General features: G+C 45.0%; 1 protein-coding gene across 3 annotated transcripts; it reads left to right on the forward strand.

Moving 5' to 3' along the window:
* Positions 1–9,275: 9,275 nt before the first annotated feature.
* Positions 9,276–102,783, forward strand: mfhas1 (multifunctional ROCO family signaling regulator 1). 3 transcript variants are annotated; one of them, XM_073024289.1, is made up of 3 exons: positions 9,276–12,645; positions 91,095–91,157; positions 101,046–102,783. In XM_073024289.1, the coding sequence occupies exons 1-3, from the start codon at positions 9,792–9,794 to the stop codon at positions 101,048–101,050; spliced, it is 2,922 nt and encodes a 973-aa protein (XP_072880390.1). In that variant the 5' UTR covers positions 9,276–9,791; the 3' UTR covers positions 101,051–102,783. The 3 variants fall into 3 exon arrangements, with proteins under 3 accessions (XP_072880390.1, XP_072880372.1, XP_072880380.1); XM_073024279.1 differs by having other exon boundaries at positions 9,280–12,645; positions 91,095–91,217; XM_073024271.1 differs by lacking the exon at positions 101,046–102,783 and having other exon boundaries at positions 9,278–12,645; positions 91,095–91,225.
* Positions 102,784–144,179: the final 41,396 nt, after the last annotated feature.

A 144,179-nucleotide genomic window follows, 5' to 3' on the forward strand; every position in this document is an offset into this window, starting at 1 on the left:
GTCAGGAATTATGTCGACTGATAAATATTGAATGGTCTTTTCATGTTCACATCACCCAGAGACATCAGGAGAAGATGAGTGAATGAATGGAACCATCAAACAACCACTGACTAAGTGTCATGAGGAAGGTGTGTCATGGCCTATGGCTCTTCCTGTGGTCTAGTGTAGCATCAGAACAACTTCGAACAAGAAAACTAAACTAATTCCATGCGAGGTGATAATAGGGTGTTCTACATCACTGCCAGGAGCCCTGGATTTCGGATAGGCTGATTATGGCAGCCAGTTTAGTTATCTGTTGTGTGAAATTATCCCAAACCGTCCAGTCTGCTTCTCAATAGGTTTCTGCTGTTTGGAGTGATCCAACAGAAGCAGGACACACCCCGATTCCAGACGAGTGGGTGCTGATTAAGTAACTGCATAAGAATCCACTGGGACCTTGATGGGAAGGGCCTTATCCATAAGGACCTTACCAACTCGGCAGTGAAAATCGAAGGTAAAACTAAGCGCATACATGCCAGCGAGCCTGTGCATTTGCAGGCAAAGAGTATCGTATTTACATACCTGGCGAGTCTGAAGGCATAACTGATTTGGCTGATCAGATGCATAAAGAAACAGCTGAAATGCATCACTCTGATGGGTGGGATTCTCTGAGATTGGATTCATTCGAGTCTCAGGAGCTGAGATACTCAGTATTACAGATCACATTGGTCACACTAAAATGCCTTATCATAACTTACATCTTTAAAGATGATCACCAACAGAATGGTTCAAACTTGTCAAAGAATGCCTACTAATCTGCATAACTATGACATCATCTTAAGAACACTTTGAAGAATATATACCCTTTGATATTTCATAATTTAAGTTTTTTTAAAATTATTTTATACATAACATAAATACCACACATTTTTCTGCCTCTGAATTTTCAGATGTGATGATTCTAGATGTGTGATTTAGAATCAAAGGGGGAATTGTTGGATCTGATTGTACAATTGTCATTTCTTTGCAGTTTAACAATTAATAATCAGCTTCTATTTTATATAATTACTTATATAACTGCTCACTAGGATTCCTAGTAGCTATAGTATGCAAAAACAGCTTAATATGCTTCTAGTAGCTATGCGAAGTACAATTCTGGAAGCTTCTCTGTTCTGCATTAAGTGAATAATTGATACCTCATTGGTTAATATTTACTGCAGAATTGAATAAGTATGTTCTTATATTTAATTAGTTACCTATTATCTAAAAGGTAGATTTGAATTGATTTTTTCTTATCTCTGTTGGTATCTAAACACAAAGCAACGTCATCTCTATCTTTAATCTGTTGCCTTCTGCTCCTGGTTCCTTTATTCTATCAACTGAATAAAGTGTTTGTGAAGCAACAAGTTTTATGCTTCCTTCCTGACTAACAAAAGAACCTTGGATTTAAACACCAAAATCCATCAGCAGCTCTGTTTTATGCAAACTTTTATTACAATGGAAGCAGAATAGTCAAATTAAATAAATGCATTTAATTAGTACTATAATAGTTTTGCTTAATAACTGTTCAATTAATCAGATAATAAAGGATTAATTTTAATTTCAAACTGGCGTTATTTGACCATGGTTTCAGGTATTCTAGAGTAGGTGATTACCCATAGACTCGAGTTGGGACCCTGGGTCTCCCATGGCCATTGAGCTCAGCCTGCCTTCGGAAAGGCTCCCTCATCATGCAGGCGAGCTGCAGAAACGGGGAGGGACCACAATATTCTTTAAGAGCTCTAACAAGGCGAGATTCATTGTGGTCACTGTTGTAAAGTGTTTGCTGATTTCGCTATACTGCCCATACCTTGCTAGCTGGTCAGGATTTCTCACACGCTCTGCCTCATTCAGCAGGCTATGCATGACAGTTCCGCAGTCATAATGGCCTTAGTTCATTTTGAAGTCTGGTCCTCATTGACCTTGTTCAAAAAAGTAGCAAATCTAGAGCAGTCTCAATGACCTTGGAGCAGAACAAAGAAGTTCTGGGGTGGAGGGAGGAGGAATACCCTGGCTGGGCTCAGTGAGCAGAGAGGGTCTCCTGCTTCCTCCAGTTCCTCAGAAGTAAGGAGGATGTTACTTACACTGAATCAGTCTTGTGCACACAATGCATACTCTACCTGGTCTGTAAAGTCATAGAGCACTACAACACAGATACAGACCCTCTGGCCCATCTTTATTAATATGGACCCTCCCATCAATGGACATCCAAACTTCTCTTAAATGTTGCAATTGAACCCACTTCCACCACTTGTGCTGGCAGTGTATCCCACACTCTCACCGCCCTCCGAGTGAAGAAGATCTCCCTCAGGTTCCCCTTAAGTATTTCACCTCTCACCCTTAACCCATGACCTCTACTTCTAGTTTCACCGAACCTAGATGGAAAAAGCCTGCTTATATTTACCCTATCTATACTCATAATTTTGTATACCTCTTTTAAATCTCCCCTCATTCACTTATGCTCCATGGAATAAAGTTCTAACCTACTCAATCTTTCCTTACAACTCAGATCATGTCTCAGCAACATCCTTCCAAATTTTATCTGTATTCCTTCAATCTTATTGATATCTTTCCTGTAGGTAGACGTCCGGAACTGCACAAAATACTCCTGTTTTGGCCCCACCAATACCTTGTACAATTCAACATACCATCTCAAGTCCTGTACTCTGATTTATGATTTATTAGCAACTCTTAATAAAACAATCATGAAGCAACAAACTTCACGCCTCATTCCTGACTTCTGATTTAAACATCAGAATCCAACAGTTTGGCATAATTGGCAAGGCTGGTTTAGACAGAGTTTGGCAGAATCAGCCAGACATGCAGGGAATTTTCAGCATGCAGCAGAAGAGGCAAGAGCTTCCTCTTTATGTTCCAAATTGTCTGAGAGAAAACTAGTTCTGCTTTGACATTATTGGGTGGAAATCAGGATTGAGGATTAATGCACTGCTATTTTTTTTAAAATCAGATCTGTGAAAAGGAAACGCAACCCGGTAAAGCTGTGTGCAAAATCTGGGGAGGGTGGACTAAATACGCAAGCTGGTAGAGCATCAAAAAATTAAATTTGTACAAGCGGTGGAGCATGGATAGGAATATAAAAAAATTTGTACAAGTCAGTAGAGTGCGTGAGGAAACTTAAATACTTGCAAGCTAGTTGAGCATGGGGAAATAAATTCAGGGTCAGGACAATCTGTAAACATTGCGACTGCAATCTATTAATATTTTGAGATCACAGTCCAAAGTAATAAAAACTTCATACCGATTAAGATCGAATCAAAGCAATGGCCAAAATCATGAAACCTACTAAGAGCTCTTACCTAAATGAAACATTTATGTTTGATAAGATTATTGAAAAAGTCCAGATGAAATATACCATTAATGTTGAATCTAATGAAATGTGGCTCCCAGATGATATTGAGAGATTATGGGATAAGAATCAAGAAAATGTCTGCTACTGATCTAGAGATAAGACCACATGGTCTTGATCGAATGTGTGAGAGAGTGAAAGTTAACGGGATGAGTAAAGTCTTTAACTAATCAAAGGAATTATGAAATTAGTGATAAACTACAATTTCAGCATGATAGAGACAGTAAATAGCCTAAAGGGCAAATCTTTGCATTAACCAAATGAGCAAAAGAACAACACAGTAATTCAACCGAAGTGCATTGTACAGAGTTTCAAGATGAATTGAAACAAAATGGTAAATTGTGAACGCAACTTCAAGGGGGCAGAACTGAAGGAACACTGTTTCTGAAACTCAGCACCAGGAATTACAGCTCACATCGAAGTGCTTCCCTAGAGAATATCGCCATTTAAACTGGAGAATTACAGCCTACATCAGACAGACTCCAGGAATAGCAACACCATGTGAACTCCACGGAATTACATGATGGACATGGCCCCTAGTGACTCAAGTGAAGATGACGGTGATGAAACAATAAGAATAGTAGCCATGTCACAGCTTGCTCCAATAAAGATAAGGGAGGGAAGACACACAGGACTGAAGATAAAACCATTGTTAATCAATGTATTGACAAGATAGTGACAGATCCATCAACGATTGCTCAATCTGCTGAAGGGCAGTAAGTGCTCAGATAACACTGTGATTCTCAATGAAGAACTGAAGGAGTTTCAAACTTTAAAGGTGACACCTTCATTAAGAGTCCCCGATGCAATATACCATTTACCCTGTATGTCATTGAGGAACACATGACTGAGTTTTAACTGAAGAACAGAGAGACCAACAGTGGTCTCTCAACAATTGGTTATTGCTCCGTCAAAGATCTGATTCTATACACTGATGGTTCCTCAGTAATGATAACTGAGATTATGAGAATGAAGTTGAACTCTGTATCACAGAATGTCCAAGAGATGCAAATGCAATGCTCCAGACAGGATAAGTGGTTCTGGATGGTGAATGCTGTGAAGTTATACAGTAGTGGAGTATGGAGATATAGCACAAGTCATTGACTAGTAGCTCCAACTAAGTTTCTTCCTTATCTAGCACAGCAAATACACTCCCTAGAACACATTGGAGTTCAACAGATGATCAACAGATTCTCCCAATGGTGGTGGAACCCAAAGTTCAGGGAACAAGTTTGAAAGATTCATGACATGCCAGAAAACAGATCTGTAAAGTCTCAATAACTAGCCATCATGCTTGGGGCCAGTGACAAGTATCTTTACTGGGCTCCTAGAGCACGGGGTCCTCTGCCTCAGATGGTGCTGATGCCTCTTCACTCCCCTGGTCGGACCCCTCAAAGCAGCTTCAATGGCTGTGGTCTTCACTGGCTTCTTTGGCTGCTGTCGAGGTTCTTCAGTCCAGCAAGCTGGAGATATCAATGCTCTAGCTTCCTGAAGGGGGTTGGTTATACTTCTACTGTGATCTTCCAGGAACTTCTCTTGGCAAGATGGGAAGGCCACTAGTAGTCACTCCAAAAAATAAGGAGTCAGATGGAGGCTTTGAATTCAACTCTCCAAATAAGGTAGAGGCAGGAAAGCAAGATTCCATCTGGTCTCTGTAATTTCACTTTTCCTGGACCGATTTCCTTCACTATACTTTAACTATTCAATCACTAATCAATGAATCTGCAACTGGTCAGTAGCACCTGTTCTTGCCATAATATCATTAACACGTGAGCTCAGCCTGACCCAGCTAGTTATGTGGACATTTGTTTTGCTTGTTAGTTGGCCCTGTTGTCTACACTAGATAATATATATGACATCCACTTGGTGTCCACTTTATTAGCACAGGAGTGGGACCCTGTGTGGCCTTCTGCTGCTGTAACATATCCACATCACCCAGAACATGCCTTCTCATTGCAGTCATCAGGGAGGAGGTACAGGAGTCTCACTCATGTTTCAGGAACAGCTTCTTCCCCTCTGCCATCAGATTTCTGAATGGACATTGAACTCATGAACACTACCTCACCACATCTTTGCACTACTTATTTAATCTATATTCACAGTTTTTATTATTATGTATCGCAATGTACTGCTGCTGCATAACTACTAATTTCATGACATTTGCCAGTAATATTGATTTTGATTCAAGATTCAAAGTGTTCTGCATTCAGAGATGCTCTTTTATACAAATGGTTATTTGAGGTACTGTTGCTTCTTGTCAGTTTGAACCACTCTGGTCATTCTCCTTTGACTTCTTTCATTAACAAGGCAGTTTTGCTCATAAAACATCCAGTGAGTGGCAGTTTCTTGATTCTTGCACCATTATCTGTAAAATCTGGAGACTGTTGTGCATGAAAATCCCAGGAGATCAGCATTTGATATGGAAGTTAGATATGGCCCTTGTGGCTAAAGGGATCAGGGGGTATGGAGAGAAAGTAGGTACAGGGTTTTGAGTTGGATGATCATACTGAATGGTGGTGCAGGCTCGAAGGGCCGAATGGCCTACTCCTGCACCTATTTTCTATGTTTCTATGTTTCTATTTGCTGTGATACTCAAACCACCCTGTCTGGCACCAACAATCATTCCATGGTCAAAGTTACTTCGATGAGGTTTCTTCCCAATTCTGATGTTTGGTCTAAGCAATAACTGAACCTTTTGACCATGTCTGCATGCTTTTATGCATTGAGTTGGTGCCAGATGATTGGCTGTCCAAATGTGTCAAAAAGCAGGATAAATCAAATCCAACCATCACCATGCAATTAATCAGTTTACTCTCAATCAACTGAGTGCATCATCAAAGACACTATCAAATGATACCTCCCTGCCGATAATCCATTCATGCCCAGTTTTGTTTGAACAGTGCCCAAAGAGCTGAATTCTTAAGAAGGGATAAGAGGTGGAAATCAAATTTTATTGCACTTGTGGATCAAGGCTTTGCACACTTTCCCCTTTTAGTTCTATTTTTCCTTCCATGACAATACTGGAAAATATCCATCTCATAACTGGCCCTCCAATCATCAGATTTTTACAGCTATTAACAATGTTGAAGCCCCAGTTTCTATTAATCCTTTCTCATACCCTGTATAGCTACATCACCACTCCACAGAAAGTAGATCTGAAACAGAAATGGCATGCAGTGCTTCAGATTTCCTTGTGCTTGAACACATTGTTTCTCTCTATCTGCTAATTCACTCGTTCTTTCAATCTAACCATGCCAATCTTTCTCTAAGGACCTCTCTTGCCCTGAACTTGTACCTCTCATGGTTACCTAATATCTTTTCTGTATGACCCACCTCATGCTTCCTTGATCCTTTTCACTCCAACTACTGACCACCCAGCCCTCTTCCTGAATCCCATGAATGATTATCACTGTGCATGTACTGTCCCCCTTTTTCATTTCTCTCCAAAAGCGAACAACTGGCCCTCCCCACTATTGAGTACATTCACATGTAGCAAGAAAGCAGCAACCACTATCAAGGGCTCCCACCATCCTTCTCACTGACACCATTGGGAAAGAGGTACAGGAGCCTTGGCCCCACACTAACAGGTTCAGCAGCAGTTATCATCTTTCAACCAGCAAACTCCTGAACCATTGTGGATAATTTCACTCACCAACTTCGAACTAAGCTGATTCCACAATCTATGGACTCACTTTTAAGGATTCTAGAACTGATGTTCTCAATATTATTTAAGAATTATTATTATTATGACTATTGTAACCATCTCTCAGTAGGTTTGCAATGAGTTAGCTAGTACTGTGAATGCATAGTAACAGTAACATAACTGTACAGTGCAAGGGGAAAAATGATGAAAAGGCCATTTCCAATATATAAACACATCTAGGGTAAATATGATTTGAGGAAACACAAGACATAACAGTTTGAATGTTACTTTAAGGGAAAGTTGGACTGTTACTTATATGAACACTGACACACCCATGCAAATTTACTGTTCGCCAGGAAGCAAAGAGTTTAACTCACACCTGCATAAACTTAAATTGAAATTGTAATGACAAAATATTTAAGCCATGACAAAAGGGCCCATTACATATATATTAGTGTGCACATAATCGTTGGAGCTCATTGTTGCATAAGCAATCCGGTTTGCTTCACTTTATTTAACATAGAAACATAGAAAACCTACAGCACAATACAGGCCCTTTGGCCCATGATGCTGTGCTGAACATGTACTTATTTTTAGAAATTACCTAGGGTTACCTATAGCCCTCTATTCTTCTGAGCTCCATATACCTGTCCAGGAGTCTCTTAAAAGCCCCTATCATCTTCACCTCCACCACTAACACTGGGAGCCCATTCCACGCCCTCACCACCAGGGGCAAGTAAAAAACTTGCTCCGACATCTCCTCTGCACCTGCTTCCAAGCACCTTGAAACTATGCCCTCTCGTGCTAGCCATGACTGCAATGTACACTCATGGTACCGAACAATTCTGCCTGACAACACAGCCCAAACGAAACATAAATAAATATACACCCAATGTCCAACAACAAGGTGTCAAACTTTCTCCAAGGTCCTGTGATAACTAGCTAATTAAAAGTTTTCTGTGCATTCTCTGTGCGACCATTGCCTGCATGAGGATTTCCCAACAGGAGTATCTGTCCTTCCAAATGAGTTCTGTGACAATCTCAGCATGTTCTCTACTCATGTCTGTCATCCATTTCCACTCTTTCATCTTTCTTCTTCTTCCTCCAAAGCTCCTGCACCCTCTCCAGAAAACGGTACCCCCCCCCCCCCACCAATCCCTCTAGAATGTTCCGGGGTATCATATTGGACAAAATGTTAACAAGACAAATCCTGTTGGCTATCACAACAAGCCTAACATAATCAACTTAATTATTATTTTAAACAGCAAAAAATTAAATACCAGGAACACATTGCATATTGAGAAAATCTGCAGAAATTCAAATACCCAACAGCACAACTGTATGAATACAATAAAGCATGGCCTGAAACCAAAGTATTACACTGTCATTATTGTTATTGTGTCTGTGTATATTGGTTGCTCAGTCTTGGTCATTTTTTATTGATTCTATTGTACTTCTTTGTTCTACAGCGAGAAGATCTCAGGATAGTATATGGTGCCATGTACATACTTCGATAATAAATTTATTTTCTATTTTATTACATTGTTCAGGATTACTTATGCCCTAGTAATGTTTTTGCATCCCTCTTCTTGTAGTATTAAATCCTCTAATTTAACCAAACAACCCCTCAGCTCTCTGTAGCACTAATGCCACCAGGCAAATTTACTTACAAACAAGGGAAAATCTGCAGATGCTGGAAATCCAAGCAACACACACAAAATGCTGGAGGAACTCAGCAGGTCAGGCAGCATCTATGGAAAAGAGTAAATTGTCAACGTTTTGGGCTGAGACCCTTTGGCAGGACTATTTCAGGCATATTTACTTAATCTAGAGCTGTCCTTTTTTGAATACAAAGCCTTGCCTCTGAAGTTTATGTTTCTCCAATGAATTAGTAGGATTTGCAAAAATAATATTTTACATTTATTTAAATTGCCTACTTTTATTATATTCCCAAACTATTAAATAATACGTCTAATTTTCCGCAACAAAACACATTGTCGTGGAAAACTGAATCACACGCTGTATTCCTTTAAACAACACCATATCAGAAAGACTATATCCTTGGTGAGCTACGACTAATTTACGGAGGGGAAAAACCTTCAAAAAGTATGCGGTCTACAACAAAGAGGCGCGGCGAGATGGTGAATGATTGATGACGGCCGATTAGTGCTTTTTATCCATCGCATTTCTGAGCGGAGTTTCTGTTTCCAAACCTAGTCCTGTAATTAACTCTTCAGATTATGCAGTCATTAACCACAACTGGACAGCCGAATTATAACCTGAAATTGATCTATTATGGTCACAAATTAACAATATGACAATATTCCAACGGGAAAGGGGATACTCCGGGTGAAATAATTATCAGAAAGAAAGCGAATCGTCCTTTTAATTCACAGCGGTTCGGTGGGATCAGCTCGGTCTCGCCCTGCCTCCGTCCAGACGAGTCGCGAACACGGGACCTCCGGTGTTTATCCGTGCCCTTTGTTCCGCCGTGAGAGCAGGCGTGTGCGGAGGGGCGGCGGCTGCTCCCGGGGCACCGAGCCGGCCTGGTGCGCACTTCCATTGGCTGCGGGGAGAGGGGCGGAGTTCTGCGCGCTCGGCCCCGGGCAGACAGCGGCGGACAGCGGGCTTGAGGGGGCTCGGCTTCCCTCCGTTGTCAGCGCGTCAATGGCTGTCGGGGCTGCGAGGCGGCGGGCGCCCGGGACACTGCGATGGCGCCAGCCGGGACCTGCGGCTGACCATGTCGACTGAGGGAGCGGCGTCATGGCCGAGAGCAGTGGCAGCGTGCGGGCGGTGAAAGTGTGGCGGGAGGCGGCGCTGCGCTGCAGGAAACTCCGCCGCAACCTCCGGCAGCTGAGCCTGTGCAGCGCCAGCGAGCAGCGCCTGGCGCTCCCGGACAACATCGGGCAGGTACAGATACTGGACCTGGCCAACAACTCGCTGCGGGAGCTGCCCGACGGCCTGGACGCCTCCCTTACCCGGCTGCGGGCGCTGATCCTGCGGAGGAACCGGCTGTGCCGCCTGCCCGCTCCCATCTGCGCGCTGGACCAGCTGGCCGAGCTGGACCTGGCGCACAACTGCCTGGCCCAGCTTCCCGGCGAGCTGGGTCGGCTGCAGCGCCTCCAGAAACTCTGCCTGAGCCACAACAAGCTGCAGCTGCTGCCGCCGCAGATCGGAGCCCTGCACGGCCTGGAGGAGCTTGACATCAGCTTCAACGAGCTCAGCCAGCTGCCGCCCAGCTTCGGGCAGCTGCAAAAGCTGCGGACCCTGGACCTGGATCACAACCGGCTGACCACCTTCCCGCAGCAGATCCTGCGACTCGGAAACCTTGAGGAGCTCGACTTCTCCGGCAACAAGGTAGAGGCCCTGCCTCAGGACATCATGCAGCTGCGCTCAATGAAGATCATGTGGCTGAGCAGTCTGCGGCTCTCTGACTTGCCAGACACCTTCTGCCAACTCACGGAGCTGGAGAGCCTCATGTTGGACAACAACACCTTGCACTCCCTACCCGAGAGTTTCGGCCGCTTGGACAAGCTCAAAATGATCAACCTGTCCTCCAACCTTTTCGAGAACTTCCCCAGTGCTCTTTTGGAGCTGGTTAATTTGGAGGAGCTGTATTTGAGCAGGAACAAGCTCTCCGTGATCCCGCAGAAGATTTCCAACATCTCCAAGCTGGCCACCCTGTGGCTAGACAACAACAAGGTGCGTTACCTGCCCGACTCCATCGTCAGCTTGTGCCACCTGGAGGAGCTGGTACTTCAGGGCAACCAGATCGCCATCCTGCCCGACTCGTTCGGCAAGCTCTCCAAGGTCAGCCTGTGGAAGATCAAAGACAACCCTCTGATCCAGCCACCCTACGAAGTCTGCATGAAAGGCATCCCCTACATAGCCGCCTACCAGAAGGAGTTGGCCCTGTCACAGCCGGCGCTCAAACCTCGGCTCAAGCTGGTGCTGATGGGCGCGAAGAGCTCGGGCAAGACATCGCTGAGACAGTGCCTGGTTGGAAGCCAGCCCACTCCCCCAACCCCCGCCGCGCATAGTAACGGCATCGAGATGACCCAGTGGGTGGCCGATGCCGAGAACAACCTGACCTTCATTGTCTACGATCTGGCGGGGGATCCCAATTACGACTCCATCCGCCCGTTCTTCCTCTCTCCTGGCACGCTCTACGTCTTGGTGGTCAGTTTAAAAGCCTATGAGCCCCGTCGCTTCTACGAGCAGGTGGGCTATTACCTCCACTTGCTGGGGGCCAGGGTCCCTCACGGCGTGGTGTGCGTGGTGGGGGCACAGGTGGACGAGTGCAGTGACAGGGAAGTGGAGGAGAAATGCTTGGACATCCACCAGCAGATCGCCGTGCAGGAGAAGCGCGACGTGGACTGCCTGCAGGCAGTAGCCAGGAAGGTGGACGCGGCTCTCAGGCAGGGCCAGGGCTCGGATCTGCGGGCCACCAGCCCGCACGCTCCCTTCTACGGGGTGTCCGACAAGAACCTGCGGAGGAGGAAGGCACACGTCCAGTACCTGCTGAACCACCGGCTGCAGATCCTGTCTCCGGTCATCCCGGTCAGCTGTCGTGGACACCTCGCCGGCATCGGCCGCGTGAAAGACAAGCTGCTGTCGGTGGCCGAGCACCGGGAGATCTTCCCCAACCTGCACAGGGTGCTGCCGAGGTCCTGGCAGAGGTTGGAGGAGCTGCACTTTAAGCCCCAGGAGCTGTGGCTGTCATGGTGGGACTCGGCACGCCTGGGTCTCCAGGCCGGGCTCACCGAAGATCGCCTGCAGAGCGCCCTGTCCTACCTACACGAGAGCGGCAAGCTGCTGTACTTCGAGGACAGCCTGACCCTCAAGGAGTGCGTCTTTCACAACCTGACCAAGCTGATCGACATCCTCAATGTCTTCTTCCAGCGCGACGCGTCGCTGCTGCTGGGCAAAGTGCTGGCGGACGCCCGGCTGGACGAGCTGAGGGCGGCCCAGCTGCAGCACTTCGTGGAGGGTTTCCTGCTGCACGGCCTCCTCCCCTTGCACGTTGTCCGGCTACTGCTGAAGCCTCACATCCAGACGCAGCAGGACCTGCACCTGATCCTCGAGCTGCTGGAGAAGATGGGACTGTGTTACTGCCTCAACAAGCCCAAGATGACGCCCGTGAACGGGGCGACGGTGTGGTTCAAATTCCCGTGCTATGTGAAAAATGAGGTTCCCCACGCTGAGGCGTGGATCAACGGTTTTAATCTCTCTGGGCAGCCCATCGCAGTCGAGCAGCTGCAGGTGGAGTACAGTTTCCCCTTTCTGTTCCCGCCAGGGCTGTTTGCGCGATACAGCGTCCAGATCAACTCTCATATTGTGCACCGCTCAGATGGTAAATACCAGATCTTTGCTTACCGGGGCAAGGTCCCAGTGGTCATCAGCTACAAACCGTCTGAAAGCTGCTTGCAAGCGGACACCTTATCTATTGCCAGTCACGCCACCTTGCCTAATATTTGGACTGCATGGCAAGCCATAATCCCTTTGGTGGAAGAACTGAATGTGCTGCTCCAAGAATGGCCGGGATTATTCTTTTCTGTGCATGTCCTGTGTTCCAAGTGCCTTAAGAGAGGGTCGTCAAATCCTCACACCTTTCCAGGTAAGCTGCCTCAATATTATATACCTACATGATTAATAAGCCCGTGCACCTGATTTGTGCTGTGTTCCAATACCTGAGATTAAGGTTGGGTCAGAAGAGGAATTTTGCATGTGGTCGGACCTGCTGATTTGATAACTACTCTTATTGTGGATGTTAAGTACGTTGCAAAGGAGCATTGGTTGATGAAGTGGATCATGTGATGACATCATGGTTCAGTGAGGGGACGTCCATAGGTTTCCTGAAAAGCTTAGACTAATGTTTCTTGTGTGAAGCTAGGGACTGTGGAGGAGAAGAGGGAAATATGGTCCATATACAGATGAGAATTTTGCACTTTCAGTGTCAGGAAGTTCCCTGGGAGGGCAATCTGGGGCATTGGTGACCCAGGCTATGCACCAGCTGTTACGTTCCGTCTGGTCGATCTAGGCAGGGCAGGAATACTGGTGGGTGACTCGAGCTTGTGTCACTGTCTGTGTAGGCAGATACGTATTTAAAGCAGGATTCTAGTCTGTAGTGAGGAGGTGGTTGATAATGTAGCAGAATCTAATAAGTGACTGGTCTGTGGGCTGCTTGTAGCCAAAAGATTCTTGTCATTCCACAGGGAGCATCTAACTTAGCTACAGGGCTGTTGAAAGCAGTGAATCTTCACTACCTCATATTCACCTCGGGTCTCTGCTGACTAATACCTCTGAGAATCACCTCGGTTATAGAGGAAGCTAAAATTAACTGGACTGTGAAATATTTTGCAATGGATTTAGTGAAGATGGTGGCACCTCTTTCCCTGTGGGTGAAGTATGTTGGTAGGAACTTTGAAATGAGGAACCTCTATATTGTTAACAAAATAGTAAATTTATAGCATAAGAGGTTTTGTGGCCATGTTGAATTTTGCTGAAGCAATTGAACTAGTGCTATCTCTATATCCCATTCCAACTTTTTCTCCAGTACTATGCCAAGATTCAAGGGTTCTCAGCTTTAACCATTCCATTTTATGACACATTCCATTGGCTAACAACCTGCAGAGTAATTTCTCTGACACCATTTCTCACTGATTCCTTGTAATTTTCTATTGATTCGAGAAAAGATAGATAGATAGATACTTTATTCATCCCCATGGGGAAATTCAACTTTTTTTCCAATGTCCCATACACTTGTTGTAGCAAAACTAATTACATACAATTCTTAACTCAGTAAAAAATATGATATGCATCTAAATCACTATCTCAAAAAGCATTAATAATAGCTTTTAAAAAGTTCTTGTCCTGGCGGTTGAATTGTAAAGCCTAATGGCATTGGGGAGTATTGACCTCTTCATCCTGTCTGAGGAGCATTGCATCGATAGTAACCTGTCGCTGAAACTGCTTCTCTGTCTCTGGATGGTGCTATGTAGAGGATGTTCAGAGTTTTCCATAATTGACCGTAGCCTACTAAGCGCCCTTCGCTCAGCTACCGATGTTAAACTCTCCAGTACTTTGCCCATGACAGAGCCCGCCTTCCTTACCAGCTTATTAAGACGTGAGGCGTCCCTCTTCTTAATGCTTCCTCCCCAACACGCCACCACAAAGAAGAGGGCGCTCTCCACAACTGACCTATAGAACATCTTCAGCATCTCACTACAGACATTGAATGACGCCAACCTTCTAAGGAAGTACAGTCGACTCTGTGCCTTCCTGCACAAGGCATCTGTGTTGGCAGTCCAGTCTAGCTTCTCGTCTAACTGTACTCCCAGATACTTGTAGGTCTTAACCTGCTCCACACATTCTCCATATGAGGCCTAGATCTCCTAAAGTCCACCACCATCTCCTTGGTCTTGGTGATATTGAGACGCAGGTAGTTTGAGTTGCAATACGATATCTTTGACTTCCATCAAAATTCTTGACAATCTTTGTCAAATCTTCTCATGGTGTTTCCTACCCAGTGGAAATAGTGCCGATGTCATGTTGTTTAATTTCATTTCAGTGTGGCCCATCCCTGATTATATTTGGTAAATCCTCTTTCTGATGCATGCCATTCTGTACCAAGTACGCAACGCTGCTTTCCAATCAAACTTTAACAATCAGATATGTAATTAGATTTCAACATAAATATATTGTCTAAGTACAGTATATATGTCACCATATACAATTCTTGAGATTCATTTTCTTGTGGACAAGTCTAACAAATCTATGGAATAATAACTATAACTGAATTTAATCATTCCATTCTCCAAAGACCGCCCTACTGGGACGATCAGCCAGAGCACAGAAGACAACAAACTGTGCAAATGTAAAAAGAGGAAACAATAATAATAATAAAAAATAGAACACAGAATAGTACAGCACAGTACAGGCCCTTCGGCCCACAATGTTATGCCGATCCTTAAACCCTGCCTCCCGTATAACCTCCCCACCTTAAATTTCTCCATATACCTGTCTAGTAATCTGTTAAACTTCACTAGTGTATCTGCCTCCACCACTGACTCAGGCAGTGCATTCCACACACCAACCACTCTCTGAGTAAAAAACCCTCCTCTAATATCCCCCTTGAACTTCCCTCCCCTCACCTTAAAGCCATGTCCTCTTGTATTGAGCGGTGGTGCCCTGGGGAAGAGGCGCTGGCTGTCCACTCTATCTATTCCTCTTAATATCTTGTATACCTCTATCATGTCTCCTCTCATCCTCCTCCTCTCCAGAGAGTGAAGTCCAGCTCCCTTAATCTCTGATCATATTGCATACTCTCTAAACCAGGCAGCATCCTGGTAAATCTCCTCTGTACCCTTTCCAATGCTTCCACATCCTTCCTATACTGAGGCGACTAGAACTGGACACAGTACTCCAAGTGTGGCCTAACCAGAGTTTTATAGAGCTGCATCATTACATCGCGTCTCTTAAACTCCATCCCTCGACTTATGAAAGCTAACACCCCATAAGCTTTCTTAACTACCCTATCTACCTGTAAGGCAACTTTCAGGGATCTGTGGACATGTACCCCAGATCCCTCTGCTCCTCCACACACCCAAGTATCCTGCCATTTACTTTGTACTCTGCCTTGGAGTTTGGCCTTCCTCGTGTTTGCACCTCACATTTCTCTGGGTTGAACTCCATCTGCCACTTCTTAGGATGCAGAAGTGGGCTATCTATGTCTCTCTGCAATCTTCGACAATCCTCTACACTATCTACAACACCACCAACCTTTGTGTCATCTGCAAACTTGCCAACTCACCCTTCTACCCCCATATCCAGGTTGTTAATAAAAATCATGAAAAATAGAGGTCCCAGAACAGATCCTTGTGGGACACCACTAGTCACAACCCTCCAATCTGAATGTACTCCCTCCACCACAACCCTCTACTTTCTGCAAGCAAGCCAATTCTGAATCCACCTGGCCAAACTTCCCTGGATCCCATGCCTTCTGACTTTCTGAATAAGCCTACCGTGTACCTTGTCAAATGCCTTACTAAGATCCATGTAGATCACATCCACTGTGATCTATATCATCTATATGCCTGGTCACCTCCTCAAAGAACTCTATCAGGCTTGTTAGAAACGATCTGCCCTTCACAAAGCCATATTGACTGTCCCTGATCAGATCATGATTCTCTAAATGCCCATAGATCCTATCTCTAAGAATCTTTACCAACACCTTCCCCACCACAGATGTAAGACGTAAAGAGCAAATAAATATCGAGAACATGAGATGAAGAGTTCTTGAAAGTGAGTCCATTGGTTGTGGGAACATTTCAATGATGGGGCAATTGAAGTTATCCCCTTTGGTTCAAGAGCCTGATGGTTAATAACTGTTCCTCAGCCTTGTGGCTCCTGTACCACCTTCCTGCTGTAAGCCAGAAGAGACCCTGCCCTGGGTAGTTGGGTTACCTTACGATGGATGCTGCTTTCCTGCAACAACATTTCAGAGCTCAGTGGTTGGGAGGGCTTTACCCATGATGGACTGGGCTGTATCCACAATTTTTTTTTAGGATTTTCTGTTCAAAAGCATTGGTGTTTCCATACCAGGCTGTAGTTCAGCCAGTCGGTATACTGTCCACTACACAACTATAGTTTTGTCAAAGTTTCCCCGATGCAGTAGGTATATTGGCCTGTATTACTAACACAGGATTCAACTCTGTAGACTAAGCACGGGGTGTGGGGGTGGGGGTTGTGTGGTTAATCCTGTATGACGCGCCTTCCATTCATATTCAATAACAAGGTTTCAAAGAACTATATTCGATTCTTCATCGAGCATCTGGTAAAACAAATAATCTTGAAGTGATAAAACTAATTAAACTAAAATTAGCAATATAACAAAACAGTCTTAGCGTGATAAACGTACTTAAGTTTTCTTCAATGTAATTAAGCTGTTTTAAGTGAACTTAAGCAATGAGTAAGTGAAATTAAGCATTATTCAGCAGTCAACATAAAAGATATCATTCCTGGCTGTCTCTTAACGCTAACTGACTAAAGACAAATCAAGAATACGTAAATAAAACTCTTTGCTTTTACCACGCCTCCACCCCGTGACTAACTACCACAATAAACATAATGCACAGCGCAAAATAGAATTGGGATAGAAAACAGATACATGGTTGCTATAGCCATACCGTGGGCAAACCTATGTGCAGAAGTTCGCTGATGACACGGCCATAGTGGGGTGTGTCAGGAATGGACAGGAGGAGGAGTATAGGAAACTGATACAGGACTTTGTGATATGGTGCAACTCAAACTACCTGCGTCTCAATATCACCAAGACCAAGGAGATGGTGGTGGACTTTAGGAGATCTAGGCCTCATATGGAGCCAGTGATCATTAATGGAGAATGTGTGGAGCAGGTTAAGACCTACAAGTATCTGGGAGTACAGTTAGACGAGAAGCTAGACTGGACTGCCAACACAGATGCCTTGTGCAGGAAGGCACAGAGTCGAATGTACTTCCTAAGAAGGTTGGCGTCATTCAATGTCTGTAGTGAGATGCTGAAGATGTTCTATAGGTCAGTTGTGGAGAGCGCCCTCTTCTTTGTGGTGGCGTGTTGGGGAGGAAGCATTAAGAAGAGGGACGCCTCACGTCTTAATAAGCTGGTAAGGAAGGCGGGCTCTGTCGTGGGCAAAGTACTGGAGAGTTTAACATCGGTAGCTGAGCGAAGGGCGCTGAGTAGGCTACGGTCAATTATGGATAACTCTGAACATCCTCTACATAGCACCATCCAGAGACAGAGAAGCAGTTTCAGCGACAGGTTACTATCGATGCAATGCTCCTCAGACAGGATGAAGAGGTCAATACTCCCCAATGCCATTAGGCTTTACAATTCTACCGCCAGGACTTAAGAACTTTTTAAAGCTATTATTAATGCTTTTTGAGATGGTGATTTAGATGCATATCATATTTTTTTTACTGAGTTAAGTATTGTATGTAATTAGTTTTGCTACAACAAGTGTATGGGACATTGGAAAAAAGTTGAATTTCCCCATGGGGATGAATAAAGTATCTATCTAAACCTATGTGCCTCTACATTTAGATAAGTTGGATTGTCTGTGTAATGACCTGAGGTACTTCAAAGTGAATGAGTTATTGTGCAGCACCCACACACTCCAGGAGACATGACCACAGAAATGTTGTGTAAGATGCAAAAGATACTGGATTGATTTGTTTTGATGCTGTTGCTTCAGGGAGGAGTGTTGGCCTTGGATACTTGGAACTGGCTAATCTTCAGACCTTGTGAGTGATGCCCCTGAGATGGCAGATGGAGCCATGTTTGTTAAACAGACTTGCACCTTTGTTGGTGTGGTGCATTCTCAGACATTTCAGTGATTGAACCTGGGAATGGGCTTGTACCTATGACATCTTGACTTCCCTCGTGTGCTTTCAAGAGGGAAGACTGTGAGGCTTCCTAAGGTCCAGAAAGTGCAGGATATAGGCACACACCACAGACTTGTCTTCTTTTCTCAGTTACGTACTTGCTCATTGTTCAAAAGTTAGCTTGCACCAGTTTGAAGAGTGTGGAAAACAATCTGTGACGTTATCCAGGCCTGGGTTTTGTAGACTCGGTATGTAACACAGCAGATAACTGCTAGCTGAGCTGCTGCCTCTCTGCTCCAATGGCCAGGGTGCAGGTTTGACTCTGGTGCTGTCGGGATTGCTCTGCACACTCTCCCTGTGACCATGTAGGTCTCCCCTGGATGTTCTGGTTATCTTCCACATTCAAGCACTTGTTATCACTGATACAAATTTCTTTTGTGATGGTAGTACTGTGCAAGGCATAAAGGTGACTCGAAGTTACAAAACTAAATAGCGTCAGAGTGTTCATGGGCAGTTCGGGTATCGGATGGCAGAGGGAAAGAAGCTGTTCCTAAAACCTTGAGTATGGGTCTTTAGTTTCTGTGCCTCCTCCCATGTCCTGGACGGTCAGGGTTTTTAACGATGGATACTGTCTTCTTGAGGTGCCACGTCTTGAAGTAGGTGAGTGGGAGAACTATTGGAGAGCTGATCGGGAAGTGAGCTGCATAGGATGGGAGTAGGTCAGATTGCTGTAACTGAAGCTCAAAGCTCAGTGCAGACTCTGCGCTTTTGTGCTGTATGACTCTGTGACTCTTCAGATGGAGGAAGATTTAGAGGTGGAAGTTAGCTCCATCACTGCACTAGTAGAATGGTACAAAGCCAAGGCAGCTTCTGTGGGAATAAGAAAACCCAGCGTGAAAGTCTTTGTATTCCCTGATTTGAACTCGCACTCTCAGCATCTGAAAACAGAACTCTGCCAGTTTACAGAATCCTCCCCAGCCAGGACTGCTGCTCCCATTATTTCTGTACCCTTGTCCAGCTAATGCCAGCTCCCACCATCCCACTCTCTGTACCCGTGATTTCTGGATCTCAGTACAAGTTATTCCAGGGTCTAAAACTTGTCCATGTAAGTTATACACTTTAAATACTGATGCCTCAGTGGCTGTATACTGACTTTGTGCAGTTTTCAGAAAACCTGCTGTATTCCAGTACACTTGTGAATATTAGTTATTTCAAGATATAGTGTGGTCCAGGCTCTCCCAGCCCTTCGCGTTCTACCATCCAGCAACCCACATTGTAACCCTAGTCTAACCACAGGATAATCTGCAGTGTTCAACTAACCTACTAACTTTGGAGTGTGGGAGGAAACCCACATGTTCACTGGGAGGGCGTACAAGCTCCTTACAGACAGCGAAGGCAATTGAACTCTGAACTCTGGCCTGTGCTGTGGTACGGTGGTGCCCACATTACTTGGTTTGATGTGAATGTCTGCAGTGATCGGAGCCCGTGTGTGTTTGGCATCGGGTCAGTGGTTTATTCTGAATTGGTCTGGATTGTGCTGCTTGGCTCAGTCCATTTATCCAGGTTGAGATGATTGATTACTCTTACCATGTTGTTGTATTTCTTGATCAATACCTGATCTTTTACCCCCTTTGTGCTGAGGGCCTGTTTGAGTTTGTTGTCTTTACACTGATGGTCTGGTTCAGTAGTGAATGACAGGAAAAAATACTCATTATGTTCAGGTTGGCTGAGGTTCTCCGGTGTGAGTTGGCTTTCAATTTTCCATCTTGGCAGTCACCTGGAACTGTGACCAATTTGTGCTGGTGCTCTGATCAGGCAGAGTTGGGTGGATTTGATCTGTTTCCTTCACCCCATGGCCTCAGTTTCTGGGCAAACTGATCCAGGAGGGACCTGCAAAGGTTAATAATGGTTTTCAGACATGTCGTATTTCCTTATTTAGAACTAGTGAGTGTTATGATCACGAGCTCAACGCTAGTAAGCTGCTGGCTACAATGATGTCCAAAGCTCATTGCTTGTTATTGTGCAGTGGGTGTTTCTCAGAGTGAGCATTTGGATAATGCAGTGCAGTCAGTATTCACAGGTATCCTTGCTGCAGGATCTGTCTGTGCTACACCTCACGCAGTCTCCTCCTTACACTGCCTCAAGTCGCAAACATACTTTGTCTTTGAGCTGCACAGCCCCATTTCCTTTGTTCACCCTCTCCCACTCCACCCTCTGCACGGCTGCTGATATCCGGTGGTTTGCCAGGGCTGCTGATATCCAGTGGTTTGCCAGGGCTGCTGATATCCGGTGGTTTGCCAAGGCTGCTGATATCCAGTGGTTTGCCAGGGCTGCTGATATCCAGTGGTTTGCCAGGGGTGCTGATATCCGGTGGTTTGCCAGGGCTGCTGATATCCGGTGGTTTGCCAGGGCTGCTGATATCCAGTGGTTTGCCAGGGCTGCTGATATTCGGTGGTTTGCCAGGGCTGCTGATATCCAGTGGTTTGCCACGTGCTTTGTCTGGTGTCTGGCTTCATTTTTTCCCGAGGAATTCATTAGCGAGGCTCCACTCACACCGACATTCCTTTGGAAAAATGATCAGCTACCTCAGTTTTAGTAGAATACTCTCGACAACATTTTTGGTATGTGTTGAAAACTTCGAGCATGAAAGCACTCCTTGTGGTCACAAGTCAGAACCAGGTGCATAGTTACAGGGCTTTTAAATGGCATGCAGAGTACAATGGCATTTCAGAATTCCGCCTTCAGTCCGGAGACTTGAACATATTGCAAGATGGTGCTGAAGATTTAATGATACCTGAGATTTGTGCCTTGTTATTGATGCAATTTTGTCCAGCAGCCGATACTGAGAAAGAGAGAAGCTGAGAATTGTGAATCACCACAAATTGCTGGTGGGTCTGTGTTGTTTTGTGGGAATAGCAGCTTAGACCACAAGGCATAGGAACAGAATTAGGCCATTCAGCCCATCAAGTCTGCTCCGCCATTTCATCATGGCTGATCCTGGAACCCATTCAACCCCACACACCTGCCCTCTCACCATATCCCTTGATGCCCCAACCAATCAGGAACCTATCACATTCCACTTTAAATATACCTACGGACTTGGCCTGCACCACGCTCTGTGGCAGAGCATTCCACAGATTCACCGCTCTTTGGCTAAAAAAGGTTCCTCCTTACTTCTGTTCTAAAAGGTCACCCCTCAATTTTGGATAACCCCACCAGAGGGAACATCCTGTCCATATCCGCCTTATCTAGTCCTTTCAACATTCAGTAAATTTCAATAAGATCCCCATGTATTCTTCTAAATTCCAGTGAGAACAGGCCCAAAGCTGCCAAATGCTCCAAATATGTTAACCCCTTCATTTCCAGAATCATCCTCGTGAACCTCCTCTGGACTCTCTCCAATGACAACACATCCTTTCTGAGATATGGGACCCAGATCTATAGACAGTAGTCCAACTGTGGCCTGCCTAGTGTCTTTCAAAGCTTCAAACGTCTCATTTTTACTATGTACTGTACCAGCAGTTAGGTCGAAATGACAATAAAAGTTGACTTGACTTGACTTGATATTCTATACCCCATGAAATAAATGGCAACATTGCCTTTGCCTTCTTTACCACAGACTCAACCTGTGAATTAATCTTCTCAGAGTCCTCGTGCAAGACTCCCAAGTCCTTCTGCGCCTCTGGTGTTTGAATTTACTCGCCATTTAGATAATAGTCTGCACTATTGATCCTTTTACCAAAATGCATTATCATACATTTCTCAACACTGCATTCCATCTGCCATGTTTTTGCCCATTCTTCCAATTTGTCTAAGTCCTGCTGCAATTGCATTGCTTCCTCAGCACTACCTAACCCTCTACCTATCTTCCTATCACTTTCACCAATCACCTTTCCAGCTCTTAGCTTCATCCCACCCCCTCCGGTCTTCTCCTATCATTTCGCATTTCCCCCTCCCCCCACTACTTTCAAATCTCTTAGTATCTTTCCCTTCAGTTAGTCCTGACGAAGGGTCTCGGCCCAAAATGTCGACAGTGCTTCTCCCTATAGATGCTGCCTGGCCTGCTGTGTTCCACCAGCATTTTGTGTGTGTTGTTTGAATTTCCAGCATCTGCAGATTTCCTCGTGTTTCCTATCATCTGCAAACTTTAGCACAAAGTCATCAATTCCGCTATCTAATCATTGACAAACAATGCGAAAAGCAGCGGTCCCAATACTGACCCCTGAGGAACACCACTAGTTACTGACAGCCAACCAGAAAAGGTCCCTTTTATTCCCGCACACTGTTTCCTGCCTGTCAGCCATTCCTCTATCCATCCCAGTATATTTTCTGTAATGCCACGGTTTTATCTTGTTAAGCAGCCTCATGTGAGGCACTTTATCAAATGCTTTCTGAAAATCCAAGTAAATTACACCCACTGCCTCTCCTTTGTCCACCCTGCTTGTTACTACTTCAAAGAACTCCAACAGATTTGTCAGGCAAGATTTCCCTTTACAGAAACAATGCTGACTTTGATTTATTTTATCATTAGTCTCCAGGTGCCCCGAAACCTCGTCCTTAATAATAGACTCCAACACTTTCTCAACCACTGAGGTTGGGCTAACTGGCCTATAATTTCCTCTCTCTTTTATCTTCCTTCTTTCTTAAAGAGTGGAGTGATACTTGCAATTTTCCAGTCCTTTGGGACCATGCCAAAATCAAGTGATTCTTGAAAGATCATGACCACTGCATCTGTTATCTCTTCAACCTCTCTCAGGACTCTGGGATGTAGTCCATCTAGTCCAGGTGACTTATCCACCTTTAGACCTTTGAGTTTGTCTAGCACTTTTTAATCGCAATGGCAATCATTTCTACTCCCTGACACTCATGAACCTCTGGCATCTAGCTAATTTGTTCCACAGTGCAGATTGAAGCAAAGTCCTTATTAAGTTCATCTACTATTTCTTTATTCCCCTATTACTACCTTACCAACATCATTATCCAGTGGTCCAATATTAACTCTCACTTCCCTTTTATTCTTTATGTAATTGAAAATCTTCTAGTATCCTGCTTTATATTATTGGCTAGTTTGCCCTCATATTTCATCCTTTCCCTTGTAGCTTTTCTAGTTGCCTTTTGTTGGATTTTAAAAACTTCACTATCACCCAACTTCCCACTCACTTTTGCTACACTATATGCCCTTTCCTTGGCTTTTATGCAGTCCTTAACTTCCCTTGTCAGCCACAGGTGCCTAGCCCTGCCATTTGAGATGTAATTCCATCTCTTTATGTACTTTTTATTTGGTGACTTCTCTGCCTCTGACGCTCCACAGAAAACAATCTGAGTTTGTCAGACTTCTCTTTGGAGCTAATACTTAGTAGTTAATAATCTCCAGTCCAGGCAAGATCTTGGCGAACATCTTCTATACCTTCTCCAAATAGTCCACAGCCCTCCTGTAGTGTGACAACCAGGACTTCACCCACGTGACCTAACCAAAGTTTTGTTCAACTGTAATAGGACTACACAACTTTTATACTCAACACCCCAACTGATGAATGCATGCCTTCTTTCTGACCATAGCCATTTCTGTTGCAACTTTCAGGGCACTATGGAGTTGTTTCTGTACATTGATGCTTCCAAGGGTCCTGCTGTTTACTGTAGACAGCACCTTCCTCTTGTATTCAACCTCCCAAAATGCAATACTTCACAGATTAAACTCTATCTGCTATTTTCCCACTCAGCTTTCCAACCTATATCCTACTGTAACCTGTGACCAGCTTCCTCACTATAACTGCACAGATTTTGTCTCAAACGTTATAGTGTGATTTGCATTTTATTAGGTTGTTTCTTGAGCTGCTGACTGTTGCAGAGACCCACTGATCCTGTTTAGTTGTCCTAATACCCATGCTGACCTTGTGTGTCCACATTTGTCCAACAAGCTGAGCAAATACGAAAAAAATAAGTAATAAATATCAAGAGCATGAGATGAAGAGTCCTTGAAGTGAGTCCATAAGTTGTGGGAAAAGTTCAGTGAAGTTGAGTGAAGTTATCCCTACTGGTTCAAGATTCTGATGGTTAAGGGTAATATCTGTTCCTGACCGAGATGGTTTGAGTTCTGAGGCTCTTGCAGATGGCTGCAGTGAGAAGAGAGCATGACCTAGGTGGTGGGGGGGCCTTGATAATAGATGCTGGTTTCCTGCATACGTGCCCACTGGTGGGGAGGGCTTTACCCGTGATGGACTGGGCCGTATCCACTAATTTTTTGTAGGAGTTTCAGTTCAAGGGAATTGGTGTTTCCAAACAAAGGCTGTGATGCAACCGGTCAATATATTCTCCACTATCCATCTATAGAAGTGTGTCAAAGTTTTGGATGCCATGCTGAATCTTTGCAAAGATGTAAGGAAGTAGAGGTGCTGGCATGCTTTCTTCGTAATGGCGCTTGGGCGCTGGGTAATGCTCGAACACTGCTTTGTTCAAGCAACTGAGTGAGACCAGTCAGATCTTTCACAGGGTGAGCATTGTCATGATGGACTTAATAACATCCTGTGATGTATTATTTTAACGTTCTGCTTTTTAAAGATTATGTAGATTTTATGTATCCCTAGAAAGATCACTAAATGGAACTAGACTGTTACTTCTCTCCCACAATTCCTGGTATGAATTCTGTTAATCTCTAAAGATTACTTTTTTCAATCTTTTAAATCTATTGCACTTTAATTCCTGTCTCCCAGATCAGAAATTCAAGGAATCTTAAAATGAAAACTACCCAGCAGGAGCTCTTGCCAGAAATGTGTTGCCTTTTTCGTGCTGTTGGCTCTTTCTTGCCACCGCTCGGATTCCTGTGCTCTTTGCAGAGTCTGTTCTTGCCGTGTATCACTTGTGACTCTTTAACAATTTAGTTCTTGATGTTGTGAGAATCCTGTTCTTTATTACACCTCATTTGGAGGGTGTGTGATAATTACGTGGGATGATTTTGATTGAGTTATTCAGCTGAGCAACCTCAAGATGGCAAAAGAGCTTTGTAAGTCTGAATATTTGCTTTGTACACAAATGTAATGTCAGAAACATGGCAGCCTTTTTGCACAGTGCTAGATTCCACAGGTACCAGTAAGGTTAATGACCAGATAATCTTATTTCGGTCCGGTGCTCCTGGTGTGGCCTTTTATATATTGGTGAGACCCGATGCAGACTGGGAGACCGTTTCGCTGAACACCTACACTCTGTCCGCCAGAGAAAGCAGGATCTCCCAGTGGCCACACATTTTAATTCCACGTCCCATTCCCATTCTGATATGTCTATCCATGGCCTCCTCTACTGTCAAGATGAAGCCACACTCAGGTTGGAGGAACAACACCTTATATACTGGCTGGGTAGCCTCCAACCTGATGGCATGAACATTGACTTATCTAACTTCCGTTAATGCCCCTCCTCCCCTTCTTACCCTATCCCTGATATATTTCGTTTTTCTCTCCCCTTCTTTTTTTCCCTCTCTTTCTGCCCATCAGCCTGCCTGTTCTCCATCTCCCTCTGGTGCTCCCCTCCCCCTTTCTTTCTCCCGAGGCTTCCCGTCCCATGATCCTTTCCCTTCTCTAGCTCTGTATCTCTTTTGCCAATCACCTTTCTGGCTCTCAGCTTCAGCCCACCCCCTCCGGTCTTCTATCATTTCGCATTTCCCCCTCCCCCTCCCACTTTCAAATCTCTTACTATCTTTCCTTTCAGTAAGTCCTGACAAAGGGTCTTGGCCAAGCATCAAGGGGCATCATATTTCGGTACAGACACAATCTAAGCTGAAACTCCTAATTTCCCCAGTTTTGAAATATAGATAGGAGACCTATCTCAACAAATCCACTTTCACTGTCTCGGGGTGACCTGTACCTTTACTGCTACTTAAGCTCTTCGCACAGAAATAGTTGAAATTTAATTAAATTGATCCTCTTTCTTCTTCATGCAAACGCTGACAGTGGGGAGGGGAACAGATTATTGCCAATTCCACTCAAAGCCAAGATCGAATATCTGTACACAATCCCTCCCAGTAGTTCTAGAATGTAAAAAAATTCCAAATACCGGGCACAGAATTTTCTTCTGATCACTTTGCAGGTTTACATACTCTTTTTGTTTAAAAATGTTCATTGCTTAAAGAATGGAAGAATAGATTGACATAAAAGCTGACCCAAGTGTGGAGAAATCTTTCAGATAAACTGGAAGGCCTGAGGCCTGGCCTGCATCCAGTGTAGTGTGATTGAGGGATGCTCAGAGAAGCTGTCAACTGCGACTGGCTCTTTCAAAGTGACATTTTGGAGGAAATTTTGGTCTAGTACAAAGAGGAAAAAAGGGAATAATTTACATTTATGTGCAGCCTTTTCATGATTTCAGGTTGTTCTCAGAGCCATTACAGCAAAGAAGTATGGTACCTTGTCACTGATCATGGGGAAGCCCCATGAAGAAATGGGAGATCGGAGTAAATAGAGCTAGAGAGTGCTGTCCGTGCTGAGCAGGATGGGCTTTGTGGAGAGAGAGACAGAGTTAAATTCAGTTCAATTCACGGATACTGTTCGACTTAAAGCATTTCCAGCACTTAAAAAAAAAATTCCTTTTGCTTTTCCAGCATCTAATATTACACTTTTTGTGACAAATGAGTAGATTTTCCATATATCAAAGCTATTTACAACATTTGCAAAAGGAGCTGAACTGACCTACACCACAGATATTTGTTATTCCACACTGACCTTCCCTGCTACCCAGAGTGACTTAATTTCTCTTGTTCTCAGTTCTGATGAAGGGTTTTTGACCAAAATAAGTGTATCTCTTACAGTGGATGCAGCCTCATTTGAGTTTTTCTAGCATTCCCTGCTTTCCTTTTAAATTTCCAGTGGCTGTGTTTCTTTTATTTAGATTTTGATCAGAACAATGGTTTTAAAAATAGCCTTCCATAAATAAATAAACAGTTGTTTCAAATGCAGTATATTGCAACTTTCTGCATTCATCTTGACACGTACTTGAGAAAGCAGCTGCGGTTTCAACTCATCGTCAGTGGGGAGGCTAGTGACCACGATGGAGCTAACTTAAAGAATTGGATTTAGTTTGATGGAGGTTCAGGCTTGACAGGAATGGGCAGTACCCTTAGACTGGCAAGGATTATCTTAGCAGATGAGGCATGAATTGCGTGCAATTACCATGTTTGATGGGCAGATGAGAGACTTCAGAATCTTTTGATGTATGAGTTTTGTGCAAAATAGATTCATGGCACGAGAAAGCCAGATCAACAGCTTTATTGAAAATAAGCAAAGCAGCACAAACTACCTCCAGGCAGATAAGGGAACCTCGTTTTATCTTGCCTTCTCAACTTTGCTTTTGTGTCTGTAGAATTGCTGCATACTCGGTTACACAGCTCTCAATCACCGCTGTGCAATGCCACTTCAGTTAAACGTATCAGCCGTAGTTTGTTGATGGTGCCCTTGCCTCTGAAACTGTTAATGAGTTAGTCTCACTCCAGATACAGAAGAAATAATCGACACATTGGTACAATGTTCAGGTTGACGGCTGGGGGAGGGGGTGTCTGAATTACAGTTGTGTTATTAATTTGAGATACTGTGCAGCTTCTTAGGTGAGTGTGAAGCAAACATTTGATTGTTCAGAATCCCAGCCAGTATTTATCCCTTAACTGCCGTTGCTAAAGAAAATGGGTGACTCACTGTGGCTGTATATTCAAGTTGGACGTGATGGTTCATCGGTTACTAGAAGCGAGGGACGTTTGCAGTCCAGTAAACAATGAGCTTGGTGTCAGACCTGGAGTTTGATCTTCTAACATTCTTTTTCCAGGCTGACAGCATCGGTGAATTTCGTCATTGATATATGACTTCCTCGAGAGGTCATTCCTAAAGTATTGGGAGAAGTCCACTTTCCCCAGGGTCTCATTGGTACTGTAATACTGTGGTGGTGGAATGGTGAACAGCCTTTGAGCAGATGCTGAGTGCAAGGACAATTCTCAGGCAAGCTTAGTGAATAACACAATACAGGTTGAGTACCCCCCGAACCAAAAACCTCCAAAATATTTTTCAGCGCTGACATGATGTCACAAATGGAACATTCCACAAGGCGCTGGGAAGGTTCCCAGGCAATGCCCAAGTCTCTGAGCATCACAGACAGTTCGGAGAGTGTAGTGAACAGAAGTTAGTGAAGCTGAAAAACACAGCAGAAAGCAAATCCTGAAGATCTCGATTGTGTATTGAAAAAGTGGATTCGTCAGCGTCAGAGTGAGCACGTGCTGCTTAACAGAATGCTGATCACGAAACAAGCAAGGATCTATCACAACAAACTGAAATTTGAAGGTGATAGTGAATATTTGGCATGCTGGTTGCAGAAATTTAGGAAAAGGTTACGGCATTAATCTTTTAAAGGTGAAGCGTCTGCTGATCTCAAGCAGCAGAGAAATTCGTTGATGAGATTGCCGATGAAAAAGTAACTGCTGAAAGGCTGCCCCAGTACCTATGTGTGAAGAGCAAGTGTAAGACAAAGCCAGCTTGCCAGCAGCACAGAGCTGGCGATCCCAAGCTCACTGATTATGTACGTACTCTGAATTGCGAAGCACTTCTCGCCCCCAAGCATTTCAGATGAGGGGTGCTCCACCTGCAATGCACCTTGTAAACCAGTCCACAAGTAAGGATGATTTGTGTACCATATAGCTGAAGCTGGAGCACCTTAGTTCTGGAGTGGAGTGAATGTAGTGATCAGGTTCCCATTTGTGCCACGGAGTAGCTCTGCTCTAGTGGAAAGCTTTCTAAAGGTGACATCCAGCAATGCAGTGAGAACACTGAGAAAAATGTTGCATTGAAATTGGGTATGTTGTGGACCTGCAGATTAAGATCATGGTTAGTAAGATTTTCTGCAGGAGCTAACTGTGAGGCCGATGACATAGAGATGCACTCCAGGACTTTTGAAAGATTCCTTCCCCCATCAACATCTCCTCAGAATCCTCCACATCCACTGGAAGGGACAGGGAGGCAATACTGGGGTCCCTGACCAACCCTACATTGCCCAGCTTTGGGGGTCTAATTGCATTCGCGAGCTCCCGCGGTCATGGCCCAAGTCAGAGTACAAAGACAGAAACTCTAATCCAAGCTTGCTAAGAGGATAGCATAGTCTCTCAAGGATGTTTCCAGAAGCTTTGTGAAGAGAATCATCACTGGTTAGTGAGAGTTGCTGACCTTGTTGTTCAGAATAGAAGAGCACAGGCAACTGTTAGTCCTCAGCACTATGGAGTAGCCGTTGTAGGCAACAGAAGGAGCACATTACATCTCAGACTGTACAGCCACCTGCTCTATCAAGCAACTTCTACCCCCACCATTGACAATTAGCCTCATCGGTTCAATCCACACCTGTAGAAATCAAGTTATTGTCCTGGATGGACTATCTAAAATTGAGTCCCATTGAATAGTACAAAACAGATAGAGAATCGCCAACCTAATCCGTCTGTGCAGACCATGTTCACTCCGCCAGTCCCCATTTCCTGCATTTGGCCCATATCCCAACGAGCCCCACCCCTCCACCGCTACTGAAATGATTCTGTTAGACCTGCCTTAACCACTTTCTCAATCACAGCAACTTTCCCTTTATGATACTGTTACTGAAGGTGGGCGACAGCTTACTGGCAGCTTTTGAAGCAAGGAATACAACTGAATGTTCTATTCATAAGTTTTTAATGTGGAAAATTGTGGTAAGCGACTGCCACAAACAGTGAAGAGGTAAGCGAAGGTGATGCTGATGTGAGAGTGGAGGTGTGGGGGTGTGAGATGGAGTCGGAGTGTAGTTGCAGCATGTCCGAGTAGCTGGATGAGGTCGAGACAAGTTTGTTGGAATTGGAGAGGTGTTGGGCGGAGTTGTTTTAGAGCCTGTCCACCTGAACTAGGAGGGAGGTTGGATCGATCTAAGTGCCAAGCCGATTTAGAAGGGTTGATCGTGGGCTGAAACGTGGGAATACGCCCGGAGTGTATCGCTGTGGCGGGGGCCCAGGTCATAGTATGGGGCACAGGTCCTAGTATGGGGCACAACCTGGTGCTTGGGCAATCTAAACACCAGATGGACTGAAATGACTTGGCGTCGGGACCAAAAGCGAGGGTTCAGCCCGTTCTGCTCCACCCTCGTCGGCGTTGAGGCTGTGTCGTGTCACAGTCGCATCTCGGGGTCGGGTTTATCGACTCGATTTTGTTCTGAATCCTGATGCTTGTGTTGTTGTTTGAGTGATTTGGTTTATTTCTCTCTGTGCATTGGGTGCTGGTCTTTCTTCCTAAATTGGATTCTTTCAAGTTTCTTGCTTTGTGGCTCCCTGTAAGCAGACAAATCTCAAGGTTGTGTAATTTATACATACTCTGATAATAAATATACCTTGAATCTTTGAATACTCACCACATTCTACATGCAAAAAAAAAGTTACCCCTAAGGTTTGTTTTAAATCTTAATCCTGTTACCCTAAACTGCTCTCTTGTTTTGGACTCCCCTGCCCTGAGGAAAAGTCTGATGCTATCCACTTTATCTGTGTCTCTCATAATTGTAAACACTTCTGTAAACAATTGTAAGTAACCCCCCATTAGAATAGAGTCGTAGAGCCCTACAGCACAGAAACAGGTCCTTTGGCCCATCTAACCTTTGCCAAACTATAAATCTGCCTAGTCCCATCGGCCTGCACCCAGACCACAGTCCTCCATAACTCCATGAAACTGTCCAGATTTTTCTCAACTGTTGAAATCAAAATCACATCCAGCAATTCCGCTGACCGCCCATTCCACACTCACCACCCTCTGACTGAAGCTTCTGCTCACGTACCCCTTAAACGTTTCACCTCTCACCCATAACCCATCACCTCTAGTTCAAGTATCACCCAACCTCAGTGTAAAAAAACCTGCTTGCACCTTACCTATGCCCCTCATAATTCTGTATACCTCTGTTTCCAATGCTCCAGGGGCTAATGTTCTAACCTATTCAACCTTTCTCTGTAACTCAGTTTCTCAAGTCCTGGCAACATCCTTGTAAACCTTCTCTGCACTCTTTCAATCTTACTGATATCTTTCCAGTAGGTAGGTGACCAAAACTGTGCACAATACTCCATATCAGGCCTTACCACTGTCTTATACAAATCTGTTGGAATTCTTCGAAGAAATAACAAGCAGGATAGACAGAGGAGAATCAGTGGATGTTGTGTGCTTGGATTTTCAGAAGACATTTGACAAGATGAAGCTGCTTGACAACCTATGAGCCCATGGTATTACAGGGAAGATTCTGGCATGGATAAAGCAGTGTCTGTTTGGCAGGAGGCGGGGGGGGGGGGGGTAAAGGGAGCCTCTTCTGATTGGCTGCTGGTGACTAGTGGTGTTCCACAGTGGACTGTTTTTTATAACTTTATGTGGCAACAATTTGGATGATGGAATTGTTGCGGTTTTTGCAAAGTTTGCAAGCAATATGAAGATAAGTGGAAGGACAGGGAGTTTTGATGAAGTAGAGAGGCTATAGAAGGACTTGGACAGATTAGGAGAATAGGCAAGGAATGGCAGATGGAATAGATGCTGCCTGGCCTAATAAGTTCCTCCACCAATTTGTGTGTGTTGCTTGGATTTCCAGCATCTGCTTATTTTCTCTTGTTTGTGAGATGGAATACGGTGTCAGGAAATTTATGGTCACACACTTCAGTGGAAGAAATGAAAGAGTTAACTATTTTCTAAATGGAGAGAAGATTCAAAGATCTAAGATGCAAAGGGACTTGGGAGTCCTAGTGCAGGATTCACTAAAGGTTAACTTGCAGGTTGAGTTGGTGGTGAGGAAGGAAAATACAATGTTAGCATTCATTTGAAGAGGACTAGAATATAAAAGCAAAGATGTAATGTTGAGACTTTATAAAGCACTGGTGAGACCTCACTTGGATTATTGTGAGCAGTTTTGGGCGCCTTATCTTAGAAAGGATGTGCTGAAATTGGAGAGGGTTCAAAGGAGGTTCGCAGAAATGATTCCAGGATCAAACAGGTTGTCATAAGAGGAGTGTTTGATGGTTCTGGGCCTGTATTCACTGGAATTCAGAAGAATGAGGGGTGACCTCACTGAAACCTATTGAATGGTGAAAGGCCTTGACAGAGTGGATGTGGAGAGGATGTTTCCTATGGTGGAGGAGTCTCAGAGGACACAGCCTCAGAATCTAAGGGCATCCTTTTAGAGTGGAGATAAGGAGGGATTTCTTTAGGCAAATCTGGAATTCCCTGCCAAGGATTGCTGTGGAGGCCATGTCTTTTTGTATATTTAAGACAGAGTCTTAAGATAGATTCTTGATTGATCAGGGCTTGCGGAGATACAGGAAGGAGGCAGGAGATTGGGGCTGAGAGGGCAAATGGATCAGCCACGATGATGCGGAGCAAACTTGATGGGCCAAATGGCCTAATTCCACATCTATATCTTATGTCTTATGGACATCCTTCTATCCTAATGTCTGAGATGACAAGGACATCATAGAACATTTCAACAATTAAAACCTTTATCTCACCTTTTCAAAGGAGTAATCATTCTAAAATTGGCCTTTTTTTAGGTCACTTTCTCAAATTTATTAGTTATTAGTGGGAAGAGTTAAGTCTACACCTTAAACTAGGTACCAACACAGTTTTGAGGACTGATCTGCAAACATTCCTCCCCATTTTTGGTGTTTAAAAAGTGTCATTGGTTTTGTATGTTTTCCAGTTTTTCTGTTGCAGTGACATTAGTGTGTGAAGGGATGCTGTTGTATCAGCTGATTGCTTTGCTGATTCTTGCAGCAATGGATCCCATGGGGAGCAGAGAGCCCCCTCCTTACACAGAGGGCTACTGCACTTTAGTTCTTGTCACAGCAACTCCTGAATTTCCAAATTGAGATGTAAACACTTCAGATTGCTGTCAACTATCCTCTGTTGGAAGAGAAAACACTCAGTATAATTCGTCACCCACTCTGCACTCTCATGTTCCAGAGTCCTTGTCTATCTTCTGTCTATAATCTCATTAATCCATATACACATCAAGCTGTCTCGCAGCCTAAGGGCAAGTGGAAGTGGACAGGCCACACATTTCAAAAACTGCCTAGTTATAGTAAATTCCTTATTCTTCCCAAATGTAGCATTTCACGGATTGATCTCCATCCAATCTCTGTGCCTGTTCCACATTCTGTTTGTCACCTGAAGTTGAACTATTCTCATTACTACCTGCTACTTTACCAAGTTTTACACATTCTGCGGATTTTGTAATGCAGCTCCCTACACCACAGTTCAATCATTCCGAGGCCCAATGGGCCCAAACTAAACTTTGAGAAAGCAGCTCCTTCTCTAGGGGTGGAAAATATCTCTGCACCAACGGCCCTCTTTAGTTCCTGCCTGGAGGCGGGTTTAGTATCCACATTATTGTTACCTGTTGGTCATGTCTTCTTGTTACTTTGCCTCCTGCACTGAACATCTTACATTTTTTTCCTTTAATCTTCTGGTTGCATGGAACTTCCTTTTCTGTTTTATTTTAATTGTTATTTTAATTGTTATTCCAGGCATGTTCTTGGAATGTGCCCAGTCTGTATTTTTCAGACTTCCCTGAGTGCCCTTTGTTACTCTTTTGCTGTTTTACATCTTCCATTCGTCTTAAATCACAGAAACTGGCTCTTTCGCAGTTGAGCATCAAAATATTCTTGCTGTATTTCCTTATTTCTTTGACTAAATAACCTGTTAACATTCCGTACCTCCTGTGATGCTATTAGGTTTGCTGACTGTGAAGTTCTAAACTCTAATGAAGATCGTAACCCCTATCCGATACAGATAGCTACAGGTGCCCTCACTAAGGGGAGCTTACACTACAGCTATCTACTCTTCAAAGACTAGTTCACTTCTGTTTATCCTCCATGTGAGTTCAGCTGCCATTACCCTCTATTTGAGTGGTGGGTCCCTCCTCCCTACCAAAGCGAAGATACTTCCAGCTAACAAAGTAGTTTAAACACAGTTCATTTATTTTTAGTGATATATGTTTAATCCAGACAAAATTATTAAAAAACCTTTGAGTTTTAAATTTGTTTTAGCCTATAAAAGAGTTTCAAATTACAAACAATTTCTAAAACACGGGTACAATTCCTATATGTTATGAATCATTTGCCACAGAAATCAAAGCTAAAAGAATGTATTCTAGTTCACCCCATGTTTCTATAATTTTTCTTCAAGTTCCTTAACCATTCCTAATGAGACTGGGCTGCTCTTTAACATTTAGATTGTTTTTCTGCCACTTGGGTGATTTCACGTGTGTGATATTTTTTTCAGATACCTTTTCACACAAATGGTCTAAAAGCTTCTGGAGACAGAGTTTCCAGGTACACAATTAATGCTATGAAGGTGTCTCTTTGAGTAGACAAGCCTTCCTTCAACATAGCCACATTGTCTGGTTGGAAAAAAGCCCAATCAAATAGCTCCATTCTCTTACACTACAATTCTTCAGGACTTACCCTGGGTGCTATGAACCAGCATCCTGTGTTTGATAGACTGTGCTTGTTTACAAAGCTGTCATATTAATTTTAAAGCTATTATTGCTTACCATTTACATTAAGAGCTGAAGACTGGTTCCCGTTTATAACAAGAAGCTGAACAAAGAATATTGTTTGGAAGTTTATTATACTCAAAGCAATCCTTTGATCTACAAGTTTCAGCTGCTATGTTAGAGAGCTGAGCTTGGAAGAAAAGAAAGGTCTGCTGGCTCTGGAAAATATCCTTCACATTTCATGTTCTAGAAACAGATCCAATTCTCTTTCTCCCACCCTTTTAGACCTAAAGACATTTTATTGAAAAAGATTTCCCTGAAATCTTCCTCAGAAATTCCCCTCTCTCTCTTTTGAGCAATATTTTTATTGGTAGAGCAATAAAAATTTGCTAATATAATTGTTCTATTTTTGTTACATGCCACTTAAAATTGCCAAAATATGTGCTCATTTCGCTTGTCATTTAAGAAGTCACCCAACATTATAAGAGTGTTTTGCTCTTTACCAAAACAAAAGAATTTAATCATTGAAGCATGGAGTAACATCATTCTTAATCAGTTAATAAACCAGCAAAACCCCAGCTACATTTCCTTGTCTACTCTTCTGGGAATATTAAGAGCTCATTCTTGGTCTTGTTCGAGGGAAGTCCCTGTTAAAATGTCATAATCCTAAATAATAAAAACAGAAAAGGTATAAATACTAAGTAGGTCAGCCAATGTGTCTCCAGCCTTTAAGCCCTGGAGACACTTTAAAGAGAAATAGAATTAATATTTAAGGGTAAAAACCCTTTACCTGATCTGGAAAGCTGAGGCAGTGATAGCATGTTCTATTTTTATTTCAGATTTCTAACATCTGCAGTTTTTGATTTTATTAATCTTATGTGGCGGGCAGTGCCTGCAGCTCCTCAACTTCTTCAGAAATATGATGAATGTGCAATTTCATACTTCTGTCGCCTGCTGTATCCTTCAATCAGTTCACTGTACTTTTTAGACAGTGCCCTCTGATCTAAAATCTGCCTTTTTTGGGTTTTCTCCTGCCACTGCCAAGGTAGTTCTGTTTGTTCATGAAACATTGGCGACAGTACTGTCAATTGGAGTTGTTACATAGAATTATTTATTGATTGCACTGTTCATGGATATGACCCAATTTACAAAGTTAATCACTCCTTTTTAAAACGTCATTTGAAACATCGACTGCTTATTCCCATCCATGGATGCTGCCTGATCTGCTGAGCTCCTCCAGCACATTGTGTTGCTCTAGATTTCCAGCATCTGCTTTACCTCTTGTGTTGCCTGTTTAGTTCCCTCCATAGATGCTTCCTGACCTGCTGAGTTCCTCCAGCAAGTTGTGTTGCTTGCTGAAGATACCCAGCATACACAGAATCTCTTGTGTTTATCAATTAATCCAAAGACCTTTTAGGAGAAAAAAATGTTTGGATTTCAATAACCCTTAATATGAAAAAATGTTTCATAATTTTGCAGCTCACTGGCTTTTGAGATTGTGCCCATTTATTCTAGAGTTCATGTGCAGATTTTCTCTTTAACAAGTTTATTAAAATCCTCATTGTAAAGACTTGATTATTCAGGCTCAGATTCATTTATTTATCACATGTACTTCGAAATATATCGAGAAACAGTGGTTATAACTTTCATCTACAGTCTGCATTGGGTTAAATTCTGTGTGTGTTGACTGTGAAAGAATTTAATTTATTCTTCTTGCCAAATGAGAAACAATTATGTTTTACGTCAGATTCCTCAATCAGGCAAGCAATGCAAATTCCTGTTTGGAGTCTGACTAAATTTAGTTGTGTTATGGCCCATGTTTATTTGATCAGTGGTGATTGATGCCTTCATGAGAAAGTGTTTTTGACGACTGTTGTAATGATAGTAGTGGCAGGTTATTTCACGGATTACAATTTAACCATTTTTGGTAGTATTCTGAGATTACACACAAATATTCTGGTTGCATTACAGTTGTGGGGTACACTGGAGCCCTTTGTCTCTAGTTACCTCTGGACATCCCTTTTAAGCACCGGGCCAGATTCAGAATGGCACGGTATCAGGACTGGAGGCAGGGCGAGAGGGCTGGTTCACCTCGCTGCTCTACAACATCTACTCATCTCCCTGCTGAACCTACTCAAACTGCAGTAATGCCTGGCTTCCTGTCTTTCATAAAACTTCAGTTCTGAAGCTATTTTCTGAGCACAATTTGTGTTTTCTCTCTCTCTCTCTCTCTCTCTCGTGCATTGGGTGTTTGACGTTTTTTTTAATTAATGGTATCTTTTGAGGTCCCTTTGTTTTGTGGCTGTCTGTGAGGAGACAGATCTCAAGGTTGTGTAATGTATAAATACTTCGATAACAAATGTACTTTGAACTTGATTCTAGATTGCTGTCAGTGGTCAATAAATACTTGGGGACTGCAGCAACCTGCTTCCACTTTTTGGCAATTTCCATTAGACATAGTGGGCTGAAACTTCCCCATTCATTTTGTGTTGTGGAGGGGATCCTGCACCAGTTGGTAATAAAGGGTTCAAAATTAATTGAACTGATCATTCTGGGCCTTCCTCGTGTATCTGCTTAGGAACCGTGTGGTAAGTCATGTCTCACATTGGGGGGTTGGGGGGATCGTGAGAAGATAGTTGTAGAGAGAGAGAGGTAGATGTGATCAGAGTTCCAGGAGATGTACAACATGGCAACTGGTCCTTTGGCCCATGGTGTAGTGCCAAGCTAATTAAACTAAAGACATCCAATCCATCCTTCCTGCACGTGATCCATATTCTCTGCACAATCAAGAGCCTCCTAAATAACTCTTGTATCTGTCTACACCACCACACCTGGCACTGCATGCCAAGCCCTCGCCATTCCTTGTGAACAAAGAAAAGCACAGGGTGATTGATTGGCGTAAAAAGATGATCAGGATTGGGGGTGCTGGGAGATTGTAGTGAAGACAAATTGCCGGTGAAATATTGGAAATTGGGGAATCATTGCATTTTGGGGAGAAAGTCAGAGCGAGCTGGGCAGGTTGGGGAGATAGTGGAGTGGGCTTGGGTGGAGGTTGAAGGTGCAAGGAGAAATCTGGAAAAAGGTTGGATGGGCTGGAGATCAGACTGGAGGTGGGTGTAAGGTTCGGTGAGAAGCTCAGATTTAAGATGGGACATATACACACGGGTCATCAACACTGCACTGGCATACGTATATACACACATCTAGTGCCCTCTGTACGATACACCTTGAATCCACAGAGGACTATTCTGTTGTCAGCCAATGGCGTTCTGCTGTGTGTGGGTAAAAACGGTGGTGTGCGTTTTTGGAATCTGGAGCCGCTCACTCGTGTGTTTCTCTCAATAGCAAACACTAATGTGCTGATTGAATAACATGGGAATGCAGGCAACTTGTCATCAGAGGTCAGATGTTCAATCCCACTACAACTGGATGCGAGATGGAATTCAATAATCTGATCGTTTGCCAGCTGGTGAGAGGGTAAAATGATCTCCCGTGTTATTGGATTTTCATTAAAACCCTTCACTATTTCCTGATATTCTTAAGGGATCTTCATCCCTCGCTCTTGACTCTAATCCCACCAGGTCGAATATCATTCTGCCGGGACATTAAAAGTCAAAACTGTGTCCCTAGAAACAAATTTTTAAAAATCTGCAGACTGGACAGCTGAGAATTTGGTTGCATTTATGTGGGGCAGTGGTGTCAGTGTGCTCATGGACCCAAGGGTGATCACGATACTCAGTGAGGGGCCAGTTGTATCACTGAGTTCTCTAGCAGGTGACTGGTGAGGCCCTGCACACCGTGGGTATTACTGGGGCAGGGGTAGGCTCCACGGACAAGACCTTTCCAAGCACACATACGTCCCAAAAGCCCGTGTTTCGTGTGTGCACAAGAAGCTGCTCTCCTCCGCACATGTATGCATCCAGCCTTTCTTTGGACAAAGGCACAAACCTCCCCCGCCCAGGCAATGCAAGGGGACATTGCAATGTAGCAGCCACCATACCATCGATGTGGGAGGAGACAACATTGTAGACCAATTATTCCCAGCTCTGACAACGCTGAGACTCAGAGAATTTGATGGAGTCAGTAACCTTTTCACAAGCAGATGCTGGAAATCCGAGCAACACACACTCACACACAAAATGCTGGAGGATGCTTGACAATGGAACTGGCCTGCTCTGCAGAGTAATACCACACCTCTCCTTTTCCTGCCCAAAATACCCACCATCCACTGTGGTTATATATCACTAATGAAGGTCATGTTTATAGATCTTGAGCAGGATCAGTCGAGCTAAGAATTTTGCTGTTCAAATTCCTGTTTCTTGAAGCTATGACAGGGATGGAATTGTTCATGGGCAGTGATCCACAAAGGTTTACACTGTCACTCTGAAATTCAAAGAGGAGGGAAGCATCCGTTCATAAACCTGCAAATGTGTTTTTTTCCCCCCAAAGGAAAAAATGAGCAGGAGTCTTGTGAGTTTGAGCAAAGTAAATGCTTGATGTGAGTTATTGAGAGTCGGAGGGTAATAGCATCTCCTCCTTTGGCCCAGTCTTTTTATTTTGGTTTCCTGTGTCTTTTCAAAGTATTTTCATTTTACTTTCCCAAAGACACATGCTTGTAGCCTAGAAATCAGATCATGTGCTCAGGATAGTTTCCAAAGTTTTGCATTTCAGTCTGGGAATTCAACCAGCCAGGTCCCTTGTGCAGGAAGACACGAACTTCTTGGTTGGTGCGACTGTAACGAAACTCAGTTTCCCCCGGGATCAATAAAGTATGTCTGTCTGTCTGTCTGTGAAGTCAATCCAGATGTCCCTATGGCAACTACTCTTGAACAATCCTTGGAAAAGAAAGCTGGCCACGGTTTTGGACTTCATCTATCTGTCTTTGGGACACCCCGTACCCTTTCCTTCCTTTCCCCAACCTTGATCAGCCACGCTCGCCATTTATTCTGGTGATTACTGTCTAGGCTTCATTCGGGCTCTGGTCACTGCAACCCTCTTCCTGCTCTGGCATGGCAGCTCATATTTTTCTTTATTAATATATGCACTCCTTCACTACTACTGAAGCTTGCAGTGGCTGCTTCACAGTTAGAGCAGACATCAGCACACCCATTAGGCTGCACGAGAGCTTCCAGGTCATGGTTCATAACTAATGGTTGCCGGAGAGTTCTGGCCAAGTTGGTGCCAAGTCGTCACTGTCGTGACACAGACATTGGTTGTTTTCCAGGTTTGTGGAGTAGTTGGTGTCAAAGGACAGGGATGAGGGTGAATTAGAGACCGGGGACAGTAAATGAAATGTCAGGCTGGAGCCTATGTTCAGAGAGCAGGTTGGAGCACGCCACAGTGGAGGGCCAACATTGGGTTGGCAGGCACCGAGGAGACCAGCAATCCCTATGTCGGAGTGTATGGGCAGGGGTCGCGGGTGTCTGGGGACCGGACGGGCAGGGGTCACAAGGGTTGGGGGTCTGGATGGGCAGGGGTCATGGAGGTCAGGGTCGGGACGGGCAGGGGTCACGGGGTCAGGAGTCCGTACAGGCAGGGGCCACGAAGCTCAGAGGTCCATGCAAGTTCCGGAAGTCCCTTGATAGACGAGTCCAGGGGTTGAGGTCTAAAGGTCACATTGATGGTCGGTGAGTCCTTGACTGAAGTCTCTGGGTCAGCTTGTCAGAGGTCAAAGCCCCTATGTCTGCGAGTCTGGGTCAGAAATTGGAGGCCTGGAGGTGATTTGTCCCAGCGTTGGAAGCCTGTTTGAGTGGATGGGAGGGTGGGAAAGAGGCTTGTCTTGTTTTCTCTGTGGTTGCAGTTGACTGTGTTGTTCTGCTGAACACTGAGGCATGCTGTGTTGGTGCCCGAACGTACAGTGGCATTTGCGGGCTGCCCTCAGCACATCCTTGGTTGCTCGTGCAATCATTGCGTTTCACTTTGTTTCAATGTGCACACAGTAAACAAATCTGAATCAAATTAGAGGAAACACGCACAAAATGCTGGAGGAACTCAGCAGGCCAGGCAGCACCTTTGGAAAAGACTACAGGACTGAGCCCCGTTGAAGGGTCTCGGCCCAAAACATCAACTGTATACTTTTCCATGGACGCTGCCTGGCCTGCTGAGTTCCTCCAGCATTTTGTGTGCGTTGCTCAGATTTCCAGCATCTGCAGATTTTCTCTTGTTTGTGATCAAATTAGAGGTGTACTTCTGCACTTGATAAATTACTGAAACGTTTTTCCCTTTTATGAATAATGTACCTACTAGATGAGGGCCTGATTCTGCTTTTTGAGGGATGATTCATCTATCAGAAGGATAATTATGAGGTGAGAAACCCCGCCATTTCTTACGACTTGTGCTCTGTTTCCAGCTGGATGCTTCAGTAAACGCACTCACTATCCCTGAGGAACCGAGGACAGTGGTTCATGGAGGTGCATCTTGGGGCTGCTTCTAAAAGCAGGTCATTTCAATCCATGGACGAAGAAAGGGAATGAGCAGAGGAGAGAAATTTGAGATGCCAAAACAAGAAGGGAAACAAAAGGGACCATCATGAAAGCTGATTGTTGAGCTATCCTTCTGACTCTGTCTTAGCAGTCTAAGATCATGTCCCTGCATCTGACTCTGTCTTGGCAGTCTAAGATCATGTCCCTGCATCTGAAAGCATCTGCTGCTGTTCGTAACATGTATCATCAAAAACAGTAGAAAAATAACACATTTACTCAGGCATTCCCTTTGAACTGAGTGTTTTTCCTCTTTCTCCAGGGGATCTTGCGCATTGTCACAATGTCGGTATTGACTGTGCTCTGCAGCTGTCTGTGTGATGTGTTACAGACCGAGTTATTTCTTCCTTTTATAGGAAGTTTAGGATGTGAGTTCCTATTAACCTCTCCAACCTGATGAGATTTGCTGCTTGTAAGCAGTGGTAGCCACGGAAGGCTAAATATAAACCCACCCCGGTAGTCTCGTTTCCAGGATCGTTTTTATTTAGGCTGTGGATGGGAGCCAATGTATCAGATCAATACCTATCATTTAACTGACACGTGCATAAGTATTCAGTGTATATACCACACACACAAAATTCCTTTATTCTTGTGCTAATAATTGTTGTTTTTGTGTAGCATCGGATTTGTTTACATTCTGCCAATACCAACTTCTCGTGCTGTAGCCATCTGCTGCTATTCAAGGTGCCAGTATTACCTTTATGGCACCCGTGCTGGTGGGACATCATGCATCATCTTTTTACATGGTGTGGTAGTGGGAAAACTGAAACTCGCGGTGGAAATACTATATTCCATGTGAATTCCAAATGACTTGTGTTCGGGAGCCCCGAGTCCTCCTTCACCTGTGTCATCTCCGAACCTCGATTCTCGATTCTCAAATTAACAAGACCAAGTAGATCAGTGAACATGATTTGGTACCTAAACTGATTTAAAAGTTTTGGCTGTCAGTTGTGATGCTGCGGTGTCCGATTCTGAAGTAAGTCCTTCACGGGCGGCTCATTCAGAGAATACCATGCTGTCTGTGTCTCAAAACTGGCAAGTTCCTCTACAGAACAGTGAAAAATGCACATCAGTAGCATTGCAGCCCAAAGCTGAACCACTCCTGTCAAATTAAATGGTCTATGGCCATCTCTATGACTTAAAAAAAGTACAGAGGACTCTAACAGATGTCCTGCTGATAATTTATCAATTTGCTATTTACTTTTGTATGATTTTGCTCTGAAAAATTGATTGCGTGGTTCTTCGTGTGGCAACAATCCCACCACTGCAAAGCCATCTCATTAGCTGTAAACTTCTATGGGGGTGGGAAGCTTTACAAATAAGTGTAACTTCATTTCTTGCTAATAATGATAATCAATTCATCAGTGTTTACCTAACTACATATCTGGGTGCTATTCTTTTGCTGCTTCTGTAGAGAAGCCGGGAGTTGACACTCCTCAAATGTTCCATTTCTAAAAATGCACTCTTTATCTTAGAGTGGGTGTTAGGTTCTTGGATTGACTAAGACTAAAGAGGTTCTCATTAGAGAAATCAAAGGATAACAAATAGAGATTAACTTGAACACTGGTTGTTATTTTATTTGAAATGTTTTGAATGAAGTTATTGGCTGAAAATGTTGCTTTTTTTCTCCCCCCAGTGTGAGGTCTGGTTAGTGTTAACCTGATAGCAGGACTGATCTCAGGCTGCTGGGCATGCCTTTTTATCATTGATGGCCCAAGTAAATTTAATTGTTAAGATGAAGTGACTCAAAGCCTCTTTGAGGCATTTTTGCTGTAATGTTTAATGCCTTTGGAAAATCTGACAGGAAATTACATTCCATTTGTAAGTGACACCAGGAGCAAAGCTCTGATTGACATGAGTCTCTGGTTTCTTATGTCAGCTTAATGGATTTTGGAACGAGTTATTAGAGGAGATTCCCTACTTGAGAGCTCTGGCCTTGTGTAGCACACCGGTTAGGTGAAGTCTTTTGTTGGTTAATCTCTTGTTAGTCATTTATTCCTCTCAGGCTTTGTTGCAACGGTTATACTGTGTGTTACTAATGCTGTGTGCATTATATCACTGATTTAGTTTAGCCCTACGGGGACGCACTATCTGTCATGAACTGTGCTTCATCTAGCAGGTTTCTCACCTAAAAGAACTGTCCCCCTCTCTCCTCCTCCCAACCCAGCAAGTCTTCTCTCCTCATTGAAGATTCAAGATTGGTTATTGTCATTTATCAGTATACGAGTGTGAAGGAGAACAAAATGATTGTTACTCCGGATCCGATGCAGTGTGAAACACACAATGAGCATAAAGAACATAATTTTACAAATATACACAATAAATATAAATCAATCCTATAAACCATAATGTATCTGTAACTGTTTGAGTGGCTGTATGTACATGAGTTTATTTTATACACGTAGACTATTGGTGAGAGGGACACTTTTAGGTAGCAGCAGAGAAAATGTCACAGTCAGGCCGTGACCATGTTGGTGTACAGTAGGTACGAGGTGTGGATTGTAATGGTAAAGTGGCGGTGGGTGGGGGATGGGGAGTGTGGGGTGTGGAGGGGAGTGGCTGATGTGTAGGTAGTGGTGGTGGGGTGTGTTTATGGATTGTAATGGTAAAGTGGCGGTGGGTGGGGGATGGGGAGTGTGGGGTGTGGAGGGGAGTGGCTGATGTGTAGGTAGTGGTGGTGGGGTGTGTTTATGGATTGTAATGGTACAGTGGCGGTGGGTGGGGGATGGGGAGTGTGGGGTGTGGAGGGGAGTGGCTGATGTGTAGGTAGTGGTGGTGGGGTGTGTTTATGGATTGTAATGGTAAAGTGGCGGTGGGTGGGGGATGGGGAGTGTGGGGTGTGGAGGGGAGTGGCTGATGTGTAGGTAGTGGTGGTGGGGTGTGTTTATGGATTGTAATGGTAAAGTGGCGGTGGGTGGGGGATGGGGAGTGTGGGGTGTGGAGGGGAGTGGCTGATGTGTAGGTAGTGGTGGTGGGGTGTGTTTATGGATTGTAATGGTAAAGTGGCGGTGGGTGGGGGATGGGGAGTGTGGGGAGTGGCTGATGTGTATGTAGTGGTGGTGGGGTGTGTTTATGGATTGTAATGGTACAGTGGCGGTGGGTGGGGGATGGGGAGTGTGGGGTGTGGAGGGGAGTGGCTGATGTGTAGGTAGTGGTGGTGGGGTGTGTTTATGGATTGTAATGGTAAAGTGGCGGTGGGTGGGGGATGGGGAGTGTGGGGTGTGGAGGGGAGTGGCTGATGTGTAGGTAGTGGTGGTGGGGTGTGTTTATGGATTGTAATGGTAAAGTGGCGGTGGGTGGGGGATGGGGAGTGTGGGGTGTGGAGGGGAGTGGCTGATGTGTAGGTAGTGGTGGTGGGGTGTGTTTATGGATTGTAATGGTAAAGTGGCGGTGGGTGGGGGATGGGGAGTGTGGGGAGTGGCTGATGTGTAGGTAGTGGTGGTGGGGTGTGTTTATGGATTGTAATGGTAAAGTGGCGGTGGGTGGGGGATGGGGAGTGTGGGGTGTGGAGGGGAGTGGCTGATGTGTAGGTAGTGGTGGTGGGGTGTGTTTATGGATTGTAATGGTAAAGTGGCGGTGGGTGGGGGATGGGGAGTGTGGGGAGTGGCTGATGTGTAGGTAGTGGTGGTGGGGTGTGTTTATGGATTGTAATGGTACAGTGGCGGTGGGTGGGGGATGGGGAGTGTGGGGTGTGGAGGGGAGTGGCTGATGTGTAGGTAGTGGTGGTGGGGTGTGTTTATGGATTGTAATGGTAAAGTGGCGGTGGGTGGGGGATGGGGAGTGTGGGGAGTGGCTGATGTGTAGGTAGTGGTGGTGGGGTGTGTTTATGGATTGTAATGGTACAGTGGCGGTGGGTGGGGGATGGGGAATGTGGGGTGTGGAGGGGAGTGGCTGATGTGTAGGTAGTGGTGGTGGGGTGTGTTTATGGATTGTAATGGTAAAGTGGCGGTGGGTGGGGGATGGGGAGTGTGGGGAGTGTGGGGAGTGGCTGATGTGTAAGTAGTGGTGGTGGGGTGTGTTTATGGATTGTAATGGTACAGTGGCGGTGGGTGGGGGATGGGGAGTGTGGGGTGTGGAGGGGAGTGGCTGATGTGTAGGTAGTGGTGGTGGGGTGTGTTTATGGATTGTAATGGTAAAGTGGCGGTGGGTGGGGGATGGGGAGTGTGGGGTGTGGAGGGGAGTGGCTGATGTGTAAGTAGTGGTGGTGGGGTGTGTTTATGGATTGTAATGGTAAAGTGGCGGTGGGTGGGGGATGGGGAGTGTGGGGTGTGGAGGGGAGTGGCTGATGTGTAGGTAGTGGTGGTGGGGTGTGTTTATGGATTGTAATGGTAAAGTGGCGGTGGGTGGGGGATGGGGAGTGTGGGGTGTGGAGGGGAGTGGCTGATGTGTAGGTAGTGGTGGTGGGGTGTGTTTATGGATTGTAATGGTACAGTGGCGGTGGGTGGGGGATGGGGAGTGTGGGTTGTGGAGGGGAGTGGCTGATGTGTAGGTAGTGGTGGTGGGGTGTGTTTATGGATTGTAATGGTAAAGTGGCGGTGGGTGGGGGATGGGGAGTGTGGGGAGTGGAGGGGAGTGGCTGATGTGTAGGTAGTGGTGGTGGGGTGTGTTTATGGATTGTAATGGTAAAGTGGCGGTGGGTGGGGGATGGGGAGTGTGGGGTGTGGAGGGGAGTGGCTGATGTGTAGGTAGTGGTGGTGGGGTCTGTTTATGGATTGTAATGGTACAGTGGCGGTGGGTGGGGGATGGGGAGTGTGGGGTGTGGAGGGGAGTGGCTGATGTGTAGGTAGTGGTGGTGGGGTGTGTTTATGGATTGTAATGGTACAGTGGCGGTGGGTGGGGGATGGGGAGTGTGGGGTGTGGAGGGGAGTGGCTGATGTGTAGGTAGTGGTGGTGGGGTGTGTTTATGGATTGTAATGGTAAAGTGGCGGTGGGTGGGGGATGGGGAGTGTGGGGTGTGGAGGGGAGTGGCTGATGTGTAGGTAGTGGTGGTGGGGTGTGTTTATGGATTGTAATGGTAAAGTGGCGGTGGGTGGGGGATGGGGAGTGTGGGGTGTGGAGGGGAGTGGCTGATGTGTAGGTAGTGGTGGTGGGGTGTGTTTATGGATTGTAATGGTAAAGTGGCGGTGGGTGGGGGATGGGGAGTGTGGGGTGTGGAGGGGAGTGGCTGATGTGTAGGTAGTGGTGGTGGGGTGTGTTTATGGATTGTAATGGTAAAGTGGCGGTGGGTGGGGGATGGGGAGTGTGGGGTGTGGAGGGGAGTGGCTGATGTGTAGGTAGTGGTGGTGGGGTGTGTTTATGGATTGTAATGGTAAAGTGGCGGTGGGTGGGGGATGGGGAGTGTGGGGTGTGGAGGGGAGTGGCTGATGTGTAGGTAGTGGTGGTGGGGTGTGTTTATGGATTGTAATGGTAAAGTGGCGGTGGGTGGGGGATGGGGAGTGTGGGGAGTGGCTGATGTGTAGGTAGTGGTGGTGGGGTGTGTTTATGGATTGTAATGGTAAAGTGGCGGTGGGTGGGGGATGGGGAGTGGAGGGGAGTGGCTGATGTGTAGGTAGTGGTGGTGGGGTGTGTTTATGGATTGCAATGGTAAAGTGGCGGTGGGTGGGGGATGGGGAGTGTGGGGTGTGGAGGGGAGTGGCTGATGTGTAGGTAGTGGTGGTGGGGTGTGTTTATGGATTGTAATGGTAAAGTGGCGGTGGGTGGGGGATGGGGAGTGTGGGGTGTGGAGGGGTTAGTGGCTGATGTGTATGTAGTGGTGGTGGGGTGTGTTTATGGATTGTAATGGTAAAGTGGCGGTGGGCGGGGGATGGGGAGTGTGGGGTGTGGAGGGGAGTGGCTGATGTGTAGGTAGTGGTGGTGGGGTGTGTTTATGGATTGTAATGGTAAAGTGGCGGTGGGTGGGGGATGGGGAGTGTGGGGTGTGGCTGATGTGTAGGTAGTGGTGGTGGGGTGTGTTTATGGATTGTAATGGTAAAGTGGCGGTGGGTGGGGGATGGGGAGTGTGGGGTGTGGAGGGGAGTGGCTGATGTGTAGGTAGTGGTGGTGGGGTGTGTTTATGGATTGTAATGGTAAAGTGGCGGTGGGTGGGGGATGGGGAGTGTGGGGTGTGGAGGGGAGTGGCTGATGTGTATGTAGTGGTGGTGGGGTGTGTTTATGGATTGTAATGGTAAAGTGGCGGTGGGTGGGGGATGGGGAGTGTGGGGTGTGGAGGGGAGTGGCTGATGTGTAGGTAGTGGTGGTGGGGTGTGTTTATGGATTGTAATGGTAAAGTGGCGGTGGGTGGGGGATGGGGAGTGTGGGGTGTGGAGGGGAGTGGCTGATGTGTAGGTAGTGGTGGTGGGGTGTGTTTATGGATTGTAATGGTAAAGTGGCGGTGGGTGGGGGATGGGGAGTGTGGGGTGTGGAGGGGAGTGGCTGATGTGTAGGTAGTGGTGGTGGGGTGTGTTTATGGATTGTAATGGTAAAGTGGCGGTGGGTGGGGGATGGGGAGTGTGGGGTGTGGAGGGGAGTGGCTGATGTGTAGGTAGTGGTGGTGGGGTGTGTTTATGGATTGTAATGGTAAAGTGGCGGTGGGTGGGGGATGGGGAGTGTGGGGTGTGGAGGGGAGTGGCTGATGTGTAGGTAGTGGTGGTGGGGTGTGTTTATGGATTGTAATGGTAAAGTGGCGGTGGGTGGGGGATGGGGAGTGTGGGGTGTGGAGGGGAGTGGCTGATGTGTAAGTAGTGGTGGTGGGGTGTGTTTATGGATTGTAATGGTAAAGTGGCGGTGGGTGGGGGATGGGGAGTGTGGGGAGTGGCTGATGTGTAGGTAGTGGTGGTGGGGTGTGTTTATGGATTGTAATGGTAAAGTGGCGGTGGGTGGGGGATGGGGAGTGGAGGGGAGTGGCTGATGTGTAGGTAGTGGTGGTGGGGTGTGTTTATGGATTGTAATGGTAAAGTGGCGGTGGGTGGGGGATGGGGAGTGTGGGGTGTGGAGGGGAGTGGCTGATGTGTAGGTAGTGGTGGTGGGGTGTGTTTATGGATTGTAATGGTAAAGTGGCGGTGGGTGGGGGATGGGGAGTGTGGGGTGTGGCTGATGTGTAGGTAGTGGTGGTGGGGTGTGTTTATGGATTGTAATGGTAAAGTGGCGGTGGGTGGGGGATGGGGAGTGTGGGGTGTGGAGGGGAGTGGCTGATGTGTAGGTAGTGGTGGTGGGGTGTGTTTATGGATTGTAATGGTAAAGTGGCGGTGGGTGGGGGATGGGGAGTGTGGGGTGTGGAGGGGAGTGGCTGATGTGTAGGTAGTGGTGGTGGGGTGTGTTTATGGATTGTAATGGTAAAGTGGCGGTGGGTGGGGGATGGGGAGTGTGGGGTGTGGAGGGGAGTGGCTGATGTGTAGGTAGTGGTGGTGGGGTGTGTTTATGGATTGTAATGGTAAAGTGGCGGTGGGTGGGGGATGGGGAGTGTGGGGAGTGGAGGGGAGTGGCTGATGTGTAGGTAGTGGTGGTGGGGTGTGTTTATGGATTGTAATGGTAAAGTGGCGGTGGGTGGGGGATGGGGTGTGGAGGGGAGTGGCTGATGTGTATGTAGTGGTGGTGGGGTGTGTTTATGGATTGTAATGGTAAAGTGGCGATGAGTGGGGTATGGGGAGTGTGGGGTGTGGCTGATGTGTAGGTAGTGGTGGTGGGGTGTGTTTATGGATTGTAATGGTACAGTGGCGGTGGGTGGGGGATGGGGAGTGTGGGGTGTGGAGGGGAGTGGCTGATGTGTAGGTAGTGGTGGTGGGGTGTGTTTATGGATTGTAATGGTACAGTGGCGGTGGGTGGGGGATGGGGAGTGTGGGGTGTGGAGGGAGTGGCTGATGTGTAGGTAGTGGTGGTGGGGTGTGTTTATGGATTGTAATGGTAAAGTGGCGGTGGGTGGGGGATGGGGAGTGTGGGGTGTGGCTGATGTGTAGGTAGTGGTGGTGGGGGTGTGTTTATGGATTGTAATGGTAAAGTGGCGGTGGGTGGGGGATGGGGAGTGTGGGGAGTGGCTGATGTGTAGGTAGTGGTGGTGGGGTGTGTTTATGGATTGTAATGGTAAAGTGGCGGTGGGTGGGGGATGGGGAGTATGGGGTGTGGAGGGGAGTGGCTGATGTGTAGGTAGTGGTGGTGGGGTGTGTTTATGGATTGTAATGGTAAAGTGGCGGTGGGTGGGGGATGGGGAGTGTGGGGTGTGGCTGATGTGTAGGTAGTGGTGGTGGGGTGTGTTTATGGATTGTAATGGTAAAGTGGCGGTGGGTGGGGGATGGGGAGTGTGGGGTGTGGAGGGGAGTGGCTGATGTGTAGGTAGTGGTGGTGGGGTGTGTTTATGGATTGTAATGGTAAAGTGGCGGTGGGTGGGGGATGGGGAGTGTGGGGTGTGGAGGGGAGTGGCTGATGTGTAGGTAGTGGTGGTGGGGTGTGTTTATGGATTGTAATGGTAAAGTGGCGGTGGGTGGGGGATGGGGAGTGTGGGGAGTGGCTGATGTGTATGTAGTGGTGGTGGGGTGTGTTTATGGATTGTAATGGTAAAGTGGCGGTGGGTGGGGGATGGGGAGTGTGGGGTGTGGAGGGGAGTGGCTGATGTGTAGGTAGTGGTGGTGGGGTGTGTTTATGGATTGTAATGGTAAAGTGGCGGTGGGTGGGGGATGGGGAGTGGAGGGGAGTGGCTGATGTGTAGGTAGTGGTGGTGGGGTGTGTTTATGGATTGTAATGGTAAAGTGGCGGTGGGTGGGGGATGGGGAGTGTGGGGTGTGGAGGGGAGTGGCTGATGTGTAGGTAGTGGTGGTGGGGTGTGTTTATGGATTGTAATGGTAAAGTGGCGGTGGGTGGGGGATGGGGAGTGTGGGGTGTGGAGGGGAGTGGCTGATGTGTATGTAGTGGTGGTGGGGTGTGTTTATGGATTGTAATGGTAAAGTGGCGGTGGGTGGGGGATGGGGAGTGTGGGGTGTGGAGGGGAGTGGCTGATGTGTAGGTAGTGGTGGTGGGGTGTGTTTATGGATTGTAATGGTAAAGTGGCGGTGGGTGGGGGATGGGGAGTGTGGGGTGTGGCTGATGTGTAGGTAGTGGTGGTGGGGTGTGTTTATGGATTGTAATGGTAAAGTGGCGGTGGGTGGGGGATGGGGAGTGTGGGGTGTGGAGGGGAGTGGCTGATGTGTAGGTAGTGGTGGTGGGGTGTGTTTATGGATTGTAATGGTAAAGTGGCGGTGGGTGGGGGATGGGGAGTGTGGGGTGTGGAGGGGAGTGGCTGATGTGTAGGTAGTGGTGGTGGGGTGTGTTTATGGATTGTAATGGTAAAGTGGCGGTGGGTGGGGGATGGGGAGTGTGGGGTGTGGAGGGGAGTGGCTGATGTGTAGGTAGTGGTGGTGGGGTGTGTTTATGGATTGTAATGGTACAGTGGCGGTGGGTGGGGGATGGGGAGTGTGGGGTGTGGAGGGGAGTGGCTGATGTGTAGGTAGTGGTGGTGGGGTGTGTTTATGGATTGTAATGGTACAGTGGCGGTGGGTGGGGGATGGGGAGTGTGGGGTGTGGAGGGGAGTGGCTGATGTGTAGGTAGTGGTGGTGGGGTGTGTTTATGGATTGTAATGGTAAAGTGGCGGTGGGTGGGGGATGGGGAGTGTGGGGAGTGGCTGATGTGTAGGTAGTGGTGGTGGGGTGTGTTTATGGATTGTAATGGTAAAGTGGCGGTGGGTGGGGGATGGGGAGTGTGGGGAGTGGCTGATGTGTAGGTAGTGGTGGTGGGGTGTGTTTATGGATTGTAATGGTACAGTGGCGGTGGGTGGGGGATGGGGAGTGTGGGGTGTGGAGGGGAGTGGCTGATGTGTAGGTAGTGGTGGTGGGGTGTGTTTATGGATTGTAATGGTAAAGTGGCGGTGGGTGGGGGATGGGGAGTGTGGGGTGTGGAGGGGAGTGGCTGATGTGTAGGTAGTGGTGGTGGGGTGTGTTTATGGATTGTAATGGTAAAGTGGCGGTGGGTGGGGGATGGGGAGTGTGGGGTGTGGAGGGGAGTGGCTGATGTGTAGGTAGTGGTGGTGGGGTGTGTTTATGGATTGTAATGGTAAAGTGGCGGTGGGTGGGGGATGGGGAGTGTGGGGTGTGGAGGGGAGTGGCTGATGTGTAAGTAGTGGTGGTGGGGTGTGTTTATGGATTGTAATGGTAAAGTGGCGGTGGGTGGGGGATGGGGAGTGTGGGGAGTGGCTGATGTGTAGGTAGTGGTGGTGGGGTGTGTTTATGGATGGTAATGGTAAAGTGGCGGTGGGTGGGGGATGGGGAGTGGAGGGGAGTGGCTGATGTGTAGGTAGTGGTGGTGGGGTGTGTTTATGGATTGTAATGGTAAAGTGGCGGTGGGTGGGGGATGGGGAGTGTGGGGTGTGGAGGGGAGTGGCTGATGTGTAGGTAGTGGTGGTGGGTTGTGTTTATGGATTGTAATGGTAAAGTGGCGGTGGGTGGGGGATGGGGAGTGTGGGGAGTGGCTGATGTGTAGGTAGTGGTGGTGGGGTGTGTTTATGGATTGTAATGGTAAAGTGGCGGTGGGTGGGGGATGGGGAGTGTGGGGTGTGGCTGATGTGTAGGTAGTGGTGGTGGGGTGTGTTTATGGATTGTAATGGTACAGTGGCGGTGGGCGGGGGATGGGGAGTGTGGGGTGTGGAGGGGAGTGGCTGATGTGTAGGTAGTGGTGGTGGGGTGTGTTTATGGATTGTAATGGTAAAGTGGCGGTGGGTGGGGGATGGGGAGTGTGGGGTGTGGAGGGGAGTGGCTGATATGTAGGTAGTGGTGGTGGGGTGTGTTTATGGATTGTAATGGTAAAGTGGCGGTGGGTGGGGGATGGGGAGTGTGGGGTGTGGAGGGGAGTGGCTGATGTGTAGGTAGTGGTGGTGGGGTGTGTTTATGGATTGTAATGGTAAAGTGGCGGTGGGTGGGGGATGGGGAGTGTGGGGTGTGGAGGGGAGTGGCTGATGTGTAGGTAGTGGTGGTGGGGTGTGTTTATGGATTGTAATGGTAAAGTGGCGGTGGGTGGGGGATGGGGAGTGTGGGGTGTGGAGGGGAGTGGCTGATGTGTAGGTAGTGGTGGTGGGGTGTGTTTATGGATTGTAATGGTAAAGTGGCGGTGGGTGGGGGATGGGGAGTGTGGGGTGTGGAGGGGAGTGGCTGATGTGTAGGTAGTGGTGGTGGGGTGTGTTTATGGATTGTAATGGTAAAGTGGCGGTGGGTGGGGGATGGGGAGTGTGGGGTGTGGAGGGGAGTGGCTGATGTGTAGGTAGTGGTGGTGGGGTGTGTTTATGGATTGTAATGGTAAAGTGGCGGTGGGTGGGGGATGGGGAGTGTGGGGTGTGGAGGGGAGTGGCTGATGTGTAGGTAGTGGTGGTGGGGTGTGTTTATGGATTGTAATGGTAAAGTGGCGGTGGGTGGGGGATGGGGAGTGTGAGGTGTGGAGGGGAGTGGCTGATGTGTAGGTAGTGGTGGTGGGGTGTGTTTATGGATTGTAATGGTACAGTGGCGGTGGGTGGGGGATGGGGAGTGTGGGTTGTGGAGGGGAGTGGCTGATGTGTAGGTAGTGGTGGTGGGGTGTGTTTATGGATTGTAATGGTACGGTGGCGGTGGGTGGGGGATGGGGAGTGTGGGGAGTGGCTGATGTGTAGGTAGTGGTGGTGGGGTGTGTTTATGGATTGTAATGGTACAGTGGCGGTGGGTGGGGGATGGGGAGTGTGAGGTGTGGAGGGGAGTGGCTGATGTGTAGGTAGTGGTGGTGGGGTGTGTTTATGGATTGTAATGGTACGGTGGCGGTGGGTGGGGGATGGGGAGTGTGGGGAGTGGCTGATGTGTAGGTAGTGGTGGTGGGGTGTGTTTATGGATTGTAATGGTACAGTGGCGATGGGTGGGGGATGGGGTGTGGAGGGGAGTGGCTGATGTGTAGGTAGTGGTGGTGGGGTGTGTTTATGGATTGTAATGGTAAAGTGGCGGTGGGTGGGGGATGGGGAGTGTGGGGTGTGGAGGGGAGTGGCTGATGTGTAGGTAGTGGTGGTGGGGTGTGTTTATGGATTGTAATGGTAAAGTGGCGATGGGTGGGGGATGGGGAGTGTGAGGTGTGGAGGGGAGTGGCTGATGTGTAAGTAGTGGTGGTGGGGTGTGTTTATGGATTGTAATGGTACAGTGGCGGTGGGTGGGGGATGGGGAGTGTGGGGTGTGGAGGGGAGTGGCTGATGTGTAGGTAGTGGTGGTGGGGTGTGTTTATGGATTGTAATGGTACAGTGGCGGTGGGTGGGGGATGGGGAGTGGAGGGGAGTGGCTGATGTGTAGGTAGTGGTGGTGGGGTGTGTTTATGGATTGTAATGGTAAAGTGGCGGTGGGTGGGGGATGGGGAGTGTGGAGGGGAGTGGCTGATGTGTAGGTAGTGGTGGTGGGGTGTGTTTATGGATTGTAATGGTACAGTGGCGGTGGGTGGGGGATGGGGAGTGTGGGGTGTGGAGGGGAGTGGCTGATGTGTAGGTAGTGGTGGTGGGGTGTGTTTATGGATTGTAATGGTAAAGTGGCGGTGGGGTGGGGGATGGGGAGTGTGGGGTGTGGAGGGGAGTGGCTGATGTGTAGGTAGTGGTGGTGGGGTGTGTTTATGGGTGGAGGTGTTGATCAGCCTGACTGCTTAGAGGAAGTCACGGTTTTTGAGTCTACTGGTCCTGGTGTGAACGCTTCCCTGATGGGAGCGGGACAAACTGTCCATGAGCAGGTGGGTGGGATCCTTCGTGATCTTGGGCTTTTCCCGGCATCTTTCTGTGTACATTACCTTGATGGTGGGTAGGCTGGTGCTGCTGGTGTGAGGTTGGGCAGTTTTAACTACCCTCGTAGAGCCCTCCTGTCCACGCGGAGCAGTCTCCGTACCACACAGTAAGGAGATGTGCTGTGCTCTCTGAAGGTCATGAGTATTGATGTGTAGAGGCAGCAACTTGTCAAAGTTTAGATGTCCTGCTGAAACTCCTCAGACCCCTTAGGAGGCAGCACCTCTACTTCCTTGGGGATCTGCGGAGATTCAGCATGACATCTAAACTTTGACAAACTTCTATAGATGTGCAGTGGAGAGTATATTAACTGACTGGTATGGAAACACCAATGCTTTTGAACAGAAAATCCTACAAACAGTAGTGGATTCAGCCCACACGCCCAGCACATCATGGGTAAAGACCCCCCCCCCCCCAATCCATTGAGCACATCTACGTGAAAAACTGTCGTAGGAAAGCAACATCCATCATCAGAGATCACCCCCACCCAGGCCATGCTCTTTTCTCACTGCAGCCATCAGCTAGAAAGAACAGGAGCCTCAGGACTCACACCACCATGTTCAAGAACAGTTACTACCCCACAACCAATAGGCCCTTCAACAAAGGGGATAACTACACTCGCTTGCCCATCCATTGAGATGTTCCCACAGCCACTTATCTCACTTTAAGAATTCCTTGTCTTGTTAATTCATGTTCTCGTTATTTATTGCTATTTGTTTATATTTGCATTTCAAAGGTTCATTTATTATCAAAGTATCTTCTTCTCCGAATAGCCTGGTTTATCCAGATTTGCACAGTTTGTTGTCTTCTGCACTCAAATTGATCTTTCATTGATTCTGTTATAGTTTCTGTCTGTAGATCTGCTAAGTATGCCAACAGGAAAAAGAATCTTAAGGCTGTATATGGTGACCTGTATGTACTTTGAAAATAAGGTTTACTTTGGAGAATGTGTTCTAGAGCCATTAGGGGTTGTGTGAGATGGGCACTCCCAGGAGTTTGAAACTGCTCACGGTTTCCAATGCTTTGCTGCAATATTGGGCAGAAAGAAATGGCTTAGTTCTTCATAGAGCCCCCCAGTGACATTTTACTCAGATTACTCACACCAGTATCCTGCTGATTAATTCCAGGGTGCCATGGGCAATTCCAGAGGACCATTTATTAATAGTCAACTTCCATTTCAAGATCAAACCATAGTGTTACATAATAAAAGTCTTCCCTTGCCCTCCAGTTGCTAGTCTTGTTTCTCATGAGGTGTTAATTTTTTTTTACCTCCGGAGGCACTGTGGGTGATGAACTGAAGAGCTGAACTCCTTCCTTGACAAACGCATCTCTAAATCATTTTTCCTAAAAGTTTTATGGAATGCTACAACCCAAACAGTGAGTGGGGCATCTGAAGAGATGCAAAATTCCTAAGGATGTGAATACAGAATTCCATGATAGAGGTTTGGTTATCATTTACCAGGATGGTCTGCAATAAGGTTTGACATATTTTCTAACTCGGGCAGGAATGGCCATTGCCAAGGCAAAGTCGCACTCTCTTGATGCTGTAGAAGGAATATGTATAATTAAAACTGCAATTAAAATTTAATTGCAGTAAAATATAATTAAAATCTGCAAACTCCACGTTGTCAACACCATCCACATCAGAAACCAGAAAAGGAAATGTGATTGTGTGCGATCATGAAATATACTAAACATACCAATGAGGTAGAGGGTGACAACATTTAGTGCACAGTTTAAATTCCTTTGTGAGTTAGTAACAAAAGTTGTGTGCACAGCCACCTTAGAGGGAACATTGGCTACTGGTTCCTTTCTATGAATGATAGTGGTGGGTCAGTTGTTTTAAAATCACAGTCTTGTAAAATTACTTTATGGCAACAAGAGATGATCTTGTGTCATTATAAAAGTGAATATTCACTGCTTTCTGCTCATTGTTTAATTCTTTCAGACTGCTGGTTTTCATGTGGGTTCCAGTCAGTACACAAAAGGTAATCATAAGCTGTCTGGGATTTTTCAACAATTCACTATTTCCAATGGCCTTTTTTACCTGGAGCCTGGTACGTGGAGTACAATCTCTCTGGTTCTCATGCCTTCAGATTACTATCCAGTGTGTTCCGTGTCCAACATAAACATTATTACTGCCTCTCACTTCCCTCTCAGCTAAAGGTTTAAAAATAACAGAAGCATGCTCTATTTGCATCAGTACAAAAGGAGTGTGCTTTCCCGATTGTAAAACTACCCATCTGTCCTCATGTCTTGGCTCATATATTCTCTCTCTGGGACCATCAGCAGTAGAAATTTCCTCAATTCGTGTTAATGAATCATAGATTGCCAATCGGGATCTCTCTGAGCTGTCATACGGTCATATTGAAATAATGTGACTTCTTGCCTATATTCCTGGCTTTATTCTCAGTCTCACACGTAGAAATTTCCATCGGTCTCATCAGTGCAGTACAATTGAGATTCTTGCAGTTCCTAGAACTGCCGTTTTTTTTCCCTTTCAAAGCTTTGTTTTAGTATTACAGGGAAGTGTGTGTGTATAATCCTTTTCACACTCTCAGGATGTCCAAGTACAACAGTGACAGCAACAATGTATTGTGACCATTAATTAGATGTTGTAGCAAGATAAATCTGCAAAGCACTGCCCTAAGGAACTTGGAAAATAAATCAGAGCCTTTATCTTAATAAAAGAAAAAAGTTCCTTTTTCGATTTATTTGAATGCTTATTGTCTAGAAATCCTAATGATGTGGTGGAAGTTAATGCAGCTGTAAGCATCCAAGGTTATAAAATCAGAATCAAGTTTATTACACCGGCATGTGTCGTGAGATTTGTTAACTTAGCAGTAGCAGTTCAAAGCAATACATGATAATATAGAAAGAAAAAATAAATGAATTACGGTAAATGTGTATATATGTGTGTGAATGTATTTATGCATGCATATGTGTGTATATGTACAGCTGCATCTATAGAATAGATTAAAATTAGTGCAAAAACTGAAATAACATATTGTGACACTCCGGGGAGAGGGGGCGTTGTCGATAGCTTTCCCTTGCATTTCTAATGACCAGCACTGTTTATTGTTCTTGTGTTACAGTGCTTTCGTGGGATTATGGTGGGAAGCTCCAGTTCATTTATTGTTACATTTTAGCTTGGGTTATCCAGTTACCCGCTTGTGTGCCTGTGGGTCACCCGGACTGTATCTGGGGTGTGTAATAATCACCTCTCCTGTCTGTATGTGACTGAGTTTTCTCCCTGGCTCATGACGTCCAGTCTGTTTTTGTGCTTCTCACAATAAAAATGGTTGTTGAGTTTAATGAGCTTACTGGCCTGTCATCATGTACCAAAGGCTCGCCACAATATATTTAAAAAAAGTGAGGTTGTGTTCGTGGGTTCAATGCCCATTTATGAATCGGATGGCAGAGGGGAAGAAGCTGTTCCTGAATCACTGATTGCGTGCCTTCAGGCTTCTGTACCTCCTTCCTGATGGTAACAGTGAGAGGAGGGCATGTCCTGGGTGATGGGCCCTTGTTAATGGACCTCACTTTCCTGAGGCACCGCTCCTTGAAGATATCTTGGATACAGAGGCTAGTATCCAAGGTGGAGCTGATTAATTTTACAACATTCTGTAGCTTATTTTGGCCCTGTGCAGTAACCACACCCCATACCAGACAGTGATACAGCCTGTCAGAGTGCCCTTCATGGTACAACTGTAAAAGTTTTAAAGTGTTTTAGTTGACAAATCAAATCACTTCAAACTCCTAATGAAATGTTGCCACTGTCTTGCGTCCTTTATAGCTGTTTTGATATGTTGGGACCATGTTAAATCCTCCGAGATCTTGACACCCAGGAACTTGAAACTGCTCACTGTCTCCATTTCTGATCCCTCTTAGGTTTATGTTCCCTCACCTTGCCCTTCCTGAAGTCCACATCAGCTCTTTGGTCTTGTGTTGAAGATTGTTGCTGTGACACCACTCAACTAGATGGTATATCTCGCTCCTCTATGCCCTCTTATCTCCATCTGAGATTCTACCTACAGTGGTTGTATCATTAGCAAACTTATAGATGGCATTTGAGCTATGCCTAGCCACACAGTCACCGGTTATAGAGAGAGTAGAGCAGTGGGCTAAGCACACACCCCTGAGGTGCACCAGTGTTGATCATCAGCGAGGAGGAGATATTATCATCACTCTGCACAGATTCTGGTCTTCCGATTAAAAGTTGAGGATCCAATTGCAGAGGGAGGTACAGAAGCCCAGATTCTATAGCTTATTGATCAGGAGTGTGGGAATGATGGCATTAAATGCTGAACTATAGTCAACAAACAGCATCCTGACATAGGAGTTTGATTTGTCCAGGTGATCTAAGGCTGTGTGAAGTGCCACTGAGATTGCATCTGCAGTAGACCTATTGGCAATAAGCAAATTGCAGTGGGTCCAAGTTCTTGCTGAGACAGGAGTTCATTCTAGTCATGACCAACCTCTCAAAGCATTTCATCACCATGGTGCTACCGGGTGATAGTCATTAAGGCAACTCACACTACTCTTCTTGGGCACTGGTATAATCGTTGCTGTTTTGCAACAAGTGGAAACTTCCACCTGTTACAGTGAGAGGTTGAAAGTGTCCTTGAATACTGCTGCCAGTTGGTTGGCACAGGTTTTCAGAGCCTTACCAGGCACTCCGTTGGGTCCTGCCGCCTTGCGTGGGTTCACCATCCTCAAACACAGCCATTAGCCTCCGAGACAGAGATACGGGGTCAGTGGGTGCAGCAAGGGTTTGGACTTCGGGCTTTGAGCACTTTTTGTACATCCTGTGCTGAGGTAAGTTTGGATTTGACATGGTTGGGTGGCAGTACAAAGATGAGTGTGGCAGGTAGATTGATTCAGTGAATAAGGGTGGAGTGGGGGAGATGGCTGGCTCAGAAAAACTGGGTCAGGGCCCGGGCCAGGGGTTGTAGAAAAATTGGAAAATGCCGGGCAGGAGCCTTCATAGAAGGTTCTAGTAGCATCTAGATTTGCTGACGCTTGGGGTAAAGGTAAGTACTGCTCATTTGACTGGTGATGAGCCTGTGATGTTTCTAGGCTATTAAATTACAGCCAGCGGCAGTGGTAAAAAACCTTTCCAGCAACGAGTTTGGGGAGTCAATAATAATCGTGAGTCATAGTGAAAACAGCCCAGTGTTTGTTTTCAGCTGAACAATGTGGCAGGGTTATTTGTTCAAAGAGCTCAAAAAGGGATATGTGCCTTTTTTTACAAAACTATAAAAGTTCATTTGCATTACAAATACACAATGTACAGATATTCACTATTTACAAGACAGTGAATATACTCAGATTAAAATATGGTTACCTCCTTCTACTAGGCAATCAATACCCCAGGGGAGTGACACTGCTCCTAGAAGCCCCCCGATGTGTTTATTGGACAGCCGGGCACAAACGTATCCTCGGGAAGAGGGGCAGGCAGTCGGCCTGGGCAGAGTCCTCCACTTTCTGCCGCCTGGACCCGTGAATGGCTATCTTGGCCAAGCCCAGTAGCATGCCCACCAGGAGATCCACCTCCTTCCGTACTGGGTGCCCATATATGAGGTGCGCGGGGGCTAAAGTGCAACCAGAACCTGAGCAGCAGCCCCTTCAGACACCCACACGGGCTGCAACCTCTCACACTCCATATCAGTGTGGTACACTGACTTCTCCCAGCCACAGAATGGACAGTGATCCTGCTTAAAGACCTGTTGCACAGTACTGCCCTGTGAAACACCTTCCACGCCAGCTCCCCAGTGTACGGGGGAAGGACCCGTGCATAAAGGGACTTCCACTGGCAGATGGTAAAACAGACTGCCAAAGCAAGTATTGCTGGCAAGAAAGTGTAAGGTGTACAAGAAATGCTTTGGAGCGTCAGGGAAGGGCACGGTGGGCATCCCCGTGAGACGGCTCACGTTGTGCGGGGCATCTCCCGCGTGGTCTCCCGAGGCCTGGCTCTGACGAGTACATCGGGTGACAGTGCAACCGGAACCCTTCCACTCTCTCCCGGTAGAAGTGGGGTAGTCCCCTCTGAGCGGCACAGCTGCCGCTGTCCGCCAGGATTCGCGTGCCCTCCTGCAGGCAGTGTCCCCGGCAGAGAAGGTGCGTTGCCAGCGTATGCCAGCTCGGAGGGTGCTCTTTATGAGCTGAGGCCCACCTGTTGCTTGCTTTGGAGGCCTGCTTCGACAGTATCTTTGGGGAATGTTAGCTGTTTTTTCTGCTCTGGAATCATGTCACTGTGCAGAGTGTTGATGGCCAGTTGAGAAAACTGCTGTTTTCCCATAAAAGCATTGATTGATAAGGAATTGTGGTCAGACGCAGGCTGTACTGAAGCCAGTGCAGGGGTGCCTGGTGGCATTTTGCAGGTTTACTACAGCAGTCCATTCACCTGCCTTTGTTTTCCATGGTGGATATTCCGGTTTTTTTTAAGAGATGGATTACAGTGATTTCTGCACTCATCTTCAGTGTCTTGCGGAGGCACTTAGTCCACCTCCAGTCCCAGGAGTCGCTGCTGTAGGACACGAGATCCAGGTATTCAGTGGGTTCTCTCCATTGGACCATTCTGAAATCATGCTTCTGAGCAATATTGAATCCTCTCTCCCCTGGGACCAATAGGTTCAAAAGGTGCATTTAATGTCAGAGAAATGTATACAATATACATTCTGAAATGCTTTTTCTTCACAAACATCCACGAAAACAGAGGAGTGCCCCAAAGAATGAATGATAGTTAAAACGTTAGAACTTCAAAGCCCCTCCCAACTCCCCCAGCCTCACACAAGAAACAATAAGGCAACAAACACCCCACCCCCACCAGTAAAAAGCATTAGCAACCCCCCCCCCCCCCACCCAGCACACAGCACGTTACATCTCTTCCAAATCACAGCGCAGTACTTATGTACATCTGCACCACAGTCAACACCCTTTCCACAATCAAGCTGTGGCACTTGCCTGACGGTGGTGGTATTTTATAGTGTTGACGGTGCTCACGGACCTTACAGAAATTCATCCTAGTTTCTGAACTGAATCAACAATTGCAATTTGAGTCCCTGCGTACACAGTATCGGGTGAAAGCATTCCGTGTGAAACAATAATCACGTGAGCAGGTCAAAGAAAGATGATGCCTAGCTGTGAGGGGGTGGAAACGCCCAGTCTGATAATTATTCACCACATAACCTACAACAAGATTTATCCTCAGGCTCAGACTATTCCTGTTGAAACTATTTGGAAGACTACATTAGCAGTTGTAGATCTATCTTCAGAAATGTTTAAAAGATTACTCTCCCCATTATCCCTTCCCCAAAATTGTGAAATTAATTCAGAGCTGCTTCAGCTAATTTTTTGATCACACATGACCTGCAGAATGCCCTCCTAGGAACATGCTTCCATCATTTTGGTAAAATGCTTCAGTTTATTTATTCATCCCAAAAGAGAACAAAAATAGTTACGGTGGCCTATCTCCAATAATTTGAGCCTATTCTATGCAGACTTTCAAGACTGGCCTGATGCTATTGACAGTCTGGTATACAAAGAGAGAAAAGCTACTCCAGCTCCCTGTTCAAGAGCTTGTTGGGTTTTTACTGAATTTGGTTTAAGCCTTGCATAGTTTGTCGCTGCCTTGTGTGCAGTATCTGTAAGCGCAGCATACTTGTAATGCACGTTGAGCAATGGCCTTTGACGTGATCATGCATACTAGAAGCTGTGACCTCTGTCAGTATTCGTCGCAAAGGTGTGGCTGTTCATTGTTGTGACCAGCTATATAGGTGAGGCCCTTTATTTAACATTACTTTCAGTATTTTGAAAACGCAGTCCTTGTGTGCAAAGTCCATCAACTGTATAGATTATGGTAATATTTAAACACAGCCCCTGTGCCCAGGTACAGCATAAGTGTTGTGTGCACAGCTTTCTTTTCATATGTTGTCAGTATCTGCACAGTGGCCCTGTGTGGGATACATGAGATAATTTACGCAGCAAATTAAAATTACATTGGATTTAAAAAACACTGTGTGTGTGTGTGTGTGTGTGTGTGTGTGTGTGTGTGTGTGTGTGTGTGTGTGTGTGTGTGTGTGTGTGTGTGTGTGTGTGTGTGTGTGTGTGTCTCTGTCTGTCTTTAAGTGCATATTACATGCACACACTATATGGGTGGGGAGGACATTTGGCTGAACAATCTCCAAGTCCTTCTGACTGAGCAGTTTGGATTTGAATTACAACACCCAACAAGCTCCAGACTGACAGATGGGCAGATGAAACAAGCGTGTAACATTTAACGTGGTAATAAAGGCATATATACAAGTGTCCCTTAAAGGAAGCTATGGTACCTCCTCCATAGCTGCTGTGTGACCTGCTGAGCCCTCCAGCATTTTGTGTGTGTTGCTCTGGATTTCCAGCACCTGCAGAATCTCTAGTGTTTAAGCTGGGGGTATTTAATATAATGATGAGAGGGCCAAAGCACCGTCTCTGGGGCAATGATTCTCAATGGATTGTTCACATTCTCATTGATAAATCATCTTCATTCCTCTGATTGTAAAGAGATGGTTTGTTTACAGATGTGCTATGTTTTTAACCCCTTATTGGACACGAGCCACTAGTCTGCTCCCATTAACTGGATGTTACTGAATGCAGCTTCAGCAAGTGGTAAAATGACTGAAGGGGTGTTTGTTGCTTTAATCTGGAGTTTCTCAACCTTTTTTATGCCATGGACCCCTACCATTAACTGAGGGGTCTGTGGACCCCAGCTTGAGAACCCTTGCTTTGATCAGTACCCTTGCAGTCAGCATTAGGTTTAAACATTCAATAGGAATTGTTGGAGGCAGTGGAACAATTATCATGGAGAAGAGAGCTGATGAAGCACAGAGCTTGTTAAGATTATGTTACGTTTATAGATAGCCTAATTGTGGGAAGTAGAAAGGTTAAGTATCCTAATTATAAGAATCAGTGTTGTAAAAAGTTTAATTTTTTTTCTTTTATATCTAGTTGAAACTTTCAGTTGATATTATTCTGTACTCTGCAGTTCCTGTGAAAATGGGAGTTAAGTGAACCACAAAGATGAATTGAGAAATTTAAAGCGATCGGGGGAATTGTGCTGAATGAGATTGTAATTGTAAAAGGTGCAAACTGTGGTGCTTTCTAGGAGTGCATACTTGCACTGCTGTCGGTAATGTTGCACGATCCCAAAGTAGGCTCCATTTTAAACCTGGGATGCATCGGATTTCTTTGTCCCTGAGATGTGTGCATGGAGTGTCTCCCATGCTCCATAGCTTGTCCCACCCTTTCAGAGGACATGTACGGGAAACCAATAGAGGTGCCAGTTGTGCAGTCCCTGTTAGTTTACTGAAGCAGTGAACAGTGACACAACACAGAAACAGGATCTTTGGCCCATCTAGTCCATGCCAGGATGGTTTCCTGCCTAGTCCCATCTACCTGCACCCAGGCCATAGCCTGCCACACTACTCTCGTCCATATGCCAATCGAAACTACTCTCGTCCATATGCCAATCGAAACTTCTCTCGTCCATATACCAATCGAAACTTCTCTCGTCCATATGCCAATCGAAACTACTCTCATCCATATGCCAATCAAAACTACTCTCGTCCATATGCCAATCGAAACTTCTCTCGTCCATATACCAATCGAAACTTCTCTCGTCCATATACCAATCGAAACTACTCTCGTCCATATGCCAATTGAAACTTCTCTCGTCCATATGCCAATCGAAACTTTTCTCGTCCATATGCCAATCGAAACTTTTCTCGTCCATATGCCAATCGAAACTTCTCTCGTCCATATACCAATCGAAACTTCTCTCGTCCATATACCAATCGAAATTACTCTCGTCCATATGCCAATTGAAACTTCTCTCGTCCATATACCAATCGAAACTTCTCTCGTCCATATGCCAATTGAAACTTCTCTCGTCCATATGCCAATCGAAACTACTCTCGTCCATATACCAATCGAAACTACTCATCCATATGCCAATCGAAACTTCTCTCGTCCATATACCAATCGAAACTTCTCTCGTCCATATGCCAATCGAAACTTCTCTCGTCCATATGCCAATCGAAACTACTCTCGTCCATATGCCAATCGAAACTTCTCTCGTCCATATGCCAATCGAAACTTCTCTCGTCCATATGCCAATCGAAACTTCTCTGAACTGTTACAATCCACCACTTTTGCTGGCAACTCGTTCCACGCTCTCACCATCCTCTGAGTGAATTGGTTCCCCCTCAGAGACCCCTTAAATATTTCACCTTTCACTCTAAACTTGTGACCTCTCGTTCTGGTCTCAGTCTCCCTATCAGTACCCCTCACAGTACAAAGGAAAGTGTTGTCACCTGAAGTTGGAGAACTCCCTACTGACCCCTGCAGACTATAACACACCCAGGCAAAAAATGTTGTTCCTTGAGCTTGCATGAAGTCTTGTATAATGATGCAGGAGACTTTGGGCAGAGTGGTACAGTGATTTAAAGTGAAAAACAGACTGGAATGTCAGGGTCACTCACTCAGACTGAATGCCAGTGTTCCGGAAAACAATCACCAGGCTGTGTTCAGTTTCTCCGAAGGAGAGCAGACCACTTTGTTTTCATATCAGAACTTTGCCCGTTTAACTTCACCACACAGTTGTATCAGACCAGTACAAGGGACAGCCTAGTCTGTGTTCTCGAGAGCAATTGCAGATGGACATTGAACCCTAAGTTTGACAACCTAATCATGATTTTAAAAGTATCTGTAAATCTAGTTCCAAGGAAATAGTAGAGTATTTTTGTTAATAATTTAATCTTGACCATGGTTTTTGCTTAAAATGAATCATCTTTAGCTGCACTGTTATAGCTACTGCATTTATATGAATTTATCGATTTGCTATAATTAATCAAAATCCCAACATGCAGGCAACCAAGTCCTGTATGCTTACAGTGAAAGCACAAAGAAGTTCTAAAAGATTCTTGCATATTTTGAATTTTTTGGCAGAATTCCCAGCAGAAACAGGATGTGAGTAGAGCACTTTTTATGGTAAGGAAGCAAAATATTGTATCTGAAGTAATGAGATTCTAGTGGATTATCATTTAAACAATCTGTGCTTTTTCCATCTCCACTATCAAAACATTTCAACAGTTATCATTCTTTCCCTTTGCCTGTTCAACTTTGGAATTTATAAGGTCCTGAAGCTCATGCTCTTTATAATAAATGAATGTAATGTTACCAGGAAATTGAGATATTCGACGGAAAGCACCCATTAATCATTTATCTTCTCCATGAATTGTGTGATTCCTCCCTGCTGAGAAGATTCTTTATGCTTAGGTAATACACAGTACAACTTGGCTGCCTCCCCTGCTGGTTTTCACAGTTGGTGGTGATCGGAGGAGATGCAAACTCATTAATCTCTAAATAATAAACTGCTGGAAGAACTCGGTGTGTCAGGCAGAATTTGCAGATGCAAAGAGATGGTCAGCATTCTCAGTCGAGTGTGTCTGTTGCAGGGTCTTGGTGTAAGAGATCGACCATTCCTTCGATCCTTGGATGTTGCTTGATCTATTGAGTACTTCATGCAGTTTATTATGTTGCTTTGAAAAACTAGCAGAAGGCAACTGAAAATAACCATAAGGAGAAAAGAGTTGAAATATGAGGATCAGCTAGCCAATAATATCAAAGAGAACACCAGAAGTTTTTTTTCAGATATTTAGAGAGAGGAGAGAGTGGATAACAGACCGCTGGGAATGACACTAGAGAGGGCCAATGGGGGTCCAAGAAACGCTGACGAACATAGTAAGTAATTTGTGTTGGTCTTCACTGTGGCAGACACTAGCAGTATGCCAGAAATTTGAGAGTGTCAAGGGACAGATGTGAGTTTTGTTCTTGTTACTGAGGAAAAGGTGCTTAGGAAGCTGAAAAGTCTGAAGGTAGATAAATCACTTGGACCAGATGGACTACACCTCAGGGGTTTGAAAGAGGGAGCTAAAGAGATTGTGGAGGCATTAGTAATGATCTTTCAAGAATCAGTAGATTCTGGAATAGTCCTAGAGGACTGGAAAATTGCAAATATCACTCCACTCTATAAGAAGGGAGAGAGGCAGAAGAAGGGAAACTATAGGCCAGTTAGTCTGACCTCAGCGGTTGAGAAGATGTTGGAGTTCATTATTAAGGATGAGTTTTCAGGGTCTTTGGAGGCACATGATAAAGTAGGCTGAAGTCAACATGGTTTCATTTTCTTTGAGGAAATAACAAGCAAGGTGGACAAAGAAGTGTCTGTTGTCGTCGCTGTTTACTTAATTTTGAGAAGGCCTTTGACAAGGTGCAGCACACGAGGCTGCTTCACAGGAACGATACTAGCATGAATAGAAGAGTGACTGATTGGCAGGAGGCGAAGAGTTGGATAAAGGGGGCTTTTTATAGTTGGCTGCCAATGACAAGTAGTGTTCCGCAGGGGTCTGTGTTGGGACCACTTCTTTTCAGGTTATAGGTCAATGATTTTGATGATGGAATTGATGGTTTTATGGCCAAGTTTGCAGACGATACAAAGATATGGTGGAGGGGCAGTAATGGTGAGGAAGCAGGGAGTTGGCAGAAAGGCTTGGACAGATTAGGAGAATGGGCAAAGAAGTGGCAGATGCATTTCAGTGTGGAAAGTATATGGTCATGCACTTCAATAGAAGGAATAAAGGTGTAGACTATTTTCTAAATGGGGAGAAAATTTGAAAATCAGAGGTGCACAGGGACTTGGGAGTCCTTGTGCAGGATTCTCTAACTTGTAGATTGAGTCTGTGGTGAGGAAGGCAGAAGCAATGTTAGCATTTATTTTGAGAGGACTAGAACCTTAGAGCAAGGATGTGATGCTGAGGCTTTATAAGGCATTGGCCAGACTGCACTTAGGTTATTGTAAGTAGTTTTGGGCCCCTTATCTAAGAAATGGTGTGCTGGCACTGGAGAGGGTCCAGAGGAGGTTCACAAGAATGCTTCTGGGATTGAAACCTTTCGAATATTGAAGTTCCTGGACAGATGTGGAGAGGATGATTTCTATAGTGGGTGAGTCTAGGACCAGAGGGCACGATCTCAGAATAGAGGGGTGTCCATTAAAAACTGAGATGAGAATTTAGCCAGAGGGTGGTGAGTCTGGAATTCTTTGCCATAGACAGCTGTGGAGGCCAGGGCATTGAGTGTATTTAAAGCGGAAGTGAGAGTTTCTTGATTAGTCAGGACATCAAAGGTTATGGGGAGAAGGCAGGAGAACGGGGTTGAGAAGATAATAAATCAGCCAAGATAGAATGGTGGAGCAGACCTGATGGGCCAAATGGCCTAACTCTACTCCTTTGTCTTGTGGTTTTGTCTCCAGATTCTAGTATTTGTATTTGGTTGTCTTTCATTTAGCTCCAGCTCTTATGTTCTGAACACAACTCTCCACTCTGTATCACCAACAATTAGTTTTAGCACAGGGCAAAGACGAGTTTGTAACAGAATGAGGTGATGAAAATAAGGTTGTGGCTGGTTCCACTGGGTTGTCAATAGTCAAAGATTGCTCTGGACTTTCCAAAGATTAATCCCAAGGACACTACTGGAGGCAAAACAGTGGAAGGTTAAAAGTTTTTTGTCTTTGTTACATGATTAGTAATACATCGATTCCAGCTGAGAGGGAGAGCTATGGATGGCAGTTCCTAAAGTGGTGCTCAGTGAGCAAGAAATGACTTTGCTGGAGCGCTTTTAAATCTGTCGTGTTGACCACCAGGCACCCATTTACACTGTTCCATTGTATTTGCTCTATATTCCTTTCAAATGCTCCCAGATTCTACCACTCACAGACAATTAACTGAGCAACCTGCTCACCTTTGGGAGAGCAGATACAGGAACACCTGAAGGAAAACGTTCAGTCATCAGGAGACCGTGCAAACTTCAGGCAGGTAGCATCATTGGTAATGATTAAATCCAGTATAGTGGAGCCATGAGACAATGGCTTTACCAGCTGTGCCACCATACCACCCAGAAATTGAGACCCCATTTATCCTCTCGTTAAAATGAACCTTTGCTTTTTATGGGATCTTACAATGTGCCCATTCACTGACATGTTTGCCTACCAAACATTCAATAATTCGACAGCAAAAAAATGCTCCTTGACCTTGAAGCAACTTGGGACGATCAATGTGAAAATCACTGCAGTTTTGCAACCTGAATCCAATTAGGCTTATTCCTGCAATACATACAAAATGCTGGAGGAACTCAGCAGGCCAGGCAGCATCTAAGGAAAAAGCTCTTGGGTTTATTCCTCGTGTTTCCAGTTAAGATAGTAAGATTCATTTTAACAGGAGTAATGTCAGTTTTTCTCCACTCTCTTTTACATGGTTACAGAAGTTATAGAGCTGTGTATTTTCTACAGTTTGTTAGAAGGAATTTAAGTTGATCAATCTTCTACCCCAAATCATTATTTTTGTACCATTTCATCAAATGCCATGTCCAGTGTCTTATGTGGGCGAAGGTTATTTTAAAATTTTATATTAAGACGTTCTGTCATCAGGATTTGCTTTGTTCTGGTTGTTTCATCCTCTTATGTGAAAGCCAAATTATTGTTTTTTGATGCATGACTGATACCGGTTGTGGATTATGGTGCATGTAGCCTACGTTGAGGCTTTCCTGACTGGGTTCTCAAAGGCCAACCAGCAGTGTGACAATAGTCATTTCATTAAATTCTTAACTACAAATAGATTGAGACCTCTCATATTTAGGTTTCGATAGTCCTTGTGAAGGCGAGCCTGGTCCCCTACCCCGGTGCTAAATTCCTAACCTATTCCATGCTCAGCTAAGTTCTTTGTCATGAGTTGATCCATGCTTTCCAAAATGATTCACGTGCTCTATTCCAGCCAGGGCAAACTGCCTTTTCTACAGAAAATCCAGTCCTGCTCATTTTCTCCTTTCTGTTCACTTTCATCTTAATGAAGAAATAATCCTGGATATGTATTTGAGTTCAGAAAGATAGATTTTAATTGTCCTTGAGATTTATTGCATGCTTCTTGCTGAAATTCTGGCTTTGTCATAGTGTGTTATCTTTTGACTTCCATGAATTATAGTGAACGTCACTGATCCTCGTCCGTGATTCGTTTCTGATATATTCTAGTGCAGTGGTTCCCAACCTGGGATCCACGGACCCTACGGTTAATGGTGGGGGTCCATGGCATAAAAAAGGTTGGGAACCCTTGTTCTGATGTAACAGGGCTTCCACAACCAGTTTAACATTCACCATCTTGACAAAGTCATGGGAAATATAGGGAAACTTAGGAGTCCTCATGCAGGGAGCCTTAAAGTAAATTTGCAGGTTAAGTCAGTGGTGGGGAAGGCAAATGAGATGTTAGCATTCATTCTGAGAGGACAAGAATATAAAAGCAGGGGTGTAATGCTGAAGCTTTATAAAGCACTGGTGAGGCCTCACTTGGAGTAGTTTGATCAGTTTGGGCCCCATATCTAAGAAAGGATGTGCTGACATTGGAGATGATTCAAAAGCGGTTCAGGAATATGATTCCAGAATTGAAAGGCTTTGTCATATGAGGAGTGTTTGATGGCTGTGGGATCAGAGGACACGGACTGAGAATGGCGGGTTATCCTTTTAGAACAGAGATGAGGAGGAATTTCTTTACTCAAAGAGTGGTGAATCTGTGAAATTCAATGCCGTGGGTGGCTGTGGGGGTCAAGTCATTGGGTATATTTAAGGCAGAAGTTGATAGATTCTTGGTTAGTCAGGGCATGAAGGGATACAAGGTGAAGGCAGGAGATTGGGGTTGAGAGGGAAATGGATCAGCCATGATGAAATGGCGGAGCAGACTCGATGGGAGAAATGATCTAATTCTGCTCCTATATCTTATGGTCTTGTATGACCAGACTTTTTCACGGATTTTAGTTACAGGAACAGATTGAGAAACTTATCTTGCTGAAGCCAAGAGGTGATCTGATGATGTTCAGAACTTTATGGGATTCTTTTGAGGGAAAACATGTGTTACTGATCTGCTAGTTAATGACTAGAGTGTGGTATTGCCAGAGAAACAAAGCTTTGAATACCCCTTCTGCCTCAAAACTTGTAGAGACAGGGCCAGTTACAGAGTATATCGATTTCATGTTTAAACAGAAATGGCTGCTGCGTATTCTGTGTTGCATATTTTATATTTCAGTAATATTGTACACATGTTGTTTGATTAAGCATTCTTGTTCATTTAAATAATTCATCACAGGTTATATGTAAAAATGTGAATTATAAATGTCATGACACTGCAACATGATAAGTGCACGCCACACTTAAAGTGAAAGCTGGAGTTAGACTTCTATCTCTCGACTCCTTGTTTTTCCTTCAATTTGTTTGATGTGCTGAAGTTACAAAGCCTAATACTCTGGAGAAATTTGGGTTTAAAAGGGAAGGTGATCTTAATGAACTTTCATCTTAAGGGCAGTCATATTCCAGCACAAGATTAAAGATTTGCTGTCGGGAGGAAAGCCAGCAAAAAGGTCGAGATTTTCCAACACTTCCAACAAAGGTCTAGAAAAGGAAACTTGGTGTTGCTCTTGGAGCCACAGCACAAATAATTTGCTGCTGATCAGCGGGGTGGGTGGGGAGCCACGTGGCCTAGGAGGAATCTTTCTAGCATCATCCTGCTAAAATTACAGGGAGCCCCGAGATGAAGTGGGGTGCATGGGCACGTATCTGTGTGTGTTTGTCAAAGAGTCTGGAATGGTGGGTTTGGACTGACGTTGGATAAAGCATGCTGAACGATGAATAGCAGATAGTTGGCAGTTTGCAACTGAACCAGAATACGAGTGCAATCTGTCCATAATTAACACATTTACTGGCACTTTGCACAATTGAACTTCCTTGACCTCGAGAATGGGAGTTTGGAATCTCATGCTGGCCTTAGATTTTCAAGTGAATGCACTTTAAACTTAAGCACAGTTTACAATTGGTCATTGTACAAACCAAACTATGTTTTAAATCAATCACGGCTAATCCATACCCAGTGCAAGCCTGAAAATTCCTAATCCAACACGTACAGACTGCTCCCAATGGGACTGAGGCCAGGTAAGCAGACTCATTTATTTTTAAAAAATCCGAAGCCTCTGTGCACATATTTAGAGAGGCAGCCTGATGCGACCCAAAGTGAGGGCAACATTTTTTTGGTACCCAGCTTGATCAGAACCCGACTGACATTTTCAAGTCCCTGTGGGCACAGGTCAGTTAGCCAGGATTTGTGGACCCTCGCTATGCTCCCTGCTCCACCCTTCCAGCACTGCAGGGAAATTCATCAAGAGTCATTGACATAACGTGGGTTAACATGTGCAAAGCATCTGCAAATATAGTTGGGAAAGGTCAGACCTCTGACTGCAGAGATGTGGGGCGGCCCGGTAGTGTAGTGGTTAGCACAACGTTTTCCAGTACCAGCGACTCGGGTTCAGTTCTCACTGCTCCCTGTAAGGAGTTTGAACGGTCTCCCCGTGACCACGTGGGGCTTCCTCCCAAAGATGTACCGGTCAGTAGGTTAGTTGGTCATTGTAAGTTGTCCTGTAATCAGTGCTCGGGTTATATCAAGGGTGCCATGGCTCGAAGGGCCAGGAGGGCCGACTCCACACTTCTTGTTTCATGTGGTAGGTGTTTCTCACTTCACACTCTACCCTGCACTGTATCTCAGTAAGTAAATAAATAGACTAAAGTATAAAGAGACAGCGCCAGGAGCGACTGCCGCAATTGACACAGTACAATACGTGAAGCCCATTTCTTTGTCACTAGACGATAAGGGAACTTGGGTATATAGTTAAGTTTGGTGCACTTATAATTAAGTTTCATACACAGTGTGGGGTAGAGCTGTTTGCTGTGTGTCACTTTACTTTTTCCACTCGATCACCCCTTGAGAAGGTGAGGGATATGTCTGTGAATGAAGTCACATTCCACAGTCATGAGCTGTGTGGCTGGCTGGCGTGAGGCATCCCCTTACTGACAGAGGACTCCTGGATCAGAAGTATTGAGTTAATTGAAGTATTGAAGAGAGATTTGGATTTGGTTTGAGAATCAAAGTATTTGGATACATTAATAAGGAGCATTTATGCCATATAATACTTCCACATGTCACAAATGCAGTGTTAGCATCCTCCAAAATGTGCATAAAATTGCAGGGATAAGGAGTCAGGAAAAGAGACAAGTTTCTCATTTGAGTATCAAGTTAAAGTTGAGACTTTGAGGTTGCAGTGAAGTAAATAAGAGTTTCTACTAGATGCTGAGGCTGTGATAGGAGTTGATGTATTTTAGATGTCTCCAAAAGAGGAATTAAAGAAGTTAAAAATCTTCATTTGTATTCAAGGTAGTTAAACTGGTTTTCTGTGGCACCAGTTGTTATCGAAAGGAAGAATAATAAAGAATAAGACAAGGCATTTTGAAAGCAAAGAATAATAAACAGTGACAACAATGAAGAGGAGGATGGGATTAGTCAATGAGAAATATTTAAGATGTGAAATGGAATCTGAAATGTGGGATTAGACTAGGAGAGATGGTACATCTCAAGAGTGAGGAGAGTGGAGTTAGACAAGAGGACGAACAGAGAATATGGGGAGTGAGTGGAATATAACCTGTTGGGATTTTAAAGAATGAGGTGCTGAGGAAGAGAATGACAGACTGAGGGACAATTTAAGGTGTAGGGAGAAGAATGGGCAACCAGGGAATTTAAATAACTAGCCCAATTCAACTGATTACCCCACCCCCCAGAAAAAACCTGTAAAGGAACAGAACAAAACAAATTGAGAGTGGGCTTCAACTAGAGGTGGACACGGCCAGGACAGGTAGTAACTGGAAAGGGAAGTTGACATCAAAGTCTGGATTATTATGCAAACCTGTGCTAATTGGCATACAGGCAAACGGAGGGACAATAAACTTGCACATTCTTCAAACGATGATCTGGGGCCAGTGATTTCTGGTGAGGATTCAGATTAACTGAGACATGGATATGTGGAGAATAATACAGGTGACTAAAGAAGAAAGGAGATTGATGTAGCTGTAATTGTTCTGGGATACAAGGCTGTAGTTAGCAGAAAAGTGAAAGTAAATTCCCTGTCAAGTGAGTGGAAGGTGTGAACTCTGTAGGCAAATCAACAATGTAACGATCAGCCTTAAGACAAAATAGAGGAATTTCAGCTGCTCCCACAAACTCTCAGAAACAAGGAGAAGAGGAAATTTAGTTATTACAACATATATATCTCGCTTTTTTGGTACACAGTTAAAAAGAGAATTGCTGCTGGATCTTTCTGTTAGTAGTGAACCAGAATACATCGATTTGGGTACTAGTCATAGCAACGATGTAAAGTTCAGAAACAGAAAATGCTGGAAACAAGTTGCATGAGAGAGGGGAGAGGCTGTAAGCAGAGAAGTGAGTTCAGGGAAACCTGTTTCTGTTGAAATGAAGCACTAAGTCCGCATGGTTAGGGACACCTGGCTGACAAGGAATGTTGAAGTGGTGATCAGGGATGTGGAGCAGTATGCCAGGTAAAAGGATCAAGCGAATCGCATGTGGAGAATGAGGTACTTTAGAAGGAAAAGTGGGGAGGGAGGGCATGAGATGTCTTGAGCAGATAAGATGAAGGTGATCCTGAAGAGATTCTGTTAAGTATATTAAGATCAAAATGGTTAGAATAGATCCAAGTGGGTATTATTATTAATATCTGTTTGAGGAGCCATGGGAGATGGGTGTGCTCTTAAATGAATGAACATGGTATAGGTTCTTCAGCCTACAATGTACTGACCTTCTCTAGGATCAATCTAACCCTTCCCTCCATTTTTCTGATGTCTATTTACTTTTCAAAGGGAGTCTTAAATGTCCCTTCTACCCACCACCCCTGGCAGCCCGTTCCACGCACCCACCACTCTCTGAAAAAAACAACACAACACCAGCTGCCTCTGACACCCACCCTTAACCTTCCTCAAAATCATGGCCCCTCAGATTGTCCTTTCCACCCTGTGGAAAAGCCACTCTTATCTGTGCCTCATATCATTGTGTACTCCTCTGAATCACCTTTTACCCTACTCCTGTCCAAAGAGAAAAGCCCTAGCTCATTGAACCAACGGCATGCTTTCTAATCCAGGCAGCATCCTGGTAAATTTCATCCTCTCTAAAGCTTCCACATTCTTCTTATAATGAGGTGACCAGAGCTGAACACAAAACTCTTTAAGTGTGATCTAACCTGAGTTTTATAGAGATTCAACATTACTTTATGGCTCTTGAACTCCCCATTGGTCTTGAACTCAATCCCCTAAAGCTGGCCAACACGTCATGCAACTTCTTAACCACCTTATCAAGTTGTGCTGCAGCTTTGAGAGATCTATGGATGTGAACCCCAATGTCCCTCTGTTTCTCCATACTGTCATTAACCCTAAATTCTACCTTCAAATTCAACCTTCCAAAGTGAATCGCTTCACACTTTTCCAGGTTAAACTCCATCTGCCACTTCTCAGCCCAGCTCTGTATCCAGTGCCCTGTGGTAACCTACCACCACCTCTACACTATCCACCACACCACCATTCTCTGTGTCACCTGCAAACTTACTAATCCACCCCTCCACTTCCTCATCCAAATCGTTTTTGAAAACGCAAGGAACAGGTGTGCTAGAACAGAAGGCTGTGGAGCACCACTGGTCACCAGCTTCCTAGCACAACTCTCCATCTACTAACACCCTCTGCCTTCTGTGGGCAAGCCAATACTGAATCCACGCAGCCATGTTTCTGACTCTCCTGACTTTCTGAGCATGAGGAGCCTTGTCAAATCCTTTACTAAAGTCCATACACTCCAGATCCGTTACACTGCCTTCGTCAGTGTGCTTTGTCACTTCCTCAAAGACCTCAGTCATGCTCATGAGGCGTGACCTGCCACTCAAAGTCATGCTGACCATCCCTCATCACTCTATGCTTCTCTCTGTTTGTACGGAAATTGTCTCTCTCAAATTTGAGTTCTTCGAAGTGGTGACCAAAAGGTTTGGTAAGATAGTACATGGATTTTAGCAAGATTTTTGATAAGGTACCTTATGATAGGTAGTCTGGAAAGTTAGATCATATGAGATTCAGGATGAGATAGCGAATTGGAATAAAAATTGGCTAGATATAGGAGGCAGAGGATTGTTGTGAAGGAATGCTCCTTAGAAAACAGTTGGCAGTGACTGATGGTGAACTGAATGGACTGGTGTGGGTTCAGTGTTGTTCGTCATCTATATTAATAATTACTATGAGACTGTAGATGACACAGTAATTAAGTTTCCAAATTGATGGTGTAGGTAACAGTGAAGAACATTCTGTAAGGTCACGATAGGATCTAGACCAGGTCGGAAAGTGGACAGCAAATGGAATTTAACTCAAAACAACTGCAAAGTTATTTATTTTGGGAATTTGTACCAGGCAAGACATATCCAGTGAAAGGCAAAGCTCTGAGTGCCATTGTAGAACAGTGGAGCCGACAACAGTGAAGGTTGTGTAAGGGTGGCGTACGTCATAGTGGTTAGCACGATGCTTTTGCAGCTTGGGGCATTGGATTTTGGAGTTCATTTTTGGCGCTGTCTGTAAGGAGTCTCCGTATGTCCTCCCCGTACAGTGTGTGGAATCTCCCGGGTGCCCCCACAATCCAGAGACTTGCTGGGTAGAATAATTGGTCATTGTAAAATTGTCCCGTGATTAGGTTAGGGTTAAATCAGGGTTGTCAGGGGTCACTGGGGTAGTGTGGTTGGAAAGGCCTACTCCACAGCAAAATAATAAAATACTATTTGATTGCTTACGTTCTGAAGTAAATGCTTTAACAGATCATATTAAAGTGTTCACAGTTTTCATTAACAAGCAGATAGAGCACGTGTTCCATTACTTTAATCATGGCTAGTGTTAGGGTAGAAATGAAAGTTAGTGTTTACAACATGATACAACACGGGTAGCTACAGAAAACGGCATCAACGTGATGTACAGTGACTGAAAATGAAGTATTGCATCAGGAAGGAGAGGCTTAATTATTTCATGCACTGTTTTTGGGCAAACTTATCCATTTGACTTATCGAGAAATCAGTTTGCAGACTGTTCTCAAGGACTCCTGTACTCATTACAATTCAAACTTTTTTTAGAACAGGTTGTTGGAGTGTGAACAAAGCCACTGCAGAGCAGTGCTGGTAGATAAAGCAGGCATCAAATGGAGACCCTTCTGGAGGAAGAAGGTCTGCCTAATACAACTCTAAATGACATCAAAGAAAAATTCAGGACAATTCCATATTTACAATGCTTCTTTTGAACTACATACCACCCTCACACCTCCCTTTTCGCACAGGTCACAGGTCACAAATTTCAATCAGCATTGTCTGTTCTTGCTTTGTGTTCTCATGAACCCATGGTTCAGACTTGTAGTTTAGATTTAATCCACAGTTCATATTTGAATCTGAAGACTGGTGACTGAAGTTATGTGCTATCCCCAGAAACGCTCCAACACCAGTCCCAAAGCCTGTATTAACAATCCAAGCACTTGAGTTTTCACTATTTTTAAAAATCAAAGCATGGTTTCAGTTTAATTTCACCCTGGCTGTATAATCTTTGTAATCTCAATTCTGGTGGGAAGAAGGAAATAGTCGTGACATCAGAGATTCCGGGAGAAGGTCCTTGGGTCACTGCATCAGAACTCCACTGGGATGAGAGCGTTTCTGTTCAATGCTGTCACTAGCATAACTTGGCTCCCTGAAATTTATTCTCCCCAAGCCCTGGAATTCCACTTCCACCCATCATTAACCTGCTTATTGTTCTTGTAGATCAATTTTGCATTGTACTATTTGTAATTCAATTTAATAATTTATACTGGTCAATAATACTTGACGTTTTGCTGGATTGTGGCCACTGACTTTGGAAGAGTCAGTAAAAGCCTTGGCAGACCCCACAGCCATTTAATTGAGCTAAGCAAGCCCTAGGATGGATGTAATTCAGGGCCTAAGCAAGCCCTAGGATGGATGTAATTCAGGGCCTAAGCAAGCCCTAGGATGGATGTAATTCAGGGCCTAAGCAAGCCCGATTTCTGTTGCTTAGTAGAATGAGGGTGGTGGGGCTGTTAGCTGCAAGATTGAATTTTGAGCATCCACTGCTCTTGAAGGATGGACGTGGTCCATTAAGATTATGAAGAAAACATTCCCAAATCTCGGCCTCCTGCCAATTTCATCACACAAACTCCCACCTCAAATCATCCCACCCTGTCATTCCCAGCATTTCTCCATAGACTAAACATGGTGCCTTGCAGCCACATATTGGAACAAGCTTCTCACTATCCAGATGGATCGATCTTAACTATTGAGTGAAATTACATCCATTTTTTATCTCCCCTTCAACAGTATTTTTCTGATAAAATGAACAATTTCAAAGAAAGCATGAGTTTTGTTCAGCGCACTTCTAATTTCTTTTTGTCAAATTGAATTTATTGAGTCGTACTGATTGTGGTGGGATTGCTAAATGAATGAAGTTCAGTAGGTTTCAATGGGCACATTGAATGTCAGGGAAATGCATGCACCCTGAAATTATTCGTCTTTGCAAACATCCACAAAGCAGAGTGCCCCAAAGAATGAATGACCGTTAAGTGTTAGAACCCCCAAAGCCCCCCCTCAGTTCCCCCCCATGCATAAGCAGCAGCAAAGCAACGATCCCCCCACCAGCAAAAAAGCATCTGCACCCCCCACCGAGCACTCAAGCGTGCAGCAAAACATCAAGTTATTTTGCATGTGTAGGATTTATATTTACATCGATTGCTAAAAGTTAACGCAGCTGGTAGAGGTAAAGGAAAGGGATTCCATTGGGGTTCTCCAATAGTACGTATCTTCACTGATCTTCTATCCAGGGATCTAGAAGCCTTACTACATGGCTCGGCCCAGCTCACCTCACCTTATCTTACAGCTTCAAAGGTAGTGGCACTATTTCGTGTGAATAATCAAAGGTTTGATTAGTTCTGGAATGTAGGCACTACTGAGAATGCCCCTGGTGCTAATAGGTTCCCTTTTGAGAAGAAATGTTCTTTGTACAGCATGGCTCGTCCAATAAGATGGTCCAAGTTATTAGCCATTGAGTCCTTATTTTAGTGCATCCATTAGTCATTGCTTGAATGTGTTCAAGAACTGTTACTGCAGTTCCGCCATCAGGCTCTTGAATACAAGGGTATTCCTGTGCGTTCCTGAAGTCCACAGTCATTGCTTTTGTCTTGTCCACATTGAGACTTTGTTTCTTGTTCTAGCAGCATTTGACAATCCTCTCTACCCCCTCTCTGTATGCCAGCTCACCGTGAGCTGGAAACGGCAGTGCAGTTGTGAGTCAGCAGTGTGAACAGCAGCAAGCTGAACACACAGCCCTGGGGGTGGGGGGGGGGGGGCACCAGCACTCATCCTGATGGAGCTGCCCCCTCGGACTGACTGGGGTCTTTCTGTCTAGAAATCCAAGGATCCGGTTACAGAGAGGGGTGTTGAGTCCCTACGAGGACAGTTACCCCACCGGCTCCTGAGAGATGATCATGTTAAACACCGAGCTGAAGTCGATGAACAACATATGAGGCATCATTTTCTAGGTGGGACAGGTCAGAGTGGAGGGCTGGGGCTATGGTATCATCAATGGACTGGTTTGAATAGTAAGTGAACTGGAAAAGTCGGTTTTATACAATCCATTACCAACTGCTCAAAGCACTTCATGATTATTGAGGTCAGCCCCACCGGGCAGTAATTGTTTAGGCCAGTTACCATCGTTGTCTTGGGCACCAGAAAGATGGTGGCTGCCTTGAAACCTGGACTGATATGTTAAAGATGTCTGTTAAGACCTCTGTTACCTGGCTGCAATCCCTCAGCACCTGACCAAGTATGGTGTTGGCCCTGGTTAGGACCTTCCTCACCTCAGCTGTGGCCAGACAGGGTTCCTGTTCCTCAGGGGGAGGGGGGCTTTCATTGCATCAAATGGAACATAGAAGATATTCAGCCTGTGGGAGGCACCACTGTTGTTGATGCGCAGGATGGACTTGTTTTTGGTCTGTGTTTTCGAAACATTCCTGTAGGGCTGAGGTGGCACCTTCCGGCCTGCTCCTGATCTCCCTGTACTCATTTAACCAGTGTGTGGATATGTGATCTGAGTATCTGAGGGGGTGCCACAAATGTTGATATTAGACCTGCTCTGTACATTTTCTCTTCTGTTGTGAAGTTATCATGCTAAACTTCACAACAGAAGAGAGAATGTATAGAGCTGGAACTCTGGAAGAACTGTTTTTAAGATTGAAGTCAGCAGAGCAATGAAGAGACCATCAGGGTGAGTGGCTTGGAGGACACAGATGGTGCTGTAGATGGTGTTGTGGTTGCTATAGGCAGTTGACCACTAGAAGAGCATTCTAGGACAATGCTTTCCTCATTAAACTTCCTTCCGCCATGAGATTAGAGCTGAAGATGTTCCAAGATGATCGACAGTTCCAATTCTGTTCTGAGCTCCTTAGTAAACGGAGTGGTGATTTGTGTGCAGGAAGACATGGGTAACATGCAGAGGTGGGCTGATTTATTAGTGCCAGGCAATCACTTTCAACAAAAGAGATTCTAACAGTCTTTCCTTTATAGTCAATGTTGTTACCCTCACCAGTTCACCAGTTCTCTACCTCGGGAACTCGGGGGGTGGAAGGGGCAGTGGCCAGTGATTTATGGAAACCTTTTTGGAGGAAACACAGTGACTGTTGAAATCAACTGAACCCTATTGTCTATCCTGAGCCATCAAGTAAAATGTACTGTGGAAAATGCATGGGTCTTGTTTTCAATCTTATTCCATTTGTTAGCCTATATTTAATATGTCAGATTTCTCTTTTGTACTTTTCATAATTGAAGCATCGTCCTTGATTTGATCTGTAATAAATTTCTGACCTTTGCTAACGGCACTGAAAAAAATTTGAGGAATGTGAATGGCTCCGTTTCTGATAGCATGATTAAGCATTCATTCCATGTAACTTTAGATGACAGATTATTGGTAAGTGTGGGCTGAGGCAGCAGATGTTTGCCACAGCTCAGTGGAGGCAGTCTCAGCTCTGAGTCAGAAGGCTGCAGCTCCCAGATGCTTGGAGTCATGATGCAGGCTGACGGTTGAGTATGCTGCAGTGGGAGTGCTGTACAACTGCAGGTGCTTTCTTTTAGATAAGACATTAATCATGAAGCCTTTAATGAACAGAAGGTGCCTCACCGAAAACAGAGCTGTGAATTTCACTCCAGTATCCTAGTTTACTCTCATAACGCATGAAACAACTTTTTTTTGTGAAATCACATAAGCAAATTGGTTATATTTTCTACTGGTGACACTTCAAACGGTTTGTTCAATAACTTTAAAGATCGTAAGGTTAGAAATGTAACTCTAGAAATGTTATTCTTAGAGAATTAGTTTTAATGATGGTGGTTATTAATGTTTAGGGTACCTGGAGAGCTTCCCTACTGTTGTTTAAACAGTATCCAGAGAACTCATTCACGGATTCAGTGTTTAACATGTCATTTGGAGGAGAGCTCTTCTCCAGCAGTGCTCTGCCTCTCTGAAGTGGCAGCCATGCTCATGTCTAGAGTTTGTGCTTACATCCTTATTTAACTGACCCTACTGGATTTAGCCACAGATTAGACGAGTGCTCGCCCTTTTAATCAATTCCATCATGGTCAATGTATTTATGCTTGGGGTTGGGGAAAAAAATGCCAGCATTAGATGCTATTCATTTTCCAACAAGTCTGCATTTGTAACAAAGCATTTCTGTCAACTCTGAACTTTGAAAATCTAAGGCATACTTGAAATGTTCATGCATTGAGATCTTGGTATGTCTGTCTGTTTGCAGAAGTGACGGTATAACAAATTTTCTGAAACTTATTAAAGAGCAATCAATACACCAATAAGAGTATATTTCTGAAATACTGTTCTGATTATGATATTCTGCAAGTGGAAGAGAACACTGGGTGCGAGGAATTTTCTAAAGGCTGAATGGGGAAATTCTGCACAGTAGATGCTGTTCATATGAAGCAGAATTTTCACTTCTACTCTTTGATGCCTGTCAAGCCGAAGAAGACAATATCAGTGCAGCAGATCTCAATGTGGTTGTTGCTGGCCTTGAACTTTCCTTGTGCCAGGATTGCAAAGTGTTGGTCCCAGTCTTCAGCTGTGGACTCGGGTCAGGGCTGGAATAAGGCAAGGTTTAGGCTGTGAGCTTTAACGGTTTAACCAAATGCAGGGTTCGGTTGAATTCTTGTTAGGCCAGTGGGGGATATTTTTTCTTTGCTACAATGTCAGAGGTATCATATTTCACAAGAGACATTCAGGAAGAGCCTAGTCTGCCTGTCAGTGAAGAAGCATGAAGTTCTTCTAGCATCCTGCCAAAATCTATCCCTCAATCAATGACACTAAAATAGATCATTTCTCCTGAGGGACCTTACTCTGGGAATATTGGTTACAGTGTTTCCTAACTTGACCATACTTTAATAATATGTGAAATGCAATTGGGGGGGGGGGGGGCGGGGGGCTCAGGTTATGAAGGACTTACCAAAATGTTAAATTCCTTGTATCAGAGTGGCAGGAGCATCAATTTGGTGGGCTGTCATTGAAGAAGAACTCTTCCTTTCTGTCTGCTGTTGAGTGTCTATGTATTTGAGTTAAAATTATTATTTTATTTCTAAAAATGTTATGTTCCTTGTGTTTATAATCAGGGTTTAAAACCTGGCATTCTTCTTCCTTACCTGCTCTGATCTGTAAGGTATTGTAAACCTGGTATTAGGACTAGACACAGGTTGAAATATTTTACAGAAATCACTCTTTCTTCACTTAGTTGCATGAATTCAGTGAAGATTGCTTGCTGTGAATGTTTAGATTAAAAGGATTTTGCACTTCTTGCATTTTCCTAACAAAACAATTGTGAGAACTTTATGTTCTGACAGGTCACGAACACACTGATTTACACAGGGTTAACTCAGTGTAGTCTGTACTGGGTGGAAACAGCCTCTAAAAACATGAAATATTGTAGATATTACTAGACTGTGTGTAATCCATCAGCTGGTGTCCGGATCTAAACACAGAGGTCGTCACTGCTTCATATGGGAGGGATGCCCCACCTCTGAGATCTGATGATTTACTATGTAATGTAGAAAATTTTTAATCTTCCAGTAGTGTAAAATGTACATGCTTGAATGCAGCACCAGCTCTGCTGCGATCAGTTTGCCTTGTTGGGAATTATTCATATTCATTTACATACAAATCTATGCAAATGATTTGGTCCATCAACAAGCTTCTTTTGCTGAAGGGTGACATTCAAATTGGCTTCCCCAGCTGCAGGAGGAAGCTCATTAGTGACTTCCAACCACATTTGGATTCCCAGTGCTCAGCTCCTGGTTCTCTATCTACTCTCTCTAGAGAGTGCATCTCACCTCGTTGGCCACGATCTCAGTCATTTCATAAAATCCACATTCACAGCTTGCTAAAAAACACATCCACACATTCCGCCTTCAGGAGCATTTACCATGTATTTAAAATGTAAATTATAAAGTAAAGGGATGTGCGGGAAAACAAGTTACAAAGGACAGTTTTCCATAAAAGTAATTTCTGGATTAGTATGATTGACATCACTTGCATGTCTGTAGTTGGTACGCAGCAGCGATTCAGTCCAAAAGTTTATAAAACTCTATTCCTACAGTTATTCCTTGGCACGTTTAAACTAACACTGTGAGGTAAGGGACACTGCCGTGAGTCATGGTCAAAGCAGACTTTGGCACTTTGCTCTGCTGATTTTAACCCCGCATCATTTAATGGGCATTGGTTATTTTGATAACGTAATTACTGGTTGTGAATATTGTGATTCATGTGTTTGTGAGCCTTACAATCTGCCCAGAAAGGAGGCTGCTTTTAATAGCAGTGTCCTTTTCAATTTATTAATGAGAACTCTTCCCAGAAATAAAGTGAAATGTTAAAACAAATAGGAAAATACTGTATTTAGTGAGAAACACAATGAATGTTCAATGTAAAATCACTAAGTTATATCTTGCAATTTTAATCTGCCTAAAAAAAAATACAATTTCCGGATGAGTTTTTAAATGTTAACCAGGAAGCAGATCAACAGGGCAGGAGGTACCAGCAATGCAGGTGCTTTGTTCATGTCGCATCAAAACGGGAATTGCCCATGGAAAATGCTTCACTTTTAATTGCCCTATCCCAATTATTACAATCACCCATCCAGTCACGGTATTCCAGAATCTTTGTCTATACAAAAGTAAATCCTTCATCTGCTATTCCCCATATTTCTATTTTGATTTTCTCATATTTAGCCTTATCTTTTCAGCCTTAATTTTATTTCCAATTTATATGTTATCTTTTTGGGAGAGTTTGTCTTTATTTATTGATCTGGGGGTTGTGGAAATATATTTACATGCAAATTAGGCCGCTGAGCACTGAGGCCCTCAGCCATTTAATAAATCACAGCTGATTGAGTTCCAACCTCAGCTCCATATTGCTAAGTAACTCTTCACCCTCACGATCGAGTATCTCCCTGTGGTTGCTGGCGTTCAGTTGTTGAGTCCGACTCCTCGTGACCTCATGGACCATAGGGTCGTTAGGGTTTTCATGGTAAGATACGGAAGTAGATTGCCAGGCCTTTCTTCCACACAGATACTGCTGATGCCCAGGATTGAACTCAGGACCACCTGCCTCGAAGTCCAGTGCTGATGCCACTACACCACCAGCCGGCCCAGATATCTCCCTACACCTCTCTTAAAGATATCTAGCTACTCTGCTTCCTTCAACAACCCTCTGAGGAAGAGAATTCCTAGAAAGTGGATGCTGTCTACATAGACTTTAGCAAGCATTTGACATGGGAAGCTGGTCAAGAAGATACAGTCACTCTGCATTCAAGATGAGGTTAAACTGGACTAGACATTGGCTTTGTGGGAGAAGCCAGAGAGCGATGGTAGACAGTTGCCTCTCTGTCTGGGGCCTGTGTCTAGTGAAGTGACACAGGGGTCGATGCTGGGTCCGTTGTTGTTTGTCATCTATATGAAAGATCTGAATGATAATGTGGTAAACTGGACCAGCAAATTTGCAAATGACACCAAGATTAGGCACAGTGAGGACAGGACTGTATTACAGTGAGGAAGGCTGTCATGGCTGCAGAGGAATCTGCCTCAGCTAGAAAAATGGGCTGAAAATGACAGATGGAATTTAATGCAGACGATTGTGAGGAGTTGCACATTGGTAGAGCCAGCAAGGGTAGGTCTTGCGCAGTGAATGGTAGGGCACTGAGCAGTGGTAGAACAAAGGGATCTGGGAGTACAGGTACATAATTCATTGCAAGTAATGTCATAGGTTTGTAAAGAAAGCTTTGGCATATTGGCCTTCATAAATCAAAGTATGGAGTACAGAAGATGGAATGTTATGAATTGAATTGAATTTCGGCTTATTGTCATTTAGAAACCACAACTGCAATGCAGTTAAAAAAATGAAACGATGTTCCTCCAGAATGATATCACAAAAACACATGACAAAACAGACTACACCAGAAAATCCACATAACGTTTGGCAATCCCCAGTCCAGAGTCCGGAGAGGCTGCTGCGTATTAATATTGCACTACCGTCTTAGCGCGTTCCCCAGAAAGGAGCTCCAAACCCACCAGACAGAACAAGACTACCCAGACACACCAAGTCAGGAGACTAACTCTACCACCCAACAAACCAAAAACTAAAGCTACAAGACCTACACAAAACCACATAGTTATAGTTAATATATAGTTACAACAGAGCAGACAATACTATAATTGATAAAAAAAAACAGACCATGGGCACAGTAAAAATAGTCCAAAGATGTTAAGAGAATTTAAGTTTAAAAAAAAAAAACCACCACACAGTTTTCACAAGTCCTCAGGGTCCCGACAGACTCGTCATCTCATGCAGGCGGCAGAAGGGAGTACCCCCGCTATGGACTTCCACGGCGCCGGACCCAGCCTTGCAGACGCAGCACACAGTGAAAGCTCCGTCGGACCCAGTCTCGCAGACGCAGCACACAGTGAAAGCTCCGTCAGACCCAGTCTCGCAGACGCAGCACACAGTGAAAGCTCCGTCGGACCCAGCCTCGCAGACATAGCACACAGTGAAAGCTCCGTCGGACCCAGCCTCGCAGACGCAGCACACAGTGAAAGCTCCGTCGGACCCAGCCTCGCAGACATAGCACACAGTGAAAGCTCCGTCGGACCCAGCCTCGCAGACGCAGCACACAGTGAAAGCTCCGTCGGACCCAGCCTCGCAGACATAGCACACACTAAAAGCTCCGTCGGACCCAGCCTCGCAGACGCAGCACACAGTGAAAGCTCCGTCGAACCCAGCCTCAGAGACGCAGCTCACACTGAAAGCTCCGTCGGACCCAGCCTCGCAGACATAGCACACAGTGAAAGCTCCGTCGGACCCAGCCTCGCAGACGCAGCACACAGTGAAAGCTCCGTCGGACCCAGCCTCGCAGACGCAGCACACAGTGAAAGCTCCGTCGGACCCAGCCTCAGAGACGCAGCTCACACTGAAAGCTCCGTCGGACCCAGCCTCGCAGACGCAGCACACAGTGAAAGCTCCGTCGGACCCAGCCTCAGAGACGCAGCTCACACTGAAAGCTCCGTCGGACCCAGCCTCACAGACATAGCACACAGTGAAAGCTCCGTCGGACCCAGCCTCGCAGTCACAGCACACAGTGAAAGCTCCGTCGGACCCAGCCTCGCAGACGCAGCACACAGTGAAAGCTCCGTCGGACCCAGCCTCGCAGACGCAGCACAGAGTGAAAGCTCCGTCGTACCCAGCCTCGCAGACGCAGCACACAGTGAAAGCTCCGTCGAACCCAGCCTCAGAGACGCAGCACACAGTGAAAGCTCCGTCGGACCCAGCCTCGCAGACATAGCACACAGTGAAAGCTCCGTCGGACCCAGCCTCGCAGACGCAGCACACAGTGAAAGCTCCGTCGGACCCAGCCTCGCAGACGCAGCACAGAGTGAAAGCTCCGTCGGACCCAGCCTCGCAGACGCAGCACAGAGTGAAAGCTCCGTCGGACCCAGCCTCGCAGACGCAGCACACAGTGAAAGCTCCGTCGGACCCAGCCTCGCAGACACAGCACACAGTGAAAGCTCTGTCAGACCCAGCCTCGCAGACACAGCACACAGTGAAAGCTCCATCAAACCCAGCCTCGCAGACACAGCACACAGTGAAAGCTCCGTCAAACCCAGCCTCGCAGACGCAGCTCACAGTGAAAGCTCCGTCGGACCCAGCCTCGCAGACGCAGCACACAGTGAAAGCTCCGTCGAACCCAGCCTCAGAGACGCAGCTCACACTGAAAGCTCCGTCGGACCCAGCCTCGCAGACATAGCACACAGTGAAAGCTCCGTCGGACCCAGCCTCGCAGACGCAGCACACAGTGAAAGCTCCGTCGGACCCAGCCTCGCAGACGCAGCACACAGTGAAAGCTCCGTCGGACCCAGCCTCGCAGACATAGCACACAGTGAAAGCTCCGTCGGACCCAGCCTCGCAGACGCAGCACACAGTGAAAGCTCCGTCGGACCCAGCCTCGCAGACATAGCACACAGTGAAAGCTCCGTCGGACCCAGTCTCGCAGACACAGCACACAGTGAAAGCTCCGTCGGACCCAGCCTCGCAGACATAGCACACAGTGAAAGCTCCGTCGGACCCAGCCTCGCAGACGCAGCACACAGTGAAAGCTCCGTCGGACCCAGCCTCGCAGACACAGCACACAGTGAAAGCTCCGTCAAACCCAGCCTCGCAGACACAGCACACAGTGAAAGCTCCGTCGGACCCAGCCTCGCAGACGCAGCACACAGTGAAAGCTCCGTCGAACCCAGCCTCAGAGACGCAGCACACAGTGAAAGCTCCGTCGGACCCAGCCTCGCAGACATAGCACACAGTGAAAGCTCCGTCGGACCCAGCCTCGCAGACGCAGCACACAGTGAAAGCTCCGTCGGACCCAGCCTCGCAGACACAGCACACAGTGAAAGCTCCGTCGGATCCAGCCTCGCAGACACAGCACACAGTGAAAGCTCCATCAAACCCAGCCTCGCAGACACAGCACACAGTGAAAGCTCCGTCAAACCCAGCCTCGCAGACGCAGCTCACAGTGAAAGCTCCGTCGAACCCAGCCTCAGAGACGCAGCACACAGTGAAAGCTCCGTCGGACCCAGCCTCGCAGTCACAGCACACAGTGAAAGCTCCGTCGGACCCAGCCTCGCAGTCACAGCACACAGTGAAAGCTCCGTCAAACCCAGCCTCGCAGACGCAGCACACAGTGAAAGCTCCGTCGAACCCAGCCTCAGAGACGCAGCACACAGTGAAAGCTCCGTCGGACCCAGCCTCGCAGACATAGCACACAGTGAAAGCTCCGTCGGACCCAGCCTCGCAGACGCAGCACACAGTGAAAGCTCCGTCGGACCCAGCCTCGCAGACACAGCACACAGTGAAAGCTCCGTCGGATCCAGCCTCGCAGACACAGCACACAGTGAAAGCTCCATCAAACCCAGCCTCGCAGACACAGCACACAGTGAAAGCTCCGTCAAACCCAGCCTCGCAGACGCAGCTCACAGTGAAAGCTCCGTCGAACCCAGCCTCAGAGACGCAGCACACAGTGAAAGCTCCGTCGGACCCAGCCTCGCAGTCACAGCACACAGTGAAAGCTCCGTCGGACCCAGCCTCAGAGACGCAGCTCACACTGAAAGCTCCGTCGGACCCAGCCTCGCAGACATAGCACACAGTGAAAGCTCCGTCGGACCCAGCCTCGCAGACGCAGCACACAGTGAAAGCTCCGTCGGACCCAGCCTCGCAGACGCAGCACACAGTGAAAGCTCCGTCGGACCCAGCCTCGCAGACATAGCACACAGTGAAAGCTCCGTCGGACCCAGCCTCGCAGACGCAGCACACAGTGAAAGCTCCGTCGGACCCAGCCTCGCAGACATAGCACACAGTGAAAGCTCCGTCGGACCCAGTCTCGCAGACACAGCACACAGTGAAAGCTCCGTCGGACCCAGCCTCGCAGACATAGCACACAGTGAAAGCTCCGTCGGACCCAGCCTCGCAGACGCAGCACACAGTGAAAGCTCCGTCGGACCCAGCCTCGCAGACACAGCACACAGTGAAAGCTCCGTCAAACCCAGCCTCGCAGACACAGCACACAGTGAAAGCTCCGTCGGACCCAGCCTCGCAGACGCAGCACACAGTGAAAGCTCCGTCGAACCCAGCCTCAGAGACGCAGCACACAGTGAAAGCTCCGTCGGACCCAGCCTCGCAGACATAGCACACAGTGAAAGCTCCGTCGGACCCAGCCTCGCAGACGCAGCACACAGTGAAAGCTCCGTCGGACCCAGCCTCGCAGACACAGCACACAGTGAAAGCTCCGTCGGACCCAGCCTCGCAGACGCAGCACACAGTGAAAGCTCCGTCGGACCCAGCCTCGCAGACACAGCACACAGTGAAAGCTCCGTCGGATCCAGCCTCGCAGACACAGCACACAGTGAAAGCTCCATCAAACCCAGCCTCGCAGACACAGCACACAGTGAAAGCTCCGTCAAACCCAGCCTCGCAGACGCAGCTCACAGTGAAAGCTCCGTCGAACCCAGCCTCAGAGACGCAGCACACAGTGAAAGCTCCGTCGGACCCAGCCTCGCAGTCACAGCACACAGTGAAAGCTCCGTCGGACCCAGCCTCGCAGTCACAGCACACAGTGAAAGCTCCGTCGGATCCAGCCTCGCAGACATAGCACACACTGAAAGCTCCGTCGGATCCAGCCTCGCAGACATAGCACACAGTGAAAGCTCCGTCGGACCCAGCCTCGCAGACATAGCACACAGTGAAAGCTCCGTCGGACCCAGCCTCGCAGACATAGCACACAGTGAAAGCTCCGTCGGACCCAGCCTCGCAGACGCAGCACACAGTGAAAGCTCCGTCGGACCCAACCTCGCAGACGCAGCACACAGTGAAAGCTCCGTCGGACCCAGCCTCGCAGACGCAGCACACAGTGAAAGCTCCGTCGGACCCAGCCTCGCAGACATAGCACACAGTGAAAGCTCCGTCGGACCCAGCCTCGCAGACGCAGCACACAGTGAAAGCTCCGTCGGACCCAGCCTCGCAGACATAGCACACAGTGAAAGCTCCGTCGGACCCAGCCTCGCAGACGCAGCACACAGTGAAAGCTCCGTCGGACCCAGCCTCGCAGACGCAGCACACAGTGAAAGCTCCGTCGGACCCAGCCTCGCAGACGCAGCACACAGTGAAAGCTCCGTCGGACCCAGCCTCGCAGACATAGCACACAGTGAAAGCTCCGTCGGACCCAGCCTCGCAGACATAGCACACAGTGAAAGCTCCGTCGGACCCAGCCTCGCAGACATAGCACACAGTGAAAGCGCCCCAACTGCAGCGGACTCAGAGTCTGTCGAACCTCTGAGCCTCAGACCATCCCCTCCAGCACAGCCTCTCCGAGCACCATCCTCTGCTGAGTGCACTACGACGCCCCCACCACTGGCCACCGGCAACACGACCCCGAGGACTGGGGGCCTGGTCTTCTCAGCAGAGACCCGGACCTCACAACAGCAGCAGCAACAAAAAAGGCCTTCCTGGAGATTTCTAGATGTTCCTCCATGCTCCCACGTCCATTTTTCATCCGATTAGGATTGTGCATGGCACCCCACTTGACAAATAACAGATAACAACTCCGGAGAGGCCGCTGCAAACTGCGTCGCACCGCCATCTTGTGATATTGAAATTATATAAGACATTGGAGCCTAATTTGGAGTATTGTGTGCAGTTTTGGTCACCTACCTGCAGGAAAGACATAAGTTAAGCTGAAAGAGTACAGAGAAAATTTACAAGGATGTTGCTGGGTCTGGAGGATCTGAGTTATAAGGAAAGAATGAATAGGTTAGGACTTTATTCCTTGGAACATGAAGATTGAGAGGAGATTTGATATGAGGTACGCAAAATTATGAGTGTTATAGATAAGACAAATGCAAGCAGGCTTTTTCCATGGGTTAAAGGTGAAAGGTGAATCATTAAGGGGTACATGAGGGGAAACATCTTCACTTAGAGGGTCATGAGAATGTGGAGCGAGCTGCCAGCACAAGTGCATGCAGAGCCGATTTCAATGATTAAGAGAAGTTTGGATCGGTAGGGGTATGGAGGGCTGTGGTCCGGGCGTTGGGATTAGGCAGTTTAAATATTTCGGCACAGACTAGATGGGTTGTACTTCCCTATGACTCTGTAACATTTTGCCTCATCTCTGTCTTAAATATCAACACTTTATTGTTAGCGAAGACCCCTTGCTCCAGAATCTCCTACAGGAAGAAGCACCTTCAACACGTGTCCTGATCAAGTCCCCCAAAACCTCACTTGTTTTAATCAAGTCCTCCACTTTTCCAAACTGCAGCGAAACCATCTACTCCAGCAACCATTCCTTAGACAGCACACTCATTCCAGTAAACCAGTACTCTTTCAACCTTATTTATATCTTTACTGCAGCTAGGTGACCAAAATTGCAGACAATACTCCAAATTAGGCCCCATCAATGTCTTAAACAGAAATGATTCTAATCCACTAGAATGCTCTTTAAAATAAGACAAATACTGGACACACTATTCCAGATCAAGAGTGAGTGTAGATCACTACGGAGGTGTAAGCTGACTACTTTTGTTTTTAATTTCTCTTATAATAAAGGATAGCATTCTCTTAGCTTTCCTGATTACTTGCTGCACCTGCATGTAAAGCCATTAGAGAGTGCTGCACAAGGGCAGCCAAAACCCTGTGTTTCTCAGAGTTGTGCAATCTGCAGAAACTGTCCAACTCACTATTCAGCTCGCAAATTATTTTAATACTTTAGACCTTTATTTGAATGCTGCTGTTGACGAATTAAATTACTCTTAATTCATCTCTTCTCTTTCTCTTTCAACAGGGGAACTATTGACCCAGTCCAGGCCTGAAGGAGTGACTGAGATTATCTGCCCGAAAAATGGGGGTGAGCTTGTCGATGTGGCCCTGGTATATCCCCCGACCCCCACTGTGATCAGTCCCTGCTGTAAGTGAGCCGAAGGCCAGGCTGCTGGTCTTCCTCAGAAGAGAAACCTTTAAAATTATGTTCAAGTGTTTGGCAGACAGCAGTTTTTTATTTAGCAAGAATAAGGTAAAGTAGACAGTATGTTTGCTTAAAATGAAAGCTTTGACCAATTACCCTTTCAAGACTTCGTGTGGCTCTCCCTGTGGAATGAATCGCATAGAATGGATGTGAGTTTTATTTGAGCAGATCTTCCAAACAAGCACAGATGGATGATTTTTCTTGTGCCGATCTATCAGACAAGATTAGTACAAATGGAAGCTGGAGAAAGCACAGGGAAAGAGAAGCCGATGCATCATGTCTTCCTGTAACATAACCACCAATGATCACAAAATGCTGGAGGAACTCAGCAGGCCAGGCAGCGTCTATGGAAAAGAGTAAACACTCAACGTTTTGGGCGGAGACTCTTCATCAAGACTTTCCCATAGGAGCTGCCTGCCCTGCTGAGTTCCTCCAGCATTTTGTGCCTGTTGCTTGGATTTCCAGTGTCTGCAGATTTTTTCATGTTTGTGAACACCAGGGATGGTGCTTAATGTCACAGACATTCAGAATCATTGGACAGGCAAGAACAATAAACACCTAATTAAATAAAAACCTAGTTTGATTAAAACATTCTGACGCATTCTTCTTTTGACCACAAGATGAAAACATGCAAGAATTCATGAGTGAACTGTCACAGCTGGTGCAAGGACATGTCAGCTCACCCCACTTAAGAGATGGAACAAGTTTGGATAGGGTAGACCAGGGAAAGCTGTTGACATTGTGTCTGATACAAGAGAAGAACACAGATAAAAGGTTTTGCACAATAAATTTAATAAAAATATGAGGAATGAGGGTAGTGACTTGGAACTGGCATGTAAAGCCAGGCGTTATTAATGATTTTAATAGGAAATTAGACAGGCATTTAAGAGCATAAAAGTCTTGAGAGCTACTGGGAGTAAGTGTAGGAGTGGACTGGCTGGGATTGCTGTAGAGCAGGGATTCCATCTTGGGGTCCACGGACCCCTTGCTTAATGGTGATGGTGTATGACATAAAAAGATTGGGAACCCCAGCTCTATAGAGAGCTGGCACAAATTTAATGCACCAAATGGTTGCTTCCTGTGTTGCCTTATATCTTCAGTTGTGTTCCACCTGTAGAAGGTTCCTTTGAGTCTACGTGATTGATAATCAACAGAGGTATTCCCTGACTTCTAATTAAACTTGCTACTTGACTTAGTGATTCTCTCAGCTCTTTACTGCCAAACTAGCCCAAACAAGCTGCACTGTTTTTAAAACCAACATGATCTCCTCATCTCCCATCTGAGTCTTTACCAATTTTCTTTCACAATCCTACTAGAAGTCCATCTTCAAAAGCATATTTCTAGTAAAGTTTGAGAACATAAGGAAACTGACTCCAGATAAAAAGTTGTGAGCATTTAGATCTGTTAGCATTTTAACAGAAATTTCATCCTTACTTTTATTATTTGCTTTATTACTATTGAAGTTATGCATCCTCATCATGGAGACCATGTACCATTGCAACTGTGTACTTTGCTTGCACAACAACCGAGTAATTTCCCTCTTGTTCCCCAAGTCCTGTAAAATGATTTTTCCTCAAATCCCATTTCAATACTCACTTGACTGACCCTTACAGGCTTTGAGTCCCAGATCATAAACTCCCACTGGGGCAATTAAATTTTTCTCTCATCCTCCCCATATCTTTTGTTAACTACGATAAATCACAGTCTCCTGATCTTGGAACTATCTGTTAATGAAAACAATTAATCTTTATTGTCTATCACACCCTAACCTTCTTGCTGAAATACTTAATCACTGCAACCACTGCACATTCAAGGACTTTCACTTCTTTTCTAAAGTGTGGTGACCAGAACTGGATGCAATCCTTACACTGTAGACTGAACAGTATTTTTTAAAGTTTGAACATAACCTGTTGGCTCTAATACTCAAGCAGAGAAACTTACACTTTATGAACCATGTTCTCAGTATGTTCCATAACTTTAAAGATCAATGTGCAGAGGCCTTTAAGGGCCTTTGTTTTTGCCCCCACTGCCGTTTAGTCTATGTTGTTGCTCCTCCATTCTGCTAGAATGCATTCCATTTTTCTTTGTATTGTATTTAATATGCCACTTGTCTGCCCATTCTGCCAACTGATCTATTACTGTCCTTTCCCCTGTTGACTGCACCTGTAAGCGTAGTTGGCTTTCAGTGGCTTCACATTACGTAGAACAGTACAGTCCAGAAGCAGGTTCCTCAGCACAATGTCTGTGCCAACCATGATACCAGTTTAAGCTAATCCTTTCTGCCTGCCCATGGTCTATATAGATAGATAGATAGATAGATACTTTATTCATCCCCAAGGGGAAATTCAATGTTCCTCCAGTATGATATCACATAAACACAAGACAGACCAAGACTAACTGACCAAAAAAACCACATAATTATAACATACAGTTACAACAGTGCAAAGCAATACCATAATTTGATAAGAGCAGACCATGGGCACGGTAAAAAAAAGTCTCAAAGTCCCAGATAGCCCATCATCTCACGCAGATGGCAGAAGGAAGAAACCTCCAACGTGGCAAAACTTCCCGATGCAGCCTCTGGAAGCACCCGAGCACAGCCAACTGTGAGTCCGTCCGAAAACTTCCGACAACTTCGTGCCTCCGACCAGCCCTCCGACACCGAGCACCGAGCACCATCTCTGCCGAGTGCTTCAACCCCGGCTCCGGCCACCAAGCAACAGGCAAAGCCGAGGATTCGGGGCCTTCCTCTCTGGAGATCTCTCCGATCGCTCAGTAGCAGCGTCAGCAGCACAGGCATGTCAGAAGTTTCGCCAGATGTTCCTCCGTGCTTCACACATCCGTCTCAATCAAATCAGGATTGTGCACGGCCCCTACTTACAGATAACGGATATTCCTTACTGGAGTGGCCGCTGCGCCCTGCGTCGTCGCGCCGCCATCTTGATGCCATCCTTCCGTTCCCTACATAGTCCTGTGCTTGTCTAAATTCCTCTTAAACTTTGCTATTTGATTTGCTTCCTCGCAGCATATTCTATACTCTCTTACCTCATAAATCCTCTTTGAACTTTCCCCCTCTCACCTTTGACTTATCACCTCTAGTATTTAACATTTCCAGCCTGGGGAGAAAGTCTCTTGACTATCCTTGCAGTATATAATTTTATATTCTTTTCACCCTCCAGCACTGCAGAGAAGGCAGCCCTATTCTGTCCATGCTGTCTAATCCAGGCGACGTCCTGGTAAACTTTGCACCCTCTCCAAAGCCTCCACATTCTTCCTGTGACCCGAGCAGCACCCAATACACTAGATGAGGCCTAAACAGAATTTTATGCAGCTTCAACATCCCAACCGATGAAGGAAAGCACACTGTATACCTTTACCGTCCTTTCTGCTTGTAATGCCACTTCCAGGGAGCTACAGGCTTGTGTCTGGAGATCCCCCTGTCTTCCAATGATAGTGTCATCTGCTGTATACATTTACATGTGATCTCCCAATGTGCAACAACTCACATCTGTCTGCCATTCCTATGTCTGTTTTTCCTTCTTGTCTACAGTCTGCTGAATCCTTTGATAATCCTTTGACACCTGATGAAGGGTTTCGGCCCGAAACGTCGTCACTACCTCCTCCCACAGATGCTGTCTGGCCTGCTGAGTTCTGCCAGCATTTTGTGTTTTTCTTTTGATAATCTTCCTCATTATCCACAACTCTGACAGCCCTTGTGTCATCTGCAAACGTACTAAATAGCCCGTCTGCATTTCCAGCCAGATCACAACACAGTGGTCCAGCGCTGATCCTCGAACACCACCTGTCCCAAACCCCTGGTCACAATAACTCCCCTCTGTCGTCTGTGACCAGCCTAATTTTGAATCTAAGCACAAGAGATTCTGCAAGTGCTGGCAATCCAGAGCAACACACACAAAACGCCGGAAGAACTCAGTGGGTCAGCCAGCATCTATGGGGGGATATAAATTATGAGCCGAGACCCTTTGTCAGAACTATAAGGAAGAGAGCCAGAACAAGAAGGTGGGGGAGGAGGCGTACAAGCTGGAATCAGGTGAGGGGGTAGATGGGTGGGTAGGGGAATGAGGGGAGTAGCTTGGAGGTAATATGTGGAAAAGATAAATGGCTGAAGGAGAAGGACTCTGATAGAGAGTGGAATATGGGAGTGAGGGATGAAGGAGGGGCTCCAGAGGGAAATGGTGGGCAGGTGGGCAGAAAAGAAGGGGTCAAAGTGGAGTGAGAATAGAGAGCAGAAGAAAGGGAGGAATTACTGGAAGTTCGAGAAATCAACGTTCGTGCCATCAGGTTGGAGGCTACTCAGGTGGAATATAAAGTGTTGTTCCTCCAACCTGAGAGTGGCCTCGTCGTGACAGTAGAGGAGGCCATGGACTGGGATTGCGGATGGGAAGTAGAATTAAAATGGTTGGCCCAGGAAACTCTGCCCGTTGCAGACAGAGTGAAGGTGTTTGACAAGGGGATCCCCTAATCTACAGTATGTTGGGTCTCCCCATTGTAGAGGAGGTTGCACTGGGAGCCCCAGGTACAGATGATGACCCCAACAGACTTGCAGCTGAAGTGTTGCCACCCCTGGAAGGACTGTTTGTTGTCCTGAATGGTGGTGAGGAAGGAGTTGAGAGGGCAAGTGTATCATTTGTCCCACTTGCGGGGGTAAGTACCAGGAGGGAGATCAGTGGGAGAGGTGAGTGGATAAGGATGTTCTGTAGAGACTGATATCCCTGCAGAAAGTGGAGAACAGGGAGGGCAAGTTATGTTTGGTGGTGGGATCCCATTGAAAATGGCAGAAGTTACAGGGAATGATGTGCTGGATGTGCAGGCTTGTGGGGTGTGAGGTAAGGACAAGGGGAGCTCTGATACGGTGTAGGAAGTAGGATGAAGACAGATGCCCAGGAAATGGAGGAGATGTGGGCGTTGGCAGCATCAATTGTAATGGAAGGGAAAGCCTGTTCTTCAAAGAAGGAAGACAACGCAGATGTTCTGAAATGGAAAGTCTCAACTTGAGAACAGATCCAGCTGAGAGGAGGAACTGAGAATTGGGAATAGGATTTTTACAAGTCACAGGGTGGGAAGAGGTCAAGTCAAGGTAGCTGTGAGAGCCAGTAGGTTTATAAAAGATCAGTAGACAGTGAACCTACTGATTAATTTTTAATCAAATCTACTAAGTATGCCCATCATAAATTATGAGCTCTTCTAGTAAACTGCCCATTACTGAAGCTTAATTTATATAATTATCATTTCACATAAAAAAGGCAGTGTCTGTGAGGAGAGGAACAGCTAACATTTCAAGTTGGTGACTATTCATCACAATTCTTTGGCTAAAAGCTGTGACATTTCTGTTCTTTTCAACAAGGAACCTCCCTGTATCTGTGAAGCTATACCATGAGTCACCAATTTCTGCAACGTTGCATCATTTATTTCAGCTTGTCACAAGTTTGTTAAATACATTACTTCAATGTAAATATCAAAAGTTATTCCATTTGATTTTCTGGACTTTAAAAGCAGTTCCTCCCCAGTGGGGATTTCTTTGGACTGAGTTTTGTATTATGGATGTGTGTGAGTAGAAGGCCGAACTTTGGATAAAGCTTTCCCACCACCCTGTTCCTCAATGTGAACTAGAGACCCATATAGTTGTAAATTAGTGAGATGATTTCACTACTCTACACCGAAGAAACTTCTGGAATTGACTGTGACTTTAGAGTTTGATCTTAGCCTGTCAGTCATATCTTAATGACACATAATACATTCATTTGGACTAAATTTACAGCTGGGTCATTCAAAATGTATGTTCATAAACGTCAGCTGAGGAAATCTTACTGTAAATTTTTAAAAGGCAAACATGAAATCTGCAGATGCTGGAAATTCAAGCAACACTGCGCTCCACCAGCATTTTGTGTGTGTTGTGTAAATCTTTAATTAGTTTTTGGGGTGGATATTCTTTGGTAAAGCCAGCGTTAGTTGCCCATAATTGGAAGAAGATGAGGGCAATTCCACAGAGAGAATTTTAACTACATGATGTAACTACAGGTTGGAGAGGCAAAGATTTTCTCTTGTATCATATAAATATATTGACAGTATGTGAGTAATCACTGTTTCAGTATCTCATAAACCAAAGTATCAATATTTCACTGAAGCTTCTCAGTACTGGGCTGAGCAGTGGTTGCATCTCGGTCATTTAACCAGAGCTGTACTCCTATAGAGAATGTGGCTTGAGCAGAGGTTCAGCACTCCGTACCTTGTAGGATCTCATGGACTGCATAAGCTAATACCTTCAAGTTCACAGGGTTGAGAATCAAATCCCCATCTCAACTTTCTTAAAATAGTTTGTGTTACAGATCGTAGATCTCATTTTGGGAGTCGCACTGAGAATAGCCCTTCCCAGGCTACTGAATGCATGGCAGTTGAACAGGGGACACGGGTGTGTGGGCAGTCGGAGGGGCAGATTAGGAGAATGGGCGATGAAGTCGCAGATGGAATACTGTGTAGGGGAGTGTTTGGTCATGCACTTCGGTAGAAGGAACAAAGGTGTAGATGTATTAGGTCACCCGACAACGGAATGAGCAGGGAACATGGGTGTTAGGTCACCCGACCATCAAATGCATCTTGGGCATCCCCAATTTACAAATCTCATTAAAAGTTCAAGGGAGAAGGGGAGTGCAAGTTGAAAATTGAGAATAATTGCAAAGAGCTGCAGCCTGTGAGCAGAGGGCCAACCCTGTCAATGTACCAAGATGATCACAAAATCTTCTTGTAGAAATGGAAGCCGGCGGTTCACGGAGCCTTTGTCGGCTTTTGAAAGAGCTCCCTGTCCCCACCCCCCACCCCCATAAACTTCTCCAACATATCTGCAAGTGTTCCCACTTCAACAAAAGAGCTGCTTAACTGTTTATCTTTCTCATTGCTGTTCAATCTTGCTGAGCTTGAATTGGTAACTTTATAACTTACCAACTTTAAATCAGCTGTCATTGTTCCAACAAACAACAGGTACATTTCAAACAGTTTCACAGAGATTCAGATACTTCAAAACATTCTAAGGATGTGGAAAATGCTTTATAAATGTCAGTGAGTTATTCTACTTTTAAGGGTGTAATATCCATAAGACATAGGAGCAGAATTAGGCCATTCAGCCCATCAAATATGGTTTGCCATTCCATCATGGCTGATTTATTGTCCTTTTCAACCTCTGCTTTCAATATACCCAAATGGCCTCCGCAACAGTCTATGGCAATGAACTCCACAGACTCACCACCCTCTGGCTAAGGAAATTCCTCCTCATCTCTCTTCTAAAGGGATATCCTTCTGTTCTGAGGCTGTGCCCTCTGGTCCTAGACTCCCTCAATATAGGAAACATCCTCTCCACATCTACTCTATCAAGGCCTTTCAATATTCAAAAGGTTTCAATGAGATTCCCCCCCCCCCCCGTTCTTCTAACTTCAGAGAATACAGGCCTAGAGCCATCTCGTACCTTAACTGTTTAATTCCCAGGATTATTCTTGTAAACCTCCTCTAAGCACTCTCCAATGCCAGCACGTCTTTTCTAAAGCAAGCAGCCCAAACCTGCTCACAGTAATCCCAAGTGCAGTCTGACCCCAGTGCCGTATAAAACCTCACCATCACATCATTGATTTTTTATTCTAGTCCTCTTGAAATGAATGCTAACATTGCATTTGCCTTCCTCAACACCAACTCAACCTGTAGAACAACCTGTAGGGAATCCTGCACATGGACATCCAAGTCCATTTGCACCACTGATTTTCGAATTTTCTCCCCACTTAGAAAATAATCTGCACCTTTATACCTTCTACCAAAGTGCGTGACCATATACTTCCCTACGCTGTATTCCATCTGCGACTTCATCGCTCATTCTCCTAATCTGCCCCTCCGACTGCAGACTCCCTGCTTCCTCACTGTTACCTGCCCCTCCACTTAGCTTCACATCATCTGCAAAACTTGGCCACAAAGCCATAAATTCTGTCATCATTGACATCACATGAAAAGAAGCGGTTTCAACACTGTCCACTGCAGAACATCACTAGTCACCAACAACCAACCAGAAAAAGCACCTTTTATTCCCACTCTGCCGCCTGCCAGTCAGCCAGTCTTCTATCCATGCTGGTATCTTTCCTGTAATACCATGGGCTCTTATCTAGTTTAGCAGCCTCCATGTGCAGCACCTTGTCATGAGGCTTTCTGAAAATCCAAGTAAACAACATCCACTGACTCTCCTATGTCTACATTGCCTGTTAGTTCCACAAAGAATTCCAACAGATCTGTCAGGAAAGAAATCCCCTTAAGGAAACGATGCTGACTTGAGCCTGCTTTATCATGTACCCTGACCCCTCATCCTTGTATATCCCATTTACCTAAAGTGAGGGAGAGAGACACTCCAAGTTCTCCATTCACTGTATCTCTAGAGATCTACTCACCGTGTAAAGGGTCTTTAATTCTTGGGATGTGGATGCATTTGAATAAATCACAAAATTTAATTATATATAAAACTATATTTTATCAGCTGCTGAGAAATAATTGTGTCTGGGATAAATGGTTTGAATGGTAAAAATGTAAATGTTGTCAGTCTTTTTCTGCAGTACTTGATTTTTTGATGTGACATTTATACAGTAAACTTAATATTTAATATTTACAAATTTGTAAACATTGCTGTGCATTTGAGAGAATGAGTGCGAGGGAAACGAGTGGGGGTGGGAGTGCCCTGAGTTTTAGCATAGATTCATAGACTTCATGTCAAAGGAAAGTAGTAAAAAATGAAATGTTCTGGATCGGTGTTAGTTTGTTTTTGTCAGGTGCACAAATCTGCAGGAAAGGCTTTAGATTGCATGCCAGTCGGCCGGACAGAGCGTTACTTTTCTAATGCACACCATGCAGGGTAAAGTGTTACAGTTGCAGAGAAGGTGCGGGACAGACAGACACAGTGCAGGTTCCACGACAGGTAGATTGGGAGATGAAGAGTTCTCTCCATTACATGAGAAGTTGATGATAACAGCAGTGGGGCAGCTGTCCTTTAATCTGGCTCTGGGCGTTCTCAAGCCTTCGATTTTTCTGGCAGGAATAGGAGAGGATGATAACGCGGCACGGGTCCTTGATTATGTTGGATGCTTTCCTAAGGTAGGGAGAAGTATAGAGCAAAGTTTCCCTCTACAATCTTACAGTTGTACGAGTCAGTGGAGGTGGTTATCGAATCGTAATTAGTTGGATAAGAGAGGAAACGAAGCACTTTTCGCCTAGTGCCTAGGGGAGAGGCAGGTTTGCTTTCCAGTAATAGTATCTCTGTATGAACTTTGTCGCATTTTATATTAATTTGATTTGCCTTTAAAGATCCAGACCCAGTGCTAGAAGGTGGGATAGAAAGAGCTCTTTTTTTTACTGGCACAAACATACAAAGGGACAAATTAGAGCCTCTTTGTGTTGTAACTTTCTTACAATGTTGTGATTCTGTATCAAGTGCAGTGCAAACCCTGCACCAGTCATCATCTGTGAGGCCATCGGGCACTAGAGGTGAGGTAGTTTTGCCTAGAGCCAAAAGCCAAGGAGCCATTTCAATCCTGTTGAGAGGCTTTTGGATATTGCTGCATGAGTGAACTAACAAGGCTTTAAGTGCCTTCCTATTCCATAATTGACCTGTTATTGTGCTGGAAGTCCTGGTACACTTGTATCAATCCAAGAACTACTGTAATAATATCTTGTTTTAGATAGAAGGCTTCCCAATGATGAGATAATTCATCTTTTTGTTCTTGTCAATAGGTTGACGTTCAGCTAAGGCTTTTGTGAACAGTAAAGGAATGTCCTTTCGTCCTTGGAAATGTGAAGAGAAGAACTGATTCTCTTTTACAGTAGATTCAAAGTGGCTCCACAATAGGCACAGTTCACCGAGGATCTTGGACCTGACCAACAGACTGTCTCTACACAAAACCTAGAAAGAGTCTATACCCTCCTTTGGATGAGGAACAGTGGATTTTTATCATTTGAAAGCAGATGGACCCACTAAATCAATTCTTCTGATGGATAAATACAGTGTATACAATCTACAAGATGCACAGGAGTTATTCACCTATGCCACTTCGACAGCATTTTCCAAATCTGTGACTACTGCCAATGAGGAGGACAGGCACATAGGCAAACCAACATCTGCAGATTCTACTTGCAAGTCACAGACCTTCCTGACTTGGAAGTAAGTCACTGTTGCTTCATCATCGCTGGATGCAAATCCTAGAGCTCCGGGTCTAGCAACACTGTGGGAGTACCTTCACCAGAAAGTTGGCACTGGTTCAAGAAGGTGACTCCCCGCCACCTTCTCAAGGGCAGTGGAAGTTACGCAGTGAATTTTGGCATTGCCAGCAATGCCCACATCCTTAGAAATGAATAACTCATAAGAAAGACACGCAAGTTCCACCAGCTATTTCTGGAACAAGTGGCTCCTCAGGGATTTTCTTTTGCAGTGTTTAATAAAAGCCATACTTAGTGTTGTAGGAATAAAATGCCAAAAGTAATTTGTCTGTTCTTGGTTGGGCTCAGATAACTGGGCATCATCACCATTTTGTTTAAACTTCCTGCAGTTTTGTGACAAAACAATCTATTCACACCACTTTCTTCCCCTTCATTGGAACCAGTTTTAATAAAGGCTCTTAATTGGCCATGATTAACCTCCATGATCTGCCTGGGGGTGAAAAATTGGATTGAAATATCAACGATAAATTGTTTCTATATATTTGTTCGGAGGTATTCATTTCAATATAATTCTGGGGAACATTTATTTGAAAGTTACATTTTTTAACAAAAATATATCTCAAAAGCTGCATTTTCATTGGCAACACCCCTTCCCAAAGCACCCTGGTGAGGTATGGGGCCTTCGTGTTCAGCTCATCTCTATGATTGCACTCCGTCCTCAAGTCAGAAGCTTGCGGGTTCAAGTGCCATTTCAGAGACCTGAGCGTATGCATCAGGCCAACTCTAAAGGGCAGTACAGGACAGAGCCATGCTAGAGCTGCCTTTTGCCAAATGATATACAAAATCCTCTTGGATGATTGGAGACAATCCCATGGTGTTCCTCGAAGAACGGGAGTTTCCTTGGTATGCTGGAGAACACTTCTCCCTTCTGCCAAACAAAAAATCCGAACTGCTCATTCTTTTGGTGGTTGTGGAATTTTGCTGTGTGAACAACGTAGGGTAAGGTGGTCTACTCAAGATTGATAACACTTCAGGAGGTGGTCTGTTGAATGTGAAGCGTGTTGGGACATCCCGAGAGCGTGATAAAGACAAGCTGTCTCCGCTCCAAAGGAAATTGTAGATTGTGTATGTTGAATTAAAGTGTTTTCCTTGATATCAATTAATCTAAAAGGAGGCAGAAGGAGAATCAGTGCAGCCTACAAATATCTTATTTTTTAAAGTCTTGTTAATAAAACATGTATTGCAATGGAACTGAAACGTTTGCACATCAGTCACCTTGGATATTTAACACTTATTAAAAGAATCAATTGAAAAAGTTTTTGTTTTAATTTTCTAACATGGAGTTTGCCAATAATGGTCAAAGACTGAGTATAGTTTGAGTTTAGTTGAACAGGTCCTCCTCAGTTTACAACTGTGAGATTTGTGTATATATGAACAAGAGTTTGGGAGACAGGACGGATGGATTTAGCTGCTGTGGGTCCGCGGACATCTTCTGCCACGTGGGAGTCCTAACTGCATTACAAATAGTTCACTGAAATGGAACCATGGTAGAGCCTGTATTGTTAGAAAACTTTCAGGTATTTCCCTAGCAATCTGATTGCTCACTGCTATGTTTTGACCAAGAAATAGTTAATAACTTGATTTACTTAAGCTTAAATTGACTTTTAGTAAAATAAACTTCTGGGAGCAGCTATTGTAGGGCACTGCCCAGAGAACATGATCCCACTGAGAACTGGGACAAACGTGTCTCAGTTATCATCCCCTTTCAAACTGCATGTCCTGAAACACTACCAAGTTCCTCCTACTCCTGGTTCTAGTGCATTGTGTCTTTTGTGTGGAGTTTAGATTTAGTCTCCAGAAAAACTACCAAGGTCGCACCTAATAATGCTGTCGTTAAAAGATGTGTAGGCAACAAGTAGATTAGTGAGGATGAGTTAGGTTGGTGAACCTATTGTGTACTGTCAGTACTAGAATAGCTCTGATCAGAGTTGCTGGCATTGTATGTGTTGTCCTTCCTTGTCCTCTCAATCAGCCTGCACTGCAGTTTTGGCATGGTTAACTACAATCCTTTAACTAACTGACCTTATTCAAATTGCAACTACCCAGTGCACTACTGGAGTATAGCTAATATGTTAATTTCCTATACCCACACCATTGCTTCTGGAATCCTTTAAGGATTTATCTTTGATACTTCCCATTTCTTATTCAGCTTTGACAAGGTCCCACATGGAAGGTAAGTCAAGAAAGTTCAGACACTGGGCATTCAGATGAGGTAGTGAATTAGATTAGACAATGGCTTTGTGGGAGAAATCAGAGAGTGGTAGTAAATGGTTGGAGGCCTGTGACGAGTGGTGTGCTGCAGGGATCGGTGCTGGGTCCTTTGTTGTTTGTCATTTACATCAACGATCTGCATGATAATGTAAATTGTTTCAGCAAATTTGCAGATGGCACCAAGTTTGGGGCATGTAGTGGACAGTGAAGGAGGCTACCAAAGCTCGCGGCGAAATCTTGACCAGCTGGAAAAAAATGGCAGATGAATTTCATGCAGATACGTGAGGTGTTGCACTTTGGGAAGACAAAACACAGGGAATGGGAGGGCACTGAGGAGTGTGGTAGAACCAAGGGATCTGGGAATACAGGTCCATAATTCATTGAGCGTGGTGTCACAGGTAGGTAGGCATTAAGAGAGCTTTGGGCACACTGGCCTTCATAAATCAAAGTTTATGATTTATAAACATTTGGGATGTTATGCAATTGTATAAGATGTTGGTGAGGCCTAATTTGCAGTGTTCTTTGCACTTCTGGCAACATTCCTGCAGGAAAGGTATCAATGAAATTGAAAGAGTGCAGAGAAAAATTTTAAGGCGATTTCTATGACTTGAGTTGTAGGGAAAGTTTGAATAAGTTAGGACTTTATTCCTTAGAGCATAGGCAAATTAGGGGAGATTTGATGGAAGTATACAAAATTATGAGGGGTGGAGATAGGGTATATGTAATCAGGCTTTTTCCATTGAGGTTGGGTGAGACTAAAACCAGAGGTAATTGACTGAGGGGAACTTGAGGGGATTTATTCACTTATCACTCAGAAGAGTGAGTATGTGCAACAAGCTGCCAGTGGAAGTGGTGGATGCAGGTTTAAGAGATGAGGCACATGATGAGAGGGGTATGGAGGGCAATGATCGAGGTGTGGGTCAATGGGACTAGGCAGTTTAATGGTTTGGCATAGACGAGAGGGGCCAAAGGACCTGTTTCTGTGCTGTAGTGTTCTATGTCTCTTTCAATAAGTACACTGACCTCAGCAGCTTTATGTCAGCGCCATCTCTTTCTACACTTCCACTGTTTATCTGTCATCCAGAATTGAAAGAACCAGAATAAAACCAAATGCTGTATTGGGAAGACATTGTCTTCTACTCCGGTCACATATTTGTATACCAACTCCATTCCCCTTTGGGTCCGCAGTATGGAATTGAACTAGAGAGCTTACAGTGGAGACTCGATAGTCTGGAATCTGGAGCAATAAAGAATCTGCTGGAGGACTCCATGGGTTAAGCAGACTCTGTGTGTGTGGCAGGGAGGTTGGATAAGAGTCTTGATGCAGCATTGCAACTTGACACGTTGACAATTCCTTTTCCTCTGCGGATGCTGCTGGACCAGCTGAGTTCCTCCAGCAGATTGCACTTTGCTAGAAAGTTCACATACTCAGTGTTACACGAGTTTTAGACTTCATAGCCATTTCCCTCCTTCATATGATTGTTTCGTTCAGGTCTTTGGCTACTGAAACTAGATTTCACTATTCCAAAGCCCATCTGGGCTGTCCTTAGATTTAATGTCACTCAGCTAGGAGAGAGCATGGTTAGGAGAACAGACACAGATTGCAAAAGCTGTTATTTGCCTGATGCTAAGGTTAAGTGCATCTCTGCTGATCCAGAGAACTCGGAATGGAAGGGTGATCGTGGCCAACATAGTTACAAACAATGTAGGTTCAATGAGGAAGGAAGTTTTGCCAAAGGATTACCAGGATCTGAGGAAGGAGGTTTTCCCAAAGGATTACCAGGATCTTGAAACAAAGGTAAAATCTCTGGATTATTTCATGCAAGTTGGCAAGGGATAAACAGGATTAGCGAGCTCAAAGTGTAGTATGTGAGAAATAGAATCTGACTCCTGGTATACTAGCATCAAAGAGTTCTTCTCTTGATATGGACTCCACCAGAACTGTTCTGGGACAGGAGACTGGTGAATCTGGACTTTTACACTAGCTAGGAGTGGAGAGAAGTCCATGAACAGGTAGCTTAGTACATCAGGAGAAAATTAAAAAGCAGTGGCCCAGGATAGTGAGCTGGAAACTGGCAGTCTCGTGTGATTCTATTTGAAAATATGCAAAATGGAGCAAATCAAACATTATTAGTAACTAAAAAATATCAAAACTTAATATCTTCATTTGAATGGACATTGCATTTGCAACAAAGAGGCACAGTGGAGGGTATCCGAACAGGTTGCAGTGGTCTGTTAAGGAAGCACCTATGCCCAAGATCAGAAAGTGGTGGATACAGTCCAGTCCGTCCCAGGCAAGTCCCTCTGCCATTAGGTACAATTACATGGAACAGTCACAAGAAAGCAGCATCTGTCCTTAAGGACTTCCACCTTCTGGCCCTGCTCTCTTCTTGCTGCTGCCAAAAGGAAGGAGGTACGTACATACCAATGGGTTCAGAAACAATTATTACCCTACAACCATCAGGCTCCTGGCCCAGCATGGATAACTTCATTTACCCCACTCTGAATTGATCCTACAAACTATCCATGAGAAAAATCCTTGATTAAGTAAAGAGGTCAAGGATGATGTTAAAATAATAAGTGTATACAAAGTGGTAAGGAGCAACGGCTGACTAGACGAACTCGTCATTTCTAGGATTTAACAAGAAATGCAGGATGAGAGGTGACCTGATAGAGGTGTATAAGATGATGAGGGGCATTGATTGTGCAGATAGCCAGAGGCTTTTTCCCGGGGCTGAAATGGCTAACATGAGGAGGCATAGTTTTAAGGTGCTTGGAAATAGGTACCAAGGGGATGTCAGGGGGTAAGTTTTTCACACAAAGAATGGTAGGTGTGTGGAATGCACTGTCAATGGCAGTGGTGGAACCGGATGCAATAGGGTCTTTTAAGAGCATCTTAGGTAGGTGCATGGAGCTTAGAAAAATAGAGGGCTATGCACGAGGGAAATTCTAGGCAGTCTCTACAGTGAGTTTACATGGTCGGTATAACATTATGGGCCGAAGGGCCTGTAATGTGCTGTAAATTTTTATGTTCTATGTTTAAATGAAAAAGCTAATAAGAGGGGAGAAAATTAATTTTGAGAGGAAACCCCTGCATGTAGTACGTATACAAAATAGCAGTAAAAGTCTCTATGGATATACATAAGAAGTTGTTTGGCGTATTAAGGCATTTTTTTTATCAGAGAATAAGAGACTTGGGGGTGTTGTGGCTAGGTAGGAGGAGAAGATGGCTAATATTCACCAGCATACAATGGACTGCACAGAAGGGTTTTAAAGGAAGTGGCTGCAGAGATTGGTTCAAAGTTTTTGAATCACACTAAACTCCGGGAGGGTACCAGAATATCAGAAAACAGCCAATGTGACTCCCTTGTTCATAACTGGAGAAAGGTAGAAAGCAGTTGGTTTCACGTCTATTATTGTCAAGATACTAGTAAATCAATAATCAAAGAGCAATAACTACTTATTTAGGAAATTTGCATATAATTAAACATAGTTAACAGAGTTTTATGAAAGTAAATAATACTTAACAAACTTACTCAAATTCTACGAGGATATAACAGGGAGAGTTGATAGAGGAGAAATAATAGATGTCGGAGATTTAGATTTACAAAATGCATTTGATAACTTGCCACTCAAGAGGCTGGTGCATAAATTAAAAGCCCACAGTATTAGAGGAAGTGTGTTAAAGTGGATTGAGAACTGGCTGTCACACAGAGTTGGAATAATTCGGTGTTTTACAGACTGGAAGGGGATAACTGGTGAAGTATCACGAGGACCAGTTCTTGGCCTGTGATTGTTCAAAACTTACATAAGTGACCTGGAACAGTATGTGAGGTTGACACAAAGATAGGTGGCAAGGTGCACCTCAGTAAGAGAAATCAAAAAACAAATAATTATCTAAACGGAGAGAGACTGAAAGGAAGTGAAGTACAGGGAGATCAGGTGCACAAGTCACAAAACGCTAACACTCCCAACAAATAGTTTGATGGCAAAGGGCCTTTTGCCCTTCATTACAAAGGGATTGGAAAATAGGAAGGTGTTGTTGCAACTGTGCAGTCTGTTGGTGAAGCCTCACCGAGAGTGCTCGTACAGCTTTGGTCCCCTTATCTGAAAGAAATGATACAGGAACACTGGAAGGGGTCAAAAGGGGATTCATCTGGCTAATTCCTGGCATGAAATATTTGTCCTACCAAGGGAGACTAAAAGGTGTACAAGATATTAAGGGGAATAGACAGAGTGGACAGCCAGCACCTCTTCCCCAGGGCACCACTGCTCAGTACGAGAGGACATGGCTTTAAGGTAAGGGGTGGAAAGTTCAAGGGGAATATTAGAGGAAAGTTTTTTACTCAGAGAGTGGTTGGTGCGTGGAATGCATTGCCTGAGTCAGTGGTGGAGGCAGATACACTAGTGAAGTTTAAGAGACTACTAGACAGGTATATGGAGGAATTTAAGGTGGGGGGGTATATGGGAGGCAGAACATTGTGGGCCAAAGGGCCTGTAATGTGCTGTACTATTCTATGTTCTAAATAATTCAGGCCTTTATTCTTCAGAGCTTAGAATAATGATGGGTTTATCAAATATATAAGATGCTGAGGGAATTTCACAGAGCTGTTAGGTTCTAGTGGGAGAGTCTGATTAAGGGGACATAACTACAAGATAAGGTTCCAATTATTTAAAACTGAAGTATGTAGAAATGATTTCTTACAGATAAAAAGACAAAAATTCTAGAACTAAACCATTGCTTAAATGGGAACACTGTAGCAAGGACAGTGGCAGCAAAGTTTTGGACGGTGATGACTCTGAAGTTTTCTGCCCCAGAAGGTGGTGGAAGTTGGATCATACAAAGTATTTAAAGTGGAGGTGGATAAATATTTTATCGATAATGAGTGCTGCCTGGCCTCGGTTGTAGAGAGGACTGCACCTCAAGCTATTTTCATCCATCCAGGACAGCCAGAGGCATTGGAGTCTGTACTGCCCCATGTTTGCTCGGCAGAAGACAAGCCATATTATGTTCAACTGCAGACTGCTGCAACGTTCATGGACTCAGGAACTTGGGCTATATACTTTTGTGTGACTGTATCTTTCTGCTTTCTTATATATGCTTGCTAGCTTCTATGTGCTCTATGTGCCTTGTGCTGTGTATGACTGTTGTTGCTGTGTTTTGTACCTTGGTCCCAGAGTAACGCTGTATTTAAGGGTATTCATTTAGGACAATGAGACTTGAACTTGAGCTATGTCACGGAATAGAGAGGTCTGGAAAAGTGGCATAGAAGAGGAACTGAAGACAGTCTAGATCAGCCATGATCATATTAAATGATGTGGTAGAGTAATTACCTACTCCTGCTCTGATTTTCTTGAGCTTGTGCTCTAATCAGCACTAGATTAATTTTACCCATTATCACTGTCTTTCTTACTATGTGAACAATGGTTCAATTTTACAATTCTGGTTCTTGTATCATTGTTTTCAAGTACCATGTCTTATCCTTCCCTTCCTCTGTAATCACTGCCAAGCATATGACCCCAGTGCTGTCATCCCCATAAGTTTTCCTTTTGCATATGTGCTCAGGATCAAGCATTTCATTAGTTGCGGCAGGGCAGGGCAGAAGGTGGTGAGCTAGGGGTTTCCTTGACTTTGTTAGATCTGATACCATGTAACTTTTAGAACTTCCAGAGGTGCCAACACCTATAAACATAAGAGATTCTGCAGATACTGGAACTTGGATGGAACATCGACTGTTTATTCCTCTCCATAGATGCTGCCTGACCTGCTGAGTTCCTCCAGCATTTTGTGTGTGCCTATAACTATGGTGGATATGATCTTTCACTGGGCCAGTGGTAACCAAAGATCAAATGGGTATCTGAGACATCAACTGAACATAATGATTCAGTGAACGTGACAAGGGCCCGTATTTAACCCGTGAACAGCGCTTCCTCGGGTGACATGTCCAGATAGTCCATGAAACTGTTTCTTTCACTTCTTCTACATCTTCATTCTTATTTTAAATGTGTTTCTGGTTCTGTTGGAGCCTTTGATCTACAGCATGAAGATCACTTGGGCAACCTGGTGCATTTCTGTCTCCGTGGAGATTCCGGGAGGAGAGCGGTCATGAGGCTTGGAAGCTTAGATACGGGGTGTGACCCCATTTTTTGTCGATCTCGCTGACTGAGGAAGATTAAGACATTGAGGCAAGTGTTCAGTGTCATTTACCTGCCTCAAGCTCACTGCTGCTGGAGGAGGCTGTCTGCGTGTGATGGTCTCGTGTTCGCTGCTCCAGAGGAAGGGCGCTTGTGTTTGAATGCCCCCCCCCCCCCCGGTGTTGTCAGAGGATGTTACTGAAGTTTGGAGTCTGCGATTTATGGATTGCACTGTGGTTCTCCTGGACTCTTTCAGTTTTGTGTTTTATATTCTGTGTTTTGCTCGTTCTTCCTTGTTGCTGTTTGCATGTTTTGTTTGTACTTGTATTTTGTTCTGCACGGGGGGGCAGTGTTTGGTGTTTGGGGGTTTGATGTTCTTGTTACCATTTGCATAGTTTGTTTTTCTGTGCATGGGGGTGGGGGCATGGGGTATGAAGTTCTTGATTCAGTCTGTTCAATTTGTTTTTTTGTGCAAGGAGGGGTGTTTGGGGTTTGATGTTCTTGTTGCTGTGTGCGTGATTTGTATTTTTGCACGTGGGTGGTTGATGTTGTAGTCGCCATTTGCACAGTTAGTTTTGCTTTGTGCATGGGGGAGCATTAATGTTTTTCTTTGAATAGTTTCCATGATTTTCTTTGTTTTGTGGCTGTCCGGAGAAGTTGAATCTCAGAGTTGTATTCCACGTACATACTTTGATAATAAATGTACCTTGAGCCTTGAATTTAATCCTGAAATGATTTTTTAAAAGATCACAGCTTGAACCTGGTCTGGATGTACTGATTAATACCAAGTGGCCATCTGGCTCTATTCTTTTTGTACTTTGATGCAGCAATAGGGCTTAGAGCATACCCTGTGCGGAGCAGACTGAGACAATAATTCTCAGAGGAGTAGGCAGAGGCTCACAGTACAGAGCAGCGACACCCCTGCTCGTTCAGAAGCTCCAAAATGAGCTAACACAGGAGGGGTTAATGAATCCACCCTCGGACAGGGAAGAATACAAAAATCCATAACACTTTCTGTGTGAGAACCCAGTTTCCATTTGAGTTTATTCTCCTGATTTAGGAAGAGTGATAAGTCTGATTTTTGAAGGAATGGAAAAGAAACTGAAATCTGCCACTCTGTGGCAATGGTGACTGAAATGCAGACAATACTCTGCGGCCTGTGTGGACAGAGAAACCAGCTCAGAGCACTTTGCTACCATTGCACTCATCGTAAGGGAATTCCTCTTATATATAGAAAACCTTTCGGAAACGACATCACAATCTCTGGAATGCAGAGCTTCTAGAATTTTTGCACTAGACATACCCTGTGTGTTGAGTAATAGCCTCCGATGATATTGTGTCTTTAACTCAGCAAAACTGCTTTCCAGAACCGTGATAAAGTAAAGGCACTGAGCCGAATAAGGAAATCTTAGATCAGATCATCAAAAACCTAAAAACCTAACAAAGCTGGAAAAGGAGATTAAGGGTCAGAAAGATCTTATAGCAAATGCAGAACTTAATTCTTTGTAGCTGAAAGTACAGCTACAAATTTAACTTAGGGATAATAAGATGCCAGTATCAAAGAGGTGTAGATGTCTTGGATGATTTCAGGTCTCCAGAAGATTTGGAGAGGCAAGGTTATGGATGGTTTTAAGCATATGTTTGAGAATTTTTAAATTGTGGCGTTGCCTGGGAGCCAGTGTAATCATCAGAGTGAAAGTTTAGAAGTTCAAAGTTGATTTTACTGTCATAAGCCCAAGTACATTTTATGAAAAACTTATTTGCAGCAGCATCATAGGCACATATCTGTAGCATAAACTAGAAAAATATAAATTCGAAGAAAGAACACAATTAGGGCAAATAGAAGTCCATGTTCATACAAAGTGGTCAGAGCTATCATAATATTCCTGAGCTATAGTGATTAAGTACTACAGTGGACCATCGGTTAATTGAGGCCATCGGTTAATTGAGGCCATCGGTTAATTGGGCCATCGGTTAATTGAGGCAGCCACTTATTTGGGACAACTCTTAAAGAACAAAAACTAATTGAGAAAATTGTCATGAGTCCCTTTATGTCACTTAATTGGGGCAGGACACTGTTGCCGAACAGGTTCTAACTGGTATCAGTTGCACGCACTTGTGTGGCCGTTAGACACTACACCTCGCTTGGAGTGAACAGTTTTTAAATAGTGTCAGTTGCGTGTCTTTGTGTTCAAGAAGCAGTGATTTTTTGTCACTGATAGTTGGTGAGAAATAAGCAGTAAGACAATTCAGAACCGTTTTGCTGACTGCAGTTTCAAGCATTCAGGCTTGGAGATGCCAGAAACAGCTAGGAGTGAAAATGAAACAATTTCATTACTTTGAAAATTTAGGAACTACGAAGAATTTGAAGGAATTGACAATCTTCTTGAATATTGCGATGAAAATGAAGATTTGGAGGGTGCAATCATCGATAACAGCGTATGAGGCAGTCCATTATCGACACTAAGTGTCTATGCTGACGTTGTTGGTTGCTTACACCAGACAAATTCCTCCGTCAATAACTATTAGGAACTGATATACAGTTTCATAGTACTGTCGTACTGTTGGCACTGTTCTAATTTGTTGTGCATTTCATTTAAATATATAATTTATTACTCAGATTGTCTTTTTATTCCTTTTTATCTATTTCCATAAAATTTCAGCCAGTTGGAACAGTCACTTAATTGTAATCCTGATGTATCCCATTTAAGCAGAATCCACTGAACATAGAACTATGACATTGTGGACATTACAGAAACTTGACTGTGGAATTCCCTGTTGTAGCCGCCCAGGGGAGGACACGCCTGAGGCGGTGTGGGAGAGAGCAGAGGCCTCTGTGAGAGCAGAATCCATACAGGTTTGGGGTCCCCCTCTCCTGTCAGTGCTGCCCTCCAGTGTTTGCTCAGTGGAAGAACAAGCAGCACCAGGACAACATCCATGCACCATCAATCTGCAGGCTATGCCTCTCCGGGACTTCGGCTGTGGTGTTTTTTTTTACTGTTTTTCTGGTGTTATAACCATGTGTGCTATGTGTTGTGTGCTGCTGGTAATGTGTTTTGCACCTTGGCCCTGGAGGAATGCTATATCCAGGTATGGTTGAATGAAGAATAGGATGGTTAGAGTGAGGGTAGGTCTGATCAGGAGTAAAAGAGGAAGCATGTGGCTGGATTCAGAGGAGGCATGGAAAGTCCCCAGTGAGAGGGACCTAGAAAAATGTGAGGTCAGCATAGAACCGGCTAATGTGCAGAATATGTCAACGTTAAGAAAGAGGATGTGCTGGAACTTGTGAAAAACATTAGTATAGCTCAGTCCCTGTGGCTGGATGGGATATGCCCCAGGTTACTACAGGAAGCAAGGTAAGAGATTGCTGTGCCATAGGCAGTGATCGTTGAGTCTTTGCTGGCCACAGGAGTAATACCAGAAGATTAGAGGGTGGCAAATAGTATTCCTTTGTTCATGAAAGCTAATAGGAATAATCCTGAGAATTATTGACCAGTGTATCTTAAACCTGTATCAGTGGTAGGGAAACTTAGGAGAGGATTCTTAGAGACAGGATTTACGAGCATTTGGGAAGCGTAGTCTGATTAGGGATAATCAGTGTTACATATATGGGTTTTAACTGAAGAAAAGATGGCTGGAGTCACTTGGCACGTCTATGCAAGGCTGTTTATTTAGTGTTTCAAAAAATCAAACTTAGAAAATTTAGTGAAAATTGTGAAAAGAAAACTGCCAATATTTACAAAAGGTATCTACTAGAAAGCACAATAAAAAAGCCCCAACTATTTTCAGTGTGAACACTTAGCTGCTTAATCTCCCTCTCCCTCTACTGAGAGCAATCTGTCACATTTTTTAGGCAACAGAACATACCATCGTTAATTACTCACAGAGTTAACCTGGCACATTCTGCATTGTACTTACAATCATATTACAAAGTAAACAGAAGTATCTATCTTGAATACAGTATGCAAGCAATATATACACATTTACACATCTTCATTACTAAAGAAATAGAATATTCCACTGTGTATGGTGGGAAAGGCGCCATAAAGCCAAACTCTTTAGGACCCATTATTGGAACGTACCAGGGAGAAGACATTGACGTCTGCAAACTCACGGCAACAACAGCAGAATGAAAAGGCAATGTGTGTGTCTTTGTGTGTGTATGTGTGTGTGTGTGTGTGTGTGTGTGTGTGTGTGTGTGTGTGGTTGGATGTGTGGGTGGGTGTATGTGTGTGTGGGTGGGTGTGTGGGTGGGTGTGTGTGTGTGGGTGGGTGGTTGGATGTGTGTGTGTGTGTGTGTGGGTGGGTGGTTGGATGTGTGTGGGTGTGTGTGTGTGTGTGTGTGGGGTTGGATGTGTGTGGGTGGGTGTGTGGGTGGGTGTGTGTGTGTGTGTGGGTGGGTGGTTGGATGTGTGTGTGTGTGTGTGGGTGGGTGGTTGGATGTGTGTGTGTGTGTGTGTGTGGGGTTGGATGTGTGTGTGTGTGTGTGTGTGTGTGTGGGGGGGGTTGGATGTGTGTGTGTGTGTGGGGGGGGTTGGATGTGTGTGTGTGTGTGTGTGTGTGTGTGTGTGTGGGGTTGGATGTGTGTGTGTGTGTGTGTGTGTGTGTGTGTGTGTGTGTGTGGGGTTGGATGTGTGTGTGTGTGTGTGTGTGTGTGGGGTTGGATGTGTGTGTGTGTGTGTGTGTGTGTGTGTGTGTGTGGGGTTGGATGTGTGTGTGTGTGTGTGTGTGTGTGGGGTTGGATGTGTGTGTGTGTGTGTGTGTGTGTGTGTGTGTGTGGGGTTGGGTGTGTGTGTGTGTGTGTGTGTGTGTGTGTGTGTGTGGGGTTGGATGTGTGTGTGTGTGTGTGTGGGGTTGGATGTGTGTGTGTGTGTGTGGGGTTGGATGTGTGTGTGTGTGTGTGTGTGTGTGTGGGTGGTTGGATGTGTGTGTGTGTGTGTGGGTGGGTGGTTGGATGTGTGTGTGTGTGTGTGTGTGGGGTTGGATGTGTGTGTGTGTGTGTGTGTGTGTGTGGGGGGGGGGTTGGATGTGTGTGTGTGTGTGTGTGTGTGTGTGTGTGTGTGTGGGGTTGGATGTGTGTGTGTGTGTGTGTGTGTGTGTGGGGTTGGATGTGTGTGTGTGTGTGTGTGTGTGTGTGTGTGTGTGGGGTTGGATGTGTGTGTGTGTGTGTGTGTGTGTGTGTGTGTGTGTGTGTGTGTGTGTGTGTGGGGTTGGGTGTGTGTGTGTGTGTGTGTGTGTGGGGTTGGATGTGTGTGTGTGTGTGTGTGTGTGTGTGTGTGTGTGGGGTTGGATGTGTGTGTGTGTGTGTGTGTGTGTGTGTGTGTGTGTGGGGTTGGATGTGTGTGTGTGTGTGTGTGGGGTTGGATGTGTGTGTGTGTGTGTGGGGTTGGATGTGTGTGTGTGTGTGTGTGTGTGTGTGTGTGTGTGTGTGTGTGGGGTTGGATGTGTGTGTGTGTGTGTGTGTGTCTGTGTGTGTGTGTGTGTGTGTGTGTGTGGGGGGTTGGATGTGTGTGTGTGTGTGTGTGTGTGTGTGTGTGTGGTTGGATGTGTGTGTGTGTGTGTGTGTGTGTGTGTGTGGGGTTGGATGTGTGTGTGTGTGTGTGTGTGTGTGTGTGTGTGTGTGTGTGTGTGTGTGTGTGTGTGTGTGTGTGTGTGGGTGGGTGTAAATGTGCATGTATACCGAGTGCGTTTACAGAGCACTCTCCGTCACAGTCTGCATGGCTTCAACAGGGGCAGCTCATGTCTCACAATCCTGATTGATTTACATAGAAATATAGAAAACATACAGCACAATACAGGCCCTTCGGCCCACAAAGCTGTGCCGAACATGTCCCTACCTTAGAACTACCAAGGCTTTACCCATAGCCCTCTATTTTTCTAAGCTCCATGTAGCCGTCCAGGAGTCTCTTGAAAGACCCTATTGTTTCCGCCTCCACCACAGTTGCCGGCAGCCCATTCCACGCACTCACCACTCTCTGCGTAAAAAAAAAACTTACCCCTGACATCTCCTCTGTACCTACTTCCAAACACCTTAAAACTATGCCCTCTCATGCTAACCATTTCAGCCCTGGGGAAAAGCCTCTGACTATCCACACGATCAATGCCTCTCATTATCTTGTACACCTCTCATCCTCCGTCGCTCCAAGGAGAAAAGGCCAAGTTCACTCAACCTATTTTCATAAGGCATGCTCCCCAATCCAGGCAACATCCTTGTAAATCTCCTCTGCACCCTTTCTATGGTTTCCACATCCTTCCTGTAGTGAGGTGACCAGAACTGAGCTCAGTACTCCAAGTGGGGTCTGACCAGGGTCCTGTGTTGTGGAAATGCCAAAGACAGCTGATGAAGGTAGAGCAGTGGATGTGATGTATAGGTCAAAGGTCCAAGGTATGGGGATTGTAGAGGGTGTTCAGCAAGATTCCCTATGGTAGGCTCATTCAGAAAGTCGGGAGGCATGGGATCCGGGAAATCCTGGCTGTGTAGATTGAGAATTGGCTTGCCCACAGAAGGCAGAGCGTGGTTGTAAATGGAGCTTATTCTACCTGGAGGTCAGTGAGCAGTGGTGTTTCGCAGTGGTCTGTTCTGGGATCCCTGCTCTTTGTGATTGTTATAAATGACTTGGATGAGGAGGTGAAAAGGTGGGTTAGTCAGTTTTCAGATGACACGAAGGTTGGTGGAGTTGTAGATAGTGTGGAAGATTGTCTTAGGTTACAATGGGACATTGATAGGATGCAGAGCTGGGCTGGGAAGTGGAGTTCAATTTGGAAAATTATGAAGTGATTCATTCGAAAGGTCAAACTTGAGGGTTGAGTACAGGGTTGATTACAGAAAACACAAAGTACACTGCAGATGCTGTGGTCAAAGCAACACGTACAACAGGCTGGAGGAACTCAGCAGTTCCTCCAGCCTGTTGTAGGGTTAATTACAGGATTCTTGGCAGTGTGGAAAACAGAGGAATTTTGGGTTCCGTGTACAAAGATTCGTCAGAGTTCAAAGTTCAAAGTAAATTTATTATCAAAGTATGTATATGTCACCAGATGCAACCCTGAGTTTCATTTTCTTGCAGGTATTCAGAGTAGAGCAATAGAATCAATGAAAAACTGCTCACAAAGGCTGACAAACAAGCAACGTGCAAGAGGACAAACGGCAAATACAAAAAATAATAACTAAATAAGTAAATAAATTATGCTGAGAAGATAAGTTGTGGAGTCGTTGAAAGTGAGTCTGTAGGTTGTGGAATCAGTTCAGTGTTGATGTGAGTGAAGTTCTCCACCCTGGCTCAGGAGCCTAATGGTTGAAGGTAAAATCTGTTCCTGAACTTGGCGGTGTGGGACCTGAGGCTCTTGTTCCTCCTTCCCGATGGCAGCAGGGTGTGTGACTTTGATGATGGATACTGCTTTCTTGTTCCTTGTCGACGTGCTCAGTGGTGGGGAGACCTTTTCCTGAGATGGACTGGGCTTCATCCTACACTTTCTGTAGGCTTTTCCATCCCTGGGCATTGGTGTTTCCACACCAGGCCACGGTGCAGCCAGTCAGGATCCTCTCCACTGTGCACCTAAAGACATTCGTCAGTGTTTCAGATGGCATGCCAAATCTGCACAAACTTCTAACAAAATAGAGGCACTGCCATACCTCCTTTGCATTGGTACTTATGTGCTGGCCCCAGATCAGATCCTCATAAGTGATAATACCAAGGAATTTAAAAATGACTGACCCTCTTCACCCCTGATTCCCTCATGAGCACTCTCTCATGGGTCCTAGTTTCTTCCTTAATCAGCTTCTTGTTTTTGCTGACATTGAGTGAAAGTTTGTTGTTGTGCCACCATTCAACCAGATTTTTAATCTGCCTCCAATATGCTGATTCATCACCACCTTTGATTTGGCCAATGGTGTTGTCAACAAACTTAAATTTGGCATTTGCCTCAGAGCCAAAGGTATAAACTGAGTAAACCATATAACCATATAACAATGACAGCACGGAAACAGGCCATCTCGGCCCTTCTAGTCCGTGCCGAACGCTTACTCTCACCTAGTCCCACTGGCCCGCACTCAGCCCATAACCCTCCATTCCTTTCCTGTCCATATACCTATCCAATTTTACTTTAAATGACAATACCGAACCTGCCTCTACCACTTCTACTGGAAGCTCATTCCACACAGCTACCACTCTCCGAGTAAAGAAATTCCCCCTCCTGTTACCCTTAAACTTTTGCCCCCTAACTCTCAACTCATGTCATGTCCTCTTGTTTAAAGCAGGGGGTAAGCACACAGCCTCAATGTACTGATGGGGGTTGTGGAGAAAATGTTGTTGCTGATCTATATTGACTGGGGTCTGCGAGTGAGAAAATCGAGGATCCCGTTGGACAAAGAGTATCAGACCCTTGTCTTGGAGCTTGTTGATTAATCTGGAGGGGATTATAGTATTGAATGCTGAGCTGTAGTTAATGAAGAGCATCCTGATGTATGCATCTTCACTGTCCAGGTGTTCCTGAACGGAGTGAGGAGCCAATGAAATGGCCACTGCTGTTGACCTGTTGTGTCGGCAGGCAAAGTTGCTGCGCAAGTTGATAGGGTGATTAAGTTTGGGGATTGAGTTCAAGGGCTGTGAGGTAATGTTGCAACTCTATAAAACTTTGGTTAGACCACACGGAGTATTGTGTTCATTTCTGGTCACCTCATTATAGGAAGGATGTGGAAGCTGTAGAGGGGGTGCAGAGGAGATTTACCAGGATGCTGCCTGGATTAGAAATCATATCTTTATGAGGACAGTTTCAGGGAGCTAGGCTTTTCTTTGCAGCAAAGGAAGGTGAGACCTAACTTGGCGGAGGTGTATAAGAGACGTTGATAGGGTAGACAGCCAGTGCCTTTTTCCCAGGGCAGAAATAGCTATGAGATGGCTTTAAGAAAGTATAGAGGGGATGTCAGAGGTAGGTTTTTTACACAGAGAGTAGAGGGTGTGTGGAATGCCCTGCCAGAGTTGTTAGTAGAGGCAGATACATTAGGGGCATTTAAGAGACTCAAAAGATAGCCACATGGATGCAAGAGAAATGGAAGCCTATTCAGAAGTGAAACATTAGATTGATCTTGGAGTAGGTTAGAATGTCGGCACAACATTGTGGGCCGTAAGGGTGGTACTGTTCCATGAACAGGGTTATGTTGGTTGGTTCAAGAACTGAGTGGTTGAAGGGAAGTAGATGTTTTGGATTGATGGTATGGAACTTTTGGCTCCTGTACCTTCTGCCGAAGGCAGCTGCAAGAAGCTGGCGTGGCCCGGATGGGGCGATATTTAATGATGGATGTTGCCCCCTTGACACACTGTCTCCTGTAGATACTACCACTGGTCTCTGATGTTCAGGGCAAAACTCACTATTCCCTGTAGCTCCTTACATTCCTCTCCATTCGAATTACTGATGCAATTAGTCAGGATGCTTTCAACAGTAAATCTGTAGATCGTTGTATTCAGTGACAAGCCAAACCTCCTTGGGCTGTAAGTCTTTATTTACCTTTCTTTTCTCCCAAATCCCCTCTCACCCTCCCCACCACTACAAACATGGCCTGGTTACCCAGCACTCCAGTGCACAGTGCCTTCTTAAAATATTTCATGGTAATTAAAATATAGAGTCAATTTTAGCTACTAAAACAAGCTTTCATTGTTTACCTCAGTGTTAATTAATATTGGTTGAAAGTAGCAGGCAAAGAGATTTTGGCTGGATTTGACTCACTACAGTGGTGACATACTGCGGCAAGTGAGTGATTCAGAAACTGTTGCTATGACAACCAAAACAAACCAGGCTGATCTGAAGGTCCCACACTCCTAGTCAGTTCATATTTTCAGGAACCCAGGAGATCTGCTGCAGTGCAGCAATGCCTGTTTATATTGACCATATGGTTTGAAATACAGACATTTGTTTGAAATACATACACGTTACGATTTTAGTCAACTGAAGATGCCGATCTCCTCAGGAGCTGAAGGACATATTGGAATAGGAGTTGACACTTCCCTAAAATGGCTGCCCGATGCAGGGGAAGTTTTGGTTCATTTTCCCAGAAGAAGGAACTCTTCATACTTGCAAAGGTAAGAATCAAAACCAAAGCTGCACCGTAAACTTTGGAGAAGAGAAAACCCCGTCACTTGTCTTTCCAAAAATTACTGTTAGTCATAAAAAGTTTCTTCTGAACAGATTGTGACAAGTCATTTCTGCCCTGACTCTCTTCTTATGTTGAAAACATTTAAAAGTCTTTTTGTTATTGTTGATCTCCAATCCCTTTGGTTAAATCAGGCTTTCACTGAATTAATGGAACATTAGAAGTTTGGCTTGAACTTTCTCACCATTTGAGACACAGCTTATTGATATATAAACAGAAGTTATACTGATGGTAGACCAGTAGAAGCAGATTCACTGCTAATTTACCAAAGGGAATGGGATAAAGTCTTGGCAAGAGGAAAAAAGTAGGGAGAAAGAGAAGGGAATGGCACTAATCTCAGAGACCAGCTCAGGGCAAGGCCAGTTTTTACATTTGAACATTCTTCTATAACGTTGCTCAGCTCAGTGTTTCTATCTAGCCAAGTCTGATGGCTCTACACGTTATTAATGCTTCACTATTCATTGTTGCTTGGTCAGGTGGAAGGGTTTTACATGAATAGTCCAGTCAGGATGTTGTAAACTAGAACTCAGCATAGAATGACGAGTTTCCATTCAATTATTGATTGTATTGTTTTTCCCCTGGTCAACCAGAAGGAAGCTTTAAAAAAAGCAAGGGAGTTCACTGTGGTTGCAGGTAAAATGAGGAAGACTATATGAGACAGAAAGAAGGCAACAGGATGAACTCTGCTCCAAAAGGTTCACCGGGGAAGCCCTGTGATCCTGAGCCTTATGGAAGAGGCTGTCGCAGTAACATCCTCGTAGCATAATAAGCAGATCTGCAGATCCTTCAGCATCAGTCTGTATGACAGAAAGGCCACAGACAGCACAGGCTCGGGAAATCCGTGATCTCTCAACTGGGGACTTAGATGATAGCAAGTGGGAGAGTTTGGACCAGTCACTGATCCTGGAGGATCTCGTAGGCTCCACCCTAGCCCATGAGAGGAATAAATCTCCTGGATTTGACTGGTGTGTGGGATGTGGATGGGCCCTGGCCTGATGGAAGCATACAGTGTTATTCTTCCAGACTGCAGCACGCCAGAATCCTCAAGGAAGGTCATCAACATTCATCTACCAGCAGAAGGAGAGAGAGAGACTGGCCACCCATATCATTGTTCAAAGTCCAAGGTTGCTGCCAATTGGATCAAGTGTTCAAGGACAGCTGATCCACCCTGGCAAAATCTCAGACAGCCTTGTGTTGTTCCACAATATCATTGTCTACAAGTGGAACGGGGAATGAACACTCAGAACATGCTCCCCTTGTACAAATACAATGTTATCATCTTCTGCCCGGACCCGCAGTCAGTCTGCAGTCACCAGTTTCAGCAGCAGGAGGAAAAAGACTGTGTCTTTGGCAAAAGGCCCGCCTGATCTCTGTTCCCTTCACCCACTACTTGAAGATGTTGGGGATCTGGGGTGGAGCAGATGGCCAAGGTACAACAAGAAATGGAACTGTGGGAGCTGAGTTCCTTCTTAATGACATGCAAGAACCTTTTGGGTTGTGATGGATAACTATTCAGAGACTGAGGGGTAAAAGCATACCCAAGATATGCCCTTGTCCTGAAGGTAGTCCTCTGTGTGTGGCTGCATCAGGCAGAGTATGGGACTGAAGCACACAGTCACCAAGTGTCACAAAGGGACACCGCCTGTCATGAAGGAAGAACCTCGATTTTTTGCAATGCAGTATTCTGTTCTGTTGAATTAATCCCACTACCTATCCTCTGTAGAAATTTTCTGCAGAAAAATACTTCTGACAACAAGTCTATCAGGCAGTGGTTGGCACAGAATGTCCTGGAGATCCAACAGGAGAAGGTCACCGTGGATCCTGTGAGGTGGTTTCCTGAGCACAGTATCTCACTACCTCAGCAAAAAGCACGAGTGTGCAGTGAGAGTGTCCCTCCTCATCATGTCCTTCCGACACAGCCGGAGTCTCACTTCCAGTACATGCTGCCCTCAAGATGGTCATAATAAAAATGAGCTAATTGTCCACCTCTTTGTAGACAGTGCGTTTGTGGAAAAGGTTCATCTTGACCAAATGCATAACAGAGTTTCTGGTCTGTGGCTGTTCCTAGGGACACACACTGGACAAATGTCAACTGTTTTTAGGAGATCGTTGACTTTGTAAAAGACACACCTTGATCTGCCTGGAACCTGGTCTTCCAGTGGATTGCGAACTATTTAAGCAAATGCAATGTCTCACATGTCCAGGCTCCTGGAGAATGTAATAAGGGACAATGGGTGACTCTGTGAGAAAGGACCGCAATCTAAGGTGCTGCCACCCCTGGACACTGAGGGGCTGCATTCTGTGTAACAATCCCTCAAACCGATGCACTGTTCACAGAGTTCCATTGGCGTTTTGTTAATCGAATGTATTGATTTAACAGCACAACAAATGTATTGATTTGATGACTCTAGGAAATGTAAAGAAAGACGTATTGAATATATTGTATTTCCTATATACTGCATTTATACGTAGTTCATTTTGTTTGAAGAAGGAAAGAAATAGGGATTACCAGAGACAGTGAAGAGCAAGAAGCTGGAGATGATTGTGCTGAACCAAGGAGACGCAGTGGGCATCTGTGTCAGCAAATAAACAGCAGAGACAGTGAGGGGCAGCGGTGATCGGCACCAGAGCCGGTGGGAGTGAGGAGTGAAGATAACGATGAGGGTGCCACAGAGCAAGGGAGGGAAGAGTAGTTATAGTGAAGAGACAGGAAACAGGAGGAGGCACGAGTGAGGGAGCTGCTGTGAGTGAGCCAAAGGCAACGATGGGGTAGCAAATACAGAGCAGAGAGTGAGGAACACAGAAACAGCAAAGAAACACTGACGGAGCAGAGTGAAGCCGCCAGGACAGTAAGAAAGGGGGAACAGTAGGCAGTGTGATACATTCCGATGTTGAACTTCGTGGCTATATTACCAGCTTACCCAGAGGGTAACAGAGGTCGCTTCACATTTTTAACTCTGTAGAAACGATGAGGAACCATATTGATTTCTGCTGGATTGTTGGCGTAGGGAACCTCTCACCCACCGACCAGCCACTCACCACTGCTTCTCCTCAGCCAGAGCCTGAGCTACTTCCTCATCTACCCTGCTCCAGAGGAGCTGCCTTTGGCCGGGGTTCTGGCTGAAACCGCAGGACATCAGGCAGAAGAATCTCAGCAGTCAAAGCAAGTACATATTAATGAGACCATAAGACAAAGGAGCAGAATTAGGCCATTTGGCCCATCAAGTCTGCTCTGATTTACTATCCCTCTCAACCTCATTCTCCTGCCTTCTCTCTGTAATCTTTGATGCCCAGACTAACCAAGAGCCTATCAACCTCCATTTTGAATAGACTCAATGACTTGGCCAAATGTGACAATGAAGTCCACAGATTCACCACTCTCTGGCCAAAGAAGTTCCTCCCCATCTCTGTTGGCACCCATGTATTCTGTGGCCGTGCCCTCTGTCCTAGACTCCCCCACCATAGGAAACATCTTCCCCACATCCACTCTATTTAGGTCTTTCAATATTTGATAGGTTTCAATGACATTCTGCCCCCTCATTCTTTTAAATTCCAGTGAATGAATTAACTCTTTCATTCCCAGGATCATTGTCATGGACTTCCTCTGGACCCCCTCATTCAGCCTCTCCCTCCGCTGAAGCTGTTCAGGATAGATAAATATTAAGTAAAGAAATTATAATTGTTCAGTGTTGCAGTGGTCACAGAGCTTGGTAATTAGCTTGCAGACATTTCATCACGCATTACTCAGGTTGGAAGAACAGCATCTCATATTCCAACTGGGTAGCCTCCAACCTGATGACATGAACATCACATCCATTTTTCTAACTGTTGATAATTTCCACCCCACCCCCCCCCCCCCACTCTGGCTCGCCTCTTACATCTTGTCATCTCTCTTGCCTATCACATCTCCATGGTTCCCCCCCTCCTTCCATTCCTCCTTTGGTCCTCTCTTCTCCTAAAAGATTCTTTCTTCAGCCCTTTATCTTTTCCACTGATCTCCTCACAACTTCTGATATATCCCCCCTCTCCCACCCACCTACCTTCTCCTTCACCTGGCTTCACTTATCCCCTTCTAGGTTGTATCTTTCTCCTCCAGCCACCTTTTTATTCTGTCTTCTTTGTTCGTTCATTATGACGATGCTGATCATGCTCTTTCCATGACTGTTATTGTTCTTGGCAATTTTTTCTACAGAAGTGCTTTGTCATTACCTTTTTCTGAGCAGAGTCTTTACGCTATGGGTCATCCCAGCCATTATCAATACTCTTCAGAGATTGTCTGCCAGGCATCAATTCTCACATAACCAGGACTTGTGATCTGCACCAGCTGCTCATACGACTGACCACCACCTGCTTCCATGCCTTCACCTTGCCACACCCTGCCCAAGAGTGACCTGCAGGCTAGTGGAGGGAAGCAGCGCCTTAAACCTCCTTTGGTAGAGACTTATCTCCACCCCATCACCCTTCTTACCGTTTCCTTTTCAGTCGTGATGAAGGGACATTGCTCAAAACATCAACTGCTTATTCCTTTCCGTGTATGCCACTGGACCAGCTGAGTTCCTCCAGCATTTTAAACAGAACATTTATCTCCTGGAGAGACAAGTACAAGCAGCTTGTGGGACTGCCATCATTTGTAGGTTCCCCTCAAGGCTTAGCATCACCTTCTCAGGGGAAATTTTAAACACTGGTCTTGTAATTAATGTCCTGGTCCCACTAATAAATAAATGAGGGTTGTTTGATGCAGAGATACAATGACTATTGGGGAACCACAGACGAGGAAGCTGGTAATTAACTTACAGTGGGAAGAACGTGCAGATGTAGACTGAGGTATGGTTGGAAGGAAGGGGATTGCAGTGAATGCATTTAACTCACAGCCTTCTTTAACTGGTACATTGGAGAATGGAGTGGGAGCCAAAGAGAAATAGTGGACTGGGATAGAGTCTGATCTAAACAAATACAACCAAGACTGAGAGGAAATGAAAGCTGACACAATTAGATAACAGGATTCAATAGATTCAATAGGTACATTTAAAGTCAGAGAAATGTATACAATATACATCCTGAAATTGTTTTTCTTCACAAACATCCGCAATAACAGAGGTGTGCCCCAAAAAATGAATGACAGTTAAACGTTAGAACCCCAAAGCCCCCCCAGCTCCCCCCTTCACAAAGCAGCAGAAGGGCAATGACACACCCCTCCCTGACCAGCAAAAAAACATTGGCACCCCCCACCAAGCACTCCAAGCATCAATAAAGACCCAGTACTCCAAAGACTACTCGTTCACCCAGTATTCGACATACCACAGGCTCTCTCCCTCTCTCCCTAATAAAGGAAAAAGAGGTGAGACATAGCAAACCATCTAGCTGATTTATGATGTTAAAAGTCTGTTGTGTTGTTTTTTTCCGAGCTCTATGCCCAGAGAATCAGCCCCAGAAAGGCTCAGATCTCCAGACACACAGCCCCGGCAGTGAACCCACTGCTCCCGATGTTCTGTGTTCTCCTGCAGATGAGGGTGGGCAAGAATAAAAGTCTATAGATTAAGAGAAAATAAGAGGTGGGAATAATATAACCATATAACAATTACAGCACAGAAACAGGCCATCCCAGCCCTTCTAGTCTGTGCTGAACGCTTACTCTCACCTAGTCCCACCGACCTGCACTCAGCCCATAACCCTCCATTCCTTTCCTGTTAGCTTAGGTTCAATGCAGCAGCCATGATGCAAACAAACACAGAGGAAGTCTGGGTTACAAACACAAGCATGATCACTCTCTAAGAAAAGTAAAACTTCAACAGCACTGAGCAGACAGCCCGGTTCAACACAGCTCTTCAGAGGCACTGACTCCTGTAACATTCTCGCTTGGGTGTAACGAAACCCGAGTTAAACGTCGAGGTAAACCGTAGTCAATGAAGACAGAATCACAATAAGATTAACCGTTTACTGTTCACTCTTCCACATTAACGTATGGTGAAAACTGTTGATAAAACAATACAAGATTGGTACAGTGTTTGTTTCCTTCTAGATATCACATTTACATCGTGAATACTTGCAAAGGTAAAACTACAACAACAACATTACATTAAAGTGCAGCATACAGTAGAATCTACCTACTCCATTGACTGCTTTAAATACACTTCAACACAAACTATCCCGACTCTTTAACTAACGAAAACATAAACCTTATCGACCGTCGTTACATTTAACAGAATCAGCGTTAACATTTTAATTCAACATATCAATTATCTCATGACTTACAGCGTTGCTTTCACTGTGTTTCTGGTGCGTAGAGAGAAAACTGCTTGCGCTGAACTGGCACATGTCTGGCCCCCACCCTTGCGTTTATCCCAAACCGGTATTTTCCCACAAGACGTGGCGAAACCGGATGTGACATCATCGCATGCCGCGATATATTAGACAACGAATTTACTTAAACAATTCTAACTTTAACTAAAAAATGCTAACAAACGAATTACTAAGCAAAAATATTATAAACTAAATAACTGCCATAAAGGCAGCACACTCCCCACTTGACCTTCGTAAGGTCACAATGAACATAATACAAAACTTCAGTCTCTAAATCAGTCATTAGGTAGAAGTAGAATGACTTCTGTAACTGGCCTTTGGTAAATTTTCACATCACCTTGGTCGGTAGTTTTCAACTCGACTTTCCTGATATGTCCATCCCTACCAGGGAATGTGGCAGTGATTCTGGCCATTGGCCAGCTGTTGCAGGCGATTTGCTTGTCCCTGAGCAGGACTAAATCTCCAACTTGAAGGTTCCTGCGGGGTTCTGTCCACTTTTGTCTGTGTTGCAACAAAGGTAGATATTCCTGTCTCCAACGAGACCAGAATCGATTTGCCAGAGCCTGGACCTGTCTCCATTGCTTTGTGTACAGATCCTTATCGGAGAAGTCCCAAGGTGGAGGGGGAGCTCCTGCCTTCTGCGTAAGGAGCATTGACGGCGAGAGTATGAAGGGGTTTTCCGGGTCAGAAGATACAGGTAGGAGTGGTCGTGCATTTATAATGGCTGTGACCTCTGCCATTAGTGTGCACAGTACCTCGTGGGTCAATCGGGTGCGTTGCTGCATCTCAGGTTTCTTTTTCAGGGTTTTTTGCAAGGACGTGAACGGCTTGACTGCCTGCTCTTTGTTGTTTGGCAAGCACTGGCGTGGTTCTCTGAAAGGCAGTGGGGCGACCCCATTTATTTGCTTTGTCTCTGAAGACCTTGGTGTCCTTTGTTTTTAAGGTGGTGTCTTGAGCTGATGGAGCAAGTTTATTATCATGCTCCGTTTGAGCGAAGACTGACTGACCCAGCATCTCATCAGTTACTTCGCGCTTGTTAAAGCCTTGTTGTGCTTCCTGGACGCACATGGAACTTGTGTGGGGTTGAAGAATCGAATGGCGGCTACTCTCTAGCACATTGGTCTTGAGTGTGTTAACCGTTGATTTGTGTTCGTTGCCAGGACACACCTCTCCTATCACCACCCAGCCCAGATCCATGCGTTGGGCAAAGGGGGCGTTGTGTGGTCCATTGACCTGCTGCCTAACCTTGTGCACCTGGAGAACATCCCTCCCTAATAGCAGGAGTATTTCTGCTTCTGGATCCAGTTCTGGGATGTGTTTGGCGATGTGGTGGAGATGTGGCTGGTGTAGCACCACACTTGGCGTCGGGATCTCAGTGCGGTTATTCAAGATTTCATCGCACTCTAAGAGTAGAGGGAGACAGGTGACAACTTTACCATCCAGGGACTTGATCTGGAAGCCTTCAGCCTTCCTTCCGTAAGTTTCCATGTTGCCTGAGCAAGTTCTAAGGTAGTATGGGAACTGCTCACTCTCAATGTTGAACAAGTTAAAGAACTCTGGACTGACTAGCGAGTGATTGCTCTGATCATCCAGAATTACATAGGCTTTGATGGCCTTGTCTTTGGCTCCCTTAGGATACACCTTAGTGAGACAGATCTTTGAACAAGAATGGCTTGACTGAGCTTGACCGCAAACTTCTGTACGGCTCGAGCTGACAACAGTTGTCCTGGAGTGAGCTTCTCCCTCCCCGCCGTCCTGTTGTGGGGGTGAAGGAGCGTTGTCGGTTCGTGGTAACGGGCCGGGATGCATGGACCCGTCGTGATTAGTGCTATTACATTCCGGGCACTTCACGGCGATCGTACACTCTCTAGCAACGTGAGAGGTCGAGGAACAGCATTTAAAACATATTCTTTTCTCCTTGAGGAGGACCTTCCTCGCTTCAAGGGGTTTTTCCCTAAACGTTCTGCATTTCTTGAGGGGGTGGGGTTTGTTATGCAATGGACAATTCTTGCTAGGGTCGTTGTTAGTTGTAAAGGCTTCAGTCTTAAGCACTGAGACTGGTTTACTAATGTTGAAATTATTCTTAGAGGATTTATCTGGCTTGGTGTAAATTGTACTGCTTCCTGGACCTATGAGGCTAGGATCATTTCGCTTCTTCGCCTCCTTGCACACAAACCTGGTGAAATACTCAAAGGGAGGAAATCGACCTCTGTGATCTTCCTTGTACTCTGAGGCAACGGACAGCCACCTGTCCTGCAGCCCAAATGGAAGTTTGACCACGTTTGTCTAATCCCGGTTGGAGTGTCTAGGTATACTAGACCAGCTGAGTAGCCATCTTCTTTGGCGCCTTGAATCTCCATGAGTAAATCTCCGAGTTCTCTTAGCTTAGTGTGGTCCTTGGCTGACACCTTAGGAAAATTTCCCAAACCTTGGCATAGCACCGCTTCAATAATTTCGGGGGCCCCATAGCCCTCCTGAAGTCTCTCCCATGCTTTCTTCAATGCTAGCTCGGGTTTGTTGATGTACGCTGAACGTATGCGTCTCACCTGTTCGCATGATTCTTTTCCCTGCCATTTCGCCATAAGATCCAACTCCTGGGTTGCTCTGAGCTGGACTCCGTCGATATCGCTGGTGAATGTGGAGTGCCATGCACGGTAATTTTCAGGTTTATCGTCGAACTGGTATAGTCCTGAAGTGACGAGATCCCGTTGTGCTAAATACCGTACTACGGGTTCGACTGCAAGTGGCATGCGGGCTGAGGAAACATGTCTGTGGGTATACGACTGAGGGCGTACATCTGTTATGGAATTTGCTGTTCTGGACTCGGTCTTTGCCTCTCTTCTCCCCAAATCTGGTAAGTTTGGTGTCGAGAAGTACTTGTCGTGAGCCCTTTCACTCGTGGGTTCGTTGCGGAGTTGCACGCGTAAATTGATTTCCTTGGATGTATGTGATGCAGTCGGGCCTCTCTGAGACTCCTCGTGAAATGGGACGTTATCAAATGAGTGTGGAGAGGAAGAACGAGTCTTCCAGTTTATTTGAGATTGGACATAGTCTCTTGTGCGTTCCAACCTGATCTTTTCTGAAGTAGATTTTCCGTCAACCGGATCATGCATTTCTTCAGCATCTTCTATTAACCCTGCTTCCACCCTGGTAGCTTCTGCTTCTCGTTCTAGCTTCAGCACTTCTAACTCTGCCGCTATCCTTGTTCTTTCCAACTGGTTTTCGGCTTCTCTGGCAGCCTTTTTCCTCTGGTTTTCGGCTTCTCTGGCAGCCTTTTTCTTCTGGTTTTCGGCTTCTCTGGCAGCCGCTTCCTTCTGGTTTTTGGCTTCTCTGGCAGCCTCTTCCTTCTGGTTTTCAGATTCTCTGGCAGCCGCTTCCATTTTTATTTCTACTTCTTGTTTGGCGTAGCGCACTCGCACCTTGGTGACTTCTGCTTTAGCTCTTGCTTGGGTGGCCTTACTTGATGCCCTACTGCCCCTGTTGCAGGATGGCAACAACTTGATGCTGGACCGAGTTGTCATTGCTGCACTTGAAGCACCTGATAATACCGCTTTTTCACTGCAACGTTCTCGCTCGGGTGTAACGAAACCCGAGTTAAACGTCGAGGTAAACCGTAGTCAATGAAGACAGAATCACAATAAGATTAACCGTTTACTGTTCACTCTTCCACATTAACGTATGGTGAAAACTGTTGATAAAACAGTACAAGATTGGTACAGTGTTTGTTTCCTTCTAGATATCACATTTACATTGTGAATACTTGCAAAGGTAAAACTACAATAACTACATTACATTAAAGTGCAGCATACAGTCAGAATCTACCTGCTCCATTGACTGCTTTAAATACACTTCAACACAAACTATCCCGACTCTTTAACTAACGAAAACATAAACCTTATCGACCGTCGTTACTTTTAACAGAATCAGCGTTAACATTTTAATTCAACATATCGATTATCTCATGACTTACAGTGTTGCTTTCACTGTGTTTCTGGTGAGTAGAAAGAAAACTCTGCTTGTGCTGAACTGGCACATGTCTGGCCCCCACCCTTGCATTTATCCCAAACCGGTATTTTCCCACAAGACGTGGTGAAACCGGATGTGACGTCATCGCATGCCGCGATATATTAGACAACGAATTTACTTAAACAATCCTAACTTTAACTTAAAAATGCTAACAAACGAATTACTAAGCAAAAATATTATAAACTAAATAACTGCCATAAAGGCAGCTCTGACTCCACTGAGGTGAACTGCAACAAATTCCATGTCATCTTCTAAAGGCAGTGCAGGAGATTTCTCCTGAAGGCTGGAGGTCAGGGTTTACACATTCTACTAACATCAAGTGATATTGCACGTAATGATGATTAGCTCAATTTATTAGTTTACTGTGTTCTAGGCCTGCATTTCAACTGTGTCTACTCTTCAACAATTCTTAAATTAGCTCAGAAGAATGTCTGAATGAGGTGCTATATAAACAACAGTACGTTCCTTACAAATATGGGAAGAGGAGCAGCACTTGAAGTTTATAAATGTAGGCCTTGTATCAGACTCAGTAACTTACTGATGATATACAGATGTTACAATATTTAAGGGAAAATGTTCATTCCAGGTGTCACACCTGGTCGATACTCTATCCAAATCCTAAAACATTTGACGCCGGAAGAAAGGAGGCCAGCCAAATCAAGCCTGGCAATAAAGATGTGGATGAGAGTTTCAGCTGAAGAACTGAAGCCGTAGAGCCGGCCATTGGAGGTAGGATAGGGTGGGGGTCACCTTCAGATGGAGCCATTCATGTGCTCATCAGTTCATTTCCTGGTCAAGTAGACATCACTGTTACAAACAGTGTGCTTCACCCTTGGACTTGTCAGGGATCATGTCAATAACTAAGAAATATTGTAGAACTTGGTGGTGGAGACAAATGGCTTTCATTGTTCCAGTATGTAGGTGAAGTGACCTATTCATTTAGTGCTTGGTGTCAGACAAGACAGCTGAGAATTTTACAGACAGTGTAGAAGGGCAGTGTTGTGTATTTAATATTTCAGTAATATTTGAGTAATGTTGTAAATATATTGATAGATTAAGCATTCTTTGCTGTAAAAGTATGTAAATGACATACGTCATCACACCACCACATCATAAGTGCATGCCTCATTTAAGGTAAAAACCAAATTAAACTTGCATTCCAACCTCTCTTATTTTATTTTGATTAGTTTTATGTTTTGATGTTACAAAATATACAGTGCCATTGAGGTATTTTTAAAACAAACCCATTTTGACTACCTACCTGTTGAAGTGCAGTGAAAAATATGAGTTTTTAAAAAATGCTGCAAGAAATGGTCAAGTTAAAAAAAACACAGCATGCTTTTTTTCTTCAAAGCAGCACACTTTCTTCACAAAAGGAATGAGAATCGAGTGAAAAAAGGCAGAAAATGGAAGAATTCATGGGTTCATAAACAGTGACTATCAAGTAATAATAATCATAAAAATTGCTGAAATGGTTGGCTGCATCAGAAAGATTGACACATTTGATTACACAAAAAATAACTGGAATATGAATACTGAATAGAGCATGTGGTATTTTAAAGCAAATGAAACAGCCAATGAGGAATGAGTGACAGCTTTAGTGAGTGCAGTGGATTTAAAGGCACGCAGTTTGCTTAGAAATTTAACTAGTCCAACCAAACCAGCGGAAATTAGCTTTGCTGACATCGTGAAAGTAATGCAAAAATATTTAGGACCGAAAGCATCATTGATTGAAGAACTCTTTAAGTTTCATAAGCAGACTCAAAAGGAAGTGGAGTCCATTTCAGCATACATAGCTGAACTGAAGAAATTATCTGAACATTGTCAGTTCGGAAATGGGCTTAATGATGCACTGAGAAATAGTTTAAGTATGTGGAATCTTACAAGAAAACATTCAGAAACAGCTCCTAACTGAACCACAACTTACCCTTAAGAGAGCAGTTGAAATAGCTGTATCAATGGAAACTGCAGACAAGAACACAATTAAGTTGTAGTCAGGGATGAAAGTGAGTCTGAACAAAATTACAATGTCTAAGCAGAACTGGCCTGGCCAAACAAATTGTGTTACCATTATGGCACGGGTTTGCACACATTAGATCAATGCAGAGTTAAAGGTGAAACTTGCTGAAAATGCAACAAAGCAGGAGGCAGACAAAGAGCATGCCAGGCAGACAAAACTAAATGGACTGCACAAGGAAGAGAAAAAGCTAAAAAGTCAAGTTTCAGTTTCAGAACACTAATCTGCATGATGTTGATGCATGATCTGATAATGATGAGAGTGATACAGGACTGAGAAGCCTTGAGATTTATAATGTGAAAACTAACAATAGATAAGCAATATGGCTTACACAGAAATGAATGGCAAATTAATTAAAATGGAATTGGACACTGGTTCAGCTGTTTCAGTCATTCCACAAAGTTAGTTTGAAAGGCATTTCGAAGTCATTAAATTGAAGCCTGCAGATAGCCAGCTAAAAACTTATATTGGAGAAAAGATAACTCCTGTAGGAATGGGATTTGTAACAGAGAAGTGGAACAAGCAGCAAGACACATTGGGCTTGTCTGTGGTAAAAACAAGAGGGCCAGCATAATTGGGTGTGATTGGCTGAGCCAACTGCAACTTGATCAGAGATCCATCCACCATGCCACACATCCTCCAAAAGAGTCCACTGAAAGCAAATTAAGAAAGGTACTGGATGATATCATAACTGTCTCCTTGCCATAAACCATGACTCATTGTCCAACAAAGGGCAAAAAGTTGTTGGTACCAACCTCTGTGCCCTTAGTTGAAAAGCATATTGGACCAAGGAAGGACTATGCTGCTCAAAGGAATCGTGAAAGTGAAGAAAGCAATGGTCTGACTACAGCAGTTTTTGTCAGCAACATATCTGAGAAAGCTTCTGATATGTTAATCAGGCAGTTACTTGTGAAATGTGGCTTAGTTTTAAGCTGGGAGAGAATTCAAGGAGCTTTGGGAAAGTTGCAAGCATTCTACTTCTGTGAGTTTAAAGAACCAGAATCTACTCTGTGTGCATTAGGGTTATTGCATGAACTTCAAGTGGAAGATGAAACTCTGCTTGTAAAAGTAGATGCAAAGACCAAAGCCCAGCTGGATGAACGGATGGCCAAAAAGAAAAGAGTCAATGGAGATAGAGAAACAGGATTCATCAGGTGATGTTGAGGACAAGGAAACCAAGAGGAGAGATCACATCATAAAGGAACAATAGAAGGATAGATAAGAGAATACTCCAGTGAACTAAACAGTCCTTCTCAAGATCATGATACACATCCTAGAAAGAAGAGATAAAGAGAGATATAGAAGTTGACACCAGGAAAGAAGAAAGGATCAAAGTAGATCCAGAGAGAAAAGCTGAGGAAAGGTGAAGAAAGGTGTTGAGAGCTTTCAGAGCCACTTCCTGCTGTGTCAGGGTCAACTCCTACAACCACCATGAGGAGGTCCCAGAATCTGAGGTTGTTTTTACAGCCACACACTTTGGCTGCCAAGTGGAGTGGCCTCCCTCATCAGGAAAGACATTATCCCACAAGAGTAAAAACTCCTCCGCAGCAATTAAGTCTTTAGGCCTGAACGGGACAATTTAATGGTTACTATGCTCTGAGTGTCTATATAGTAGTTGTATTATATAGTATATGGTATTTATAGTAAATGTATATTAATTGAGATGCATTCTCTATTAAGTTGGAGCTTATAGCTAAGCAGGAAGAAGTGTTGTGTGTTTAATACCTCAGTAATATTTGAGTAATATTGTAAATATATTGTTTGATTAAGCATTCTTTGTTGTTTACATAATGCATTGCAAATTATTTGTAAAGGTATGTAAATGGCATACGTCATCACGCCACCATGTGATACTTGCATGCCTCACTTAAAGTAAAAACCAAGTCAGACTCACATTTTGGACTCTCTTATTTTTATTTTGATTGTTTTTTGTTTTGAAGTTACAAAACATAACGGAGAGGCAATGATGTGAGAGCTGAGATATTATCATCAACTGCAACAAATTACAGATTAGTTCAGCATCCATTGCTGCATTGATTCTGCTATGCACTGGTTGGACATTGAGATTTATAAGCTTCTGCCACTTTGTACAACTTACACCCACAGTTTGTGGGCAGACAGTTAATTATGGAAGGTAAACTGGATCATAAAAGTGTATTTTTACAGCGACTCCATGTTCAAAATAATAATTAAATTTATCTATGAATTTAAAAATACAATTTCATCCTTGTCTTAAGGTCTGACCAGTGTCAACTGCAATAAATTTTAAATTGACTGCAAACAAGAATGGGGTTTCCTGTCTTTCTGCGCGGATCTGTAAGAAGACACAACTGTTTTCAGTGAAGAGTTTCTCGACTAGAGCTATTCCTTAGGTTGCTCTATGTTCAGGATTAACAGTGGGCTGCAGGCAGGTAGGAATCAAGCATCTTTCCCAATTTGATTGATATTTGGCTCTATTACTACAACACCTTTGGGCTGTTCTTCTTATATGGCAGCTCAGAACAGACAATTAACATTGGATCAGCCATCAACATCCAGATCCAGTTGAACCAACCACTGCCTATTACAAAGATAGACATGTCCAATGAGGGGGCACTCACTCTGTGACCTCTTCTGCAATTAGAGGATATTTGCAATTTTAAGGGTTCATTGAAAATGCAGTTTGTGTACTGAAATAACAAAAATGAACAAACAATAATTGTGCTGCCTTTATGGCAGTTATTTAGTTTATAATATTTTCGCTTAGTAATTCGTTTGTTAGCATTTTTTAGTTAAAGTTAGGATTGTTTAAGTAAATTCATTTGTCTGTAATATATCGCGGCTGCGATGACGTCACATCCGGTTTTGCCGCGTCTTGTAGGAAAATACCGGTTTGGGATAAACGCAAGGGTGGGGGGCGCTCACATGTGGCAGTTCAGCGCGAGTAAAGTTGTTCTCTACGCACCAGAAACACAGTGAAAGCAACGCTGTAAGTCATGAGATAATCGATATGTTGAATTAAAATGTTAACGCTGATTCTGTTAAAAGTAACGACGGTCGATAAGGTTTATGTTTTTGTTAGTTAAAGAGTCAGGATAGTTTGTGTTGAAGTGTATTTAAAGCAGTCAATGGAGCAGGTAGATTCTGACTGTATGCTGCACTTTAATGTAATGTAGTTATTGTAGTTTTACCTTTGCAAGTATTCACGATGTAAATGTGATATCTAGAAGGAAACAAACACTGTACCAATCTTGTATTGTTTTATCAACAGTTTTCACCATACGTTAATGTGAAGAGTGAACAGTAAATGGTTAATCTTACTGCGACCTTGTTTTCATTGACTCCGGTTTACCTCGACGTTTAATTCGGGTTCCGTCACACCCGAGCGAGAACGTTACAGTGAAAAAGCGGCGTTATCAGGTGTTTCAAGTGCAGCAATGACAACTCGGTCCAGCATCAAGTTGTTGCCATCCTGCGACAGGGGCAGTAGGGCATCAAGTAAGGCCACCCAAGCAAGAGCTAAAGCAGAAGTCACCAAGGTGCGAGTGCGCTACGCCAAACAAGAAGTAGAAATAAAAATGGAAGTGGCTGCCAGAGAAGCCAAAAACCAGTTGGAAAGAGAAAGGGTAGAGGCAAAGTTAGAAGTGCTGAAGCTAGAACGAGAAGCAGAAGCCGCCAGGGTGGAAGCAGGGTTAATAGAAGATGCTGAAGAAATGCATGATCCGGTTGACGGAAAATCTCCTTCAGAAAAGATCAGATTGGAACGTAGAAGAGACTATGTCCAATCTCAAATAAACTGGAAGACTCGTTCTTCCGCTCCACACTCATTTGATAACGTCCCACTTCATGAGGAGTCTCAGAGAGGCCCGACCGCATCACATCCATCCGAGGAAATCAATTTACGTGTGCAACTCATAACCCAAGAGTGAAAGGGCTCACGACAAGTACTTCTCGACACCAAACTTACCAGATTTGGGCAGAAGAGAGGCAAAGACCGAGTCCAGAACAGCAAATTCCATAACAGATGTACGCCCTCAGTCGTATACCCGCAGACATGTTTCCTCAGCCCGCATGCCACTTGCAGTCAAACCCGTAGCACGGTATTTAGCACAACGGGATCTCGTCAGTTCAGGACTATACCAGTTCGACGATAAACCTGAAAATTACCGTGCATGGCACTCCACATTCACCAACGCTATTGACGGAGTCCAGCTCAGAGCAACCCAGAAGTTGGATCTTATGGCGAAATGGCTGGGAAAAGAATCATGCGAACAGGTGAGACGCATACGTTCAGTGTACATCAACAAACCCGAGCTAGCATTGAAGAAAGCATGGGAGAGACTTCAGGAGGGCTATGGGGCCCCCGAAATTATTGAAGCGGTGCTATGCCAAGGTTTGGGAAATTTTCCTAAGGTGTCAGCCAAGGACCACACTAAGCTAAGAGAACTCGGAGATTTACTCATGGAGATTCAAGGCGCCAAAGAAGACGGCTACTCAGCTGGTCTAGTATACCTAGACACTCCAACCGGGATTAGACAACTCGTGGACAAACTTCCATTTGGGCTGCAGGACAGGTGGTTGTCCGTTGCCTCAGAGTACAAGGAAGATCACAGAGGTCGATTTCCTCCCTTTGAGTATTTCACTAGGTTTGTGTGCAAGGAGGCGAAGAAGTGAAATGATCCTAGCCTCATAGGTCCAGGAAGCAGTACAATTTACACCAAGCCAGATAAATCCTCTTCGAATAATTTCAACATTAATAAACCAGTCTCAGCGCTTAAGACTGAAGTCTTTACAACTAACAACGACCCTAGCAAGAATTGTCCATTGCATAACAAACCCCACCCCCTCAAGAAATGCAGAACATTTAGGGAAAAACCCCTTGAAGAGAGGAAGGCCCTTCTCAAGGAGAAAAGAATATGTTTTAAATGCTGTTCCTCGACCTCTCACGTTGCTAGAGAGTGTACGATCGCCATGAAGTGTCCGGAATGTAATAGCACTAATCACGACGGGGCCATGCATCCCGGCCCGTTACCGCGAACCGACAACGCTCCTTCACCCCCACAAGAGGACGGCGGGGAGGGAGAAGCTCACTCCAGGACAACTGTTGTCAGCTCGAGCTGTACAGAAGTTTGCGGTCAAGCTCAGTCAAGCCGTTCTTGTTCAAAGATCTGTCGCACTAAGGTGTATCCTAAGGGAGCCAAAGACAAGGCCATCAAAGCCTTTGTAATTCTGGACGATCAGAGCAATCGCTCACTAGTCAGACCAGAGTTCTTTAACTTGTTCAACATTGAGAGTGAGCAGTTCCCATACTACCTTAGAACTTGCTCAGGCAACATGAAAACTTACGGAAGGAAGGCTGAAGGCTTCCAGATCGAGTCCCTGGATGGTAAAGTCCTCATCTGTCTCCCTCCACTCGTAGAGTGCGAGAAAATCTTGAATAACCGCACTGAGATCCCGACGCCAAGTGCGGTGCTACACCAGCCACATCTCCACCACATCGCCAAACACATCCCAGAGCTGGATCCAGAAGCAGAAATACTCCTGCTATTAGGGAGGGATGTTCTCCAGGTGCACAAGGTTAGGCAGCAGGTCAATGGACCACACAACGCCCCCTTTGCCCAACGCATGGATCTGGGCTGGGTGGTGATAGGAGAGGTGTGCCCTGGTAATGAACACAAATCAATGGTTAACACACTCAAGACCAATGTGCTAGAGAGTAGCCGCCATTCGATTCTTCAACCCCGCACAAGTTCCATGTGCGTCCAGGAAGCACAACAAGGCTTTAACAAGCGCAAAGTAACTGACGAGACGCCAGGTCAGTCAGTCTTCGCTCAACCGGAGCACAACAATAAACTTGCTCCATCAGCTCAAGATGCCATTTTCTTAAAAACAGAGGACACCAAGGTCTTCAGAGACAAAGCAAATAATGGGGTCGCCCCACTACCTTTCAGAGAACCACGCCAGTGCTTGCCAAACAACAAAGAGCAGGCAGTCAAGCGGTTCACGTCCTTGCAAAAAACCCTGAAAAGGAAACCTGAGATGCAGCAACGCACCCGATTGACCCACAAGGTACTGTGCACACTAATGGCAGAGGTCACAGCTATTATAAATGCACGACCACTCCTACCCGTGTCTTCCGACCCGGAAAACCCCTTCATACTCTCATCATCAATGCTCCTTACGCAGAAGGCAAGAGCTCCCCCTCCACCTTGGGACTTCTCCGATAAGAATCTGTACACAAAGCAATGGAGACAGGTTCAGGCTCTGGCAAATCGATTCTGGTCTCGTTGGAGACAGGAATATCTACTTTTGTTGCAACACAGACAAAAGTGGACAGAACCCCGCAGGAACCTTCAAGTTGGAGATTTAGTCCTGCTCAGGGACAAGCAAATCGCCCGCAACTGCTGGCCAATGGCCAGAATCACTGCCACATTCCCTGGTAGGGATGGACATATCAGGAAAGTCGAGTTGAAAACTACCGACCAAGGCGATGTGAAAATTTACCAAAGGCCAGTTACAGAAGTCATTCTACTTCTACCTAATGACTGATTTAGAGACTGAAGTTTTGTATTATGTTCATTGTGACCTTATGAAGGTCAAGCGGGGAGTGTGCTGCCTTTATGGCAGTTATTTAGTTTATAATATTTTCGCTTAGTAATTCGTTTGTTAGCAATTTTTAGTTAAAGTTAGGATTGTTTAAGTAAATTCATTTGTCTGTAATATATTGCGGCTGCGATGATGTCACATCCGGTTTCGCCGCGTCCTGTGGGAAAATACCGGTTTGGGATAAACGCAAGGGTGGGGGGTGCTCACATGTGGCAGTTCAGCGCGAGTAAGGTTGTTCTCTACGCACCAGAAACACAGTGAAAGCAACGCTGTAAGTCATGAGATAATCGATATGTTGAATTAAAATGTTAACGCTGATTCTGTTAAAAGTAACGACGGTCGATAAGGTTTATGTTTTTGTTAGTTAAAGAGTCAGGATAGTTTGTGTTGAAGTGTATTTAAAGCAGTCAATGGAGCAGGTAGATTCTGACTGTATGCTGCACTTTAATGTAATGTAGTTATTGTAGTTTTACCTTTGCAAGTATTCACGATGTAAATGTGATATCTAGAAGGAAACAAACACTGTACCAATCTTGTATTGTTTTGTCAACAGTTTTCACCATACGTTAATGTGAAGAGTGAACAGTAAATGGTTAATCTTACTGCGACCTTGTTTTCATTGACTCCGGTTTACCTCGACGCTTAATTCGGGTTCTGTCACACCCAAGCGAGAACGTTACAATAATTATTTGCTAGAGATCTGAAGCAAAATCAAAGATGCCAAAATCATTTTGAAGAACATCCAGTATCTGTGAATGGGACATGTCTGCCCATGCCGAGCTGCCTTTCTATTTTGAAAATGTCTCGCTTCTCCTTTCTCAGTGCTGATGCAAAGTTTCAACTTGACCTGCTGCGTTCCTCCAGTAGGTTACTTGTTGCTCCAGATTCCAGCATCCAATAGCTCTACTTGCTGCCTGACTTGTTGAGCATTCACAGCATTTCACTCTGTTACATTCTGCTGCTCCCTGCAGCTTCGGTGAAATCTTTGGACTGCTTTTGCAGTGTGCTGGAGTCAGACTATACTTTGTGAAGCTCCACGGCAAAGACCGATGCTGATGAAGTACAGAAACAACTTGCTGGTATCAAGCAAAACTACACAGTGTCTATAAAAAGTATTCATTCCCTCCACCCCCCAGTAAAGTTTCATGTTTTATTGTTTTACAACATTGAATCTCAGTGGATTTAATTTGGCTTTTTTGACACTGAACAACAGAAAAAGACTTTATTGTGCCAAAGTGAAAATAGATCTCTACAAAGTGAACTAAATCAATTGCAAATATAAAACAGAAAATAATTGATTGCATAAATGTTCATACCCTTTGAGTCAGTGTTTAGTAGTTGTACCTTTGGCAGCAATTATAGTCTTGAGTCTGTGTGGATAGGTCTCTATCAGCTTTACACATCTGGACTCTGCAATTTTTCCCCATTCTCCTTTACAAAACTGCTCAAGCTCTGTCAGATTGTATGGGGATTGTGAGTGAACAGCCCTTTTCAAGTCCAGTCACAAATTCGCAATTGGATTGAGGTCAGGACTCTGACTTGGCCACTCCAGGACATTAACTTTGTTGTGCTTAAGCCGTTCCTGTGTAGCCTTGACTTTATGCTTGGGGTCATTGTCTTGCTGGAAAACAAATGTTCTCCCACATCTCAGTTCTCTTGCAGACTGCATTAGGTTTTCCTCCAGGATTTCCCTGTATTTCATTGCATTCATTTTACCCTCTACCTTCACAAGCCTTCCTGGGCCTGCTGCAGTGAAGCATCCCCACAGCATGATGCAGCCACCACCATGCTTCACAGTAGGGATGGTGTATTTTTGATGATGTGCAGTGTTCGGCTTACACCAAACATAGCCTTTAGTCTGATGGCCAAAAAGTTCAATTTTGGTTTCATCAGACCATAGAAACTTCCAGCTGACTTCAAAGTCTCTCAGCTAAACTCTAGCCGAGATTTCATGTGCTTTTTTCAACAGTTTCTTTCTCTTTGCTGCTCTCCCATAAAGCTGTGATTGGTGAAGCACCTGGGCAACAGTTGTTGTATGCACAGCCTCTCCCATCTCAGCCTCTGAAACTTGTAACTCCTCTAGAGATGTCACAGGTCTCTTGGTGTCCTCCCTTACTAGTCTCCTTCTCACATGGTCACTCATTTTTTGAGGATGGCCTGCTCTGGGTAGATCTACAGCTGTGCCATATTCTTTCCATTTCTTGGTGATTGACTTAACAGTACTCCAAGGGATATTCACTGACTTGGAAATTTTCTTGTATCCATCTCCTGACTTGTGCTTTTCAATATCCTTTTTGTGGAGTTGCTTGGAGTGTTCTTTTGTCTTCATGGTGTAGTTTTTGCCAGGATACTGACTCACCAGCAGATGGACCTTCCAGATAGAGGTGTATTCTTACTACAATCAATTGAAACACTTTGACTGCACACAGGTCTCCAGAAACAGATCTCTATTTAACTAATTATGTGACTTCTAAATCCAGTTGGCTGTGTCAGTGATGATTTGGTGTGTCATATTAAAGGGGGTGAACACTTATGCAGTTAATTATTTTGTGTTTTATAGTTCTAATTAATTTAAATCACTTTGTAAAGATCTATTTTCACTTTGACACAGAACACTCCGTTTCTGTTGATCAGTGTTTTGACAACAGCCAAATTAAATCCATTGTGATTCAATGTTGTAAAACAATAAAACATGAATGGGGTGGGAGGGGTGGGAGGTTGAATACTGTTTTATAGGCTCTGTAAATTACTGTATTAATCACACTTTTTCTTGGAAACAATCAGAATCAGAATCAGAATCAGACTTTAATCGCCAAGTACCTATGCACATACAAGGAACTTACTTCCGGCAGATGTTGTCTCTCTGCTCATAACAATAATAATGATAAATATAAATGAAAATATAGATTATACATACAGGTAGTGCAATCCAAGTAATAGTTAGCCCACAGTTAACCGGCAGTTAACTGTTCAGCAAAGTGACCGCAGTAGGGAAAAAACTTCTCCAATGCCTATTAGTCTTAGTCTGGAGGGATCTGAAGCGCCTACCAGAAAAGCAGATCAAACAGTCAATAGCCTGTAACTTCCCCTTTAGGGTGGGTTTTTGTTCCCCCTGTATGACATGGCATTTCTGCGGTGTGATCTGAAGTCTCGAAGGTGCAGGATGGCTGCGGGATGATGGGTACAGGCCAAATCGAGGTGGTGGGACCAGGCCCCGAGAGTGGGGAATGAGCCAACATTTGGCCCAGGAACGAGGGAAGACCCGCTGTTTGGCTGATTTGAGTGCCAAGTCAGATTGGAAAGGTTGGGTGCAGTCCAAATCAAGGTAGCAGAGCCCGGGCCTGAGAGCATATCGAAGCAGCAGGGCCTGGGCCCAAGAGTGAGGAACAACCGAAGGTTGATTCAAGGGCCAAGCCAGACTGGAATGGTCATGTACAGGCGGTGGGGCCAGGGCCTGGGACCAAGTACATATCAAAGCAATAGGGCCTGAGTCCGGCAGTGAGGAACAACCCAAGATTTGGCCAATTTATGCCGGTCCAGATTGAAAAGGTCAGGGCGTCAAGGCCAAAGGAGAGGTATGGGCCGGTGTTCAGCTCACTGCTCCATGCAGTTTACTCATCTCTGCGCTGAACTGAGGTTATGACCCGCAACTAACGGGCTCCTGGATCAGCAACTGGCTTTGTGGCTGTGGACTCAATTTTGTCAACTTCAATTTGAATGTTATTTTATTGTTTGCATGATCTGTTCTTTTATTTTGCACACTGGGGGTCTGATGATCTACTTTTTTTAATGGTTGGGCCTGTTGGGTTTCTTTGTTTTGTAGCTGCCTGTGAGGAGACAAATCTGAAGGTTGTATAAAGTATACATTTGATAGTAAATGTACTTTGAACAGAGCCAGCATTTCAGCCTCTCCTTTAGTAGAGAGCTCCACCTCATGGTGGAGCTGAGTGCTCACAGAAAGATCAAAACACTGGACAGGCAACGAGTTGAACCGTGGAAAAATTTAGCTGGCAGGACCCTCTCTCACTCATTTAGCCTGCACCCCACCCACATCCACAGGTCATTAACAATCCAAACAACAGAGAAGTGGTGAGTTACTTAAGCTGTTAATTGTTACTGCCAGTTAAAGCTGAGTAAAAAACACTTCATTGATCATTAAACTATGCAGCATAAAATGCCTTTTATTGATGTCAAATCATAATCAGTCATCCAGCTGGCTCCCCTCCCTGAGAGGGTAAATAGACCGAGCTGTCAGGAATATGCTGGCCCTATAGTGCAGAGTCTGGGAGAAACCTTTTGCCTCCATGGTACTTAGAGAATCTTCCCCAGTCAGTAAGTAAGTAGCACAATGATCCAATTTCTTTGCAGATATTTGTACATGACTACAATACCTGGATGGAAGTTAAAGACAGGGCAATTATAGCTGAGGAAACCATGATATGAGCTTATGAGATGGGAACAAGAGTAAGTTACTTGGCCACACCAGCCTGCTCAAATGTTGGAGATAGGGGTCGAACCCTGCATTCCCACTCATAGATGGCAACCTCCCAGCACCTTGCTAATCAAGAATCCCAAAAGATGTTTTAAAGAAGGACAGAACAACACCACAGAGGAGGAGGCCAGCTGGCCCATTATTCACATGCTAGCTCCCACTCCCCTGCGGTTTCATTTAAGTCTTACAATTTAACAAATTTAAAACTGAATATTTCAAAGTTCAAAGTAAATTTATTATCAAAGTACATATACGTCACCATATACAACCCTGAGATTCATTTTCTTGCAGGCATACAGAGTAAATGCCAGAAACACAATTAGATTAATGAAAAACCACATTCAACAGGACGGACAGACAACTAATGTGCAGTAGACAACAAGCTGTGCAAATACAAAACTAAATAATAAATAAATAAACAAACAAATAAATAAGTATCAAGAACATGAGATGAAGAATCCTTGAAAGTGTGTCCATAAGTTGTGGGAGCAGTTCAGTGAGGTCCAGTTTGACCACGGGCAGGGGTGTTCCCTCGCAAGCTGCTGGGTAAGTTGTGCTCATTGTGCCTCAGCACCTCTCTCTGTAACTGGATCCTGGGCTGAAAGGCCTCAGGCAGTCCACGTTAGCAGAAACATCTCTCGCTCCATTACGTTGAGAACTGGCGCTCCCCAGGGCTGCGTGCTCAGCCACTGCTGGACCCAGTTCAAACCGAAGCTCTCTGACAGCCCGACAGCCTTATCA

Source organism: Hemitrygon akajei, chromosome 2 (genome assembly GCF_048418815.1).
Source record: "Hemitrygon akajei chromosome 2, sHemAka1.3, whole genome shotgun sequence".
NCBI lineage: Eukaryota > Metazoa > Chordata > Chondrichthyes > Myliobatiformes > Dasyatidae > Hemitrygon > Hemitrygon akajei.

What these genes read in the sequence shown, in the direction of transcription:
- mfhas1 (XM_073024271.1), top strand. Translation starts at nt 9,792, where the DNA reads ATGGCCGAGAGCAGTGGCAGCGTGCGGGCGGTGAAAGTGTGGCGGGAG. An exon ending in AAATCCTCACACCTTTCCAG is followed by an intron (nt 12,646 to 91,094) that starts GTAAGCTGCCTC and finishes CTCTTTCAACAG; the next exon opens with GGGAACTATTGACCCAGTCC.